General features: G+C 34.4%; 3 protein-coding genes across 14 annotated transcripts; 1 reads left to right on the top strand and 2 right to left on the bottom strand.

Moving 5' to 3' along the window:
- Nucleotides 1-17,339: 17,339 nt before the first annotated feature.
- Nucleotides 17,340-67,452, bottom strand: LOC143232284 (uncharacterized). 11 transcript variants are annotated; one of them, XM_076467488.1, is made up of 5 exons: nucleotides 57,043-57,083; nucleotides 51,995-52,044; nucleotides 48,313-48,473; nucleotides 35,741-36,028; nucleotides 33,096-35,468 (listed from the first exon to the last, which is right to left on the bottom strand). In XM_076467488.1, exon 5 carries the CDS (start codon nucleotides 35,418-35,420, stop codon nucleotides 34,851-34,853), a length of 570 nt encoding a protein of 189 aa, XP_076323603.1. In that variant the 5' UTR covers nucleotides 35,421-35,468; nucleotides 35,741-36,028; nucleotides 48,313-48,473; nucleotides 51,995-52,044; nucleotides 57,043-57,083; the 3' UTR covers nucleotides 33,096-34,850. The 11 variants fall into 11 exon arrangements, with proteins under 11 accessions (XP_076323604.1, XP_076323609.1, XP_076323605.1 ...); XM_076467489.1 differs by lacking the exons at nucleotides 33,096-35,468; nucleotides 35,741-36,028 and adding an exon at nucleotides 17,340-17,476; XM_076467485.1 differs by lacking the exon at nucleotides 35,741-36,028 and having other exon boundaries at nucleotides 57,043-57,086.
- On the top strand, nucleotides 66,846-79,412 carry LOC143232283 (apolipoprotein D-like). 2 transcript variants are annotated; one of them, XM_076467481.1, is made up of 5 exons: nucleotides 66,852-67,032; nucleotides 67,450-67,583; nucleotides 70,284-70,369; nucleotides 76,279-76,383; nucleotides 79,122-79,412. In XM_076467481.1, the coding sequence occupies exons 1-5, from the start codon at nucleotides 66,916-66,918 to the stop codon at nucleotides 79,250-79,252; spliced, it is 573 nt and encodes a 190-aa protein (XP_076323596.1). In that variant the 5' UTR covers nucleotides 66,852-66,915; the 3' UTR covers nucleotides 79,253-79,412. The 2 variants fall into 2 exon arrangements, with proteins under 2 accessions (XP_076323597.1, XP_076323596.1); XM_076467482.1 differs by lacking the exons at nucleotides 76,279-76,383; nucleotides 79,122-79,412 and adding an exon at nucleotides 71,696-71,933 and having other exon boundaries at nucleotides 66,846-67,032.
- A 10,746-nt stretch (nucleotides 79,413-90,158) lies between these two features.
- LOC143232279 (uncharacterized) lies at nucleotides 90,159-131,210 on the bottom strand. Its single transcript, XM_076467476.1, has 5 exons — nucleotides 130,811-131,210; nucleotides 118,469-118,542; nucleotides 109,052-109,225; nucleotides 99,264-99,513; nucleotides 90,159-93,197 (listed from the first exon to the last, which is right to left on the bottom strand). Exons 1-5 carry the CDS (start codon nucleotides 131,031-131,033, stop codon nucleotides 91,819-91,821), a joined length of 2,100 nt encoding a protein of 699 aa, XP_076323591.1. The 5' UTR covers nucleotides 131,034-131,210; the 3' UTR covers nucleotides 90,159-91,818.
- Nucleotides 131,211-136,640: the final 5,430 nt, after the last annotated feature.

Here is a 136,640-nt window from a genome sequence, read left to right as displayed (position 1 = left end):
AACCCCCTGGGGTAACTACTAACACGTAAATCTTCAATTGTTCAGTGACAGCCTTGATGATTTGTAATAATAAAACTGAAGATTCGATCACTGTGATGGGAACGCTGCATAAAACCCATTGTGCAGCTTTGCGCTTAACAATAAACATCAAAGTTAGCAAGTGTATTAATTACATACTTTTATATCTATTTGCACTTGGTTGTAGTTTTCAACCAGACTTCACGAGCTTTCAGTATTAATCCGATATCACTCAAGTTTTATATGATCCAAATTCTCATTAGGACCACTACTATCTTAATATTAACCAAGTTTCATGTGATCTGAATAATCATTAGAACTCCTACTATCCTAATAGTAACCAAGTTTAAAGTTTCCTCAATTATCATTAGGACCACTATTATCCTAATAGTAACCAAGTTTCATGTGTCCTCAATAATCATAAGAACTCCTATTATCCTAATAGTAACCAAGTTTAATGTGGTCTGAATAACCATTATAACCCCTTCTGCTCTAATATTAATCAAGTTTTATATGATATAAATGACTATTGGAACCTGTACTATACCGTATCAGCTGGAAGACATAAAGTTATTAATTCGAGTGAACTCAATAGTGTACCAGTGGAGGACATAAACTTATTAATCCAAGTGAACTCGATACAATATCAGCTGAAAGACAGGCTTATTAATCCAAGTGAACTCGGTGCTGCATCAGCTGAAAGATATAAATTTATTTGACTAAAAAACTAGAAAAAAAATCTGAATCAGAAGTCAAAGATGGTGAGTCACAAGAAGCCCAAGCAAAAAGTTTCCATCATTGCATTAAGTACACTCCTGAAAACGTCACAGTTTCATCACTGGATGTGAAATAAAGACATTTATAATCACTGCTATTATTGTAGAATATAAATAATTGTTTGTATAATTCAATAAAACTGAGAAAATGCAAAAATATTACAATACAAAGATGTTTTTTTTAATTTCGCACAAAGCTACTCGAGAGCTATCTGTGCTAGCCGTCCCTCATTTAACAGTGTAAGACTAGAGGGAAGGCAGCTAGTTATCACCACCCACCGCCAACTCTTGGGCTACTCTTTTACCACCAAATAGTGTGATTGACCGTGACATTATAACGCCCCACGGCTAAGACTAGATAAAAGGCAGCTAGTCATCACCACCCACCGCCAACTCTTGGGTTACTCTTTTATCAACGAATAGTGGGATTGATCGTAACATTATAACGGCTGAAAGGGCGAGCATGTTTGGCGCGACAGAGATGCGAACCCGCGACCCTCAGATTACGAGTCGCACTCCTTAACACGCTTGGCCATGCCGGGCCCCACATTGAAGAAGAACAGTAATTAAATAAAAAACATCCTACTACTCGCTATTTAGAACAGAATGTTTGACCTCCTAGTAACTACTAATGTTTGCTTTCTGTTTTACACATAGGCCTGGCATGGCCGAGAGCGTAAGGCGTGCGACTCATAATCCGAGGGTCGCGCTAAACATGTTCGCCCTCCCAGCCGTGGGGGCGTTATAATGTAACGATCAATCCCACTATTCGTTGGTATAAGAGTAGCCCAAGAGTTGGCGGTGGGTGGTGATAACTAGCTGCCTTCCCTCTAGTCTTACACTGATAAATTAGGGACGGCTAGCACAGATAGCCCTCGAGTAGCTTTGTGTGAAATTCCAAATCTGTTTTAGACATTATAACAAACGATTCGCTCGCCAGTGGCACAGCGGCATGTCTGCGGACTCACAGCGCTAACATCCGAGTTTCAATACCCGTAGTAAGCATTGCACAGATAGCTTTGTGCTTAATTCTAAACAAACAAACGATTCTGGCAGGCCTATAAGAGTAAATACCCAGTCCAGCAACCTTTCATTTTCAGTTCTCGAACCGACAGTTCCTTTTTGTTACTTGTAAACTAGAACATTAACATGTATTTACCAGAAACCGATTCTCAAAATAAGTTACGAAATCTTGTCCGGCAAGAGACCGTTTGAATGCAAAGATTGCATTAAATAACAAAGTAGAAGGAAACTATTACATAGACTGCTGTATTATAACTTGCGTTCATATTTAAATTTTCTCAACTGATAAGTGTATTTTTTGTATTTTTCTTATAGCAAAGCCACATCAGGCTATCTGCTGAATCCACCGAGGGGAATCGAACTCCTGATTTTAACGTTGTAAATCCGTACTTACCGCTGTTCAGGGGAACTCTCAACTGATGAACAGTGTATAGACGAGCTTGAGAGCTTACATTCAGTACATGCATCATCCCGATTTGCCTGAGAGCGTCCTGAATTTGGGAATATTGTCCAGATGTCGCAATAAATCTTTTTTTTTTTTGTTTAAGATTCCCAAATGACCTAATTTTCTTTTCTACCAGTAATATGTAACTCCTTTTATTTTTGTTTCTTACGTGTGTTCAGTATTTTAAGCCTCTGAAGACCGTGAATTAACATCTACGGATGTTTTGTAACTGAATCGCACAACTCGAAATGGTAAACAGTAACTTGATTAGTGTTAACTAATGATAAGATCGTAGCTCTCACAAACCTGTAAAGGGACCGTTCCCTAATTTAAACTCGAGAAATATGAGCCAAAAAATCTTGTAGCCTCAACCGAATCTCCACATTTAAGAAAATAATCAACACAATAAAAATTTTATTGAAATAAAGTAAAAGTTGATTTACAGTCCTCTCATTGTAATTTCAGCGAGATTAGAATTAAATACGTAAACCACTTTATAAGAAGATTATTCGAATAAATATGATATTAAACCAACTAGAACATGTTTAGGTTATAGGATACGTTCAACACTAAGCGTTTAAGATATCCTAAAAGCAACAAGTTCTTACGAAAAAATATTGCAAGGCAAAGTAAAGAGAAAAAGAAAGCAAGTCTACAACCATTATTGAGGAACAACACAAAAAGAAACAAGGAATGTAGTTTTAGTTATTACCAGCTTCCAAAAGAAACATTAACACATGATTGGAAATGTTTCAGATCGTGCACGTCAGGAGAAGACGAGTTTGAAACACGCAGTCAGTTCATGACCAAACTAAACGTTTCTATGTACCTTATGCATCAAGAAAAAGTCCGAGAAATATAACAAATACATCAACAAAATACAGGACTTAACTTTCTAATTAATATAACAACCAAAGACAAGTGTGATACATCATCGGGAGATAGTTTCGAACCCTACGCTGCTAGTGAGTAAAACTAAACAACACATATACCATGATATAAATCAATACAGTGTTATGAGACAAGCTTGTCACCTATCCAGAATCAGGAGAAAAGTATGAACTACGAAGTCAATACAGTAGCTGGAGACAAGCAAGAACCTTTGAATAAATACAGTAGCTGGATACATGCAAGAACTATTATATCAGTACAGTAGTTGGAGACAACAAACGTGTTTTCTTATAGCAAAACCACATCGGGCTATCTGCTGAGTACGCCGAAGGGAATCAAACCCCTGATTTTAGCGTTACAAATCCGTAGACTTACCGCTGTACTAATTGGGGGGCGTCAACATAGTAGCAGGTTAAAAGCATGAACTATCAAATCAATACAACAGAAAGAAATAAAAATAAACGATGAAATCAGCATAATAGCAAGATAAAAACGTGAGACATTAAACAAATCCAACAGAAGGAAGGGAGATAAACATGAGCTGCAAAACCAGTAAAGTTGCTGGAAACAAATGTCCAATCTATACAATAACACAGGATAAACATGAACCATCAAGCAGTATAATTCAACATTAGCAGACAAGTCCACATGATGCAGTTCTTGTACTGCCGCAATAAAATGTTCCTAAACTCTACTCACTTGTAAAGAATTGGTATATGAGTTTGATGGAATTACGTGGAAACAACTGAAAGATCTTGACAACTTTGTCTTATAAAGAAAATATTTAAACTATATACGTGAAGAAACAGGAAAGTTTTCGTTAAAATAATCTCACACTCATAGCATTAATAGTATTGCTTTACAAATATTTTAGATCCCATATTCATATATATATATATATATATATATATATATTGTGTTGAGCGCGATCAAGTGGTAATTGTGCCAAATCGTGGATCGAATTCCTCATGGCTCGTGTTCCGTTATCGTCCTTGCCCCTTAAAAGATAAATATCGTGCTTCGTACTTTGGAACTGTGGATGCTTTATAAAAGTGACAGTCAAATCACACTATTTGGTTAGGGTTTTGCAAAAGCTGGCGGCAAGTGGGTGTTGTTGATTACCTGCCTTCCGTCTAGAAAGGGCGTTACGTTCTCCCTTCTGTTTGATAAAATCAGGAAGATTGTAATTAATATTCTGCCTTCGAATAAGTTCATGAATCTTGAATTTATTAAAGCTGATAAATGTAACAAAAGTCCTTAATTAGAATGAACTGATCAAGTTATCATCTATTAAAGATCAACGAAAATCAAGAAATTAAACTGACCTGCTTAGAATATTTTTCAGTTTTTTAATCTCTTGTTATTACGTTGTTCGTTCATTGTACTATTTATTTTGAATTATATGGTAAAGTTGATTTGAAATTCAGTCCATATGACAATAATAAGTTGGTTTATTTCTTTATTTTTCTACAAGCTGTTGACACTTGCTTGTACATTGTTGTAACTTGTAGACTTAAGTTTGCAAAAGAGGTTCTAAAAGAAATACCACATTAACGATACTACAAGTCATGAAAAAATATATTTACTTGTACTGTGTCATGGCTAATGGATCGAGTAACCAAATATATGCGATAACTACCAATGATTCAAATACTTCATTGAATTACTGATTCACTGATAATCTGCTAATTTACTCGTATTTATTTCTAATATCTTACTCCTAAGTAATTGTACTAGATTTTCATTACATTATCTAGAACATTCTTAAAATCATACGTCTTATAGAAAACGACAAAATATAACTTACAACATACTAAAGCTGAACAAAAATAATGAAATTTCACTACACTTATTTAAAACAAGTTATTTAACCTCAACCATTTAAAGTTGAATAAAACTCATGAGATTCAGTTGACGTTAATTAGAACGATTTCTTATTTTTTTTAACCTGATAAAACAGGCTTGGCATGACCAGGGCGCTTGACTCGTAATCTGAAGAAATCTCGAAAATCTAGGAATTCAATAACATGTTTTTTCTCGGCGCGCATTCTTTTTCTAAACCTTGTCGATCTCTACTTTTAAGGCCTGCCATAGTTAATAATAAGTTATTCATTTTTTTATCTATTAAAGCACAGCAAATGCAATGAAATTACACTATACTTAAAACAAGTTATTAAGCTTGAATCTATCAAAGTTAAACAAAAGTAATGAAATTCAGTTGACTTTTTCAGAATGAATTATTCAATCTCTATCCAATAGTCCTTGAGCTAGGTAGGCCTACGTTGCACCCCACCCCAAGGCTCTACCTTTATGGCATTTTTTTACGTTTAAGATATGCCAAAAAGGAAAAGATCTCAACATTGCAAATCTGGAGAGGCTTTTACTCATTTCGTTGAATATTTACGGGAACTCCAAGAGGCCTATTTAAGGTACATATGAGAGAGTTGTGGAATGTGATGATGTTGCTTCTGCTGAAATTCGTTGTTGTTGAAACCAGTGGCTTTTATACAAATTGGCAATATATTTGAACATCTTCTCTGTCCTTAAAAATAAACTGTATCAAAATATATAAAAAATGTAGCCAAAGAAAGGTTTTAGACATACCTAGTAAATGTGTATAAGATACGAGTTCGTAATTTTTCCCAAAATTAATTTTGTTTTAAAATTCAACCCCATTATGAATTTTGCTTGAAACGTTTTGTGTTAGACTAATTAATTTTCGCCATATTTTGATTTAATGAGACATCTATTGATTTAATGTTATTTAACTGATCCTTCTGGCTTCTAATTTTTGTAAAGCTTATTTCTCTATTGAAAAAAAAGAAAGTAAAATTGCCAAAGAAACAATAAAATGATATTATCACATTTTATAAGAACAAATGAAAGGTTATGGAGCATATGTATATTTATTAATGAATTTTTAATGTACTTGAATTGTAAGATTTTTATAGTAGGTATAGATTGGCCAGTATTCCTTATAGTAGATGTCTGTGGCTTGTTAGCGATAAATTTCAGCAATAAACGAACAGTACACAATACACTTATTTTGAAATAATATATTCAAAACAAGTCAAACGTGTGTGTAAAAATTCGTTACACTATTTGTTTTCACAGTTGTACCCATAACATTGAATTGTCTTTTTTTCATCAAAATTTACATAGTCTTATTCAGTTACTTTAAAACTCAATGCACAAGACGAATTATTCTTCTAAACTATGTTTATTGCAATATACATGTAATCTGCGATTATTACGCTTTACAAGTCGCCACTATACACTCTTTATGGTTAAACTTATAAAAACAGTCCAGATATGCATCTCTCATTAACTTTTCTTACTTTTATTTTCACAAACTTAACTTCAATTTTATTCTTAGACTCTGTATCAGCATGTATTTATAACAAGCGACAGAAAAATCTAAAAATATCTAGCCGTCTAGTGACAACAATATTCACGTAACGAGAAAAACTGAGAAGCTTCAATTAAAATGACGTCAAAATATTACAAAAGCCTAACTCAACAATCAAACTCCATGCAGAATGTACGAATTGTATAGAGTAACGTAACTAAATTTGTCACAACTATTGTTTTTAAAATAATTAACTTTTAACAGCTATATTATTAAAACTAGATAATCATTAAATATTAAGACACTAAATAATAAATCTTAAACTAAACAGACATGCATGTCAATATGTATATAATTACTATTTAGTATTAGCAGTAGTATCGAGTTTTCGATCATTTGTTGTTTTACAGCTTGAGGACTGGGAATGTAAATACACTAATCTATCATTCACCGTCATATCTGACCAGAACTGTTATTATTATTTGTTCTTTCGGTGAATTGAAGTTAATGAAGAAACACAGCAAAAAAAAAAAAAAAGGATTCTCTGAAGAGAAAACATAAAAGGTTTAACTCCAGAAAAAAAGAAAACACGGATAAGAGTACTTCGCTTTGCTGGATCAATTTGTAAATCATTCACATTTTTATTACAATAAAAAAAGGTCTACATAACAAACTAAGGAAGTTAAAATATACATATAAACAAAGACTAACTTAACCAGTAGACTATGGGCAAATAATGGAGAATAGCTGTGAAAAAGTGTCTGATCCCACAATGATTGTTACTAGTGGTTTAAAATAACCCTTCCCCGAAAGTAATTATCAAAAATTAGAATATGTGCACCTAGAACCAAGCGCCGATCTTTTACTAAGGCCTGGCATGGTCAGATGGTTTAAATCTCTGTCCGACCAAACATACTCGCCTTTTCAGTTGTGGGAGTGTTATAATGTTACGATCAATTGCGCTATTCGTTGGTAAAAGAGTAGCCCAAAAGTTGGCGGTGGGAGGTGATATCTAGTTGCCCTTTATCCAGTCTTTCACTGCTAAATTAAGGACGACTAGTGTAGAGAAACCTTGTGTAGTTTTGCACGAAATTCAAATCTAACCAAACTTATACTGAGTCAGAGAGAATTCCTTTTAAACCAGACTGTATCTTTTACTACAAAGAAGGGCGAAACAAAGGAAACATAAATGTATATGGATACTGGAAGAAACTTCAAAGCTTGAATATAAAAGATGAAAATCAGTCCTGAAAATGACTGGGAGGAAAGGGAATGAAAAACTTTTTATCAGAATAAGAGGTATAGTTTCTATCAGTGTCATAAGAAATATCTGGAAAAGTAATGAAGACAAGTACAAGCAGAAACAATTTGACAAGGTGCACAATCAGATTTTTACCGAAATTTGCCAAACGAGCGATAGAGACATCATAAATGACCAAAAAAATCGTAAAACTGAGTTATTCGTGTCAGATAGACATCTCTACTTTGTAGAACAAAAACACCCCAACTATGAAAACTTGGGAAGAAAATTGATATCTGCATATAAAAGTTTTCATATTGTAAACTTTAAAACAAAACAAATTTCAAACCTATCTTTTTACAACAAGTACTGAACTAGTGATCTAGTTTGCCTATTAATTTGACATAATTGACATAGTTGCAGAGGTTTTGTATGTGCTTCCAGAAAACAGTTATCAAACCCTTTGAAAACTCTGGCAGTCTCCCTTAGTCTAAAACTACAAAGTACCTGAAACAGCTGGATGCCATTTCAACTGAGCTTCAGAAATTTCTAGACTATCGTTTTAGAAAGGTCAGATAGCCACACAGCAAAGGTAAATAGACATAGTGTATTATCTTGGTAAAGACAGTTTGGAAAGTAGTCATAATGATCAGTGGAAGTTCCAAATCATAATTAGCTGTATGACCCTTCGACATTTATTCAGAATATCTGAGTTAATTACACTCATTAACAGACTCGGTTACTTTGAAAGCTGTGCATTCTCACTGGAACGTGAAACAGTTATTGCCAAAGCTCTGCAGCAAATTCCAAGTCTGCTTTCAACATGCCCACCACTCACATAGTGGTACGTCTGCGGACTTATATCGCTAGAAATCGGGTTTGATACCCGTGAGGAGCAGAAAACAGATAGCCCTTTGTGTAGCTTTGTGCTTAATAACGAAACAACAAACAACAGCTTTCAACACAGATTATTTGAAATCGAACTCCTTCATTAATATTTTGGTCAGTAGTTGGCAATTTTGATCAGCTGTTGAAATGCTTGACAAAAAAAAGAGGTCAATACACACAACACTTTGACTCACGATACAGAAGATAGAAAGAAATACAGAAAATACTGGTGGAACTATTTTCAAATCGTTATTCATTCACAAGTGGGAAAACATTCTTTACAGCTGAACCCAGAGGAAAAATTTCCCAATAAAGTCCAGGCTTTAAAGTTGTCTAAAAGAAGTTCTTGAAGATGCAAAAACATTCAGTATAGTAAAGAAAAGGAAACCTACAATGGGTTCTTGTATGGAAGAAGAAGAGCATAAGAAAGCAGGAATTGCAGGGTTTATCATAATTACTGCTGATGAATCTACTTAGATGTGTTGAGGAAACTTTCAGAGAAGTTTGTCAAGAATACGTCTTAACCACATTTGATTTTGTTATTTACACGAAGATATATTCTTTCCTATGAAACAGCCAAGGTAGCTACAAAAGCACATTATGCTGATATAAATATTCCACATGGCATTTGCTTGCTTCGTTATAACTGGCAAGAAGATGAACAGTTCCAGATTCTCTGATGTACTTTTTGAAGCAGATTTAATTCTATCTGGTTCTCTAAAAAGAGAGTTTTCTAAGAAATACTATGATAAGAGCAACGCACTGAGTGCAACAAAATTATTGTAAGGTGCCTTGAGAGATTGTAGTTTGAGCAATGCCCAATAAGCAACGGTGAGAAGAGTTTATCTTCCAGTTCGTCACAGGAACTCACACAGTAAATATTTAGCAAAACCAGCTTAGAAAATCTGATGCTGTCACTAACATGCAGTTAAGACCAACTATTTCTTGCAGTATGCACACTGCCTGCAATTGATGCTGAATCTCTTTTTTGGTTTTGGTGGACAGAAAATTGATTGATGCTTCACGTTCTTTTCTCTCTTCACTGCACACACCGAATGATTCCATTCTGGCACAACCAAACTACTACAGAAAGGTTCAATTATTCCAACAAGGTCATTGACTGCTGAAAATAGATGTGCTGTGAATACAAATGAGAAGAAGGCCTTCATGGAAGACCCCAAGTCTCGAGGTAAAGCTAGGGGAATTAGAGTAGGTTTCTAAGGAATTACGAGCAGCTATGACTCCTATCAAATGTCAGCGAGAATAACATTTAAATAATCAAAAGCATCTTCACACATCCACTTGAAAAATGGTAGACATGTTGTCACAGTGTAGTAAAGATGGAATAGAAGCGCACATCGTGACTTAAGCGCTGTAGAAATGCTGAAGAGTGAAGTTTGTGTGGCAAAGACAAAGGATGGTGTGAAGCAACTGAGCACCTTCCTCACATCTCATCTGGAATCTCAATCCCATTGGGCATTCAGCACGATATAATGAGAACTGGGGCAGCTGAAAAGGATCCAAAGGAAAATTTCAACACACAATGACTAAACGCAAAGAATCATTTTTTTTTAATTTGTCAGGAAATGAAGATGTAAACCATGCCAGACATAAACAAAAATATAAAAACGTTATAGAGTACAAGTATCAATAAACCATGGCTTTCCAGTTACTTGTTAAGTCCTAGAACGAGTGGTCTTGGAGAAAAATGGGATATGGATTTGGTAACGTTCCTTACAGCATTGGAACAACTATTTTTATGTATTTTTTTACCGTAGCAGACAAGTCTATAGGTTTTAGTAATCTCACTAGAAATTTGAAATATGCACTTGCGTGACCTGAAGAAACAACATTGTCTGTTGGTGATTGGAATGAAACAAGTAACTGTAAACTTCAAACAGATTAGACATAAAGTTTGTAAAATGATGGCAAAAATATCAGATGTGTTGTTCAGCACAGACATTACTAATGGTATTACAATAGTCCAAGTAATTATAACATTAGTAATACTAACACCTCGTTTCAATCATTCTGCAGAACTAAAACACGGATATTTACAAAACTGATTTTGTGTAGTTAATGGAAATGAAAAGCAGAGGGCGTGGAGAGAAGCTCGTCGTCAAGAACAACAAAACAGAGAAACTTTCAGACTAGAAACAGTTTATTACAAGTGACGAAAACAAGATGCTGTTTGTACGAGTTAAACAATACGTGTGGAACAGAAATTCCTAGGTAACAAAGCCCAAGGGATCAAATAAAAACAGTTTAAATAACTTCTTTCAGTGAAGTTTATTTTATCTTTAGTGTAGCTGGCAGACGAAACCTTTTGGACTCTTGTGTCGCCATTGTTACAGCAGACCAACACAACTAATTCTAACACCATTAATCTCAAATAATCTATCTTACATTTTAATATATTTATATAACTTATGAACTTTTATCTTAGATTTGGCATGTGTAAATTAAAGTCTTGGTATCAAAATTAATTAAAGTAATTAATCTTTGACGCACCACAGTTGTCGCGCGCTAGTTATTCGGTGTCTTGTTTGTTTCATTTTCTCCCATATTTAATCACTAATTAACAGGGACTTGTTGGAATTCCATGACTTCAAATGTCAACATAATTTAACCTCGTTTGAGTTCATTCAGATTTAAAATCATAAATCAGAACGTTGTCACAAGTAACAACTGAAAAATAACATCACAAAATCATTACTTGGAAAACATAGCCGAAAAATGTCTCTTTCGAAACAATCAGAAACCAAAGGCTGATCATTCGTGATGTCACATCAAGACCGGTCATTATTTTAACCTCTAAAACATCTCTCAACTACTATAACCCACGCACTCTAAACTAACATTCCTCAAGACCTGCAAACTACGAACTCAAACGTTAGAGCAATTCCTAAGTTAGAAGTTCAATGCTACTATGTGATAATATCATTCAAACCTTGAAGAAAATATGCAATAGGTCAATCTAGTTTGTGTAAACTCTAAGTAAAGCAAGTAATAACCATGAATAAAGATAATTTTCGTGTGCCAAAAGAAAAAAGAAAATAAAATAAAAACTTTGCTTAGTTAAATAAATATTGGGAACTAACGGAATATTTTGGTCTGATGGATTTTTATGCAAGAAAGAAGGATAAAAATTGAGTGAGAAAAAATTGAAACTTGGAAAACTAGTTTCAGATAGAGCAACAAAACACGCACTCGTAAAAGCGCAAAGAATTTGTTTGACGTTAAGTACAAAGCTCCCAACAGGCAAGCCCGGCATTGCCAGGTAGTTAAGGCACTCGACTCGTTATCTGAGGGTCGCGAGTTCCAATCCCTATCACATCAAACATGCTCGCCATTTCAGCCGTGAGGACGTTATAATGTTTCAGTCAATCCCACTATTCGTTGGTAAAAGAGTAACCCAAGAGTCGGCAGTGGGTGGTGATGACTAGCTGCCTTCCCTCTAGTCTTACACTGCTAAATTAGGGACGGCTAGCGCAGATAGCCCTCAAGTAGCTTTGAGCGAAATTCAAACCAAACCAAACTCAAGAGGCTAACCGTGCTCTGCCTGTCACGAGTATCGTGTATGGCGTGAATATCTAATGAGATGTACATAAAGTATGGTGTGGAAAATTACCATGACCCAATGTATGGTGTGAATATTTAAATATTTATTCGACTTATAAGAATCACCATGAACTAGTGTATGGTTTTCTACTTATCGATTTACTTTATACTTTTAAGTAATACAATTGTTAAGTCAAGATATTGGTTGTTAATTAATAAATGATTAATGACAAGTTATTCTTGATTTTTTGAACAAGTAAATGAGATTTGTTTTTCGTTTTTTTCATTTTGTGGGTATGAACGATCCATGGTCCATCAATACTCCAGAGAAATTTGTTTCCTTAAATAATGCAGCTTCAGGACATACACAGTAAAAAGTACTTTCAATCCTATTTGAAGACGTAATGTTTGTCACTTGATCCTTATTTTTGCACTATACTTCTCTTCGGAAATCGCTCACTGATTATTGGCCAGAATATCTTTGTAAAAATAAATACATGCACAAGGTCCAGCTATTTAATCTGTGGTTAATGTCAAAGGTCATAGTTAAGATTAATTTGAATTGACAGCTCAACTTCATGTAGATAAATGTAATAGTAATTAAACTTTGGTTAACAAGCATTTAATTACAAACCAACATGGGAAAATTACTTTTTTCTCACCATACAATTTGAAGTTGGTAAATAAATAGAGATCTAATCGTGTCTTGTACGACAAGTAACTCTGATTGTGATCTGTAAAAACGTATGGGAGTGTGAGATCCGGACCTAAAGTAGAAAATTGTTGGTTAATAGCTTCTGTACCTTTGAGCTTATGGTAGCTTATTGTGTGAGTGTGTGTGTATATATACATATTTATATATATATACATAAAGTGACCGCGTTAGATTTTAAATCTCTTTCGATAATAGACGTTTGATCTCTCTAATATCACATTGTCTACATACATGGCAATATAGGGAATTTTAAATCGTTTTTAGTTGTGCATTTAGTTAACAAAACATCCTATATTCTCAAAGATTAATCGATGTTGCACTGGAGCAAGTAAAGAGAAGCCATTGTTGGATAACCTTTGAACCACAAGTCCGAGTTCTCTCCACAAACTAAAAATTAAAGAATGTACTTAGAATTACGTTAGTTGTTTATGTCTATGTTTTTTTGCAGCTAAAAACAAAGTAACGTAATGGGCTATCTGTACCATGCTCGACACAAGTATCGAAACCCTGTTTCTAGCGTTATAAGAACGCAGACTTACTGCTGAGCTACTATGGAAAGTGAATTAGGTAGGTGAATGTAAAAGTTTATTTGTTTTAGAATAAAACCTCATTGGACTATCTGCTGTGTCTACCGTGGAGAACCGAATCCCAAATTTCAGCGTTGTAAGTCGGCAAACTTAACCCATCGGGAAACATCATGTGTGACAAAATGTAATTAGTAGATATGTTTTTTGTCTTAGCGCTAAACCAAATTCTTAGACCATTGAAAATCGTAGGAAACATGAAGAACATTAACTTTTATAGTTTAGTAATTTTAAAAACAGCAGTCAATACTGGTAGTAAACGTTGAGTTATAAACAGGCCTACTGTGAATTAAACTCGGCTTAGAGAAACTGCATGGTTTTAAACATGTCACTTTTATAAACACGGTTTGTGAAAATAGTCAAATGTATGTCGTACTTTAGAAATAAATATAATAAAAAGTGAAAATGATGCATTAATGCAACTGTTTATACAAAGTAGAAGAAAAAATCGAACATCTACGCGCTAATACACAGATTTTCAAGAGAGGCGACCCACTTCTGCACCAGATGTTTCGAAACAAGCTTAAACTGATATATATATATATATATAAACATTGAACGTTTTATCAATCGACTTACAACCATTGGCACGTATTAACTATCAACAGTACTGATACCCATATCGTAGTGTTATAGAGGGCGCTGAATTATTCCATTGCTCCCTGATATTGGTTTTTACCAACACTATCAAGCATTAGCTTTGTTTGTTTTGTTTGTTTTTTGGAATTTCGCACAAAGCTACTCGAGGGCTATCTGTGCTAGCCGTCCCTAATTTAGCAGTGTAAGACTAGAGGGAAGGCAGCTAGTCATCACCACCCACCGCCAACTCATGGGCTACTCTTTTACCAACGAATAGTGGGATTGACCGTCACATTATAACGCCCCCACGACTGAAAGGAGGAGCATGTTTGGTGTGACGGGGATTCGAAATCGCGACCCTCAGATTACGAGTCGAACGCTTTAACCCACCTGCCCATATTGGGCTATTAAACTTTTGGGAGTCGTTGGATGTAAGGGTTTGAAATTTTTTGGCGAGGGGGCAAATAAATGAAAAATGGTTTTTAATTATAATAAATGTTAAGTAATGTATGTGGGTTATCGCAATTTAAATTATAATTATAATTTTAATGGGAATAATTTTAGCAGAGTTATGGAAGAAATCTTATCTTGGTGTAATGGATTATAAATCATCCAAACAATGTGTTCTAATAGAGGTAAGGCAAATAGGATTTTAGGTTGTATCAACAGAAATACTAAATACAAGCCTAAAGAGGTTATAAAGGCATTGCATAGGTGATTGGTTATGTCTCCTTTATTGTATTGTGTTCAGTCTTGAGCTGAGGAAGGACATTGTATTGTCGAAAAGTGTTTTGCGAAAGCCTTCTTGGATGATACCTAGGATGGAAAGGTTGTCACAAGAAAATAGGTTAAAATCTCTGAAACTGTTTTAATATTGAAAAAAAAAAGAAGAGTTAGTTGTTTTTTTTTTGTAGTTCAGTATATTGTTACACAATTAACTATTTGTGCAGTGACTTACATAAGTTAGGAAACCCAATTTTTAGCTTTATGAGCCTACGGATTAAATTCTGTGCGACTGTGAGGCGAATTAAACGCGATTTAAGATTGTTAAGAGAATTGATAGTGTTGCTACATCATCTTTTTACGTACATGATCTTGACAATTGGAAGATTAGGGAATACACAAATATGTTTGAGAAGGGTAGCAATCATCTTCTGCTGAGACAATTTTATTTCTTCAGCAGCGTGGTCTTCGGGATGGGTCGCCTTCAGATGTGGTAGATGCAGTTAATTAAAACGAGTCTAAGGGAAGGCCTGATAAATATTTGAAAAATAAGGGCTGAATTTTGAGTACTTAATTTTTATTTTAGAGTTTAATATGTTGAATGCGATGGTCTAGGTAGACCAATAAAGTCTCTTGTTGGTCCTTAAGTTACATGTATATATTCTCTTAATCACGATGTGTTCCACACATTTTAGACTTCCGAAACTTGCTGACTGACTGTTGGGTCTGGAGATAACGTTTATATAATGTCCAATGCATTATAAGCGTGAATACTTGTTAAGTGAGTGGAAATGATGTTGATATAATATCTTAGACGTTACAAGCGTTAACAACTCTATAGGCGAGTATCTGTTCCGACAAAAATGTTGATATAACATCCCAACTATTATAAACATGAACTGTTCTCAGAGCGAGTATTGGTTGGTTTTATTACGATATAGATATTATGTTTCAAAAACGAAATCCTCAGCCCGAATTAAATACTTCCTACTTGCTGTAACTATTCGGGTTTATAAAAGTTTATTGCGCAAGTCTACCCTTCTAAGCAGATTTTAAAATGGAGATGAATTTAAACACAATTAAAAATATTCGTGCTGCCATCTAGTATAGCAATGTCAAAACAATTCGACGTAGACTGCTTACAACTCAATTATTAGAACGTCAGTTAACAACCTCTTTCTCCAAATTTCGTTTAAGGCCTATGAAGGTTCAAGTAAACATTTCTTTCTTTTTTATTTTTTAAGATTATAATGCAAATTTTAAATGTGATGAGACCTGCCAAAGATGACTAAAGTTGTTATTGCTTTGTAGTTGGATTTTTGTGTGTGTGAGAGTTATTATTTTTTTCCAAGGTGACATGAACACAACTTTTTTTATAATTAATGAATAATTTGATAGAAGTGTAAATAATAAAAATGTCTGTTAATTCCAAACTAGTGAATCAAAAGCCTACGGATTAAAGTTTTAACATTTACCGTTCTCTTGATGCGAAACATTTTCTAAAGCATGTAAAACGTAATCAGCATATAATTTTTTTCTTGTTCTATATTTCACAAAAAATAAATAAAATAAAACGGATTATAAATCGGATATCGATACCCGTGGTGGGCAGAAAATAGATAACTCATTGTGCAGCTTTTTGCTTGATTTCAAACCAATCAATAATCAGCATGATGATTCAGAAACTATTCAGTATTGTAAGTCCTCAAGTTCGCTGCGAAGCCACTAGTGTACTCAACAAGATGTAACCAACTTTAAAACATATGAAGGAGGGAGAAACGATAGCAGGCAGACGAACTTAGGAACAGAAGCTAGGGAAGGCGTATCATCTTATAAAAATGAAAAAAAAGGAATATGATAGTTGGCAGAACCAGTTATAGGTATTATAGCCGAAGGGGTTTGTGAGACAAGCAGAGGCGCTCAACAACGCTCGTTTCTCTTCAGCCCTGGTCGTGGAATTGAGGTAAGGTTCTACTAAGAACAAATAATGGTACCAGTTGGAGGGTATTATAGATACTGAATTAGATGAGGTGGGTCTAAATTAACATTTCCATTAAAGGCGGGTGGGAAAAAGCTGTGAAACAGAAAAAAAAAAAAAAAGAATGGAGAAGGAGAGCTTGATTAGTTGATCGGTGGTGGTAGCTTGAAGGATGGCTTTATGATTTTTGGAAGGTGATAGAGATTAAGGCTATGATGAAGTAACGAGTTCCTAAATTAAAGAGGTTACAGCTCAAAATATAGAGTGGGATTGATTAGAACGGGGCTTTGGATTTAATATCTGCTTAGACATTGGTTTTAACTTGGTTCTATCTTTGTTTTAACTTTAAATGAGAAGGCACCTTTTCAGGGTAGGGATCCCAGGATCCAATGATTGAAAGCGAAAATTTTGTTGTAAATGGAAATGGGAGAAAACCCACTTTCACGGCCAGGGTGCTGAAAAGATACCCTGACCGTGCACACTTGTAGCTAAAAGATAAAATACAAGATTAATAATACAATGAAACATGATAAGGAATTTATTCATCTTATGGGACTAAAAACCAACCTGTTCTATTATTATCTGGCAAAGAAGAAGACGTCGTGGTCATCATAGAAATTGTAGATGTCATAGTCGGAAGGTTTCTGGAGCGTGTTTGAACGGTAGAATGATCTTGTGAAGAATGATTGAACCTGTTGTTGGCCAGCTGTAGTAAAGGAAAACAGAATATTTTGACATTAACTCCGCAATATACCTACTGAACTCAAGCTTTCAAAGCTGTTTTTTAATTCCTCGTGAAACGAGAGACAATTTAAATGTATTACGTTGAATACAATAATGTGTAACACTAATCGAGTGATAAACAGAAAAAGTACACCAGATGGCGTGTTAAATAAATTAAAGAAGAATCGTTTGTGATTTGTTATAATATGTGAAAAAGTAAATTCATCAATGAATAATTTCATGATTGTTTGTTTGAAAGTGAACATACACAAAGCTACACAGTGAGTTATCTCTGCTCTGCCCACCATGGGTATCAAAGCCCGGTTGTATGCGTTGTATGTCCTTACGCATACAGCTGTGCCACTGAAAGGGTGCATAATATGAGGATCTTCAAGCATTCTTGTATCATTGTTTAATAGATCACCTGCGGTAGGATTTCTTTTTTTACCCGTTAACTCTTTGCCTTTAATCTAGTTTTTTCCCTAAGTAATTATATCTTTATATTATACCTTATAAATAAATATATCTTTCACTTAAAAAATACTTTTAACATTTCATTATTATTTTTCTTTATGGATATTTTATATTTTCTCGATTGCTTAACAACATCTGGGAACAAAATATTTTTCTTTACATTTGTGAAAAATAAAGTTTCTTGCGTTTTTCTTATAGCAAAGCCACATCGAGCTCTCTGCTGACCCCACCGAGGGGAATCGAACCCGCTGATTTTAGCGTTGTAAATTCGTAAACTTACCTCTGTACTAGTGGGGTACAAAGTTGTTTCTGAATAATTTGACGATGTCGGTTATAAAAATCAGATTGATAATAACTGATCACGTTCAGTGTTCGAGTTGTAATATACACATTCAAAATATTCTTATACATCGTAAAAATAACGTTTTCTTTATTAACTTTATTTGTTCATTAAAAATTGCATTTCAGAATATTTAAAAATATTACATAATGGTAATAAATTGGATTGTAAGATTTGTTTGTTTGTTTGGGAATTTCGCACAAAGCTACTCGAGGGCTATCTGTGCTAGCCGTCCCTAATTTAGCAGTGTAAGACTAGAGGGAAGGCAGCTAGTCATCACCACCCACCGCCAACTCTTGGGCTACTCTTTTACCAACGAATAGTGGGATTGACCGTCACATTATACACCCCCACGGCTGGGAGGGCGAGCATGTTTAGCGCGACGCGGGCGCGAACCCGCGAATTACGAGTCGCACGCCTTACGCGCTTGGCCATGCCAGGCCAGGATTGTAAGAAGAGCATATTTAGTGAGACATCCTAAACCTTATTTCCGTGTAGTTTTCAGCATATCGTGAATTACCGCAGTGTAGCTCTCATTTTTGTGAATTTCTAATAATTTTTGACAACCAGTTTAAACAAGTTCCAGCCAGTTATTTCTTTCTGATTTCAAAATCATCATCCACAAATATTTCCAGAAACTTTTATTTTTGCTTCCCTGATTCCTGAACATTTGTCATGTATCTAAAAGAATTACCACCTTTGTTCATTCTTTTTACAAAATTCTTCATTAGTTCAGTATGAAGTGGGGGCAGAAACACCTTTTTGAGGAATCACTAAAGGTTGGTACTCAATATTCTGTTTTTCTGGTATGTAATTACTTCCGTCACTGACTATTCCTTCTTTTTGAAATGATTTTCTATTATTTTGGATATCCCAGAAACGTCAAAAATCAACAATGTTTGGTATACCCCTGCTTCAGGTCCAGCACAAATGTTTTACTTATAGTGATCATATTTGATACCTTCAAGTATAATATGCGTGCTTTAATAAGTTTCTTTCATGTTCACAGCATGAAAAAGGAATCAATGCATCAATGTTCCCGTTATGCTCGGTCCTGCATGACCAAGTGATTAGGGTAGGTTGCGGGTCCGAATTCCCGTCACACCAAACATGCTCGCCATGAAGGTGTTACAATGTGACGGTTAACTCCACTATTCATTGATAATAGAGTACCTCAAGAGTTGGTGGTGGGCAGTGATGACTATCTTCCTTCCCTCTAGTCTTACACTGCTAAATTAGGGATAGCTAGCGCAGATAGCACTCGTGTAGTTTTCCGCGAAATAACAAACAATAGCACTTACAGATGTGTTAGTGTTACAAAAGTGACAGTCAGTTTAGTTATTCAGTTTGAAATAGCCAAAGCACTTGTGGTGGCGGGTGTTGCTGGTCACTACTTCAAAATTAGGGTTATGCTACTTTTATACTCAAACATTTAGCTCCTGGCGCACAAGGTGCTGTTCATATTAAAAATCATGGTTTTCTTTGGGTGTTTAATTTGTCGACAACATCAGCCATACAAAACAGTGAGTGTTTATTTTGTCAGTCACTATACCTTAAAACCGAAAAATCAGAAATTATTAGCAGGTATAATTCAGTAGCTGGTGGTTTTGTATCAATGAAATTCAGATAATATCGTTCAACTGGCAAACTGATGTTCTACGGTAGTTTTTTTTGTTTTTTTTTCCAATATCAATCACAAAAACAGTGGACTGCACGTAAAATATGTTCAGAAAAGTAGGTCACAATATCCCCATGCACATAAGTGTTCTTTATGTAAATTTACTAAACACTCAAATACAGATATCTGTCTGAAGAGGGGGTAAAATTCTTGTTTTATTCTAAAATTATGGATGAATGATTGTCCAGCTGTATCCTAGATCTGGAAATAACTATTTCTAGTAGCAATTCTAGTGTTATGCCCCATACTGCATCCAAAAGTAAACACATTTATTAATACATTTGAGAATCTACACTTAATGCAACAGAAACTCAGTGACTTATTGGTAGAATATAGGATCAAGCTGGTCAAAAAACATAACACATCCAACCAAACACCCACTTTGCAGACTTCCTTACAACACTAAAAATATAGTCAGTGATGAAGTACAGTGGATGTTAAAGGACAGGGTTAGTGTGTCTTTGGTTGTTTCTAATAGTGATTGTCAGAAAGACGAAATGCGTGTTTAGGACCTGTAGCGATTCTAGATGGTTGATGCAGTAATTCGCGTTGACATATTTCCAAAGCTACGGACAAGTGAATGTTTCAATTTCGATGTGTTGGAAGAAATTCATGGATTCAATACATTAAACCAGGTATCCAGGTACTGGATGACAAGAGTAGATTTAAGACTACTTTCAACATGAGGTATAGCTTGTACGGTTTTTGCATCCAATCTGTCATCTTGTACTTGCCTCTTTTGAGAGGCTAATGGAGTTTACGTTTAAAGGATTGCAATAAGATAAGTACCTGTTCTATATTGATGATGTTTCAGTATTTAGCCTAATATTCAATGCTGTTAGTAGGAAACTGAAAATGGTGTTCCATTAGATAAAAAATGTTGGTATGAAACTGAAACCAACTAAATCTGAATCTATACCACATGGAGATGAAATTTCTTGACCATATTATTGGTAGAGTAAGAATTTCCATGAATCCTGCTAAAACAGCAACAGTAAAACAGTGAAATGTTGGCCTCAGTCTGCGACCTAAATGTAAAGTCTGCAGCTCACATTGTGTTACTGATAGGTTGTGACCAGCTTCTCTAAAACTGGTTCACCACTACTGATTCTTAAGGTACTCCAAGTTGAGTGAAGGATTAAGTAGTTCAGTCCCTGATGTCTGCTTTGGAAGAAGCCTCAGTGTTGACTAGCTCATATAACGTTACTTTCTGCTAGACAACAATACGAGTGATAGTGTGAGCATTATAACTTAGTTGCAGGATGCAGTAGAACATGAGTAGCTGTAAGCTAATGACTCTTTAATACGGATAATGTATGACAATAAAATAACTGCTTGTTAGATGTGATCTTTGTATAACATTTTTAGTACTATTTATTTGGTATAACGTTCAATGTTCGAGTGGACTAGGTGTCACTGAGGAGGCGGTTGAACTTTGAAAACGAGGAGGTATGATAACATGCCAGATTTGTTGTGGGAGGTATGATAACATGCCAGGTTTGTTGTGGGTTCACAATAAATGTATTTAATAGTGAAACACCGTCTGTTAATTGAAACTTTTGATCCTGAACACCACGTATAAATTGAGGCCATTTCTGCAAAAGCATCAACAAGCCATACAGTAAGAGATTCCACTAGTGGATGGATACCAAAATGCAAAACTAAAGGACCCAGATCTAGCATGAACACTCTTCACATGTAGCAAGGTAAAGAACAACTAGCTCAGACTGAGGAATGTACCATGATAGTAACTTAACTGTTTGAACATTTAAGGTGTACTCCACCATTGTTATCAACCACTAAAAAATGGTTTGTAACCTTTGTTACAGCTAGTGGTCCCCAGAGCTTTTAGGCACAAGATCCTCCAGATTTTACATAATATAAAGATTAAAGAGCATCAAGGTGTTACAAGCACTTACTGCTGAGTCAATATGGTCGACTAGTAGACATATCACTATTTCTACAAGTGGTTAAGATTTGCATTCATTGACACGTACTAGTCTGTACATCGACAGCTAGGAAATGCAGCCATATAACAGAACAGATACTGTAATAAGACATTGAAATAATTATGTACTAAAGTGAAGACTTGATGTGAAATTGGTAAGTGCCAGTAACATGGAATCCTCTTGGCTCGGCAGGACTTTGACTTGTTCTCCAACAAGTCATTCCACTGATAAGACTTTGTCTTGTTCTCCAACAAGTCATTCCACTGATAAGTGACAGCAGTATACACAAGTAACTGTGCCAATAAACGATCAATGAACTTCTTGTGTTCTGGATTCACCAAGAGTCTGAAAAGGTACTAGTCAAGCCAGCTGACAACAGTTTCATCTCATTCCAACCCTAAAGATGTGGGGAAAACAACTGAGAGTTCTTATCTGGCTAATCAGGGGTGAGCTTGTATGTTTGTTTTTAATTTTACGCAAAGCTATACGAGGACTATCTGCGCTAGCCGTTCCTAATTTAGCAGTGTAAGACTAGAGGGAAGGCAGCTAGTCATCACCACCTACTGCTAACTCTTCGGTTACTTTTTTACCAACGAAAACAAAATAACCATTTTTTTTTTTCTAAACTAGAATTTACTAAATTTCCATCTTCTTTTTTATTAAAGCTACAAAGCAGGTCTAATGCAGCCAAGTCTGTACTACACAATTTTAAACGCTTCAAGTATTAATGTAAGGTACTTTGAAGGATGTAATGTCATAAATAAAAAATACCCATCTTCCTTTTAAATTAACACTAGCAGAAAAAAAAATACAGAATTCCAAGAATGTTGGACCTTTCATGGCCTGAAAGTTAGCATACTCGAACTATGAATCTGAAGTTTCATGGTTCACTTTCCACGTCCACTAAAATATGCATTGAAAGAGGAACTATCAAATCTCACTATTCATTCATATAAAATAGCCCAAAAGTCAAGAATGGGCGCTGCTAACTAGATGCCTTTCATCTATTACGTCAGTTCAAAATACGGGATGACTATATGCAAATAACTCCTGAATAGCATTACGTGAAGTTCAATATCAAAACGTTATCCTAACTAGACATATTTTGCTGACAAGTTACAAGCAACACAAACAGTATGATTAGTATAACACACGAAATTCAGTATTCAAAACTTTTAGAATATATGACAGTTTAATATATAATTGTAAAGGTTTCAAATTCTAACAACAAATAATTTTTACTATACAGAATACCAGTAGAACAATGCTTTAATAACATGATTTCAAATGCAATAAACCTATCAAAATAATGAAGGATAGCTTGAATAACTGATAACATTAATTATGATTCTTACTAGCTACTTGGAAATGAGCCACGAGATATTAACTGCAAAAAATAGTGTAGAGTGAAAAGGAAATGTTCTCAGAGTTTCTTGAAGAAAGGGACACTTCACACCCTCAGTTTTTCAAAATATGTCAAAAGACTTTGGAAAAGATGTGTAAATTATTCTGTTGGGGTTCCTTATCAGTGATGTGTGTGTGTGTATTATGTTAAGCTTATGTTTTTTGGGAAAACAGGCAATCACAAAAGAAGAAGCATGGATTATCACACCTTTAATGTTCGAGGTTCACAATGTATTTTAAACTAATCATCTAAATGCTTTAGATTTTATGATTAGGTTTACCATAAAACTTGCATGTATAACCAGTGGTAGACTTGATGTAACACTCGAGTCACCAGAATGAATGGAATGCAAAATATCTTTAAAGCTTTAGTGCATAACTGAAAAAATGTTTTAAATTATTTTAATAAAATATGCTGTTGTTTAAAGTAATATTTTTAAAATCCATGAGCATCACTAGAGATCTATTGATAAAGGTGGTATCATGGTTTCGATCGTTATCAGCAGGCAATTTAATAAAATTTTAAATATATGGTAACAAATAATGGGAACTGAAAACTTGGAATATTTTTTAATATAAGTGCAAGCAACATCAAAATCTGTCACACAAAATATACTCGCCCTTTCAGCCGTGAGGGCATTATAATGTGACACTCAATCCCACTATTCATTGGTAAAAGAGTAACCCAAGAGTCTGTGGTAGGTGTTGATGACTAGCTGCTTTCCATCTAGTCTTACACTGCTAAATTAGGGACGGATAGTGCAGATAGCCCTCGTGTAGCTTTGCATGAAATTCAAAACAAACAAAATCTAAACAGCTGTTGAAAATGTACTATTTTCAAATGTTGGGTTACAGCAATGACAAACCTTAACTAGTGTCAATTTTACCCCAATATCCTTTCTTCCAAGATTGCACAAACTTTATATAAAAAAAATCTTCATTCCTGTAATTATATAATTTTAATAGCTGGAAACCTTAGCTATGGGAATTTGAAATAAAATAAAGCTCATAAGAAATGTTTTGTAGTTTGGTTCATCCTTCATAATTGAAGAGGACTATCTTCATTGTCTTCCCTTGATTTTGTTTGGTCAGAGGTGACTTATTAGCTCAATCATAGCTTGATAATCTTTGATGCAATTAGGGCAAGACAGCAGGGAGGCTAGTGACTGCTTCCTATTGCTTTATGTACTGCATGATTCTTCTAAGGTGTCAGGATGCAATGTTCTTCATATGTGGCTCCTCCTTTTGTGGCAGCAATCCTCCAGACAGGAGATTTTAGGATCAATGTAGCAGTCCTTTAGCACAACCTTGAGTGTGTCTTTGCAGTGATTCGTCTGACCACCACGTTAGCGTAGATCAGCAAAGAAGATGCATTTGTGCAGCTTTCTGACAACATTGTCAGCCAATCAGAGTTATGTATTTCTCAGCAAGGTGTGGATGATGGATATCTTAGACCTGTGCAAGACATTTGTATCAGGGACCTTGTCTTGCCCTTTGCTGTTCATAAGTTTGTGCAGACAGCAGAGATGAAAGCAACCGAGTTTTCTTGCATGTCGTCAGCTGACAGTCCATTTTTCTGAAAATGATAGTGAGCATAACTGTCTTGTTATGCTTTCAGCTTGATTTTGAGTGTCACCCCTTAGTGATCCCAAACTGATAAACATAGCCTACCATTGATTTGATTGTTTGTTGTTGAAAACAAAGCTAAGCAATGGGTTACTTGTGTTGTGTTCACCCCAGGTGTTGAAACGTTGTTTTTAGAATAAGTCAGACATATTAGAGGGCAGTGTACATAGAAAATTAGTGGTTTCCTCGAATTGTTTTTGTCAGTTCTTTAAACTAGGTGTCACGTCAGACAAAAACAATATAACAGTGTCTGTTGTATTTCCATGGTGTGAGCAGATCTTCACCAAAATTGGTATGGAGGCTCATTAGTTCCATGAAGGAGGTATATACAAATTTTCAGTTTTGTATTTTGTACCTTCTATGGGGGTTTCTTACAACTACCTCACTTCCTGTGGATGGATCTTTGTCAAATTTGGTATTGAAGTTCAAACGCTCCATGGAGAGATACATGCAAATTTTGTAGTTTTTATGGGCATTTTTGCAGGTTTTACCAATATCTTTCCTCCTGTTGATAGATATTCACTAAATTTGCCATTTGGGTCCATGTGGAAATACAAAGTTGTAGTTTCACATTTTGTGTTTTGCAGATTTTAAAAGATGTTTTTTACAACTGCATATAAGGGAAGTATCTTTTCACACCCTAAGATAACCTTTCATTAATCATGAATTTACATAACTTTCATCCAAGGAACAGTATTCCAGCGAATTACTTAATATAATGCAACTCACCAATAGTGAATAATATAAAAATGTAGCATGTTGAAACACTAATAATTTTACTAATAAACAAAGCTAAACTCTAACACAAAAGTTATTTCAAAGTCCCTTTCAGTAAGTCAACAAAATAACATATTTTTATCATTTTACTGACAATTAAGTACTAAATATCAAATGGAATTCTAAATTACAGAACTTAAGTTATGTACAAATTACCACAGAAAACCAAATGTTAATTTCATTTGCTCTTGATGCAAAACCATTTGATCAGTAATTTACGTAAATCTAATACAAACACGAGCAAATACAAGAAAAGAAACAATGTTATGTCTTTAATGGCTATTTTCTCCACACATTAACATGCATAACCTTCTCATGTGAAGTTAGGCTACTGTAAGAACTTTTAGGAACACTATATATAAAAACATAAATATTAAATAATAAAAACCATGTAATACAAGTGGTTTCGAAAACAGCAGCAAAACATTTAGAGATAGTTAAGAATAGAAATTAGTAAATTTAAAGAATCAAAATGTCCTGAACCAGATAATATTTACTCATGGCTTTGGAAGGAGGTTAAAGGCTGGATTGGTGAGCCATGTGCTTCTACTTTTTCCAAGTTTTTGAATAGTGACCAGGTGCCAAGATTGAAAGTTGGCTAATATTAACCATATTCTCAGTGAAAGTTATAAATATTGTCCCAGTAATTACCCACCTGTTAATCTCACATCAGTAGTGGGAAACGTTTCTGAAAGCCTGATAAAAGATACTTTGCAAAGTAATTTAACAATGTTTTTTTTTTTTTTTTGAATGGTCATCATGGTTTTGCTAAGGAAAAATGTTGCCATACTAATATTTTAACATACACCGCACAGGTCTCTCACATCTACAGGGTGTCCCGAAAACACGTATACACAAACTTTGATCATAACTCACTCATATTTTTTTCAGGTGCAACTGATTTGAAGTAATGGCAGAAGCAAGACTAATTTTGAGAAAAGGAAATTTATCTTAAAGCGTTACTGGAAGTGTGAGAACGTAGCTGAAGTGCAAAGACGATTTAGAAGGGAATTTCAAGCAGATCCATCAATGCAACTTAGCATTACTTGCATCAGATAAATTTGAAACAAATGGAGCTGTTCAAGATGTCCATAAAGGGTGTTTTGGAAGACCACGGTCATCCACAAGAAGCAGAGCTTTGAAAAGTCTCTGTCAATATCAAATAAAATCTGTTCAGCAAACAGCCCATGTAACAGGAATTTTAAAATTGAGAGTCCATTGCATATTGAAGCGTGTTCATTGGAAAAGTTTTATTCCGACATTAGTCCACATCCTCAATGCAGATGATCCTGACCAGAGAGTTAAATTTTGTGAATGGTGCCTAGCAAAATCTGCAGAGGATGCACAGTTTCCAAACAAGATTGTCTGGAGCAATGAGGCCACATTTAAGTTAAATGGCTCAGTTAATTGCCACAATTGCACCTATTGGGCACCTCAGAACCTGCATGTTACGGTTGAACACCACGTAAACTTTCCATGGGTTACAGTGTGGTGTGGATTATCAGTGTTGGGACCACTCTAAATTTAGAATTGCAAGATGATGTACACTCTTTTACGAACAATGTACTGAACCTATACTGATTAAAAAGAATATCTATACTCAAATCAGTTGAATAGTGGAGTTTCAAATATTAACCAGTATTATAGGTAAGCTGATGCCTTTCATACCAACATTTGGTAAAAAAACAACCAGGGCTTGGGAAGTAGGACTACAACTTTGCCCTCTTCTCAAAAAGTGGAAGAAAATCACTTGCCACTTTGGAGGAATAGACTCTGTTCACAACCCATGATTGTAAATTGGGTCTCACAAGAATTCTCCAGCTCCAGTAGTAGAAAATGAGGGGTAATGCACATTTAACAGTCCAGGGGAACAATGTTCTGGAAACAGTCAATAAGTGAACCACGTTCCTAAAAGTTTTGAAAGCAAACCAACCCTTACTTTTTCTAATTAATAATTGGCAGGTTCCCCTTTATACTTTACTTATGATAGTACATGAGCGATGGTCCACCTTAGAACAGTAATAGCCTACCTCTAGATGATCTTATGGAACACCTCATTTCTGTTGCAACCTAGATAACGTATATTGTGTTAGTAATTGCTGGTGCATAACTAGTCTGATAAAAGCACACCAACCTTGGCAAACAGTCATCACAGAGTGTCTGAAAAACTAAGTAAGGGCCCCAGAGAGAGAAGAAACAATATTAATATTGAAGATAGCCACACCTCTTTATAATCTAGTAGATGTGATTAAGATAGTTACTGGGAGTACTTGAAAACCCTCAGGAGAAGATATTGTCAGACCATGCAAATAGTGTTCTGTAGTAGGTAATTCAAGAGGGCCACTAATGATATAGAAATGTTACAAGTCTGATTAAATGTGATCCAAAGAGTCAAGAATAAACAACATGGATCAATTTCCTTACATACCTTGACAAAATAACTAGGCAGAGGTCCTTGGAAACTAAAGGATCCCAAAGAATATTATTTTCTAGCACCTCTAAAGGCATTAGGTCAGTCAACATAACACTTTAAGACCCTTCCTGGATATGAAAGTTAAGATCTGATTTTATTAGAAGTGAAAAAAATGATCAGATGAAATGGTGGAAAGGAGTTATCCACTTCCCTTCCTGCCAAGGTCTTAAAGAAGAACTAGTTGGAAGATGTAGGTAGAATGATAAAGTGTCCTGTGCACAATTATTGAAAACAATTCTTACTAATGATATCTGTAGGCCAGCAGCAACAAAAATTAAATCTTTAGGAAAAGGTGATACATGAGGCTAAGGACACAAATGAACATCCTGCAGGGGCACATCCGTGGACTCGCATCGCTAGTAAGCGAATTTCAATACTCATGGTGGACAGATCACAGATAGCCCATTGTGTAGCTTTGTGCTTAATTTCAAATCAATCAATCAACCAGCTCATATGGACATTAAAAAAGGCATGTAATACCATCTTAATATAAAAATAAAGGAAACTGAAATGGTCAGTTAGGAAGAAGGACCCAAAATGACATCAGGAAACCAAAGAGTACTGGGGACTCAAATAATTTATTTCGAATATCTAAAAGTAGTGAATAAGGCTGCCTTTTACAAAGCAAGTGTAGAAGATGTGAAACCCATATCAAAAAGTCAGGTCACAAAACAGCTTATGGCTGACAATTCTAGTTATAGCAGGTTCAACATCATCTTAATACATGACTGTCGATGTGTGTGCCATTGTTGTTAATAAATGCTTCTTGTGAAACTGAGCCAAGACTGAAACAGATAAATGGCAGACTTTGAAATTGACCCCTGAAACAATGCAGAGAAGTGCATAACCTTCATGCCTGAAGCTCAAGCTTCACAATGACTGGATGTAAAAAGTCAGATCATGTTTGCCTTAACTAAAATGTCCAAAGAGAAAGTGGAAGAAGTGGACACCCAAAAATATACCAAAAAAGAGAAATCATGGATTAGCTGCAATTACTAGTGATATCAATATTAACTATCACTGAGTTGGAACAAATCATAGTAAGTACTTTGGGTAACATACAAATTAGTGGGTAGGCCTATAGGTGTAATCCCATCCTCCTGATAGAATGCATCTGTTGCAAGTGTCCAAGAGTGAGTTACTGGAGACCAATATGTTAGTAGCTGATTGTTCCAATAAGTGGCTAAGAACCAAGGGGAAATATTATCTGGCCCAGAAGCCTTATCCTTCTTTAATCTCCCTAATTTTATTTTTAAAAGCTTAGAAGTTATGCAGTTGTCTTGTTCAACTTTGTTTTCATCTATCAGTGGCTCAATATGAAGAATACTGCTTAAGTTTTCATAAGAATAAACTGCAAGAAAGCAGAATTTAATAACAGAGCCATTTTATAAGCATGAGATACAAGCCTTCCTTTATCATCCCTCAAGGATCCTATCTCCATCCTAACATTTTGTTTACCCCTAATGCACTTTAAAACAATTCTGTTAATATCTGTTTTCAGCCAGTTTTTCATACATCCTTTTATATGTCCTAATTTCCTGTTTAACTAACTTTCTTAATCATCTATAGTCTTCAACATCTTCTGTAATACCAGTCAATTCTGAGTCTTCAGACCAAAGCTGAAAGGATAGTAAATATCTTAATTAGCACATACAGGGTGAGACAAGTCTTTGAAAACTGTGATCTATTAAGGTTGACTAAAGACTATTATACAGCTTCAAATTTTCAAGAGCAGATGCATTCTTTGAAAGTCTGGATACATGGCCACCTGGTGGTGGTATAATAATTCATATAGCTCCAACAATCATGGCAGACAAGGCATAGCTTTCTCTTCATATAACTGAGTAGTAAACCTCCCTGCTTGAACCACAATATCAGTGAATGGAGGAAAACTAATTATTTACTCAGATTTTTCAGCTATCAAGAAAGGTGCAGGCTCAAAAGCAGCCCTGGGAAAGACAAAGAACATCACTGACAGACCAACTGAAAAAAGGAGCTACAAGCAGCTGATCCCAAAGTGACTTCCTAGAAGCCAACAGAATGAAGGCATAGGAAAAAAAAACCTAAATTCTCTCTAGAATCACCCTCAAATGGTGTCTTAAACTATCCAACCAGTGTGCTACTGCTATGGTAGAGCAAATGAGACTTTAGGATTCTAGAAGCCAACAGAATGAAGGCATAGGAAAAAAAAACCCTAAATTCTCTCTAGAATCACCCTCAAATGGTGTCTTAACCTATCCAACCAGTGTGCTACTGCTATGGTAGAGCAAATGAGACTTTAGATTGTATTTACAAAGTTATTTAAAATAAAACTAAGGAGATAATAATTTAATACTAAAGGTAATTGGACAGGCTTCATTTTGAGTATGATATTCAACCTTGAGCTTCTTTACCTTCAGAAAGATATTGAATTGTTGGAAGAATTCAAAGGAGGTCTAACAAGAATGATGGTTGGGATAACAAGTTTAAAGTATGAATGTAATGAGTGAGGTACCTCAAAGTTCAGTGTTACGACCCTTGCCATTTCTTCATTTACAACAATGATATAGACGAAGAAATGCTCAATAGATTATCTAAATTTGCTGATGAAATTAAAGTTTTGGGTGTTGCTGACTGTGAGAAGGATGCAACTTTTTTACAAAAGGATTTTATTCATTCAGTTGAACGAAGAGAATAATAGTTCATGAATTAAAATAAATGTAAATAATGTGAAAAATCACAAAAAAAATTGTGTTATTTTGATAGAGAAAGTCTTAATAGTATTATGGAAAAAAAAAATTTTGGTGTTATAGTTGATCAGTCTCTTAACTAGAAGGCTCTCACATAACCCACCGTATAGGTCGATAGGTCATAATAGTCTTCCAGTAGGACCTACCAGTGACTGATGCTCTATTTTCTTTTTAAAGAATCATTTATTGGCTGGGACACAATAGCTACATATACAGATGAGAGTGAAATATCAGGGTATTTCTTTTCCAAATCCACCAATTTTTTATGTTTTACTAACCTGATAGTTGTATATAGTATATCTATGTACTAGTATCCTTTTTCATACAAGAAAGTTATTATTGGGACCCCAGATGGAAGAGTTCTGGAAAGAATTGGAGAAATAAGGTTCATCATTTTTTTTCCTGTACATCATTTTTTTTCCTGTACATCATTTTTCTGGATGTCACTTACTTACCTATTTGGATGAATATCCCTTGAAATGGTGAAATTTTGATTCATTCCATAAATGTGCATAGATATTTAGGTGATTCCATAAGTATAATAAACTCCAGTTTTGCTCAGCCAATAGTGTGAAATAGTCATTGTTAATACTCAAACATTTTTAAGGTGCTTTTAAGCTGGTGATGTTTATGAGCACCAACCTGTTTCATAGTGATTTCTACTATTAACTACTACCATACTTAATGATTAAAAAAAAATCTCCTTATTAGAACACAAATCTCTGTAAAACTGGAACAAAACAAGCACATCTTAGATGTGCAGTGCCAAGGAAAAAGAAGGAAGATCATGAGTGCAAAAGACAGAAGGAAGTTAGTGCACAGGGAGGTTATGTTATTCTCCTATTGGTGGAGGGTTTTTGCCACATAATTTCATGTGGAAATTGCTTTAAAGTTTAGTGATATGCAAACCTCTAAGACAGACGCATAGGGAAGGAAGCTGTCTGTGTTAAGAGGTATGTAACATCTTCAAAGCAGTGATTCATTGGTTTATGTAGGCAGGTTTCTATTTAAGCTGTTAACAGTAAAGTTTGAAGTAGATAATCTCAGGAATAGTACTTTCTGGTCAATACTAAGAAGTATGACCATTACTACTCATTGTAAATTATCAGTTTATTTTGCCTTTTTTAACTTTAAAAATGTTCTGATGGTTAGCAAATTGATCAATAGAGTCAAGGTAGAGAAAACAACAAGTAAAAGAAGGTTTAATGTTTATTTAACAGGTTTCACAAATTTTACAAATGAAAGTTTAAAGTTTTTATATGAAGTACTTTAACCTTAGCATGAAATTCATTTTGCACTCAAGGCAGTCAGTATTCTGCCTTTATATATTCAAGTTTATTAAAAGCTTAGGGTCTGATCTTCTACTGAGGCCAGGTAAGGTCAGATTGTTAAGGCTCTCGACTCGTAATCTAAGGGTTGTGGGTTAAAATCTCTGTCACACCAAACGTGCTCGCCCTTTTAGCCATGGGGACATTATAATGTGACAGCCAATCCCACTATTCGTTGATAAAAGAATAGCCCAGTTATAGTGATGACTAGCTGCTGCAAACAAAACAAAATTCTAGTACCTCTTACTGATTAGTGTTGTATTGAAAGGAACATTGTAAGGGAAGGATTGATAAATATTTGAATGATAAGGACTGGGTACAAGTTTCTTAATTGACAGGTATCTTGTTGCCTTTTAATGTCTTTTGAAATGTAACAAGTTTGACTGAAATTCAAAATAATTAGTTATATTATAGTTGCACTTATTTATTACCTCTAAATTTTTTAAAGTCTGCACTCTGAGCTTATGAAATTAGTAACAACAGTGGTAGAAAGAAGTTAACTGTAATTATGAGTATCATTTATCTACAGATAAACATTTCATGGCATATATTCAGGTACAGTGTAACAATAAAATATTTTATTTTAAGAAAGTAATAACTAAGACTTTATGTATATATCTTTGCCATTTATAAACTTGTAGGTGATGCTAAAGAATATGTGAAGTCTACTATTAGGTAGCCTCCACTCCTATAACAGAAAATATTTGGGCATGACGATAAAGAGAAAAACATATGGTTGGAAAAATTAAAAGTTCATTTAGTACTGTACATGTTTTAGTGAAGTTTATAAATGCTAGCACTAAAGAAAACTGACCTAAAGGTGAAGAGTAATTAATAATTTATTAATACAACTAATACTACAGATAATATTAAACTATCAGAATTCATAAAAAACTAATTTCTGTGAAACTGCAAACTGTTAATTTGTTTCTTCCTTTTGTCAGTAGCAACATTTAAAATTTATTTTAAGTTATCATTTTTTATTGTATTGCTCCAAATGCACTAGCACTAATCTGTAAGAATGTAACACTATTGTGTTCATGTAACTACTTCACAGATTAGATAGATCTTCACCAAAATGGATATGGAGGTTCATTTGGTCCACATAGAAATATATACAGATTTTCAGTTTTCACCAGTTTTTATGATTATTTTTGAATTTTTACAATTACAAATAAGGGAACTATTAGGTTGTCCAGAAATAAATGTCAGGATTCTCACTGACATTTAGAAGCTGAATATTTAGTTGGTTTAATCCAACGTTTGTCTCTTACAAAGTGTCTCAATTGTCTGCTGTTTCAACTCTACTCAGAGTAAGTTTTGCAATCCAAAAGCAGCATTAACAAGAAAGACTTTCATCTGATTATCCTCTATGACTTCAAACTTAGATGAAAAGCTACCGAAACTACATGAAACATCAAAAAAGCATATGGCCATCGATCTGTTACTGAACATACAGTTCAGCATTGGTTCCAAAGGTTCTGACATAAAGATGAGTCTTGAAGACCACAAAGTGCATGAGCTTGCAGTAAAGCTAGGCAGAAGCAAATCAGGCATTGCCAACCACCTGTGTGTGATTGGAAAGATGAAAAAGTTGGATAAGTGGGTTCTTCACGAACTGTCTGAAGACCAACAAAATTGGCATTATGAGACCTGTCAAAGATAGTGCTCCAAAAATTGAACAAATTGGGAATCAAGATTACGCCTCATCCACCTTATTCCCCAGACCTTTCCCCTACATATTTTTATTTTTTCAAGCACTTTGACACCTTTTTGTACAAAAAGTGGTTTCAAAACCAGATAGCTGCAGTAGAAGCTATCATGGAGTTCTCTAACCACAGAAACTCTAATTTCTACACCAGAGGCATAAACAGCATCGTTACACGTTGGCAAAAATGTGTTGAAGCAAATGATGCTTACTTTGATTAAAGCATGTTTTACAACACTGGTTTATACTTTTCCAAACTTCACAGTTCAAAAACAACATTTATTTCTAGACAGCCTACTAGCTTTTCATATCCTAAGATAACCTCTCATTAATCATGAATTTATGTAACTTTTGTCCAAGGGCTAGTAAATTAATATAATTTTGCAACTGTCACAACAGGTTTCTGTAAGCCTAGAAATTGATAGGAACTTTGTACATTGAAAAACGTTTTATTTACAAGATCCTTAAAACTAATAAGTGTCTTAAACATAATTGCAAGCAAATGTACCACAAATATTACAATTAACTCTCCACTAGTTACTGCTGGAATTCCCTATACATGTTACATAGAAAACATAGTATTTTAGGTCACTTTTCTACATCAAGTAATATGACTGACAAAAGAATAAAATTACTTAATATGATGTAGTATGTGACCAGTGCAAAAATAGTCCAAATGTATCAACTACCTAACGTCACTGCTTATCATTATATTGGGCAAATATTTAGTTTTGTCATATTCTGTTATTTTGCCACTAGTTACAGTTACATTATCACAGATTTTACATTATTTATTTTATTTATCTTCTTGTACAGTTTTCAAACTAGCAATTCTCTAAACAATGACTTTAAATTTTAAAGACATCATGATTTATACTGCAATAACCGGCTCTTCTCTTGATTGTCTTCCTCTTTTAAACCAAGAAAATCTAGATCTTCTTATCCTTGATGTTTCAATCTCTCTCAAAGTTGATGTTTGAGGCTCATCTTCATTCATAGCAGGTGGTGCTGAAGGTTCTCCAGGTGGTGTCGATGGTATTTGTGGGTACACTGAATCTATTGCCACATTTTCTGGAAGAAGACTATATGGTGGAGGTGGGACAGTAGTTGGACAATGTGGAAAGTTCAAAACAGGTGTTAGATTACCATGACATCCATGACAGCTAGGTAAGAGAGAATTAGTCTCATGACTTACAGACCACTGACCACCTACTTGAGCACAGTTTTCTGGAGAAACACCACAAGAATGATAATTAGTTGGATTTTGTCTTGGATGGATTAGTCCTTCCTTTCCACATCTCTTCTTATGACACAAACAATAATAAATGCAACAGCCCAAGACTAATAAAATTGGAATGCCTCCCAATAAGTGGTATTTAAGATAACTCCAAATGTGTAAGCCATGGGAACGGTGTAGTTGTCCTTCACTGGTGGCATCCATGCTTTATATACGTTTTAAGTTTAAGAGAGCTGCTGTTTAATAAGATCACTAGACAAAAAAAAAATTTGGATTTAAAATATTTTACACACACATATAGCCAATATAAAAAATATTTCATCTTACAGCTATCATGTTAATTCATGTTATGAAAATCATTTTTCTTATCAATGTTTTAGAAATTAAAGCTGTAAAACATTTAGAATAAATAGGGTTTTCTAATCTCATAATAACATTTTTTCTTACATCCAATAATCTCAATATAATTACTATTCACATTTGTTAAATTTTTTCAAAAGTGAAATTTTATTTCCAATAGATACCTCTATTCACATGTTAGTGTTTCCCAATCAAAGAAATGGGAACATGGGGAAAAGAATACATGGCAGGTCAACTTCAGTCCAAACCCAGGTGGTAAAGGGTACTTTTTGTTCAGTCTGTGGTAGAAGAAGAGCTCTTGACCAATTGAGTGAGGATTTATACTGATTGGCTCTGAGCCTATTCAACATCAAACCAGCCAGGAATCAACAACCAGGTAGAGGTAGGATGTGTGAACTGTATCTGGTGGGTCATCTTCAGTCTAAAACTAAGTGGCATCAGGAATTTTCTATCTGTTTTACAATAGGAAAAGGGTTCACATCATATACATCAACAGAACACCACTGCCTAACTTTCAGTGGAACTGTTAACTCATGAGTAAACCTCCATGGTCCACCACCTCAGCAGCTAGGAGCTGATGAGTATTAGTGACTCCTGTATTCCACCAGAAGAAGGAGGTAAAGCTCAAAGAGAAGAAAGGTGTCGAGGAAGAACTGCATAATGTGGAGAATGAAGGAAGTGAAAAGAACAAAATAGCATAGAAAGAAATGAGAAATCTGAAAGTATGAGAAAGTGTCGTGCTATGGCCAACAATGGATGAAAGTGACAAGCCTTGATTGAGCAGTCATGTAAAAAATGTAGAAACCTGGAGGGCAGAAGGCCAAAAATGAGAGAAAACCCAATGTAAAGACCAACTACTGAAAATGTGCCATTTTTGATGATACAGAAGGAGGAAGGCTACACAAGAATAGAGTCTAGAACATCTTACAAAGGACTAAACAAAACTGATGCATGAATATAGAATGATGACATCACTGGATGTGAGAAGGAAGAATGAGGATGAAGCAGTAGGGAGCAAGACAGATGATGAGAAAGGAGGAGAAAACCAGAAAAGATTCAACAGAGCAAATCACAGTTGAGCAAGTCAGTGCAGAGCTATAAGGACTAAGAGAGAGTTAGACATAGAGAAGAAGGTTGAACCTGTCCTGACTAAATGCATTCACAGCTAGAGCTAAGGGATGAGGAACAGGGGACCAGAAAAGGGGAAGTGTGAGATTGAGGTGAGTGGCAAAAGTAACTAGAAGAGAAGAGTTCAGATAAGAGCAAAGCTACATAAACACCAGATAATTGAGGGACCACTCCATAGATAATACCTTGTCAGGTCTTAAAATATGATCCAAAACACAATGTAGGAAACCTGAAATAATACGACATGTGATGAAATATATATGCAAGGAATGGGCCTAGAAATTAAGAGACTGAAAGTGTGGAAACAGAGAGTGAAAATGGATGTCCTGAAGTAAGGTACTGTATCCAAATATGATGGTACATATAAATGTTCGAGATAACCAGGAAAGTCAACTATTCAGCTATTCAATCCACTCCCAAAATGTTTTTCACTCTCAACAGCCTGATTACTCAGTAAGAAAGGCCATTGTTTTAAATACCTAACAAAGAATGCTATATAAAATAGCTCAAGCAAGCTTTGATGATGACGCTAATCAATCACTAAAGTTGGGGAATGAGGAACCAAGTGGCACCGTATCATTAGGATCCAGAGAGGCTGAGCTCTTTCACCTACGGTAAAATGTTTGGTTTAAAAAAAATACAAAGATAAAAGGATGAAATCAATATTCAAATATCAAAGAAATATAATAAAAACAATGCCACACAAAATAAGCATACTGAAATAAGTAAACTTATTTTGCAGTTTTGGTGTTAAACATACACAGCTATAAAATACAATAAGTCAATTTTCAAGTCTCATATTAGCATTTTCTATGAATATCTTGAAGATGAAATAAAAAGTCATGTTATTTTAAAACAATTATGTGCAAGTAGCATTGCTCTTTTAAACATAAAAATTCATTTTTTTTACCCTACAATGTCAAAATTGTTGTTCTGCACTTAACAACACAATAATTAAGGAATTCAGTTGTATTATTTTTCATGTATTTCTTAATGCTCAAATCTGGCATCTAACTCTCATGGTAATTATAATTTCTCACTTGGAAATCAGATAAAGTAATAATTTTTTAGACAGATAAAACAATATTCCTTAGAATATGCAAGATATCTACTTTATTTATTACTTTTCATTATTTCAAGGTTTATTATTGTTTTAAATAGAAACCTTATTCTAAGATTAATAGTTTTTTTGTTTTTTTTTCAATTTTGCACATAGCTACTCGAGAGCTATCTGCGCTAGCCGTTCCTAATTTAGTAGTGTAAGACTTGAGGGAAGGTAGCTAGTCATCACCACCTACCTCCAACTCTTGTACCAACAAATACCATCACATTATAATGCCCCACAGCTCAAAGGGCGAGCATGGTTGGTGCAACTGGGATTCGAACCCGCAACCCTCAGATTACGAGACGAACACCTTAATGAGCTTGGCCATGCCAGGCCTCATTATTTATTATCACACAAATTATTTCATATTATTAGTTTATGGATTTAAGACTAACTAAAATTTACTACACTGACCAAAGTTATAATTTTTTTAAAATTGAATATATATTTTTGATAGGTACTTAATCTTCCTCACAATACTGCTATTCTTATTTAGTGCTGCCATTTATATAAAAATGTGTTTTGCAAATTACAAGCCTTGAATTCCCACATACAACATGACCAGTGTAGTTTGACCATGACAAACCTCCACTAATGTTTTGTTTGTTTTTCTTTTAGCAAAGCCACAACGAGCTACCTGCTGAGCCCACTGAGGGGAATTGAACCCCTGATTTTAGCGTTGTAAATCCGTAGACTTACCGCTGTACTAGCGTGGGGCACCTCCACTAATAGGAACATGACACACCCTCCTGATGCATGTTATTTCCTCTATTCAATTCTAACAAACTGTAACTTTGATATTAGGTAGAAAAGAAAGAACCAATTTTAGGTGCAGAGGAAGAATGAGAGGAGGTAAGTACCTATCTGAAATGTATTTTCATTATAGGAAAATAATAGCTTCTGGTACATTACCTCACTTCTTCTTACATGTATAGCTGGAATCCCACATTGAATAGGTTGAAGAACCACTATGAGAGACAGAAACAAGTATCCTTTGAAACCAACCAAAGAATACCCATAAATTGTGATACCCACTGACAGAGGAACATGCATGGGAGACTGCACCACTTCTGTACCAAGTATACTCTACACTCAGTGTAGAACTAGGTGTCACATGCATGGGCAGAAAGTGAAAAAAGCACAACCAAAAGGGAATAAAAACCAGACTGATTCAAATCTGAACAACAATACACTAGAATCTCAATCACGGTGAAGAAAGATGGCAAAAAACCATCTTCAAAGAGGAATAAGGGAAATCTAAAATGGATACACTGCAAGATACAGAGTGGCTAAGGCATAACAAACTGTATGCAGCTGGTCAGCTTCAGTCCAAAAACAAGAAGCATCAATTATAGCTTTCAACTGTGGTAGGAGGAAGGTCCACACTATCTTCACCTCAAGATGAATAGAAAAGAGTTATATATATCAAACCAATCTAATAAACCCTAATAAATCCACAAACACAATACATCCTGAAGCCTGACATCTGAATGACAGTACAATGAAATGTGCCAATGTGGCAGTTCACATCACACCAAATTCACTTTGACCAGAACCCCACAAAACAACAGCAGCATCGGACAGGGTAAACCTCTGAGGCAGAGTGCTAAAAAGAGAACCTTTGTCCCAAACATTATCATCCTCTACACATAACTGCATGTTGGAGCTCATGCATCAAAACATCACCCTTGAAGACCCAATGCATGAAGGTGAAGAATATGAGGCAAAACCACAAAATTGCAGTGAGGATGAGGAATCAAATACAAGTGTGAAGATTATGTTGATTGCTCCATCTCTAATCCATAAATACTCACAGGGACCAACATTCAGGTGATGGTGGAATAAAGAGTTCCAGCTGAAGGGTTGTAGTAAATGTGATAGATTTACTCCAAACACCACCATTCTCCAGACAGGATTGCACAAAGTTGAAGCACAATATCAACTTCTGAGTCCCCCACATGTAAGTGGATCACTTCTGTAAAATGCACAAAACCTCACTCTCTGAATAAAACAGCAAAGAAGCTGGGTACAGCATCAACCACAAGGAGATGGAGCATATCTATTTGTAAATAGGAGCAACATCATCATCCAGATATGTGTGCACAGAAGCTGAAACACAATGCTAATTTCTGGGTCCCACCAAATGAAAGTGGATCATTTTTTACAAATTATGTTAAACCTTACCCTATGGGCAGAACAACACAGAAGTTGAGTGCATCATCAATCAACATCTGGGACCTACTGCACAAAGGTGGAGTTCAACTGGAGGATCACACACTATCTACACTAGCAGAACACCACCACCCTATCCCCTAATAATGAAAGTGATCCCATTTAAGAGAATACCTCCATGGTCAACTGCACCAGCAATTTCAAACTGGGAAATAACAAGAACTCCATACTTCATTAGAAGAACAAAGACAGTGGGGGAAAGAGTGAAAAATTTTGAGGAATGCCAACACCAAAGATAGTACAATGAGTGACCACAAAATCCTATATTAAAACATATGGTCTTTGATTTACTCAAACAAAGGGATGAGCATATTAATGAAGCAAATATGTCAATAGTGAATAACCTCCACAGTGGAACAAAATCAGCCAAATGTGTCTCCATCAGATCAGAAACCACCTGATAGTCATTGGAACTGTCCACAATGAATAATCCAACATCCAGACACATAGCATAAGTTTGAAACTCTAGTGGTAAAAGCTGGCAAAAGACAGGAAGCTGCAAAATGAAAAGCACCTGTGAGATATGAGAGAGATCACAGTTTCAGAGTGACACAAATGAGTGGCCAAAGACTAAAAGGTTGAAGGCAGATTCACAGAATCCATACATGATGCCACAAACTTTGGAAAATCTCAAAAAACAATGGAGAAAATCAGCCATTAAGAAATCAACAACAAGAAGGTAGCCAAACCTGTGGAAATACAGCATTCCTTCCAATAAGATCCGAACAACAATTAATCCAAGTATGAAGAGATGGAGCTGATGAGAACAATAGTACCAGTAAGAAATGAGGATATATAAGAAATGTATCTGCCCCCCAAAAAAAAAAACACCTCAAGGGATCAATGGAGTGCCACATAAAGAAGATGCATTTTGGACAAATACTGTAAGAGAGTCATAAGGGTAAGACAAAAGTGTAAAAATAGATGTGGAAGAAATGGATAGGATTAACAAAGACATTAGCAAAAGCGACTCTAACTGCTGAGAGTCAAGAAAAGGTTGATCAGTTTGCTGACAAGCCAAAGAATAATCATTAGAAGCCCATGAAGGACATGACATGCTAACACAAGCCTTCAACTGATAAACAAACTGCACAGCATAAACTCTAATGACAGGGTAAGGTAGGATTGTTTTTGTTTTTTTAATTTCGTGCAAAGGTACACGAGGGCTATTTGTACTAGCCATCCTTAATTTAGCAGTGTAAGACTAGAGGAAAGCAGCTAGTCATCACCACCCACCACCAACTCTTGGGCTACTCTTTTACCAAGAACAGTGGAACTGACCATCACATTATAACATCCCCCATGGTTGAAAGGGCAAACATGTTTGATGCAACAGAGATTCGAACCCATGATGGTAAGGAAGGAACAGTATCATACGAAAACTGAACACATCTGAAAATGCATATCTAAAAAAGCAGAGTTAGTCCTAGCAAATTCTTAGGAAATGCACAAATCATAGCACAGTTACGAGGAGGAAAAACAACTGTTAAAATCCTCCTCAGCATGAACAGATTTGAACAATACAGGAGGAACTCAAGCAATATTAAGAGATAAAAAACACCTCATATAATGATCAATCTTTTGATGAATGATAAAAAAACATTTCAGTTTAAACCCTTAGCTCTGAAGACGGTAATGGTATTAAGTACAAGTAATAATATCAGAAGTTGTAAAACACAAACTTTGAAATTCATATTACTCTGTGAAGAAGTGTGAAAAAAAACAATGTACACAGGTAGGGCATCACAACAAACTACTATAGGAAAAATTGCAGCAAATAAATAAATCAAGTAAATCACTACTTCACAACAAATGAAAATGAAATGAACACAAGAAAATTGGAAAATGTCTGCACTTGATTACTGCATAACAAGAACTGGTAGTTTAGTAGAATCATATAGAGGTAGTTATGTGTTGGTAGGGTTGTTACATGACAATTTATATGTGACAAGCATGTTGACTGTAGGATGTGTGGGAGTGCAAGGCTTTTGGCATTTAAAAACATTTTGTACATAGAGAGCAACACTGAATAACAATAGCTGTGCATGTGAGAGCAGATAACATACCATATCGGAACTAAGTATAACTCGTTATCATGGTGTAGTAGTTCATACTTTCACACTGGTTCAAACAGAGTGAAGCTTTTACCACAGTTTTGGTTATAATGTTTGTTATATCTACTTTTATTCTTAATTATATCTAATGTAATTATATGTTTACTATTTTATTATAATGACTGTTCTGAATTGTCATCTAGTATATGGATTTAAAATGAACATACGTGTCCTGAGATGGTCAAACCTTGAGGTATTAATGGGGTTATGGCCATAAATATTGGTATAAAAAATGGTACCCAATTGTTGAAACAATCCATTCTTATCATCATATGTAATAAAGATCAAATACTATATTTAATAAGCTATGTTCATTAATAGGTATAAAATATTTTTAGTTTTGATTTATGTAGATAATTTGCATTGTTCAGAAGTTAATATTTATTAAAACTACCTTGAATGAATTTCTATGGGTCATCCCATCATGTATACATTTACAGGAGCACAATTTTGAAAGGCTATATAAAATGTGCATCTTTTTGAGTAAATTTGAAGTGTGGTAATCATTGTAATCACATTTACTGAACTGCACTGGATACAGCTGGATGTCTTGCTTATCTATTCTACTGTGCTGTTTGTAACAAATTATTGTTGAGTCATTTCTAACATAAATAACAGAAAGTATATTAAATATGAGTTAATATCCTTATTAATAAATAATTGCTTAAATAATTATATAACTCATCAAAATATATGCCATAACATTTATTCAATTTATCCAATCTTAGAATGTTTGTCTATAATACAATAAACTCAAGAACATAACATTATGTTTCCAATGTCACACAAATGGGTACACTTAACTAACTGTGTATTTGAATAACTTGTAAAAATGGAGCAACATCTTGCTGATACAGGTAAATGGAGTCACTAAATTTAAAATGTTATAACTGATTCCCTTCTTAACATGAGTTTTAAAAAGTTTCTATAGCTTGAAATTGAGCAAAGAGCATCAGATATAGCATGATATAATACCATTCCTAACAGATGTTACAAAAAGGGATGGCAACAGCAAATGAAACTTTTTGCAGGTCTTGGATTACAGTGCTATAGTGTATTGTAGGTCATTTTAGAGCTCTAAATTATCAATTTTTGGCTAGGATGATCAGTAAATAAATAAATTTTATCATTTTATCTTACATTCCAGTGGTCAAATGTACTGACAAATTAGCTTAAAAACTGGATATTTCATGAAAAATTGTACACAAACCAATTTTATAGTAAATTAATAAGTCTTTTGAAAGACAGATATGGAATGTTGTGTATGATCATACACGAATCTCTTGCTTTCTTATTTTTTTTTTTGAAATTCTAAAGAAAACTAACAACTGGACAACCCTCTAATTGGCAAAACCAATGGATAAAGATGTGCTGCCGAATGATGCAATGGATATTACAGATACTGCCTACTCAAGCATCAGAGTAGCCCTCAAGACTTCAGATGCTTAGTAGACTCTAGGATTACTACTTACTCTAAACAGTTCAGACCATCACCAAAGAAAGATATTACTATGAATCCAATGTTATTAGCTCAGCTTTGTGTCACAAGTTCATAGCAAAGAATAAGGCAGTAGAGCCATCAGTAGTATGATAGATACAGCTACAAAGGTGCCCAACTGGAAGATGCATTATGGTCAAATGACACAAACATTTGTTTGTGGTAAGGTTTCAATATAGTGTATATATATATTCCTCCAAAATTTGACAGTCTTTCAGTTAACACTATGTCTTTCACATACAAAAAATCAAATGTTTAGTGAAGTATTTTTAATAAAATAACAAAGACTTACACATGAATATACTAAGTATTTGTTTTAAATGGTCCATGTGCAAAGTAATTTTCATGTTAAGATTAGAATTACTTATCCTCATCTCAAAAATCTCAAATTTCTTTGTGTAATCCATAAGATATTCATACCCCTCCCCCAAAAACAATTCTAAATAAATCCAAATTCCTTTTTTATCTTTCTGTAACAACTTCAACTTATAACATGAAACTACATTAGTTTATCCTAAGTAGCTTTAAACTCATAAAAGTATACATCTATTTATAATTAAATTTTGTTGCTGTATTGTCATTTTAACCAGGCCTAATTACTGTCTGTACCACATTAAGTTGTAAGTCCCTCAGATCAAGTGCAGCTCGCACTATACATTACCTACATGCTGCTCACATGCATGCCTTATGAAACATTTTTTTATTATAATGTATTTTACCTAATCTAATGTTATCTTACCTAAAAAGATCCTTATTTTTACATTTTAGTTATTTATAATAATAAAAAACAAATATGAAAAACAAGAAATATAGTACTTACCCAATCTTTATTTTTCCTGCTGTTAATAACTGAGGATATGTTATCCCACTATTTTATACTGATGGTTGTAATGTACTAAATATTTTTTATTAAATCATGCATCAAAGAACATAAAAAATAGCATGCAAGAAGTAGAAAATTTAGCCTTAGTCAAAAAATTTTCCTAGCTTTCTAACTATTCAGTAAAAGCCCTTACAGATTCATCTAAGCTAGACATTAAGTTTCTCACATGTTCATTATTTGTATTCTGTGTGAAACATACTATTAACACTATGTTCAGAACACAATGTTATACATCATTTGATAGATGAAAACATTGACTCTTTATGGTTATAGGTAATGTATAATTAAACACAAGAGCAAACTATTAACAAATCCTGAGGAATGATGATTTTTATAATGATTAATCTATGTCTAACTTTCTACTTTTTCAAGGGGTGGAACAGAAGAAAAGATACCTAAAGAAAATATGTCACAAGCATCAAACTGGAGGGAAATTCACATTTATTTAAATATTGCCTTGTAGAATTAAAATCTTAAAACTTGTATACAAATATGATATGAATTATTAGCTATGATTTTATGCTACACTAATTTATATAGCAAACAAAACTATTTATTCAATGAAATTTTGATTGCAAGGCAATAAAACGTTGTCATGTATAGTAACAGATATCAAAGACAAAAAGGTTAACTAAAAATGACTCATTGTCACCTGCCAAAAGACTATCACCACCAGATACCCTGCAACCCACCTCAGGGTTACACAAGGATATAGTTCCTTTCTATAAAACAGTCTGTGATCACCAATAAACTATTAATCATTAAGATGTTATTCATGATTCTTATTATCCTGATGATGACTGAAGAAGGTTGAAACATTGTTCTGTACTTTTATTTTAATTAAAATTTTAACACCCATACCAGCTGTCTTTAGAATACAATCAGATGTTCACATTTTCTTACACTGAAAATTTATTTCTGATAAGTACTCACCTCCTCTCATACAAAGACATCTTGATCCTGGATTGCTCTCTAAGCATTTTTCACTAACAGCACACTATTTTTTTATACCCATCACTTTTGCACCATTTGAGAATGTACTGATCATGTGACTATCCTCTATCAATTATACTGCACCCTCTACTATTCTATGGTAATCCTTACTTTTAGGAATTAGCAGATGTAAACTAAAAACAGTGTCATGTCAGGGAAAAGAAAGGGTGGAAAGTGGAGATAAGTACCTATCATTAATATATTTTCAGTGCAAGAAATGGCTAACTTCTAAAACATTCTTCTCTCCCCACTCAAAGCTAGAATCCCACACTACCAAGGTGGAGTGGCCAGTGAAGGCACATCAATATTCATTCAAGCAGAAGAACAGATGTGCAAGAATATGAATAGAAAGCACACATGTGAGGTATAACACTACTTCTGGAAAAATATGTTCTTCATCCAGTAATTAACAAAAACAAAAAGAGGGTGGAGCTAAATTGGCAGACATCAATGCATTCAGAAAAGAGACCTGCAGCACTGAATCAATGAAAAGGTGCTGTAGACTTGAAACAGCACAGCATTAACAAATATGAAAATTCTGGTGTGGAAGCAGCAATGGATTTATATAAGAATGTGCCAAGGATATATCAATGTATATCAAATGAATTCCATGAGGGAACATTTAGTGGAAATGCCTTATATAAGATCTTGAGATCAACAAGTGCAATCCTTCCAGGCTAAAACATTCAGCAGAAGAATCTTGGGGAGACAGAATGAAGAAAACAATCACAAACATAAATGTGATATTGAGGATTTTCATAACTAGCCTGTTGTTGACAGACATGTCATGGTGCTAGAGAGAATGTGGACGGGAAAACCAAGAATTGTATATGAACAGGCCACGTGCAGTCCACCCAGGCTAAAAACATCCAGGGAAAGTGCCTCAGGAAACATCAGTTACGCCAAATGCAATCCATCCAGGCAAAATCATCCAGAGGAAGCAACTTGCATAAGCTTATTTAGATCAAAAAATATTATTTGCCAAGGCAAAAAAAAACCCTCAAGGGAAACACCTTGGACACATAATATTCAATAATTTGGCCAAGTGTGGTTTGCTTGGGCAAAAACATTAATAAGAAGTGCTTTAGATCATAATTATTATGTTATTGTATGATTGTTGTTCAATAATAAGCATACCAATGAAAGCCCTATCTCACCAAGAAGGTACACAATATAATAATTCTGATTTCGTGTATTGTACAAAACCTACTCACAAGAAAACTTCCTCAGTCCAGTGACATAGGACTCAGAACCAGAAGTGGCAAGGACTCCCATGCTCCACCACAAGACAAGGGAGAGCATTACATGTTGGATAGTTTAATGGAATGAAACATAAGAAACAGAGCAAGGAGTTTCTGTGATTTCCTATTTTGAAACACAGAAAGAATCTGATTGGTAGAATCGTAAATCCCCAGATGATTTACTCGTGAAGTCCATGAGCGATGGTTCTTTATATATGCAAATGATAAAAATATATATACACATACCACCATATTGGCAGCCTATGATCTTACACCCCATCTCAACAGCAACCATTGCAGAAGTATACAGATTTAGTGCTAATATAATATTAAGCATAACTGACCAGGCAACACCTGCCACAATGTGAGATCCTGAAAAATGATGTATATCGGCTAAATAACATAAAACAGTACACTGAGTAACCACAGTCAAATGTGAACAGGTGTGTGTAAAATCGTAGCAGGAACAATATGATACCATTTTGAGGAAAACACAGGTCATACAGATAATATGCAACAAATGTATTGGGGGTTACCCACAAACCAGCCTGACTGTGAAATAAGGAAACATTATGTAAATTGTGACCTTTCACAGACAAGTCAAAAACAGCAGACTTGTGAGTTGATTAACCTATCCAGTGAGCATAATTATAAGAGACACACCTGTGATGTACAGCACTACTTCTGGCATAGGTATACACTTTGCCCAGTAATGAATAAATTCAGATACACAGGGTGAAACTTAATAGGTACCATATCATTTAAGAGATCTACCCTTACACAACAGACAGTACACAAAAGTTCCACATATGTAACAAGCAGGAGCATGTGAAACAATGATAGATGGATTTTACGAAGGTGCTGTGAGCTGATATAAGAATATGTGGTAAACACTTTGGATAACACAGAGTTTGTCAAATGTGGTCCATCTGAGTAAAAAAGATCCAATGGAAGCACCTTGCAAAAGAGTAATCATGGTATACTGTGTTAGTAAGATTGGGAGATCAATGAGTGTAGTCTGATCAGATAAATCACATACCAAGAAAGAACATTTTGATAAGTGGTAGTATGACAAATGTGATCCATCCAGACAGAAGGCATCCGTTACTATTTGTAATGTTCGTGAAATGGTTTTCAGATGTTTGTCTACAAAAGAATGACTACCCAAGAAAATTTTTTCTAAAATATATACCAGATTAAAATGGATTATCCAGATCAGAAATTGTACTCATGTTCTTAATTGTACTTCATATGAACTAAGCCTTTAGAGCTTTACAGTTAACAAACTTTAACACTACTTAGTATGAAATTGTACATTATTTATATCAAGAATTTCAATTCACATCAAACTTTAATGTAGAAAGTTTAAATCTTCAAGTTTATGGCTTTCCATTAGAAAGAGATACTGTCATAATATTCTGTAATAAATTTAATTAAAAAGGCCAACTTCCAAGGGTAAATGTAACATGTCTCTACCATACAATCCAACATGGCCAATTTCAGCACAAGAAAATCATGAACACAGGAAAAAATGATACTTACCTATACCACTGCTTGTGATCTGCAAAATGCAAGAAGGTATCTTTGCACCAAATTCCATATAATTTGGCTGACATACACATGAGCAATTCACTGAAACCTTAGTTTGTGTTGGGCTTGCTGAGAAATTGAGTAAAAAAACTGCCTATATTCCTGTTTGGTACCTGTAAAAAAGTATCTTTGCATCAAATCTCATGTAAACAGGTCAAAATGTAGTACTGTCAAAAAGCCTTAAAATAATGTTTTTTGTGGGATCTTGACCCTTATAATCACTCAATGTGTGCCAGTCCAATATTTTTGTTTTTCACTGCATAGGACCTGTAGAAAAACATCTTTATACCAAATCCCACATACAATGGTAAAAACGTGGCTAAGTATTTGATCTCAAACCTCAAAATTATGCTTTGGAGGTTATTTTACCACTAACCCAGGGGTTCCCAACCTTTTGGCACTCGCGACCCCTTACCTAAAAGTTTGAAACCCATGTGACCCCTACTTAGGGCTTACTATCAGCAGCTTAATTTTTCTTTTATTTTCTGTGAAGGAGAGGGAAAGAAACATCTAAAAAAATATTTTAAAATTCTGTAATTATTTATTAGCAAATTAAATCACATTGGTCCAACCTGAGTTCACAAAAAGAACATATATTTCTTAAAATAACATTAACATAGGTTTGAACAGCTATCCAACCCAGCTAGTGAGATGCCTGATGTTGCATTTCAGCAGCAAGCTTTGAAATTCGTGGCCGAGCATTTGTTAGAGCCAGTCTCATATCATCTCCAACATCCAATCTGTTCCTATTCTTTGTTTTTATATTGACAAGAGTAGGAAATCCTGCCTCACGCAAGTAGGTAGAAGCAAATGGAACAAGGACACGTAAAGCTATCATGCTGACTTTGGAGTATGACTGATACATAGCGCACCAGAACTGAGTCACGGATTTCACCTTGAAGAGATCACGAGCTGAAGAGTCTTTCCTTAGATCCAGAAATTCATCTTGGATATCATCTGGGATGCTGGATACATCAAGTTCAGTACAAAATGGGTTCCTTACCAGGGCCTCCTGTTCCTGTGATAGCTCAGGGAAGTAACGCTTCGACTTCCTTTTCTAGAGACTGAAGATGTTGGTAATCTCATCCTTGAGGAACTGATCCAGTTGGATCTGAGACTCATCCGTCACTCCACAAAGTTTTTCAAACATAGCGATGTTTCCAAGATTGGTTTTCCGATGCCAGTTCTGCAGTTTGGAAACAAAGGCCCGATGACTATCTTGAAAAAGGAGAACGTGTTTCCCTTCCTTGAAGCTTCAAATTGAGCTTGTTCAGCTGGTCAAAAATGTCGGCTAGGATGCATAACCCTTTTATTCCATGCTTCATCTTGAAGTGAGCTACAAGATCTTTCCTTTCTTGAATCTCCAGGAATAGCTTTATTTCATCTTTCATTTCAAAGACACGATTAATAACGTTTCCTTTAGACAACCAACGTACTGCTGCGTAGAAGAGAAGAACTTCGTGGTCAGCATTCATGTCTTTGCATAGTTCATTGAATAGGCGAGTGTTGAGTGCTTGAGTCTTCACATAATTTACAATTTTTATTACAGATTCAAGCACTTCCTGCAGAGAGGCAGGGAGAGTCTTACTGGCGAGAGCATATCGGTGAATCATGCAGTGGATGCCCTTTGCTTGAGGTGCTAGCTTCTTCACTCTCGACTGGAATCCTGATTTCGATCCCAGCAGAGCTGGTGCCCCATCCTTACAAACCCCACACACGTTTTCCCATTGAAGATCTTCGTCTTGAAAAAAAGTTGAAACTTTTTCCATGACATCATCAGCTTTTGTTGTGGTTTCAAGTGCACTGCAGAATAAGAATTCGTCTTTGATGTCACCTGAATTAATGTATCTCACGAAGACAAGCAACTGAGAACATGAACTTACATATGTTGACTTGTCGAGCTGAAAGGAGAACAAAGGGGAACCCTTGATTTCAGTCAAAACCTGTTCCTTCACATCCATAGACATTTTAGAAATGAGCCTCTCTATAGTATTATTTGACAGGGATACTTGCTGCATCTTCTTTGCACTGGCTTCTCCAAGAATAAGATTTACTGCTTTCATCATGCAGGGTTTAAGAAGTGTTTCTCCAATCGTATGAGGCTTTTTTTGTTTAGCAATTTCGAATGCAATCCCGTATGAAGCTTCCACTACGGCTGCACTCTGCTGCTGAAACGACCCACTTCTATCGATTATTTGGCTTTTAAGACACCGTTCATGCCGTTTGAAGAAATCCAAACCCTTCTTTGCGTGTTCTGGATGTTTCAAAACAAACTGTGGTTTCTCGATGCCATCGTTGGTGAGCACAGTGTTGAAGCCAATGTTGAGGTAGCATTCTGAGTATCTGCGCCGTTTAGCCATGGACACAACTCACCTCTACTGCTTACTTATCTCCTTGTTAAAATAAAATAAAAATGTTGAATAATGAACGCTTTGGCAACTGTAGATCTTACACTGACTACTTGTGGGGGGTGCAGGTAGAGTAATGATGGGGTAAGTATTGGGAGGGAAAGGAGCGTGGATAGTCGCGCAATTCGTCATCCACCAATCAGCAACAGACATGCGACTCACGTGTCGACAGCGAGCACACACACACTTAATCAAAGCTAAACAGACACACAAGCATACGTACATGCTCGTGCACTCACATACTCGCTACTCACTAGTACACACATACATACAGTTGCAGACACATACACATTCACACAGGCACATTCACTCACAGGCACGCATACATACACCCATAATATCACCTAATGACATTGAACTAACGTAGCACACGTTTTGCTTTGCACCGAAACAAAAAAAATGTAACAGCATGGAAATGTAATTGATGAAATAAAATTAATGTTATCCCAAGCTACTTCTAACAAGGCTACGCGACCCACCGGTTGGGAACCCCTGCACTAACCCCATAAAATCCCTTAAAAGGCTTAAATAAAAAAAGGTGTATGAGCATATTCAATCAAGGGAATATTTCAAAGAAACTTAAGAAGTGAAGGAATGGTGTTCAATTGAAAAGTCTTCTAAAGAAGTAAGAAACAAATGAAAAACAGTATGTTTCTCTGCAGAAATATAATTACTGTTTAAGTATGGTTCTTGGTTATTTTTACTTAATGGAATCAACTAACATAGTTTCCACATTATTTATTTTCTTCTGTTTTCTCTCCAAATGCAAGTTATTAACAATACTGCCTTTTTGGGAAGACCTGTGAGCTAAAAAGTTCAGTAGTTTAATGTAAAATAAGAAATAATCATAAAAGTTCAGTCTTATAATGTGTAATATAAAAAACAACCATTTTTAACAAATCCCACTGTTTTAATGCCATTTGAAATAAATCTGAAGGCAAAAAAATACTTTAACAAGCTTTCTACACAGTTCAATTCTATCATGGTAATAATTTATGAGTGAAAGAAAACAAAATGTAATACATGACTGCTCTACAGGACAATCCAAAACTTTAATGCAAAAAACTCTTTATGTACAAACTTTACACATTCCAAGAGAAGCACTTCTAAAAATACTATACACAAAAGAGTAAACGTTTTCAATAATGAAAGCTATATAAAAATTGTGTTAATCCATACACATATAATCTACTTAATGCAAACTATGTTTAAAGTGTTTTACTTACTTATTTAAAATTTCCACACACAAACTCTGCATACTGCAGAGAAGTACATCCTAATACCAAATAAATAAGGCATTTTCAGTAACAAAAAGAAAACAAAGTCATACATATAACCTATTAATGAAGATGGCTAGTAGTGGTATTAAAACTAATTAAAATAAAGAACCATGTCTTGACCTTTGTAGGTCATCTTCAGGTTAGCAGAGGTTAACTTAGTGTATAAAATGCTGAACTTGGCTTAAGGTGCCTAAATTTTAAACATTCAAATAAAAACTCTGGAAACTGAAAGACAGACATTTCTCAATATTATATAAGTTAATTACATGTTCAGTAATAAAAAACATACATGTAACACTTAATGTACTCAGAACTTGCGTAGTTCAACATATATAAAAACGTCATAATTGCCTGTAGGGACTTGTACAATATAAAGCTCCAGTATCTTGTAATGGCACCAATGAAAATGCTTTATCTAGAAAATAATGAGAAAGGCTTACTAAAATACAACACTGATAAAACAACTAACAAAGGACAACTCTTGAACTTATCTCCATGATGTAGCTGGTTCCCTTCATTACGTACAATGAAATGTTTTTATAAATCATAAACAAATAAACTACAGAATGTAAAACAGTACATAAATGACTGTAATCATAAAACATATAAGGAAGTTAATTCATAAATTGTGAATTCTAGATTTTGGGGGAATAAGTGCAAAGTTGTTCCTTATGATTTATATAAAATATTTACTTTTGCACTGGCCATCCTTTGAATCTGCATTAGCAGCACAAAAATAAGAATTTTGATAATAAACCAAAATTTATAGATTATATAAATTATAATGAACATTTTCATCTGTTTAAATATAAACATGCATAGTGACACATTCAACTAGTTCTAAAACATAAATAAAAAAGAATGACAAATAAGTACTGACTGGTGACTTAGAAACCAAGAACTTCTGAAGTCTTCTGTTAATACTTACTCCAAGAATGGCAAATACAAAATGTATTTTTATCTTCAACTGTAAAAAGATAACTTTGCATTTATCACTACTAATGTAGAATTTGTAATATGAATTCTTTACTTCTGATCACATTTACTTTTTGTATTTTGCATTATGTAGCTCATTTCTAAGGATTTATAAATACATTTCTCGTAACTTTTTTTAAACTTTTGTTTAAAGCCACACAAGGGCCATCTGCGCTAGCCGTCTAATTTAGCAGTGTAAGACTAGAGGGAAGGTGGCTAGTCATTACCACCTACCGCCAACTCTTGGGCTACTCTTTTACCAATGAATAGTGGGATTGACCGTAACATTATAACATCCACATGGCTGAAAGGGTGAGCATTTTGGTATGATGGGGATTCAAACCCATGACCCTCAGATTATGAGTTGAGTTCCTTAACCACCTGGTTGGTCATGGCTGGCTGCATTTCTTTTAGTACAGACTACAAAACAGAAAGCTGTCAGCTATATTTCTCTATATAAGTTCAAATTTGTCTTTTTTTTAAATTAACTTAACAGTGGCTACATTTGTTGAACTGCAGTATATTTAAAGTAAACATATTTTCACTGATACCAATACAAGCTGTTAAAGGTAGTAAAGTCTAAATCAGGGGTGGACAACTTATTTTTCATAGTGATCACAACTGTGGCTAATGAAAACAATGAACACACTATTAAAAAAAAAAATAAAAGATGTTAGTTTAATCAAAATAATTGCATTTCAACTAACCTTCAATGTGAAAATTGATGAGGGTTTTCATCAACAAGTTTCATGAAATTTGGCTTAATATCTCAATGAGCATTTCAGTTCTACCTCTAAATTTATGTCAGTAAGCCAAGATCCATATCTAGACTTGAGAAAATCTGGAGAAGAATATGTTGACTCACACACCCATGTGGATCCAAAACATGGAAAATAATTTTATAATTGCTACTTTTAAATTTGGAAGACTCATTTATCAGAATAGTGAGGCACATCTCTCTGAAAGAACATTTTTGTTTACCTTTTGTGAATTCTACGCTTTGCAGGGTAAGCATCTCGTCTTCAAATCCACATTTATCAAAAGACAAAAAAGATGTAATTTCCTTACTAAAAGTTCCTGAGTCAAATTGAAATGAATCATGAAAAAATTCAAATATCAATTTCAAATTTCTATATTCAGAGAAATGTGATTCAAATTTTTGATCCAGTTTACACAGAGATCATCTTTAGCATCAGAGAAATCATAGTCATTAATTTCTAGAAAACTATTTAACTTTGCAAAATGTGTCAAATTATTTTTTTTTGTAATTGTTCCACAAGGAGGTTTAGCTTTAATCGAAATTCATGAATAGACTGTGATTTCTCACTCATTATTTTACCTCTTCCCTGAAACTTCATATTCAAATTATTCAAGTGAGCCATCATGTCACACAGAAAGTGCAAATTACACTGCCATGACAAAGTTTGAATTTCAAGGAAATTTTTCAATCTTACCTTTTTCAACAAGATACTCTTTATTCGAGGAAATAAGGAAGTAAATAATTCCAAGGCTTTTCCTCTACTCAATTATCTTACTTTTACAAAATCAGTAGGATCATCAAAAGTACATTCAATGCTTTTCTTCAAAAACTCAACAAACTGTCGATGGACAAGAGAGCTTCCACTTCTAATATAATTCACAATTCTTACAACAATGTCCATCAAATTTTTCAATTCATCACTTTTAGGCATCTGAGCACATAACATTTTCCTGATGCAAAATGCAATGGAAAGATGGCAGCATGGACTTCACATTATTTTCAATTAAATGCTGCTTCAAAAGAGAAACAAATCCTAATTTCACCCAAGTCATGATGGCAGCACCATCTCTTGTGACAGAAACCAGTTTTTTTTAAAACCCAGGTTGCATTTTGTTGACATTTCAAGAAATTTTTCAAAGATGTTTTTCCACATGTTCGATTTCGTAATCAACAAAGGCCAAGCATTTCTTCCCTCACTTAGGAAATTAGTTACATATCGAACCCAAAATATCAACTGTGCAGTGTCACTAACATCTGCTAACTCATCTAGTGCTAAAGAAAAATACAAGTAGTCTTTTAATTGTTCAAGCAACTAATTTTCTGTCTTTTGCTAACCTCTAGCATTCTGCTGACAATTGTTCTGAATTAGAGATTATTTACCTTTTGAAGAATATCTTATTTTTGAATCATAATTCTCCAAGAGTTTCAATGACCACAATCAAATTTTTTTTTTTCCAGTTCAGCATCAGAAAATGATTTCTTTTTTTTGAGTTAGAATCCAAACTACTTTATAGCTAGCTAAGGTAACTAGATCTATCGATGATAAAAATCTTTTTAGGCCTCCATTTTGTTCACGAAGTTGTGCTTTCAGACGGCAAATTTCATTCACACATTTGCTATCAACTGGAAATTTTACATCAAATTCGTTATGAAAATTGTTAAAGTGTTGCTTAAGGCTGTATACTTTATTATTCCTAAAACTATTTGTTAACAAAGGTCACACTGACTTATTATTTGCTTTAATCACTAAATTTCAACTTCCAACTTTCATTAAATTCTCGTTTCACGTTTTTCCAATCACGCGCCATTCTCTTTTCAGCAGTAATGCCTGAATCAATTAAATTGTCTTTATTTTCTGAGTGTTCACCATCATCTGGATTCTTTCGTTTCCGAACTATCCACTTATCCATATTATGGAATTAAAAACAAAATATATTTAAACACTTGAAAGTTGCACAATAAAAATATGTTCGCAAGCACATGAAAAGAATAAATAACTCGACAACAAACATTTAAGCCTGACTGACGTTACAAAATAGGCGTAATCTGTGGCAGTGATGATTTTTTTTTTGTTATAATTTCTCGCAAAGCTACACGAGTGCTATCTGCGCTCGCCGTCCCTAATTCAGTAGTGTAAGACTAGAGGGAAGGCAGCTAGTCATCACCACACACCGCCAACTCTTGGGGTATTCTTTTACCAACTAATAGTGGGATTGACCGTTACATTATAATGCCCCCACGGCTGAAAAGGCGAACGTTTGGTGTAACGGGGATTCGAACCCGCGTCCCTCAGATTACAAGTCGAACGCCTTAACCCACCAGGCCATGCCTTACCTGTGATGAAGCTCGCGACATTAGCGATGACGTGAAGCAGTGCAGCTGCTAATTATCAAATTTCCGATAAAAAAAATAAATGATCTAAAAAGTTGATTCCTAAACCGAGCTGGCTACAGTTGTGCTATCCACTGGCTACGTGTGGCCAGTGGCCATGAAGTTGTCCACCTCTGATCGAAAGTCAACATGCATATCATGAAGTACAACTATAACAGTACAAGTCCTTTCGTGTAATCAAACTCAAACTAGTCAAAAGTCTATAAATAATTAAGTACACAAATTCTCAAAATGTTTACTATTTTTATGCCAATTTATGAACATTAACTTGATGAAGTCACATTAAGCATTCTCAAATGATTAAACAGAGATCACATGATTTATTTATAATTGTACAGATATAAACTATATACTATATAATTTTTATAAAGTAATTAAGCAGGTAATATAGTATAACGTTTTTTATGTTGTTTTTATCACTGAGAGCGTCTGGTCATTGGTTTAATTTATAAATACCATAAGTAATGTTTTGTTTGTTTTTTGAATTTCGCACAAAGCTAATTTAGCAGTGTAAGACAGCTAGTCATCACCACCCACCGCCAACTCTTGGGCTACTCTTTTACCAACTAATAGTGGGATTGACCGTAACATTATAACGCCCCCACGGATGAAAGGGCGAGCATGTTTGGCACGACGGAGATGCGAACCCGCGACCCTCAGATTACGAGTCGCACGCCTTAACGCGCTTGCCCGTGCCAGGCCCATAAGTAATGTACAAACATATAAAATACAACTAATCAAATATACACCTAAACTATATTAACTTAAAATAACGTACTATTAATATTAAGCTTATTGTCAAAGTGTTCGTTATCTTAAAAACTGTAACCAAATTCAATGAAAAGATTCGTACAAGAAATAACCGTACCTCATCTGCAATACCAAAACCGATTCCATTCACTATATTTGCCCTCTATCTTTTGTTTTATATAATATATATTAAAATTTACAAAAAATATTTAAAACATAGGAACAAATTTATTTTTCTGTTTTGTGGTAAGCATAAAGCTGCTATAGGTATAAACTGTGCTCTGCCTACTGTAATGATTGAACACCATATTTTAGCGGTGTAAACCATCAACTTAAGTTTGTTGCTCAGTACTGGTATGATAAAATGAAAAATACAGATGTATATTTAGTTCTTCCATGTCACACACATGTACATACTGTTTATTCCAAATTCAACATAGCATTTCATATCTCAGCAGCGAATCCAGAATTTTGTAAATTATGAGTTAAGAGGAATGGATACAGAAAAATTACTCAAAGAATTACCCACCCCGTCTTTAAAGGAGATAAAACTTTTTGTCGTTTGAAACTTTTCTAAGACAAATTCCTGAAAATTCTCCTTAGTTTTTGCCTGCCACTCCCATTTGAAAACAAGCAACAAGAAATTCCAATGATCAATACATTCTGCTATCATTGAGAGCATTTAACTTCATTTGCGGAATTGACTCTTGGAATCAAGATCCCGAAGTGACCCCTGGAATCATATTTTTTTCAAGCGCTCTTCACTGATAAGAGAGAGTTTGTTTATCAGTTTAGAATTTCGCGTAATGCTACAAGAGAGCTATCTGCGCTAGCTGTCCCTAATTTTCAGTGTAAGACTAGAGAAAAGACAGTTACTAATCACAATCCACTGCCAACTTTTGAGCTACTCTTTCAGTTGGGTCCCACGCTGGTACAGTGGTAAGTCTACGGATTTACAACGCTAAAATCAGGGGTTCGATTCCCCTCAGTGGACTCAGTAGACGGCCCGATGTGGCTTTACTATACAAAAACACACACTTTAGTGGGATTGACCGTCATACTGAATAACCCAACGGCTGAAAGGGCGAGCATGTTTGGTGTGTGAGAGAGATTAGGGTAGATGTTTGACAGTCATAGTGATCAAAAGGGCTCCTTCAAACATCTAGGGTTTTAGATGGACCATAATATTTAGTAAGAAAAATATCACTTAAATCTATTTTTAAGTGTTTATATATTAGAGAAAGTTCAGGCCCCCTTTTCGCCTAGGAATACAGACATAAATCAATCATGAAAATAATAATAATATTTTGATTACTTACATCTTTAATTTTATATTTATTTCTAGTTAATACTCTGCTTTTATTTATTTATTTATTTATTGCATTATAAAAGGAAGATCCGGACCTCTGGATCTGTGCTTAGTTGCAAGGGAAAATGAAGTTCTCACTTTACAGATTTTATTGAATGGCATTAGCCAATCTAACAGAGATAAACGATTCCACTTTCATGGTCAGTTAGTATGCATTAAGTCAATTGTAGAGACAGATAGAAAAATGTGCATTCTATATAGCAAAACTATTCGTAACAAATTTATTAAAATCTCAAATGAATCTATTAAACAACTGATTAAGATTTATGAAAGTACTAATCGCACAACTTTGAATTGCACTAGTATTTGTAATGAGCTTGATGATCCATTTGAAGCACACTGTTAACAAGATCCTATACGTTTTCTTCAAGCAGCTGTTCATTATTATACTTGCTTGTCTTCTTTGATAAACCATTGTGTTACTACAGAAACTTTGTACACTAAGTGTAACACAATTATTGCAATAGAAAAGCTACAAACAGCAATGAATATTTCAATTTCTTATGCTCAAAGTTCATAAGAGTGGATGATTTGCTTAACCTTTCTCAAGAGTTAGGAGTGGAAGATAGTATCTTATGTAACAGTTGTAATGCACCTCTTAAGGTGTTTAATTGGCTTGGCAGTGTTCAACAATTAACTGTATTTAAACTTGATGATTGGTAAAGTACAACGTGTAGTTTTGAAGTAAGGTGAAAGACTAGTATTAACTCAGTAATGAGTAGTTCAATTAAGATTGTCCGTTTAAGCAGAAATCAAGTGTGTACTATAGGCAAAACAAGAAGGCTCTTGTTGATTATATGAGTGTAATTTCGGTGAATGGAAAACGGATTCGCTTGAATAACTGCATCTTGGCACAAAGGAATAAAATATTTGTAGTTGTATATAGATATATGTATATACATTGTGAACAGTATACTAAATATGATTGATAAATTGTCAAATAATTATGATATAATATAATAATAGTGCCACTAAATTCCGTAAGGAACATAGGGCCGCAATCACTTGCGGTTTCTGTAACAGGCTGGTTTTTAAGTGAGTAGGTTGTTAGTCCACTGTACAATCCCCAAATAGGAGGACCTTTTCTCAGCCCACCGAGGGGAATTGAACCCCTGATTTTAGCGTTGTAAATCCGAAGACATACCGCTGAACTAGCGGAGGGCGTCAAATAATTATACAAATCAATAATTATGAAAGCATATAACACAATCAATACAAATAACCTTATGATCTTAAATTAACATAGCATGTACATCAACACAACTGTGTTTGGTATAGACCCAACACAATTAGCAATCACACGAATGAGGTTTTATCGAAAAATGGAATAAGTTTCAAATGAGCGACAAGAATTCCATTGTTAGGTTTTTCGACCAACTGACAGGTATGACAAGGTTTACAAAACTGAGAAACATCTTGCCTAGTTTTTGGCCAAAGGAAATGTCTTATAATTTTGTCACATGTGTTATCTACACCTAAATGACCTTCCACTGGGAGTTCATGGGCAAATCTCAATATTTCTGCATGATACGCTTTTGGAATAGCGATTTGATAAACTACAGCCCAGTCCTCTGTAGTTGGTACATCTGGTTGTCTCCACTTTTTCAAAAGCACACCATTTTTCAAAAATAACCATTTGAAGATTTCTCCACTTCCTCTTTTGGGAGTGCATATTTAAATAGTGAAGAGATCTTTAGATGCTTTTCTTTTTCGGTGATCGGTTTGCTCCAGCAAACGAACCTTTGCCAATTGAGCCAGATCCATCACATCCATCATTGTCACTCACCAAGGCATCGCCAGTAAGACAAATATTTGCAATGTCTGGAACAAATCTATAATATCATCCTCTGAATACATGTCTATTGTTTGTCTTTGTCTTGATCTCTTAGCCTGAGCTTGAGTCATAGCACAGAAGAGAAACATATCCGGATCCTTCTCAGCAATAACATCATCCTTAGATGAAAAAGTGATTGGCTCGCTAACCATTTTGGGTTTAGCAACAACTTTCCCCCTGCGAAATCATTTCCCAAGAATAATTATACACCCTTAACTGGCAGAATAGTTCTTACTCCAACCACAACTCGTCCCGAAACAAGGTCTGATGTTAACTCGATATTATAAAGAGGAACAGTAACAAAGTTACTCTCAATACCCTGAACAGTAGCAGAACCACCAGTGGCAGAACTCAAACCTAAAGATAATAAACCCTCTAATAACAATGACTGAATCACTCTAGTATCACGTAAAATACGAATGAGAATGGGATTAGTAGTGACATTTGTCAAAGACACAGAATCAAGAGACATAGAATGTCTAAATTTCTTTCTAACTACATCAGCCATTTTATCAGTAGCCAAATCTACAGAATCGGGTGTTCTGGTGAAACGCACTGGGTATTACCTCTTTTTTTTTTTTCTTTTCGAATGCCAACAATCGGACACAACACGACCAGCTTTTTTTTTTTTTTTACAAAATTGATAGGCAGGCCTTAATGATTTTGATGAAGTTTTATCCCTATTATATGAAGATCTTGAACTAAAGAAACTGGATTTTTTAAGATAATTCTCAACTTCAGCGGATGGACAGAAATATGCTTTTGCTGAGATGGTAGGAAATGCTTTTTATGAGGTGTTTTTATTTGTTAAAGTGCAATCACCAGAAAAAGCAGCTGCTTCCAGTAGTGTTTCAACTTTCTTTTCATCCATGCAAGTTTTGAGGTCGTCACTTACATAGTTATTAAATTCCTCAATTAGACATAATTTTCTTGGTTTGTTGGAACTGCTACCAATGATTTAAATGATTTAAATACACAAGTTTTTCGAACTTAAAAATCATATCGAGTCTTCTTTATGATCCGGAATTTCGTTTATACCCTGTCGAGGGTTCACAAGGAGGGAATTAATTTCGAGTTGATATTCGTATAATTCACTTAACCAGGAGTTACATAGCTCTTCGCTGATCACACGTAAGTTTTTCATACCTGGAATTATATAATGTCTTCGTAAAAATACTGTTGTCCAATGTTAATAGGCTGAAATTAAATGGTATGTAATGTACAAAATCTATAAACGTTCCTGTTTAAATACCCCAAGTTCTCGATTAAAAACGTTAATAATAATTACAGTGTAACAAACCAATGATATATAAACGCGAGGCGAGTTTCTGGAAATTTCAGCTTGCACAACAATGCTGACGATACGCTAGTGGTTTTGTACGTACATATATGGTCGATTCTTACACTCTTTTACAATTTATTGAATAGGTGAGAATTTCAAAATGCATATTTAATTGTATAACTTTCTTTCATTTTTAAACATGTATTTAACTGAAAGAAACATCGGCATTAAAATAGATATATAACAGTAAATCCATCATACAAGTTAATAGATAAAAAGCATAAGGGGTTCTAGATCTTATCTCTATGAGTAAATATATGATAAAACAACGATCGACAAGTAAAACAAGAGTAAGTCTAAAGAAACTGAAACACAGGTGAAACTGAAGTAGCCCCTGATGATGACAAATTAGCAGATATGACAGAATCTGTATTACAGTAAGATGATGATATTATACTAGGTGAAGAGGTAAAAACTGTGGACGATAAGCGAGTTAGTGCAATAGTAATGAGAGCAGTAAACATATTAGAGATGACGTGACAAGTACCCCAGTGACAATTCAAACTGAGATGGTTACCCATGATTAACACTTAAGGTCATATGGCCCAGCGGAAGTAACTTAATATAGTGCTTGTAACACTTCGCTTAGTAGTATTTCTAATAAGCCTACTGTTTTATTAAGCATAAAATAAACTGGTCTTGACAAAGTGTTACGATTAGACAGAATTTTGTAGTTAAAAATATCAGAGAGAGATAATAAAAAATGTCATATTCTGGAGCTACAGAAGTCATATAATTAAAAGACCTCGAGTTACAAATTTGAGTTAGTACCTAGAAGAGTATACAGACTAAATGATAAAATTAGAAGAGAATAATGATTAACAGAAGAGGGGTGGTTGATCATAAAACATAAAATGCTATTGAAAAACAACAGTTGTCAGTCAAAATGGGTTTAGTGAAGTTGCAAACAGTTGTTTGTCTGAAAGACAACAAGAGAAGAGAGGTCAGAATAAGTTTTGACTTCTCAATGAAGAGGTTCCAAGACAATAGATTCAATATTCAATCATACATAGTTCAATGTCCATTGAAAATGTTCAGCACAGTTAACCTTTCACTGTCGTTAAATGAAACAATTTGAAGTTTACCTGAAATATTGTCATATTACGTGGGGACATTTAATTAATGAAAAGAATTATAATTTCGACTGAAAAAGGGCCAGAATAGCCAGGTGGTTAAGGCACTCGACTCATATTCTCAGGGTCGCGGGTTTGACTCCCCGTCGCGCCAAAAATGCTCGCCCTTTCAGCTATGGAAGAGTTATAATGTGACAGCCAATTCCACTATTCGTTGGTAAAAGAGTAGTCCAAGAGTTGACGGTGAGTGATGATGACTAGCTGCCTTTCCTCTAGTCTTACACTGCTAAATTAGAGATAGCTAGCGCAGATAGCCCTCGTGTAACTTTGCGCGAAATTCAAAGCAAACCAAGTCAATCGATTGAAAATAAGCAAAGAATTGTTATCGGAAATAAGCGCCTCGTTGAACGAAAGATAAAGCATTGACAATCTGCGCTTGAAAGACGTATTATCTTCGTAAAAATTCATGCAACTTTGACTATTGTTCTTCGTCCAAGTCATATGAGCTCTTCACGCTTAAACACGGAAAATTTCTAAAATTTATTGAATATTTACCCCTGTTCGATCCTGCATATTACTATACAAAAAATCCACAAGTTCTATATAGAGAAGGGTATCTAGGATAAGCTAATTCAATGAGTGTGCTACAAAATCCAGACTCGTTGAGTGCTTCGAGAAAAGTAAGTAATGTTTAACCGTGCTCGACTATATTCCTTAAATAAGCCAAAAAGAACAGTTAACAATGTGCATTTGATTTTTCACAGCTACTGGGGCATCTATGGCTGGTGAGATCAGTATAAACGAACATTTTTTGAAGCTGAAAGATAATTAGTTCAAGTATTCCAAACCTGTTATGAGAAAAGTTGGAGAACTTTCAAGGCCAAAGGTATGATAATAGAGCTAAGAATGGTGTTTAAGAATTAATATACTTAAACTCAAGGGATTTTTTTATACAATATAATGCAAATTATCTGTATCTCATGCGAAATGATACAACTAATTGTATGAAATGAATGTCACTACTAAGCAGCTACAAAATAATAATCGTGAGATGTCCATGTTATTTGTCAACCCCAAAAAATCAAAATATTTTTTCATCAATACAGAAATACAGGATAAACACAAAATAATTTGCAGATGAAATGGAAATCTAATAGAAAAGTTTCGCAGAAACAACATATTAAATCATAAAAAAGAAAATCACATTTTCATACCTTATGTTTTATTCTCCAGAAAATCTCAAGATAAATAAATTTAGCAAAACTATCGGAACACCCTTATAGTCTTTCACACAGAGATTTTTGGCAACTTCAAAAACAAATATCATTTTTCAGTTTCTTGTACTGTTCCTGACTGGTCGAAAATAAGCTCTACAGTCTTACTGGATCACTGTGTGTATCTTCAAATCAATTTCTACAGTTTTGGCGAGGAAACTGATGTGAGTGAAACAGAACTGTTTGACGAATTAACAGCTTCCTCTAAAACATGTATTGGAAGACATACACAAAAACAGACTCGCAACATCTTTTTCTATAACTACCCATCGCCTTTATTAATGGAAACCGAACTGACATTATCTAAGGCCTATCGATTATTAACGATGACTTAAATAAAATAAGCTGAGTTGGGAACAATTTTGATCAAGCATAACCTAGCACAAAAATTAAACATGGAATAAGCATTGTAAAAGTTAGCCTTAATAAAAGCAAAAATAGAAAACACGCTTGGTGACCAATTATAGAGAATCTGGTCCCATATGCAGCTGAAATAAAGAGAATTTATGTTACTTACTCTAAACTCTCTGTAGCCAAGATTCACTTTTTATTGTGAATTTCGAACAAACCTACTCGGGGACTATCTGTACTGGCTGACCTTAATTTATCAGTGACAGACTAGATGAAAGGCAGCTAGTCAACATCACACACCTCTACCCTTTTACCAACGAATGACCGTCACATTAAAATGCTTCCACTGCTGAAAGGGCAGGCATGTTCGTTAACGAGATTTGAATCTGCGACCAGCACACTACAAGTCGAGCATCCTAACCAACAATTCATGTCAGGCCTCTGCGTCAACTGAACTGAAAGAGTACAAACGACCTAACATGGTCTTGCAGTTAGGGGACTCAAATCGCGGATTCAAATTCCGTTAAAGAACATGCTCGCACTTTTAGCCCTAGGGGCGTATTAATGTTATGGTTTATGCTACTTTTCATTAGCAAATGGGTGCTCCAGGAGTTTGGAGTAGGAGCTGTTGAGAAATTGCTTGCTCTTTATTTAGTCCATCACTTCTAAACTAGAGATAGCTAGCACACATAGTCCTCGAGTAACTTGCATACAATTTAACAAACAAACAAACAGAATACAGAATTTCTAAAGTTTTACACATTAAGTAAATTATATGTATGTCTTTGTACTTATTATATAAATATATAAGTATATATAAGTATAGGTACAGAACAAAATAAATTTGACAGAATACATTGTGTTACTGATAGCAAAAATGCTATGCTTTCTGCGCATTGTAATGTAGTATACATATGGTGATAACTTGACATATAGACAGCTAATAGTGTTAGAGGGTATTAAAGTTAAACTCTTTCATCTTTAATGGCGTCATTTATGCAGTGGTGTAGAGATGGTGTTTGGTGCTTCCCCTCAAAAAAATCATCTCAACTCCATTTGCTCTTTGCACTCTTACTTTCGTACTTCTAGCCTTACATGCCTACCATGTTGCCTACCACGATACTGTTTCTCACTATACTTTCACGATCACCTGGTCCTCGTGTAAAGAATAGAACTTTAAGGAGTCATGAAATGAATTACGGAAATAAATTAAGGGTACTTGCTGGTAATCAATTAAAGTCCATGGGAATCTCTAACAAACACCTTTCCGACTTGATCACATGCACTTATTATATGACTGACACCTTGCATGGCTGCCAGACATCTAGAAGTTATGGCCTATACTTTATGAACTTTGATCATCAGTTAATTAAGATCTCTGATTGTGCAACAATGTGTTGTATATCATACTCCGCATTAATATAAAAATGCGCCACAACTCTCGTGATTGGTATTATTATGGGATGAATTAGAATTATTTAGGCCACCAAAAATACGACGAAAGCTTGAAAATATGTCCTCAAATTGTCAGGTGTTCATAAAACTGCTAAATCTTCTATCAACTGTGAGATATTAATGTATTTAAGCAGACACTAAAAACTATGGGATTTCCTTACGTAATACGAAATATTTTTGATGATATTCTAATATTTGATGTCAAGTATAAAAAAAAAAACATTTTAGTGAGCTTAATCCTATGGAAACGGCTAAATTGTGGATAAAGTGGCTCTTACTTTGGCATCTCCCAAATCTGGCGCCCGGGAGGAAATGCCCCCTCTTGCATACCATCCCCCTGCTGAATCCAACGATAGCCAATAGTTTTATGTTATCATACAATGAAGTAAATTAAACTAGTAATGTATTAGACCTAGGTAAATACAGATTATATAATAAAGTAGGTTTAAACTGTTAATAAAATAGACCAATTTACACACAGTTCATATAACGGAGTAAATTTAAACTGGTATTTTAATAGGCTCAAATCTATTTAATTACTTTTACTTTAATTTTCTGACATATCAGAGTTATTGTTGTTTTTTATCTTTTGGCTGTTAACCATTTTAGTGTAATTTATGGTGTCTTTTATATGCTTAAATAGTGTTGTACATGGAACACATCTGTTGTAATTATTGATTTATTTTATACTGAACAAAATGGTGTCTAAATATCCTACTTCATCATTTTTTAGGCATATAGATGTCCGGTGTCCAGTTGATCTGGTTTCACATATTGTACATGTAATGTAATTTACGATTTTCTCTTATGTTTAGCATCTCCTATATATTGTCACACTTATTTTCATACTGTGCCCATTTCTAAACATTGTAAATGTAATAAGAAGGTATTCCTTTACACAACCTATTAAAGTTATTCCACGTATAAATTTACATGAAAATACAAATATTTTCACTAAAATTATTCATAGAAACAAATTTTTAAATTGTTATTTAAGTGATTAACCTTTAAGTAAACACAAAGTGAATTACGTAACTACACACACTTATATAAGCACGTTATCAAAGTTGTTATATAACCATTTTCAAACAATAAGTATTACGTGATATTTTATCGCTTGGAGAAAAAGTACACTTAACAAACTGGGACACAATAGAGATAAACAAGTATTATCAAAGATACTTATGTAATAATTAGAGTTGCCTCAGAACTCATTATAAAGGTTTGTCTCCGAGTATCTACTGTTAAATGTTAAATTATATTCGGCACACATCACGTTAAATTTTTGTCAACATGAAGCCATTATGTCTCCTACTAATGACTCCTGTGGTCTTCACTAATGTTCTAAAAAAGAATGTGGATCTTGGGTGCCCTGATCCCCCTGTCAAGAAAGGTTTTCAAGCAGATAAAGTAAGAAAAAAATTACTAATTTTTTTTTATATCTGTACCACCCATTTCCCAAAAAAGAAACTTAAACAATACAGACAATTAAATTCATAATTTAATTGTTAGTACTACCTGTCTTCCCTTGTATTTTGTCTTCCTGTCAGTCCACTTTTGAACTCCTGAAGAAAAAAAAAAGTCAAACAGTAAAAAATAAAACTTACTTTGATATATTATTACCAGTTTTTGTTTTAAACGACTATGTTTACTTTATTTGCTTAACTACGCAGCATAAAGTTATATGCATTGTGCTTTGGAAGGGAATATTTTTTTAAACTGTGTAAAAAACAAATATTTGTCTACCTTGGAGTACATGTATTGTTCTTTGAAAATAAATATATTTTACATTTGTGTGAAAGCAAATAATTATTTATCATTTAAAAGTACGTAGGTACATGGTATGAAATAGCCAAGATGCCAGTTCCATTCCAGATCAACCAAAAGTGTGTTACTGCCAAATACGTCATGAAAGACAATGGTAGGATTGGCGTTTTCAACCGAGCCATCGATATCGAAAGGTTCTCTAATCTCATCTTTTCTTATTGTTATTATTTAGCGTTTCTTTCAAATGTCGTTAAGATACTAATGAAATATTATATTTGCAAAGATGTTGGTTAAATAAACCGTAGTAAAACTATTTTGACGAAATGGACTGAGAGTTTTGTATGATATAGTAATCATAATAATATATATCGAATCGAACGTATTATTATTATCACATAAACGTTACTTTAACCGACTTTGTTTGTTTGTTTGTTTTGGAATTTCGCACAAAGCTACTCGAGGGCTATCTGTGCTAGCCGTCCCTAATTTAGCAGTGTAAGACTAGAGGGAAGGCAGCTAGTCATCACCACTCACCGCCAACTCTTGGGCTACTCTTTTACCAACGAAAAGTGGGATTGACCGTCACATTATACGCCCCCACGGCTGGGAGGGCGAGCATGTTTAGCGCGACGCGAGCGCAAACCCGCGACCCTCGGATTACGAGTCGCACGCCTTACGCGCTTGGCCATGCCAGGCCCCCGACTTTGTTAACACGTGACTTTACTTTCAATACGAATAAATGTGCTTCACTGTTTAATATTTGTCAGGTTTTTATATGTGTGTATGGGTAGGATTCTTTACAGTAGGTGTCTGTAACTTGTTAATGATACATTTCAACAGTAAACGGACCGCACGCAAACAATATTCGGAATAAATCAATCATTTTTACAAATGATTTTTACACAGTTAATGATCACGGTTATATCAAGAACTTTTAATAATCGTCTTTGTTCGTCCAAATTTAATACGAGTTGGCTCATTCTCGTTAGAATTCGATTTGCAAGACGAATTGTTCTTCTCTGCTTCATTATTACAATACAATCTGCGATTACTATACTTTAAAAAGTCGCCACAATGCACCTTTATGGCAAAATCTACTGTCAGTTTTCTAAGTATGTAAAAGGGTCAAATTGTTTGTATTAGGTGTCTGTGATTTGATGATGATAACTGTCAACAACAAAAGGACAGCACACAATCTACTTTTTTAAAAATAATATATTCAGAACAAATCAAACGTATGTTCAAACATTCATTTCACAATTGGTTATCAAAGTTGTAACTAAAGCTTTAAATAATTCTCTTTTTATGTCAAACGTCCACACAACTGAGAAGACGAATTATTTTTCTCTACTTTGTTTCTTACTGCACAATCTTAGATAGATTCACTAAAGTTATAATGATTAAGCTGGCAAAAGATTATCTGTGTGCAAATAATAGATGTGATATTACACCATTATAACACCAGTAATAACTCTGTTCTTACTGCTGTGTAATGTCACCTATAAAGGACTATGTTTTGCAGAATTAAAAGTTATATATTATAAAGGTGACGTCTCATAAACGAATGATTACAAATAAGCTTTAACAAAGACTTTGTACATTACGCAAGCTTTAGATCACAGTAATACCGATAATAATTTAAGTTACAGTCGTCTTTCCTTGACTAGAATCTCGTAAGAATAGTGTTTAATAGCACTTTCATAACACTTTATTTCACGTTGTAACAAGGCCTCTAGCCCAATGCCAGGCAGACTGGATGTTGAATTGGCAGCTATATAAACAAGGGTTTATAAAAATAATAATTTAACAGCCTCAATAGTTACATCTATAGCTTAAAAACTACCATATCACGTGGAAGTAAAGTTATACTTGGAATACCATAAAAAATAAATACAAAATAAAATTCTGTTTATGTGTATATACATTGGAAACCTTCTACTTGTGAAATAACAGTTGATAAATATAAGAAAAATGACATATTATTTAAATTGCTGTAACTAAACAATGTTTACATACATCAAAATAAGTTTGAAAAGTTAAATTAAATATTTATGATCATGGAGTTAGTAAAAGCAGAGTTATGAACAGTTCTAAATGGTAGCCTTAATCTATATATACTTTTGTATTTATAGATTCTTTTCCATAGAAAGTATAACTATATAAAGGTAATAACATTCTAATTAGTGTACTCGACCCACGACTGCAGGAAATGGAATCTAAACACGATTCCATACATTCCTGTCCTTTCAAACATAGGGATTTTATAATGTTACGTTTAATCCTGCTATTTGTTCATAAAAGAGTATCGCAATAATTAGTGGCTGATGTTACCGATTAGTTTAGTCGTCTTACCTCTGGTCAGCATTTCAAAATTATTAGAGACAACTACAGATAGCTTAGTAGCTTTGCCATAAATGAACAAGCAAACAATTTTTCTATCTAATTAAAACTACAGAGGTGTTTTTGTAGCTTGAGGCCAGGTCGTTATGGCTTTCGACCCGTAATCTGAGGGTCGCGGGTTCGAATCCTTGTCACACCAAAAATGCTCGCCCTTTCAGCTGTTATAATGTGACGGTAAATCCAATTATTTGTTGGTAAAAGAGTAGCCCAAAAATTAACAGCTCGTGATGTTGACTAACTGCCTTTCCTCTAGTTTTATACCCCTAAATTAGGGACGACTACCACAAATGTCCCTCGTGTAACTTTGGGCAAAATTAAAAAACAAACAAACAAAAACAAATTTTGAAGCTTGAGATTGAACTATCTAAAAAATTAATTCTTATTTTCATATTTATAATTATTCATAATTATATTCCTCATGATTTTTAATTATTTCATAGAAAAATAATTAATTACATGAATTAACGTCGTTTTCTATTTCATGTATTGAGCAGTGGCGAAATTATCATTGCAATAGAAGGAGAGGCCTATCCACCGGACCCGGAAGTTCCAGCTAAGCTTAAAGTCGAGTTTCCGACAAGTATGTACATACGCTTGTTTGTTTGTTTGTTTGTTTTGGAATTTCGCACAAAGCTACTCGAGGGCTATCTGTGCTAGCCGTCCCTAATTTAGCAGTGTAAGACTAGAGGGAAGGCAGCTAGTCATCACCACTCACCGCCAACTCTTGGCTACTCTTTTACCAACGAATAGTGGGATTGACCGTCACATTATACGCCCCCACGGCTGGGAGGGCGAGCATGTTTAGCACGACGCGGGCGCGAACATGTACATACGCCTATTTTATCTTTTTATCAGTTATCATTCCAGAGAAAGTCATTGTAAAGGCATTATTTAGTTCTGTTGTTTTTAAAATGTTTTAAACCAGAAACTTATTTCATACATATAGTCAAAGGAATCCAAACAATAACATTAAACAGAATCGTCTTTAGCGTCCTGTTTGTTAATTTGTTTCTTAAAAATTCTTTACACAGTTTGAAATTAGTAAGACCAAACCTAACAGGCGGACTCGGGGTGACCAAGAGGGTCTCCTTACTTGTATGATACAGTCCCCTTATAAAGGGAGTCTAAAATATGCCTGGAAAATTATACAGGCATGATGGGAATCTAACAGTAGTTTTTAGAGTCGTTTAATTTGAATTCGACATCGAATTTTGTGTAAATCGGAACCCTGGAGCGCTGTGTTTAAAACTGCATCCCTAATCCCACTCACAAACTAGCAGGAGCAAATGTCGCACAAATGATCGGATACCACAGGTTTTTTTGTTGTTTTTTTTACTGGGACGGATCCCTTTTGAGATAGTTCTGCATTGCATGGAGATAACAAAGGAGTTTGATTGGTATATTTAGGCCCTCTGTGAATTATGAGTTATCTTTAACCCATAGCGGGGCTTAGGTATCTTATACTAGTTGCTTAAAAACTAAGAACTTCTTTAGGTAAGAGGGCTCTAAAGACACCGAACATTTTAGGATGTTGTTCATATTTTTCTTGTACTGGTTCTGTTTTGCATTTTTTTTAGAAAGAAAACTAAGCGAAATTTGTTTAAAAACACACTACCTGTTATAGGTGCCAATGATCCTTTGAGTTTAAATTGAAATTTAGTTATAATATTATTGACCATCATGCATTCTATTCCTGATTAATGAGAAATCTACTAATTTTACCAGTTTGATTTATTTGGCTTCTGGCGAGATATTAGAAGGAAAGGTTTGGGGAATTTTGTTTTAAAAGGTGCGTTTTTAAATGAAGACATTTGATATGGAAGTAGAAGTTCCTTATTGATTAATAAGTTTGGGTTATTTCTTTTAATTTGCTGCTTTTGTTTATTCAATGTTTCTATCACTGTAGGGCCCGGCATGGACAGATGGTTAAGGAACGCGACTCGTAATTCGATGGTCACGGGTTCGAATCCCCGTCAACCAAACATGCTCGCCCTTTCAGCCATGGTGTTTTATAACGTGACGGTCAATCCCACTATTCGTTGTTAAAAGAGTAGCCCAAGAGTTGGTGGTGGGTGGTGATGACTAGCTGCCTTCCCTCTGGTCTTACACTCCTAAATTAGGGACGGCTAGCTCATTGTTTAACTAAGCAATTTATAATAAAATCATGTCCTGAAGAAGGACTCTTTGCACTGATTTATTCATAACTAATTAAACCTTAAAGGGACGAGACGATAACTGAAACGTAATGAATCAAGTACTTTCAATGACATGAAATATTATTTATTGTAACATAATCCAACATACATGGGCCCGGCATGGCCAAGCGTGTTGAGGCGTGCGACTCGTAATTTGAGGGTCACGGGTTCGCATCCCCGTCGCGCCAAACATGCTCGCCCTTTCAGCCGTGGGGGCGTTATAATGTACGGTCAATCCCACTATTCGTTGGTAAAAGAGTAGCCAAGAGTTGGCGGTGAGTGGTGATGACTAGCTGACTTCCCTCTGGTCTTACACTCCTAAATTAGGGACGGCTAACACAGATAACCCTCGAGTAGCTTTGTGCGAAATTCAATAAACAAAAAAACCAACATACATTTTTACCACGCACACGAAACAAGTCTGTAGGTTTAAGTTGACCTAGAGGGGGCAATATCATACAATAAATAAAACAAGAAAACCACAAGATTTCCACATGTCAAAACCAATATTTTAACAACTGATCCTACATAAGTCATCCGTGTTCAGATTCAATTATGTCAACATTTATTATCTGTAATAAAAATAATAAATGAGTGACTTCCTGCTTATCCATCCATTATCCTATAGCCAATGGTTTTTTACTGGTCAAGCTTGATTTTGCACAATTTGTTTACTTTAGTCAGCTATGAAATGTTAGGTTAGGGTGTACTTTGGGGCGGGGACGTTAATATTTATACCTTCAATTTGAACAAGCTAAACTCTAATATATACAGTACTTTGCAAAAATGATAGGACAAGAGAATATTTTGTCACTCTTTCCATTTTATGGAGCTAATTATTCGACGTAATAACAGAATGTAAATTGCAACATTATGGTAATGCTTCACTGATGGGTGTTGACAATCAAGGTAAGAATACATATAATTCATTATAATTTCCATATAGCTGTACCATAAGGGTTCTGGTCGAATGAGTATATTAATCAAATTTAGGGTCTGAAATAACAGTCGTGATGCCTCATGTAATGTCTTAACTATGTGAAAAGAAGCTAACAAGGAACAGGTATGTAGTGCCATTATATGTTAGAATATATCAGTTTAATAGTTATCCACAAATAAACCTTGATAAAAACAGTGTTTAACACTATATATTAAATTCTGTTGTCATGCCTTGGCCCAAAAAATGTAGAGAATTGTCAGTAGAGCAGAGAGTTCTCATAAAAGTTTTACTTTATGTTGGTTGGACTCTCCCATACACCACTGCAGACTTGAAACGCTCTCCAAACATTGTACAGTACACCTTACATCATGAGACCAAGAAAGGTAAATTTGAAAATAGGAAAGAAAGAGCAAAACACCTAAACTCAATAATGCTGATGTTAAGTATCTTCGTTTATGCAGCCCTAAGAACAGAAATAAGACTGCCACTTATCTCAAGTATCAAATAAACAACCATCTACCAAATGACAGAAAAGGGTCCAGATCAACAGTATCAAGAAGATTAAAAGAGAATGAAATATTTGGACGTGTAGCAGTTAAGAAAACAACAACTTTATTTTGATTTCTAAATATTGTCTGGAGACTGACATTTGCTAAAAAGATACAAAATCTGAACTGTTGACTAGCGGAAAAGAGTATCATAGACGGATGAGTCCAAGTTTGAAATATTTGTTTCAAAGTTTAGGTTGTACATCGGGCAGAAGAAAGGTAAAAGATACTTCAATGTATAGTATCTATCACGAAGCATGGGGGAGAGAGTGTAATAGTTTAGGGGTGTTTTTCTGCTGAGGCGACAGGATTTATTTGCAAAATAGATGGAATAATGGACTAGCACAAGTACCATTATTGGTAAAGTATTCTACTATTAAAAAGATAATGACATCAAACACTCAACTAACTTATACAGAAATTACTTAGCTAAGAAAGAAATTGCTCGAGCCAATCAAATGACGCAATGGCCTTCAAAGAGCCTCGGTATCAACCCAATTGAGCAGATCTGGGACTTGATAGATCAGAAACTTGACAAATCAGAAACTACTTACAAAGAAACTTTATGGGGAAATACAAGGACAGTTGAAGTAAAATCCTAAAAGACAATTCGATAGCCCTCATGTAGCTTTGCACGAAATTTAAGACAAACCAAACCTGAAAAATTGTTTGCAGTTACTGAAGCAAAATATTAACTGCTGAACCTAAGCACTTCCAATGAGTTGTTTATGTTGCAACAAATATTCAGATTAATGAAAAATTGATGTGTCATCTGTGAATTACCTTTCATTGTTTTTACAGTAGCTTGGAATCTAATTTTTGACTATGTCCTGACACTTTTACACAGCACTATATATATATAGTAAGCCCGCACTCTGAACACACGAGCTGATTGGCTTCCTCAGGGAAGGGGTACCAAAATTAGCAATATGATCTCGTCTTCTTTTACACATTCCCCTCTCCACCCTCCCCTGAGATAGCTAATTAGCGTACAGGGCTTAGTATTTTAGTTATGTCACAAAGTTTACTATTTACAACTTATTAAGTAGAACAGATTGCGTTCAACACGACAAACCTTCTTGGATAAAGCTATTAATCTCACTCGCATTTTTCACAAACGAGGTTCCTCCTATCGCATTTTACACACACACAAAAAAAGAGCATTCAGTTTTTATGGGAAATCAGCGACGTTTTTACTATTGATTATGGGTTTATAAGTTTTACTTTACTTTTAAGAACATTTATTTTGACTTTATAATTATTTTCGACACTGGTTAGGGTGATAGTGAACTACTGACTATTAATCACCACTGATATACGCTCTCATTATGTATGGTTAATGCTAGCTAAATATCAGTTCTTTATACAGTATGATATTACTTATTTAGCTATATTAGTTCTTTTATTTACTTTATTTGCCATATCTACGATTATTGTAACTTTTCTAAGTCTTATTATCAACACACACGATAGTGTGTCTTGTGGCCGATAAAACAGTCTGCATAAAACATTGTTTTTATCATCAGGAGAGATATTAGTAATATTCCGCTTTCTGTAGTTAATCTATCTACCATATATTTTCATCATTTCAAAGCAATCCATTGAGAACTACCTTAAATTTTACGTATCCAATTCTATTGATTTTCTTCCTATCTCTTTCTTTGGCCCTGCATGGCCACGTGGGTTAAGTCGTTCGACTCGTAATCTGAGGGCCGCAGGTTCGAATCCCCGTCGCACCAAACATGCTCGCCTTTTGAGCCGTGAGAGCGTTATAATGTGATGGACAATTCCGTTATTCGTTGGTAGAATAGTAGCCTAAGAGTTGGCGATGGGTGGTGATGACTAGCTGCCTTCCTTATAGTCTTACACTGCTAAATTAGGGACGGCTAGCGCGGATAGACCTCAAGTAGCTTTGCACGAAATTCAGAAACATTAGTTAGCTAGGCCTCGTATTTTATTTTACCCACCATCACATCTAAAGTTAAACAAAAAAATGTTCACACTTAAGATGTTTTTGATTAGATTCTTATTATACTTTTAATGCCCTTCGCTTGAATTTTCCTTATTCTATCATTTTCACGCACTTCATTTAAGCTACACTTTCCTGTAGACATTATGTGTTAGATCGATAAATCCTGGACTATTTGAAATTCTTTTACGCAGGTCAGACAGACAAGTTCACGTTGACGTAATTTTATTTGATAAACCTACGTGAAAAGTAAACAACTAAATACAGTAATGGTATTTATAATAGTGTCCAAAGTGAGAAACATTTACGAGCGTTCAGTGTAAATAACAGTTTTACTAATTAAGACGAGTAAACTCATTAAAACGATGGATAAAACCAATAGTAAAGAAAAAGGTGTTTATAACAATCTCTGAAACGAACCGAAGATAAATTATTGCGAAGTAAAAGTTGTGATAAAGGGAAACATAGCTGAATATGTAGAAATGTTTTAATGCCTGTTCACAAAATAATAAGTACACGGTTTTGAACGAATCCTACATCTGTATTTTATACATAAATAAGTCGATAAAGCCCATAGAATTATATTTATTGTAATGCTGATTTTTAGCAAATTACAACACATTAAGAGTTTCTTGTGTAAAATACTTTGCAGATAAAAAACAATAAAAAACAGAGTTAAAATTGAAATTAGTTATCACGTGTTGACAACATTGGGCTTTTGTGTACCTTACTTATGGCATTGAAAAGTTTGACTAATAAAAAAATAGGTGAGGTGATTCTGTCATAAGATGGAATGGTTTGTGAGACATTGAATAATGATTGTATTTTTATCTCTAGGTAACTCTACCTATAACACCGGGGATTACTGGGTCTTGGATACTGATTACAACACATATTCAGTTGTATATGCATGCACCAGCATTGGTGGGGTTTTTCGTAGAGGTAAGTCAACTAACGTGAGACATATTATTTATAAAAAGTAACGTCCATTCTGTCACAGTTGTTGGATTTAGCAATTTTATTGTAAAACTGTATAATATGCTTTGTTTGTTTGTTTTATAAGGGAGAATCGCACCTGCAATTCTAGTGCTATGAACCTTCAAATTCATTGCTGATAGTCTGACAAGGTCTGGTGGTTAGGGGTGCTCGACTTGCAATTTGCGGTTCGCGGGTTCGAATACCCAGTGAACTAGGAGCGGTATAACGTTACGATCAATCTCGCTATCTGTTAGTAAAAGAGCAGCCAAAAGGTCAGCGATGAATGGTGCTGACTAGCTTCCTTCTCTCTAATTAAACACTGCTAAATTAGGGACGGCTAACGCAGGTAGCCTTCGTATAACATTGCTGGAAATGCAAACCAAGCTTACTGCTGAGTCATGAAAGGGGGGGGGGAATGGCTGTCTGCTTTCTCTCCACCATGGATAATAGCGCCTCGAATTTTAGCGTTAGATGTCCGCAAACTTGTCGCTAATCCATCGAGAAACGGCTTCTGACAAATGGTTTATAAGTGTAACAATTACTGACCCAGGAAAAGTGAACAGAAGGGATTTATATATATCGCAGTGTCTTAAAACATTTATGCTTATATTTGCGTCCATGAATTTAACTTAACAGCAGACAACTAGGTGAAAAATTTAGACTTACATACTATATTTTCGAGACCAAAAAAATTAATCAGTTTAAATGTGGTTACATTTTATATATTCCTTTCTCATGTGAAAGAATAAGTCTATATTTTGAACTTAGGTTACTGAATTAATGAATTGTAACAACAATCTTTTAATATGAAGTGTAACGCGAAACAGTTATATAAAAATATCAACTTTATTTAGATAAGTTGCTTCTGAAAGTCGGTAATCGTAAATAAAATATGATAAGTGATGATTACACTTTAGCCTATCTCTAAGCCTAAACAACCTAACAAATCATCTATCATATACCCCGCTTTTAACGACTGTAGGTTTTCAATTAAACTGAGACTATAGTAGAAAATATTTGAGTCAGAAACCTTATTTTTTATTATTAACAACACCGTAAGAAACTGTAGGATGGAATATTAGAGTTTAACTGTTGCCAGAGTTTACTTAGTTATTAAGAGAAGTAGTAAACGGACGAATAAAACAATGATTATATAATACACAACAGTTAAGTTCAATTGTGAAAATTTAGAACAGTTTTAAATCCAATGAACTTTGTGAGTTATTAGCACTTTTTTACCTCTGTTTATCATAAAATAATTTTTACTGGCCTCTACACCAATTTCAATAATTTTATCTCCCACTTTCCCAAACATAATCTGGTTATATCATTGTTAAACAGTGTTTTTAAAATTTAAAATTTGTCCTAATTATTTTATTTTACATAAAGAAGTTAACTTTCCACATAAACACATATTAAATAATGGCCATCCCCAAATTTTCCCTTCCTTTTATAGGTTCATAATCCCTACAAATTAAAAACAACAACTGTCTTTTCTAATTAGAGAAAAAAAAATCTACCTTCCAGTTCAGCTCAGAATAATATATAGACCTGGCGTCCACATTAAACGCTTACTTCAATACAAAGATCAAGCAAGTGCCTAAACTTCTGGTGATCTGAGGGTCGCAGATTCGAATCCGCGTCACACCAAATATGTTCGTCATTTCAGTCGTGGAGGCGTCATAATGTGACGATCATTCCAACTATTCGTTGGTAAAAGAGTAGCCCAAGAGTTGGCGGTGGGTTGTGATGACTAGCTGCCTTCCCTCTAGTCTTACACTGCAAAATTAGGGACGACTAGCTTTGCGCGAAATTCAAAACAAACCAAAAAAAACACCTAAACTTCTACATTCATTGATTACGTAGGTTACTAAAACAAATAACGAATTAAAAAGTAGCGTCCGTGAACATTTAGAAGTACCTAACAAAATCGACCGTCCATCACCTAAGCTCGGCCATTCATTCATTCGTTCACATTCTGATGCTACGGGTTACAATATTTTTTTAACGATTTCTCAACACTTCAGGATCCTCAAACCTTGAACTATGCATTAAAGACAGTTTACTCATAAATATATACATTGTTTTATCCGCCCATTTACTCTTTTTTTAATAACTAAGTAAACTAGTTATAATTTTAGCTCATAACCATTTTTGGAACACAATTTTCAGATTTCACCGAAGATGGAATAAGCTATTCCGAAACGTTTGGATGTTTTATGTTTCATCAACCGTCTTCATCTTCATTATTAGACTTCGGTTTTCCGATCATGAATCCATTGTCAAAATTATTTGAAATTACGATCAGTGCTCACTCACTCGAATAAGTTCATCTTGTTTTATTGTATACAAATTGATTTTGTTATGAGAATAACCAAAGTACCAACTACGCCATAATATCAGGTTAATCTACACAGAATACAAAACCACTGGCGTATAAAGCTTAATGTGCACTACTAGTTATTTTTAAAATAAAGTCTTAACTTCAAGATCTTTTTTTTTACCTAAAACCTTACTTTGTTTGGTTTCGTAGCAACCAGTTTGAGTTCACGTGCTTTTATATTCTGTGATAACTTAAGGATATTGATATTAAATGTCGTTTGTAATGTTTCATGGTATTTAAATAATTTCGTATATTTGATACAATAAATCAACTTTTCGAATAATATTGCTTATTATTATAATTTTTTCCTAATTCTCAGAGTCTTGCTGGATTTTAGCCCGAAAGAGGACGCTTCCTAATGAAACCATCGATAAGCTATTTAACTTCCTTGATACCAATGGCATTAATTCGAAAAAACTTACTATGACCAATCAAATAAACTGTGACTGAGCTTTTCGAGTACTTTTCTTTCTCTCTAGATTTTTTTTGTATTAACCGTAAAAACTATGTAACAAGAAATAAATAACAATAACTACCTGTGATTGTTACCGTCTTGTTGCTTTTATGAGTGTAAAACTAAAACGGAATAAATAGTTTCTTGAAGCTATAACGTATTGAAAATAATCTTTATTTTATCGTGTTTATTCCAAACATCACAATAATTAAAACTGTGCAAATAATGGACTTTCATTAGTCTTGTTTCTTTTTCCCTGTTGCAAGAAATAAATTAATGAACACCGATATTGGTGTCATACTTAATATATTAATACTAATACTACACAAACTTCGTATTTTTACGTATTTTATAAAGTCTACAAAGTTTAGTTGTTCTTGAACAAAAGTTTATTTTGTCCAATGGATTATTAAAATACGTTAATTTGTTGTTTAGCATGGTATGTACAGCAAATCTAACCCTTGGTGTCCGTTACTTGATGAGCTAATAACATATTTTCAAAACAACTTTTCACATCTGAGTTACCTTCTACAGCTATTGAAAAACAAACAAACAACTACTTAGATGATCTATCTGACCAATAAAGTTTTAAAATATTAAAATATTCCTACAAGAAAAAGTAATAACTATGTACACTCTTCAAGATGATGTTACGCCAGCGAGTCTCACGTGAAGTTTATTCAAATATTATAACCAGGTTGTCTTTTCAAACTTAGCTTTGAAAATTAAATTTTGAATTAATTTAAATGTTTGTTTTGTTAAGCATAAAGTTACATATTACGCTGTCTGTGCTCTGCTTATCGCGAGTATCAAAATTCGATGTTTTTTTAAACGTTAGGAGCCTCAAGACTTACCGATGAACTACCACCGAGGCAAGTTAAAACATAATGGTTACCCTCAAGATTTATATAAAACTTGCATGATTTAAACAAAGAAATATTTATAAATAAGTTGAAGCTGCGTATGAAAACAGGATAACGCTATCAATGTTCCCCCTCATTTTTCATGTACACAAGTACCAAGGCAATGTGTGCTGCCAATTTGTTTTTGCCTTTTTTCTAAGGGGGGGATATTTTTAGACCTAACGACTGCCAGGGTTATTAAGGCCGTCAACGTGTTGAGATTCCTCATCGTTACTGAGGATGTTCGCAGCTGAAATAATGAAGTGCTCGACTCTTGATTGATTGTTGTGCGACCGTGCAGCTTAAAGGGAACTGGTCACTATGTTTCGGAATCCATTAATATCTTGATAAGTTCTATTTAGCGAAATACAAATACAGTTAGTGTTGTATTTGTATGATTTATAGGCAAGTATTTGGTGAAGATAATACGTTTTGACATCCTTCCCACTTACAGATTTTCTAGAGAGCGCCTTTCAATGGCCACACTGATCATTCAACAAGTTGTTTAGGGTGTGTGTATGTGTTAGTGTGGACGTTTCTGCTGTCGGTCCATATCCTGTTAATACTATAGCTTTCACCTAATATTTGTTTTTTAATTGCAGTTTTTGTTGATAGGATATTCTTAATTTTCTTTAGTTTATGATAGTTAACTAATCCTAACATTAATAAACTAACTCAAAGATCTGTTTTTTAACTGGATTATTTCCGTGTCTTGTCGTTAATAATTTTTGATTATTTAAGAATAGGCAAGAAGATGACTTCATGATGTTGTTTAAAACAAATCCTGAAGTAGTTGTACTCCCATTTGTTGTAGGTCTTCCTGTTGTAGTCCACCGCTAGTACAGTGGTAAGTCTACGGATTTACAACGTTAAAATCAGGATTTCGATTCCCCGCGGTGGATTCAGAAGATGGCTTGATATGGCTTTGCCATAAGAAAACACATTCCTGTTGTAGATACTGATGTGAATAGTTTTTCTTCTGCAGTTTACGATCTTTGGCTCACTAAATGGAAGCCGTCTCTCATATTTATTATCATCATATCTCACTCAGAACACCCCCTGCTTCTTCAGTTTATTCAAGTGAAGTGCAACCTCATTTTTGTCTAAACTCTCGTCACATGAACTCCACATAGTTATTGATATTGATGACTTCCCTTATCATGAGCTCGGCATGGCCAGTTAAGGCACTCGACTTGTTATCTGAGGGTTGCGGGTTTGAATCTCTATCACATCAAAAATTCTCGCTCTTTCAGCCGTGGGGGAGTTACAATATGACGGTCAATAACACTATTCGTTAGTAAAAGAGTAGCCCAAGAGTTGGCGGTGGGTGGTAATGACTAGTTGCCTTCCCTCTAGTCTTACACTGCTAAATTAGGGACGGCTAGCGCAGATAATTATCGTGTAGCTCTGCGGGAAATTCAAAACAAACTAAACCCTTATCATGAAGGCTGTGGTACTATTCTTACAAAATGTTCCAGTTATTCATCTTCAAGCGCGATTTGTTATACTTTTAATAATATAAGTCTTTCTTTTACTTTAGCAAAGTTACTTGAAACTTACAGTTTTCTCTTTCCTCTCATTATCATGTTAGTAGCACGGTAATCAAGTTTTTAAATCTCTCTTTTTCATTTATGTTTTCAACGGACAATCTGAGGGTTATAAACAGGAAACCTTTCACATACATCCAGAAACACAAAGCTAAATCATATCAGTATATAAATAACGAACTTTAAGCTACACCGTGCAAAAACTCTTTAAATATAATAACATCAATGAAACAATACTTGATAAAACATAGGTACAATATAAATCATTTATACATAAAATAACCATAACTCAATATATTACAATTAGAAAAACACCTGCTTACAAAAACAGTAACATAAAAGTTCAAGTAAATAAATCCTTTATATAAAACAAATATTAAAATTTACCATTTTAACATTAATAATATCGTGACATACCGAATATAATGTGCTCCGAAATATACTGCGCACTCTAATCTCCATGAACAAAGACTCAAATGTGCTTTATCACCATAAATAATACACACCTAGTATTTTACAATACTGCCGTCAAAGAAACTCTTTGATGAGAAGAATGATAGAGTATTGTACGATCTCAAATTGCACGTTCGCCGTAGTGTTTGTTATCTTAGCACTTTTGTCCGGCAAATATACCTTGTCAAAATGTTGGAATATTCGTAAAATCGCTAAAATCGAGTTCCCCTTAGGGCTTTTTGTCTTAGAAAAGAAACCCATTTATCTGTGGTGTTCATTATTCACGGCTCTCTACAACATCTTTGGTAAAATGGAGTACAGGTAGTTTTTTTCTAAAACATATCCACAACTTCTAGGATATAATCAAGTAGATACGCGGCACCACCGCGGAAATTCGTTTGAAAGCCCTCATATCACAAAACATATGGGCCTCAGTAGCACCTATAAACAATTCCAATAATGAGACAATTCTCACTTATTCTTTAAAATCAGAGAGAATTAATAAGACATATCATCGAAATGCAACATTTCTAGTAAGTATGTGTTATCGTTTACAACGTGAGTCGAATAAAATGATCTGGACTGACAGTAAAAAGAAACAACGGATTTGTTTACCATGTATTATACGCACCCTAACTTCTAGATACACTTTCAGTAAAAGAAATACGTATTATGTTCGGAAAATTACGGTAGTAGTAAGCCATAACCTCTCCGCTAATAACAATGTTACAAAGATTGCCTAAAATAGAATACTTAAATAAGCCTTCAATACAAAATAGTAACACTCAGTTACAGAGCATATGGGAAATTGGTTTCTATATGTGTACCTGTACTGAGCCAATGCGAGAGGCTACAGAACGATGTGATTGTGGTTCAAAATGTAATGACACTGAATATTCTCTAAACTTTCAGCTTTGAGCATATTGTAAAAACGACAGTCAATTTCATTATTAAATTCAAAGAAGCGGTAAAAGCTGTGACTGATTCCTTCTTCCTAACGATATGTTAATTTTACCAACACAGGTAGGTTTATGTTAAATGTTGCCTAACAGCTCCTCCCTGATTCAGCAAAGATTCTCTGCTACCTTAGGTTTTCCATTTTCCAATGTTGATATTCCTTGCACAGTGTCCTATCCAGGCAGTAGCACATCTAGCAACCTAACCTTAACAGTGATGCCATCATCTTGTCACTTCTTCAAGTTGAACTCTATCACAAAGCTCCTGGGTCACTATTCCGCCAACGAAGCCATTAATAGAGCTAAGTGTGCAATAATAGACATACCTGCAGTTGAGATTTTTAGAGATATAATAGTATCTCGGGAAGAACTGGATTTCAACACAGAAAACTTAATTGACAATTTAGCACACATAGTGTATACTTTCGTTTCTTTACACAATTGCCTCATTGAAGATAAGCCTATATTTCATTTTTATTCTGGTATTCTCTTGGCATCTATCAGTCAGACTCCAAACTGTCAGTATTTAAATGGTCGAGAAGACTCATTCGTTTTTTATCAGCTGCTGCTGATATAATCCTGAGCTGCTACATGACTCTCTGAAAAGTGAATAGTTCACTCAGTGAACTATAGTCAAGTTAAAGCTGGCGGTGGGGGAGTTTCAGCCATAAAGAGCCACATGGAAAACGACATGTTTGATAGGGGAGTTAACATTAACCTACCTGCCCTGAATCAAATTGTGATTGTAGAGTTTCACATTTAAAATTAAAAACTAAAAGTTCTGTTTCTGCTGCAGCAAACATCTATAGTTACACTACAATAAAATATAAATGTGTGACAAGAAAACCAAGAAACAAGAAGTTAACAGAGGGGGTTCAACGAAAACAATGTGCTACTTCAATAAGAATTAAAATGAAAATAAGTCTGATTGCTCACAAGATCATTGAAGTTATAGGAATGTGCAGAGGGATTATGATAAGTCTGAAGAAATACAAAAAAAAAAATCAAAAAAGTTCTGGAAGGCTGTAATAATAATTGATGAAGTGAAAAAGCCATTAATGAGGTATAAAAATTAGCGATAAATTTTTTTGTTTCGAATTTCGCGCAAAGCTACTCGAGGGCTATCTGCGCTAGCCGTCCCTAATTTACCAGTGTAAGACTAGAGGGAAGACAGTTAGGCGTCACTACCTACCGCCAACTCCCGATCTACTCTTTTACCAACGAATAGTGCGATTGACAGTAACATTACAACGCTACCATGGCCGAAAGGGCGAGCATATTTGGTGTGATTGGGATTTGAACTCGTGATCCTCGGATTACGAGTCGAGTGCCTTAACCACCTGGCCATGCCGGGCCTAGTGGTAGAATGAAATATACAGGAAATTAATTATCATTAAATACAAATATTAAACCCTCACATCTCTTTCCAAATTGATTCAAGAGTTCCAGTTAAACACCATCTTTTACAAAATATGGACTAGAAGAACTTATTTGATTTGAACTCATTACCTCTGTTGTTGTGCCATCTGTTACTAAAGTATCTTCTAGGAATACCCCAGCCATTACACAAGAAAAAGTAAGTGCGTTCAGTTAGAGGTAATTATTGTTTGGCTTTATTTTCATTATGATTGTTCCAGAGACTTCCCCACAAATAATGGGGCAATATAAAGGGCTATATTTAAATACTTTACATATGAAACTGTAGGTCTTTATTGTGAAACTAATAACAGAATATTTAATAAGATAGACCAAATAGGCAATTTCTCAGTAAACTTGTTTATGAGTATCTCATAAAAATCTTCAAAATTACTTGGTAAGAATGCCTTACCACGCGATCTGCTTAACTCATCTAAATACGCAGTAAAGTTTCTTTGGGTCTTCACTTTAAAAGCTGTGAGCTTGATTGACCCTATTGATTGCTCAGTTCTCCAATGTGTTGAATTAGTAGCACAACTGGTTGACAATTAAATCCCAGCCATCGAGTCCTGTTTCACCCTTGAACATCAAGCACCATGGAAATTCAACATCAGGCAATGCACTACTTCTTTCTTTAGTTCATCCATTCAAAACAAAAATGTCCTTAAAACATTTTATGAAACGACCCTGGTATTTTTCTTGAACACTGTTGGGTTTATCCACTTTACTACTGAGTAGTGGTAATAGGCATCTCCACCAAAGTCCAGCTAACATACCCTAGGAAATACTCTCTCTTCGTTTTTGTAGTCCAGAATAAAACATATTCTGATAAATGTAGTGTTCTTTGGCTAAGTCTTCAATGAGGTGACTCACTGTCATTAAAAAAAGGCATATAAGACCTCATCATTACATCACATAGTGTCTTTTGCTGACAGACACGGTTATGAAGCATCATCAATGCGCCTCTCCAGCCTAGAAAACTCCTAACCCCTAGTGCTGTTAGATAGTAACAAGAAGCCACATGCTTCAACTTACAGTGTTGCGTTTGGTTTGAATTTCGCGCGAAGCTGCACGAGGGTTATCTGCTTTAGCCGTCCCCAATTTAACAGCAAATGACGAGAGGAAAGGCAGCTAGTCACTACTACCCACCGCCATTAGTTGGTAATATTCAACTTACTATTTGTACGTGAGACAAACATTCTAATTTTCAGCCATTACGTTTCATTTAATGTTATAAAGAGCTCAAGTAAAGCAATGATTAAGTTACTTTTAAAACTAAAGTATACCTGTACTTGGTTTATATAAAACCTCAAAAGGATCAGATGATTAAAACAACTTTGTTTAACGGCGAGAAGTTTGTTTAGAATTAAGCACAAAGCTACACATTAGGCTATCGTGCTCTGCCCACCATATGTATTGAAACCTGGTTTTTAGCAGTGCGAGTTTGCAGACATACCGCTTTCCCACTAGTAGGCGAATTGTAAGTAGTAACACACTACACTTGGGACTGTATTCAATACTTATTATTTGACACAATAAACAAGTTTATGCTGTTATTCAGTGGTTCTCAAGAGAGTTGCAGTAGTAAGTGTACCGTTATGAAAAATTTTCAGCTTAACTTCAAAATACAAAAGGCTCCTGACTTCACAATGTTATCTCTAAACCATTTTTAAAACTTTTCTTATTAATATTTCTATTTTAAAGAATGTTTATATGTATATATATTTACCATGATCCAAATAATGGCATGAAAATATTACCAGTTGACCCAGAAAACGGACTGCAACACCTTATCTCTGACTATCACTTGCAAATACTTCTTACGAAGTTTAACTCTTTGCATAAAGATTACGAATAAATAATTATTGTAACTTCCTTTATTACTTTTTTACTTGTTACATTTGGCAACGCAACAAACCGTTTTTACAGATAACTTTATCCAAGTTAAGGAAAATTATAACTTCTGATACTAAACATTACCTCTTCTTACAAAATAACTAGAATCCTACACTGACCTGGTGGAGGCCTATGCAAACCTTATCTAGATAAGCACCCTTAGAAAAGCGACAATGGCGTGTGACATCTCAACGCAGAACACAGCCGTGAGAGACATCATGTCTGAGCTAGATATACTCTTTGCCAGCTATGAAAATATGTGTTGCTAAATCGGAAAGGGAAACATCCACAGGCAATGGATGTATCAAATAGTGTATAGTGGCTAAGGCATATCAGACTGTAATGGGTGGGTCAACTAAATTCAAAACCTTGTAATATTGGATATTTGTCTTCCAGTTCATAGCAGAAGGAGAGTCACAACCATTTTCACCTCAAGCTCAGGAAGCAGGAGAAATACAAATTCTGTTCTAATTACTCAAGCATAACACCTCTGTGTAAAATCAGTGCACAACCAAAACCAGGCCACCTGCGAATTGATATTTTAGGGATGAATGTAATGTGGTGGTTCATTCATATTCAAAACCAGGCAGCATTGAGAATTTAATGTCCAGGTCAAGGTAGTAAGAAGACCCTCAACCAGTCACACGTGTGAGGACTTATGTTAACTAGTCTAGTTCTAATCCAACACCAGACCACACAGGTATCAACATCTAGATGGTGGTAGGATGAAGGGTTCCAGCTGAAGGAAGGTGAATTATCTCTAATGCATAACCAGGTGTTAGATATTGTTTATCCAGTCTATGGTAGGAGGAGGGTTCAAACCATTTACACTGACAGAATAGGATTGAACAAACTCAAGAGGATGCTTTCATGGTTCATCACTCCAGCAGCTAGAAGCTGATAAGTGGCAAAAATTCCTGAAGCAACGTAGAAGGACAAAACATTGGGAAGTCCATAGAAAAACTTTAAAATTGCAGTGAATGACCACAAAACTGTTTTTAAAAGCAGGCTGTCTTGATTTATTCAATGAGGATAGAAGGAATGGGCAGCTATCCCAACATTGCTTAATTCACGACAGTCAATATTTTGGACATAGTCAAGATGCAAAACATTGTGAGGATGAACCTATTAGCAGTCTTGTGGAACACCCCATCTCAACAGTAGTTACTATAGATCATAATGGCTATACAATGAGAATTTATGGATTAGTATACCTGAACAGGCACCACTCATCACAGAGCAGAATTCAAGATGTACATTTCTGACCCTGAAAGAGAGAAAAAAACTTACCCACTCACAGTTAAACCTAGATGTGGAGAATGATAATAGGCATTATTCAGTATCCAGATGAATAGATGGTCACACAATGAAGGTAATGGGAAATAAATGTATTATGTATGTTCCACATGTCAGTCTGAATGATTTTCTCCAATGAAAAACCAAAACGGGTAGCCAAGAAAAGAAGGGGACCAGACTTGATGAGAGGATACTTAGAAAAGAAGTTGAAAATCAAAAACAATGATAAATAAGCCAATCCAATAAGCTGGCAAATCCATCCCATAAGGGTGGTATGGGAATATCATGGAGAAAGGGTTCTAATGGCTAAAGAATTTGATAGGCACTAAGCAAAGGAAAAGATTATACCTGGAGAACTAATAGCTCCATTACCAGTAAATGAAGTGGAGAAGGCAAGGTTCAACTAAGACAAGATTTGAAAAACAACCCAAGTAGATAAGCCAACCTACTTGAGTTACCTCTCAAAGAAGGAACCAGGTGTAGTTGAGAGATATCTGATTGGATGGACCTAATAGCATTCCATCATCCATTAAACCCACTCACCACATGAATGAATAAGTCCAGTGAAGGCACTGATCATCCAACAAGATATGTAGGGTGCAGATACCAGCTCAAGTGAAAAACAGCAGAATCAATAAACGTAATCCTTGAAGACAAAAAAAAGGTAATATCTAAATGTTAGGTAAATAGGGATGCAAAAGTATGCATACACAACATCCACTTTCTTCATCCAAACACCAGGAGTAAATGCCCAGTGCAAATGAAGGAAGAAAACAAATGAGTCAGAATACCAGTCCCTAAATCTTATAGGGAATGATAAACAACCTGTACTACGATCCTGTCAGTCATCCTTCTCCAGGTTCTATAGCATCCTTAAGAAGACAATTCTGAACTATTTCAGAGGCATACTGGCAAGAACGAGATTCTCAAGGAGGGTAAAGTGTGAGTGTTGACAACAGAAAATCTAAATGATGTTAAACCACCAAAATGTAATTATCCACAGCATGAACCCCAAAATTTATAGAAAAAGGAAGTACCAAGTAGTCAGAGGAAGGTGCAACATGTAATACAGATGAAATCATGTGACACAGACAAGAGGTAATATACCTGTAACATCATGTCCAGAAAAGCTTAAGACAGTCTGGAGGATTAAAAGAGGGATTATGAGATTACACATTAAAGGAAAAAGGTTAAAAAATACTATCCAAATCGCCATCTTCTTGTTCAAGTTCACTTGGAAAAAGAATAACTGGTTTGGGATCAGGAGACACTACATACCACATAATGAACTCCAATTCTTTACATACAAAAATTGAGACCTCCTCAATTGAAAATGTAGAGCCTAAAGCCTGATAAACTGAGGTGCAGCAGTAGCCATTATTTGAAATTTGGAATTCATAACTGAGAGTTGATAACAAAAGTAAAAACCTACAGTAACTTACATTTTGTAAAGGAAAAAAAAATTGAAAGATTGAAATCAAACAAACAAAATTTCATACGCCTTCATGTTACTGTGAAAAATCAACAAGTGAAGATTGAGTTTTACAATATATAAGAAGCCAGCTACACCAAGAGGATGTGTTGCACTCCTACTGGTGGAGGGATTGCTGCATGCTCATTTGCATGATACTGTCCAGCTGTACCACATTAAAACATAAGAGGTAGATGGAAGTACCAAGGCTAGTAGCAAGCAAAAAATTTTATATCTAGAAAAAGCAGAACTGAATGAGAAAAACTATGGGATAAGGTATCATACTGGACATTATTAGCAAGAATACAAATAATAATTTCCTGATTGGTTCACTTTGAATACCTGACTACCTCCCAAAAGCAACAAGTTTTCACTTCAATGCTTCTCATATGAATGAGGTGGCAGATCATCCACTTGTAAATATGGGATTAAATAAACTACTAAGATAAATAGTAACATAAAATTCACTTACAACATCATATAAAATAATTATATCTATAGGTTTCCAATAAAATAAAATAGATTTTTAATTACATTTCATATTGAACATTTTATAATTGCACAAAACATACAAGTTGAGTTAAATACAAACTATTAAAATGATATATTTGATAATTCATATAATCTCTTCAACACAATTAATCAATTTACTGCACAGCATAATATTTTAAATAAGCATTAGACGTACTTTCCATGAGGTCAAATGATTTCTACTGGAGATACAGCTAACATACGAAGCATCAAATAACTGTGCTAATATAGTATCGTATTCATTAATGATTTCTTGATACAAAAGAAAAATGTTTTACACGAGTGGAAAAACTGTAATATTCCTGGAAAGTATGAAGAGTCCTCCTTTCAACTAGTTCAATACACAGAGTTGGTTAATAATACAGAGATAAGCTGTTCTCACTAAACATTGTGGACTACTAAGAATTTATTCTTAATAATCACAAAAACTTTGGTTACTTTAGTATATTACTTTATTACCTTAAGGATAATAGTTTCATCTGAGTTACATATAATACACAAGTAATAATGTATTTATAAAAATAAAAGAAACAGAATTATTAACTTCAAGACATTTCTCAACATTGTAACGTAAACAATATAAATTCAAGTTTACACACCTTAAGGATTTCTAACCTCAAAAATTGTTTGATACTGATATCTGTATAAAAGTTGCAAAATTCCATATCTTTCAATTTCCATCAGAAATGCCAGCATATTAATCTTCAGGATATAGTAAGTTGTTTAACATAGAAAGGTTGATTTGTTGTTGTAAGAAAATCTTGTAACAAACATCATAAAGTAACTCTTATCAACAAGAATGTGAAAAAAACTGCATCTTGCCTTATGATAAAACTTAAGATGTGTGGTTAAAACATTTAGAAACATCTTTGTTTTGTAACAATAAATAACTGTGATTTAAATGAAGTATTACTATTATTAATTAAACACCACAAGACATATGAGTAAACCAATCAACTTTTACATACTTTTGTTTCTAGTATGAAATCATTAAAACATTTGGAGAATAGTTAAAGCGACAGAAATATGAAATAATAAAAGACTTTTCTTATGAAAAGTTTCAACTAAGAATAAATCACATTATTACTGAGTAAATATTTCAGCAAGATCCAAAACATTAACTATCAACTTTATGAGAGTTTAACAAAGAAGTAGGATTACTTCTAAAATAAACTTTCAGTGCAGCAATTATACTATGCATTTGTGTCTTAAAATACTTATACATATTCTATAAAATCAAGTCTAGTTTCAAAGGTACAATAAACACACGGTAAAATAATTAACACTTTGAATAACGTAACATTCTGAACATCTGAAAGGCACTAAATAAACAAGTCATTTTATATTGTACATAAGTTTTCTTGTCAACTTATCATCTGCCTTTAATTTCTTAGTATAAAGTATATAAACTGTAGTTTTATATTCTTTGTTCATTTTACATCATTTGTTTGTTTAATTACATATATAAGCTTAGATAGAAGTTTAACACTATTATCAATGTTAAACAATATGTTGCAATGTGGCAAATAGTATTATCACTATTTTCAATGCTGCCAGTGGGAAAACTATGTTGCTGTGAAGTAAAAACAAGTAAACGTTTACCAAAATCTTGGTACCCTTGCCTCCTTTCCAATGAATGTTATATAATACTGATATGTTATTGCTGAAAAACATTAATCATCTAATAATTTGTGAAATCCAAAAAATGGGTTAAACAGCATTCAATTTGTCCTACATTTGAGTCCTAAGCTTCTTTCAATATACTAACAGTCTTAACTTGTAATAGAATAAGATATTTCTACAAACTATTATACAAAATGTCTCCAAACCAGCTGACTGTAAACTCATACACATTTACTCTAACATGACAAACACACGTGAAGCTTAGACTCAAACTATTACAATTTTTACTTAATTATACAGTTCATTAGAAGCCATGAATTGTCCTTGAATGATCTCCATTTCTCAAAAGTTTTTAGAACTGTGTAAAACGTTTAGAAAAATTTGATCACTGATCAAATCATTCATGTCACAAAACATATGTAATAAATAATAAATTTGGGAACTTGACAAATTACAATTATTAAATCCACATCACACCTTTTTATTAGAGGAAACATGTCTATTAGATCGGTCTCTCAAGAAGTACTGTCTTTCAAAAATATTTTGATCCTTCTGATTTTCTTGATCAAAAATTTCTTGAAGCTTCATAGCAAGTATGCGATCATTTTCTTCTTGGTTAAGTTCATTAGTTTCACTAATGTTACTATCTGTGCTTATTTGACTGTCCTGTGATGCTTGCTGCCATAAATGTTGGTGGCTGGTAGTCTTTATTGCATTGAAACTGTGCCTTTGGCTTCTCAGTGTTTTTAATTTTCTCTTTGTTTCTGATATTTTCTTATGCTCTGAGCTTTGCTTGCTCTTAAGTGAATCATTAGACACATCTGTTCTTGTAAAGTAGTTTTTACCATTTATTTTATTAATACTTTTTTTCTTTGAATGAGTCTTCTCTGTTTCTGAATTCTCTTGTTCCGAGTCAGTAGTTTCGGAGATTATACTTAAGATATCATATTGAGTATTTGTGTATTTTCTCTTTCGTAACTTTATTTCATCATCAGTTTCACTTGCAAAAAGGTCTTCATAATATGTTTTACACAGGCTACCTACTTTCTGTCCACAGTGGCTTGCATTATCCTTAGAACTTTTGTTACTACTGGATTTTGATGTGAATTTTTTCTTCATTTTGTACACTCTACCTGGACTTGACTGGATGCTTGTATTTGTATTATTAAGATGTATATGTGTAGTTTTAATGATGGGTTGCTTTGAATTCTGTTCATTTTGAAATAGAGGTGAATAGTAATTACAATTTTGTTCATGAGATGTTAAAACACAAGGTATAAAGCCATATTTGTAGCCTGTTGTTTCTGTGGAGATTGGTGTTTGTGAATTTATCTGAAATGGAACATGTTTTTGTACCTTTTTTTTAGAGGAAACATCTTCTGATTTGTTTTTATTTCCAACACAAGACACATTTACTTTTTCATGATTTTGAGTAGAAAGTTTGGCTTTGCAAAGTCCAGAAGGACCAGGTACAGCTAATTTATCAGAAGTGCAAACAGACTGAAAACTGGTAAATGGTGTTCTAGTGTGTGAAGATATCAAAGTTAAGTCATTTGAAGACTTGGCTTTTTCCTTTACACTTTCAAATAACCTTGGACTATGTTTTTGTGGATATTCCTCATCAATACTTTCAAGCTTCATAAAACCTGAACCGAAATACTTGTCACTATTAGACCTTCCAAAGTCTAACTTTCGTGCTTTAGTTCGAACAAGTTTGGGTTCCTCAAATTTCCCACTGGGAAGTCTTTTAGGAGGAGTACGAGGGGCAATCTTGATGGGCCTGAAGTGGGTCATCTCTGGTTTGATGCTGTCATAGCTCTCCCAGCTGTTGCTATCAGACTTGGGACTGCCTAAATTGGTGCAAAGGGGGAAAATGTTTTTATAAAAGCAAGCACATACAAACTGAGATATATTTTAATATATTCACAATTTATTTTTTAAAAGTAGCAACAATGAATAATTCATTCATTTCACATGTTCATAAATATTTGTGTTTACTCACAAAAGCAAAACAATGGGCTTTCTATGTGTCCACCCTGAGGATAAACACCCAAGTTTTAGCATTTCTAAATAAAACCCATATTTTGTAGGAACATAATCAACATTTTAATAATACTTTCTTATTGATACTATGGAAATTAGACACTAGTACAATTGACGACTTCAGAAACAAAATATTAAACGAAGTGTGTGTGGCCATGGCTTTCAATTAACATAAACAAGTCAAAACGTTTGAAATGTGAATAATTTATTTACGGTTCTATAACAGAATAAATATATATATAAACACAGATGAATATCTGAAAATATGGGTTGCAAATGTGGTGGTAAATTTGAATCATTTGAAATTTCTAAACATTCTAGTCATTTCACTATTTTGATTAGGATAAAATGGATGAATACTGGAAAATTTTTTATTGGGTAAAATTTTTGGAAGTAATAAACAGTTCACCTAAGAGGAATACAGAGATTTCTATAATGCAATCGTTTGGATAAATTGCTCCAACTTAACTTTTATTGTTGCATCTAGGGTAGCCAATGTAAACAAAACTACTACATTTTGGAATACTTTGATCTAAATGTCAGCTATGCAAGTTAATGAACTTATGTAAAGCCATTTCATACACTACATTTAAACTGCAACAGTACTTTAAAAAATACTATAGCATCAATCTTCTAGGTCAGCAGTTCCCAATTATTTTCTACACTAGGCCACTTCAGATGATGATAAAACCACAGAGAATATATCATTCCCCAAATATAGGTTTGAAATATCTGATCAGTGTGAAGGCCACAAATCAAGATATTGAGGGCCTGTGGTTCATTTATTGGGAAATACTGTTGTAGGCCATTAAAGAAATTGAAATAGTACATTGTAAGTGACCCAAACTTTAAGTACATTAGGTTTGGTTGGGTTTGTTTTGAATTTCACACAAAGCTACATGAGGGCTATCTGTGCTAGTTATCCCTAATTTAGCAGTGTAAACTAGAGGAAAGGCAGCTAGTCATCACCATCCACCATCAACTCTTGGACTACTCTTTTACCAATGAATAGTGAATTGACTGTCACATTATAATGCTCCCATGGCTGAAAAGGCGAGCGTGTTTGGTGTGACAGGTATTTAAACCCGCGACCCTCAGATTATGAGTCAAGTGCCTTATCCACCTGGCCATGCCAGGCCAAGTATATTAGACCTAGGTCACATGTACTGTATTGAAAATATGAAAGCACATCATTTCCAAAACTAAGTTATAATAAAGGAAACCTTTAAAATATGTCAAGCATATAAAAGAAAATATTATGTAGTGACACACACAACCAACATAATCATGCACAACCTTATCCACTTTCAAAGGTTTTTACACTTTTGTTTCAAAAGGTAAAATTTTAACTAAAAACAATTATTCTATGAAATGTACCTTGATGCTTGTGGCTGATTCTGGTAACTAAATGTGATACTGTTCTATTTTAATTCTGTTGTTTTAGGACCAATAGTTTACATCACTGTTAAGATTTATTGTTAAATAGGTGTGTATTATCCTGCTGTATTATAAGTATATAAATGTGTGCTTCAGATATTTCTTTAATGGTATTTGAGTATCTGCTGCTACATTTTATAGACAGATTTGTTGAAGAGAACAGTATGTTCCTAACATTTTTACCAAATTTAATTTTTTTGGTGGACAATTTAGTTCTGCACAATACAATCCTAAAACAGTTCAAATCATTCACTCAATCCAATAATTTAAAGAAAGTAATGAAATTCAAGCTCACCATATTATAAGATTTATCTTCAAAGAAAATAAATTTAAAAGTCAACTTAAAAGCTTAGCTTTATCTTTTTTAAACTGTGATTAGTGTGATTTGTAAAATTTTACATGTACATAAAGAGTACTGACTTGATATACATTTAATTGATATTAAAGTTTGAGAAAAGATATCGTACAATAGTTTTTATAATTATAGTTACTCTTCATTGAAATAAACATGTTTCAATTGAGTAAATTTAATTGAAAATAGTTTTTTCCTAAAATAGAATCATATTTTCGGTTTCATTCCTGAATAGATATTCCTCACCAGTATATATGTTGCATTGTAGCCTAAAGAGTGCATAATTATTCTTCTGATTTGAAGCAATTGCAGATTTTTACTGTCATCACAATGGTATAAATTGCAACATTAAGGACCCTTTATATGATATTATTTTATTGTCTACTGACTGACAGACAACACACTACTATATAGTAGTTAAAACAGGTGACTCCCTCCAGACAGCCTTCTGCCCCCTCTTGGGGAAATTACTGTATGGAAATTTGTTATTTTAATATGTTTATCTTAGTTCACCTGGAAGACATGTCTTAGACTTGCAAGAAAGCCTCAAGTGAGATTAATGCTGCAGTTAAGTTACCAGCTCTGTTTTTGTGTGAGAAGAAAACTGACTGTAATATTTTTATAAATGTAGCTTTCTAACAAGATGGTATTCTTTCTGCATTTTTTACTATGGTTCTGTACAGCTTGTTGAAATTAAGTAATAAAAACAAAACACATTTCACATTTTTTTCTTCTGGTTTTTATGTCTTGAGAAAATTAGCTACTTTACTTATTAACTACAAGCTTCCTATTACCAAGACATCATGTTTTTAAATTCAGTTCTAAAATTGACATTTCATACAGCCAGTGACATTTACAAATATCATCTCCTTTGGTTCACTGTCAATCAAAAAGCTGAGATAGTAGTCATTAGAAACCAGTTTTAAAGAAGTAACCAAATAACGTCAAATTGTTATTATTGATTTTATCCCTAACAATCACACATAAGGCGCCAATCTGGTTCAGAAAGCAAGTTTAAAATGGATGACAAAATATCCTGGTAGCTACGTTGTGATTTAAAAAAAAGTGTTGTCTATTATTTCCAAAAAACAGAAATCAATGTAGTTTCTACCCAAAAGGTGAAAATAAAACACAGAAAAAAGTTATGATATTCAAACTAGCATGAACAAGGTTTACAGGACTTACTGTACCTTTTACAAGTTGGGGGTAAAAGGGCTACAGGGTTAGTCACTTAATTTGAAGACTTATCTCACTAAGCCAAAAAAAACAAACTTTATCATGCACAAGTTTAGTGATGGCAATAAACAGCAGCCTTTAACAGCCACTAAACAAGTTGAAAATGAACAAACTATTTCATAAGAAATTTTGTAAAAAAAGACATTAGTCTTCAAAGTAATTCAGTATGCTTGTGACATGACAAACACACTGCTACATGTCACAGGTGTGTGTTGATAAAAAACAAACACAAGAAATAGATTAGACCCTGTTTAGTAATATGTGAAACAGCTGTAACATTTTCCTTGAAAATATGAAGAGTACATATGTTCTATTCTTATTTAACAGAAAGATTAGTTAGAGGAGGCTACAAAGGACTGGAAACTTTTCTCAACTGCATGTGCCTATAGAGGAAGTAATTTACAGCCTTTTATGTAAAAAAGCCTTCATCAGGACAAATAATGTTAGTTGTGAGGTGTAATACAAAATTAAAAAAATGGTGATTAGTGGAAGCAAAGTAGAAAGAAATCTCAGAAACATTTAGCCTGAAAATCTGAAGCAAAAGCAGCTTGAAATAGTCAAATCATCTGTAAATGGGAGCTCTGGTGTACAAAAGTCATGATGTCAGAATTAATTTGGTGCTTAGGTTGAATGAATGATTTTCTTGTTGACTGTTGTGTTCTTTGAAGAGGAAAGGAGATCATACTCGACTGAAACCTATGCCTTAAACATAGTCCATAATTATTTGGAGAGTTATAATGAAAAATAACTTCCTTCAATTTTTTCTATTTTCCAGTGCAGTAAGGAGTCAAGGATTTTGTATCGATTCCAGTTGATAACATGACCACTATTGTAGTTAAGTTCAGCTTAGGATGATTTTGTCAGATATAGTTCTATGCTAGTATCTTGGTGTTCCTTTGATTCTGTGATACTGTTTGCCCAATTTATTGAATGTGTACTTCTCCACAGGAACAAGGTACCTTTCACTTAATGTTTATTTCTTTGTCTCTACAAATCAGATTTCACTCACTTTCATGGGTAGGATTTTGAACATTCTATTGAATTTGAAGTACTCTTACATTAAAATGTTTATCTTTACTTCTACACTTATAGCTTAATCTAGGAGAAAATGGTGGGATGATATTAAAGTTCGAGTTTTTTGAAATGAGCAAAAAACCATTTCCAAATCTCACTTTTAACAGAGAGAAGGTGGCAAGACAAAAAAACACAGATAGTGCATTGGTTTTCTACAGACATAGTGAAATGATGGCCCTGTTGGTCGACGAAGATGTCTAAAAAGGAAAGGCACCATTTTCTTCAATTCTCAAAATGAACCTGATGTTGTTGTCACAGAAGTTGGGGTTCGGTTTTAAAAAATCATTAAGAATTCATAGTTCATCGGAACAAATTACAAATGTGTTGTCACTGTATCTTTTTTTTCTACAGTTGTGGTTTCAGAAGGATAAATTTAAAACCTTGGTTTCAAAGATGTTCACATATAAGTTGTAAAGGATAGGCAAGAGATAGTGAAACCCATGGGGAAGGCCATGAGTTTATTCACAGAATACTTCTTGGTATTGGAAATAAGTATTCTCATGGCAAGGTGAAGAGAGTTCCAACATAGCAACAACATGTAAAGTGACTTGTAATTTCAAGAGGTAATTTATGTTAGTGTTTTTCTGGGCAGCAAGTAATCACGGTTGATTGGATGATCAAGAATCATAACTGTAACATTAAAGCCCACAAAGCAAATTTTAAGGTAGTAAGATGAAACCCTTGTCCTCCTTGATGAAAATGTCAAAGCATTTTATGTACATTTCCACACATTTCTTGAGACAGCAAAAAACAGTAATAAGGTATTGTTATCAGTTGTGGGAAACAGAATCTATAGCACTAACAACAGAGGAATATCTGGTTTGTGTATCTTGGGTAACCCAAACAGTTGCTGTAGTCTGTTACTCTTAGAGGTGACACTAAATAGTGGTTTTTTCTCTCCCCCATAGAAAATTACAATATATACATATGACCTTTTACCACTGCTCTAAAACCACTATGTAAAAGATTCTGTAGTTACATTACCAACTAAATTACTATACAGTACAATACTATCAACAGTATTCTTGTCATTCCTATTCATCTTCCACCATGCATTTTTGTTTATGAGGCACTGCTAGACACATATTTAACTTGTGAGAAAAACTGACACATAATTAAATAAACAGTAAAATACTGACACAGCATGTCAAGTCAATTGTAATCACTATTACTACTAATGAAATAGCATTAGATAAAACTGTTCTCTTTCTTAATCAATGAGCTTCACACTTTTTTTTCCATAAGGGCATGAATAAAGTTGAAACAAAACTAAAACAGGCCACCATTTCTGAAACTTAATATAATTACCTTTTAATTTACTAAATTTTATAGATAATAGCCCAATGTTTTAAGTTGTACTATTTGATTTTAAAGCCAAAAAAATAAAATTAAATCAAAATATCCTCAATAAGGATATTTCTTGAAAAAATATGAAAAACTTTGATAATTTGAGATTCAAAATATACAATAAAAGTAATTTACAAAACTGTGAAACTTGAAAATTCAAATTTAAAAACGAAAGAAGGAACATTTACAACAACTAAAGAATCAAATATTTATTTCTCTGTGAGTAACTATAATTGTTTTTAACAAACGATATCCAATAACAAAGTACAGTCACTTTGTTTTATATATATATTGCCCTCAATTCAAAAGAACTCAAATTCAGAAAACTGTAATGAATTATTTAAAACATTTATAAAGTTCCACTTAGAATCTTGACTGGTTTCAAGGTAGCAACTTCAGATGGGTAACAATTTTTCCAGTTACTTACTTCTACGAGATGTGCCCAGTGATGATGTAGATTTTGGCCTATCTGACATACAGTCAGAGCTGGTACCCAAAACTGTGCTAACACTATGAACACCCTGCCTGGATCTTTGAAACAAAGACAATGATACTGAGTCGTTCACTGGAGGCACAGTTTTTCTTCCTGAATCTCCTGAACAGATTATCTGAGGCAGCTGCTCAGATATCTCCTGAAGAAACTTTTCTACAAAAACTGTGTTATCCAGATCATCTTGCTAATAGCAAAAAAAAAAAAAAAAAAAAATTAACTAAATAACATTTGAACTTCTAAAAGCAAGTAACAAATACTACATACATTTTCTTAGCAAATACTAGCAGACACACTTAATGATAGTGCAGAATTTGTAATTTTTTATGAACAAGATGGTAAGAACAGCATTTATAATAAATTAAATGTACAGCAAGCACTTTTTTAAATAGAAATATATTTTGAAAGTGTTGCTGAAATTTCCATCAGATAAATTTAAGAAAAACTTTCAAAAATAGTTCATATTTATGTTTATAAAAATTACTGTACCTAAGTTCTATCACAGAACCTTTCACAATTTAATACATTTTTTGTCAGTCATAACACAATCATATTTACACAATGAAATTTGGTTTCCATGCTATCATTGGACACTCAAAAATGAAAAAGGTTTGTCACATTAGATACAAAATCCTATATCATAATAAACTGTAGATAGCTCAACACTAATGTTTAAAACCAAGAGAATTAATACACGAAAAGCATTTTTCCTTGCATAGTTGGCTGCTATTTTAACAAAAGGTTGGTTGGTTTGGTGTTTTATGGCACAAAGCAACAAAGCTATCTGCACCAAACATCTGGTAAAAGTTAAAATTAAAGTAAAATTATTAAAATGCATAAAAGGAAATCAAAGTAAAACAAAACAGTTTAATTTTTGAATTAAATACATAAATAGGGCTTATTCCAATTTTTATATCTAGTCTACAGCAGTAAAAGAGAAACCACAGTAATACAAGTTTCAAAAGACTTGTAGCAAAATATTAATTATTATAACTTGCCACAATGACTAATGGGTAGTTCAAACAGCAGCAATAGTCACCTGAAGTTGGCCTTTCCAGTCCTGGTTTCGAATTATTTGACCTTACAGCCATTTTCTAATTTCAAATCAAACTAGATGTACTTTGATTCTTAAAAAGGAACCACATTAAAAAAGGTCCAATGCATAAATTAAAAAAAAACTTAAATAGCATTAAAAAGATTAATGGCCTTTAAAAAACTAAAAACATTTCTAAGGTGGACAGTGTCACCATCACCAATAACACTGTCTGATGTTATGAATAAACCTTAGGACAAAACATGTTTAAAATGGTGCCGTTGTTGAGAGTCGTAACAACAGCAAGACAGTAAAATGTAGCTTATTGTGATCTGAGTGTTACACAGACAACACATTGGTGCAACAATGCCAGATAAAAGAAAATGATGAATTAAAAAGCTGTGACCAATGCATAGTGTAGTTAGAACAACTTCTCTTTCTGATCCTTACAGAAATAACACGACCAAAGGCCAATAGAGGGTGCCATTTTGAAAAGCTTGTTTTTACATTGCTCATTCCAAGTCGATTGCCAACTGGCACAGAGCTGAGCCTTGAATACAGGACCATAGTTCATGTACAGAACAGGCACAGCAGTGATAGTGCCAGAGCACACAGATTTAGCAAATATCAATGTTGACTGGTATCCAGAAAAACTGAATAGAAGCAGATGTTAAAGAGAAATGGGCCAGTCAGTTTTGAATATTGGCAAGAACAGAGTGATAATTAACTTCAAGCAATTCCAGGGCCAGTAGAGAACAAAATGAGTCAATATAAATAGTGCAATTTGAGTACTGCTTAGCTTATATGTGATCCAGGTTGTCCTGAAATGGTGTACAGTTCAGTAGTGAACACAGAAGCTGTAGAGGGGATTCTGCACGCAACCACCGAACTACAACAAATCACTGCAGAGCCCACATAGTCACCTGATTTCAAACCATCTGTATAAATAGGAATGGAAGGATGGTTTGAATGACATTCAGCAAATAACAGACAGTATTTCCAATCAGGAGTGTCTGCTTTTCTCAGATGACTTAAAGATAGGTCACATTTGGAGACTGTAATAAGCCATGGTGGGATGGTTTGACCAGTGGATACAGCAATATTATCCAAGGACAGACCAAATTCATCCAACTGCACCTGGATATGAAGGCCAAAAGGAGCAATAGCAAATCATCTGTTCTGAAAAAGCATGGTCCACCAAGAAAGGAAAACACAACCCCAGGTGGTACGCTTTGGTAAGGAACGAAGTTTCAAAGCCTACAGTAAAGACAGTTGCAAATGGCAGAGGTGCAGAGGAGATTCATAAAACTCTGTGTATAAGCTCTGAACTGGAGAAATGCAGAAAGCCCCGGTGAAGAGCCAAAGTCCCTAACAATGAGTGGGGTCCAGCATTTTCAAAGTAAAAGTCCTAGCAGAGCCACAGTCTAGTTTTGATCGAATAAGAGCATGATATCTTTAGCATAGAACATCAATCTGCTCCCCAAGTGGTGGAAGAGAGAACACAAAGGATGTTCAATGCTCTTGTATATTTGGCCCATAGCTGCTTGATGTGTGGTATAAAGGGACCACAGGTAGTACAACTTCACTGATATAGAGTTCAGGATCAAAGTGAATACGTCATTGGCGGCAAAAGTGCATGCAAAAAGATTTATATTGAGAGAAGTTAAAACCATTTGCTGTGGTCCACTTCAGTAAACGATTGAGGACAATCTGTAGCTGCCTCTCAATATACCTCATGTTCGACAACTAATATAAAATGCGAAACTCGGTAACATACAGCCTGTTTGCAATGGTAAGAGGGAGTTGTTCAGTGATGGCATTAATCTTTATACTGAAAAGGGTAACACTCAAAACACAGCCCTCATGGACTCCAAGTTCCTGTAGAAAAGAACGGGAAAATGCCAAACCCACACGAACTTGGAATTGCCTGACCATTAAAACATTTTTAATAAAAATGGGCAAATGGCAACGTAACCCATATAAATGGAGGTCTTGCAAAATGCCATACCTCCATGTTGTATCATAAGCCTCCTCAATGTCAAAGAATACTGATATAAGATGTTGTCATTTGAGAAAGGCTTCTCTGTTTCAAGTCGAATCAGGTGGTCCATGGTAGGGCGCTGTTGTTGGAACCTGCACTGGGTGGTCAAGAGGAGGTTTTTGGTTTTGAGGAACCAAACAAGACGAGCATTTACCATCCTCTATAAGGTCTTACAAAGACAGCTTGTCAAAGCAACTGAATGGTAGTTTGAAGAGATCTTGGGATCATTCCCAGGCTTAGGGAAAGGAAGGACAATAGCCTGGTGCCAGGCATCAGGAAAAAACATTCTCCTGCCAGATCTGGTTTAAAACAATCAGAAAAATAGCACTTCATTTTGTAGTGTACATCATTTGGTCCAAGCCAGTTTGAGTTCCACCAGTGTAAAGGGATGATTATTGTCATAGAGACAATCAGCTTGAAAGGAAAGAGGTGATCGCTCTGCCTGAGTCTTGATGGCTAAGAAGGTGGAGGATAAAGCAAAGGAGCTAGATACCTGGCAAAAGCTTTCACCTAGAGTACTGGCGATGCTCCGTGTATTTGCTACTTCCTTGCCATCAGAGAGCAAAACTGAGAGGGGGACAGAATTATATTTCCCACTGACTTTTCGAATATTGTCCCATATGGCTTTGGAACTGGTGGTAGAAAATATGCTAGTTGTGAACTTAATCCAAGATTTCTTTTGGCTTTGACATCTTACCCACCAAGCATGCACATGGGCCTGTTGGAAAGTAATGTGGTGCGAGAGTGTGGGATACTTACAAAACTTATCACAGGTCCATTTTTGAGCCTTCTGTGTCATATTGCAGGCTGAATTCTACCACGGACGAGGATATCGTGGAAAATGTGTCAAGATTTTAGGAATACATTGAGCAGCTGACTGTATAATACAGTCAGTTACTGCTGCCACATAGTCATCTAATGATGGCAGGATCAAGTTCTGTAAAAGCAGTGAAAGAAGGCCAGTTTGCTTGATCCAGCTTCCACTCGGGCACACTGGTCAGGTGGCATTGACCACAACCAATCTCTCTCCAAATTATAGGAAAATGATCACTGCCTCATGGGTTATTGTCAACCCTCCATGAAAAATGGAAGAATAGTGAAGGGGAGCAAATTCAAAGATCAATAGCAGTAAAGGACTCAGTAGGTGCATGAAAATAAGTATAAGAATCAGTATTGAAAAGAGAAAGGTTGTGATCAGAGAATATAAGCTCTATGGAACGACCCCTCCCATCAATATCAGCACTTCCCTAGAGAGGATGATGTCCATTAAAGTCCTCCAGGATTATAAAGGAAGATGGCAACTGTTCAATGAGAGCTTCAAGGGCTGATTGATCATAGGTGCCCCCAGGCAACAGGTAGAGAAAACAATGATGGTTCAACCCAAGGAAGCACAAATGGCTAAGGCCTCCAAGGGTGTGTCAAATGGCAAAGACAGGGTGAGCACAAGTTGATCAACCAACATTGCCATCTCTCCATGCACTCATCCATTACACAGCCTGTCATTTCTGTAGAAAAAAAACTGTATTGGCAGATTTCAGAAATTTTTCCCTGTGAAAGACATACAGGATCGTAGGAAGCAATCAGTGTTTTGATGTCATCCAGATTAGAATGTAAACCTTGACAGTTCCATTTTATCAAGATGGCCATTTTTATTTATGTGTAGGTGAATTGGGTAGAGAGCCCTTCCATTTATGACCATATCTTTTTTCTTTGTTATCTTTATTCGAGGGAGGTCTGTTGACCTCTATGGATCTTGCCCTGGGTCAACTGGGCAGGTCTTTGCTGTTGGAAGATGATTCCAGCAACTGAGGATGTAAACAAATGATCATTTTGCATCTTCAGGCAGGAGAAGAAGATGTACCTAAGGAAATGCCCATACCTGGAACCAAAGGAAGTGGATCTTTGGGTTTGCTAGAAGGTATGTCAGGGACAGAGATGGGTGTTGACATTGATTCATCAACTTTTTTAACCACAGAGGTCAAAAGACTTTTCATTTGGTTTGAGAACAATTTTTTTGGAGGCACAGAGAGATCTGTCTGCACTCCCACTGTAGTAGTGAAATGAAATGCAGCAGCATACATCTAAGATGAAGTGTTGGACAGCAACTTTCGAGCCTCAGGGTAAGTAATGTTTTGAATAATCTTCAAATGATGCACCTCTTTCTCTTCCACCCATTTAGGGCAAGAATAAAAGTAGAATGGGTGAGAGCCATTGCAATTGATGCCATGAGGGTCCATTTCACACTCACAGGCATCATAGTTCCTTGATGTGTGCTCCTTGAGGTGGCACTGACACTGGAAGCATCTGAGAGGGTTTGGAATATAAAGCTGTAGCTTGCAATTAAGGTAACCTGCCTTCATGGTGGCAGGTGGATGCAATGAAGTAAATGTCAGAATGAGGATGTTGGTCGGCATCATAATTTCATCTTTGCAAGTGAAGATACGCCTCACTGCAAAAACTCATTGAGCGGAGAAACCAGCAAAAATCTCTGACTCAGGGATGTTCTTCAAATCCCTCTCAACAATAACTCCTCATAACGAATTCAAAGTAGCACAAGGCATAACCTCAATAGCTATATCCCCAATTGCCTTTGAATGCAAGAGGAGTTCACTGTGTTGAGATGTGGATGTTTCCAGCAATATGTCACCAGAGCAAAGCTTTTTAACTGATTTTGGAGATCCAGCAAGTCCCTCTAGTCCCTCCTGAATGAAAAAGGGAGACATCTGTCCTAAATATTTTTCTGAAAGAGAATGTAGGATAAGAAAATGAGGTACAACAGGTGTTACAGATGTTGAAGATTGCTGCTCAGTATTTAAGTTTTTATTTAGAGCATCCATAATAAAAATAGGAAATTTCAGTGCTCACTGATCCCATCCACCATGGAGCCCTATAAGAGAATGCACTATAATGCCAAACAAGGACACTGCAGCAACACCAGAGTTTTGTGAGCACTATACCCAAACACCAGTATCAGATACAATGTCAATAACACCTGTTGAGAATATCCAACACTGGTAGTTGGTGGACCCTAGCCCAAGTGGACCAGCTGACTGACCCAAGAGGGGCCCACCCCAAGGCAGCCCCATCTACAGAAATTCAAGGCCAAAGTGGTGTGTTAGGGTTGGAACCCTCAACCACCAGGATCCTCTCCTCTCCTTCACAGGTCACCACGCACGGCAAACACGTGGGTGGATGTTTAGATTCCAGAGGAGGTAAACTGAAAGAACAAAACCTTCCCCCTGGGAGGTCATCTCACCACATACAAGATTTCACACCTGGAAGTTAAAAAAAGGAAAGTTCTAATTAATCCTCTTGCTATGGGAAAGTCAAAGTTTGCATGTCATTACATTTTGGAGTTCCATTTCAAAGTTAAAATACTTCATTAACAATGTATACAAATAACTGTAGCATCAAAACACAGCTAAGAAATTAAATTTTAACATTATAAAGTTTTAAGTTCTCAGTTTCATAAAGAAACAATGTATACAACTAACCATGGCATCAAAACATAGCTAAGAAATTAAATTTTAACATTATAAAGTTTTAAGTTCTCAGTTTCATAATGAAATGAAAACTGTGATATCTCTTCTTCAGATCTTCTCAAATTTATTTACCACCCTTTCTGAAATTTGAAATTTAAAGTAGATTACTCATTATAATTTACATATTACAAAGCAAATTTTAATTTTCTTAGCCTTCAATCTTACTTGTTTGTAATCATAAACTACAAAATCAGATTCACTTGCCTTGTCTGCTTGTCACATCTTTTTCTTTCACAAATTGGCAATAATTCCCACTGATATTTTACAATATATTATTTATAACAATAAAAAGGCAAAGTTTTAATCTGTCAAACAGCATTTAACACCCTGTTGTTTTTAGTATAAAGTACTCTTAACTTCACCTTCAGTTTGAAAGTATATTTCATGGTGTTCAGATTGTCTTAGATAGAAAACCACTTAAATTAAAATAGTTATAAGACATTGTTATTATTCTGTGTCCCACGTGAATTATGTAAATAAAAACTAGTTAGTGTACTAGCACCATAGTTATTACAAAAAAGTAAACGTAAAAAGTATGATATTTCTAGTTTTTCATGTACATTCTTTACTTATTTTTATAAGAGTAACTCAATGTAAAAATCAGAAATTCATTTGAATAGATTAGGTACGATAATGAACAATAACAAAAATTATTTTTGAAGTATGCTTGCAAACAATTCCTGTGTTACATTTTTAAATATTATAACATGAGCTAAGCATTTGCTAAGTGATTTACAACTTATGTAGCAGGATCATTAGTCAGACACAGTTCAAAAGGCAATAAAACAATAAAAATAGACAGAATGAGATATAGACTGTTACAAGCATTAAACAATTTACAATAAACAAAAGTAGTTTCCTGTTACAATATGCAGTCTTTCTAGAAAGAAAAGTAGATTCAGATTTATTTTATATTTTTGATGGTAGTTATATGGTCATTCAGATTGACCTGACTGGAGTTAGAATATCAAAAACAACAGATAAAATAATTTTACTGAAGAAAAAAACATTTTATATTTATTTACCAGGTTTTAGAAGTTATGCAAATGAAATTTGACAAAAAAGAACAAACCTTTAGTAAAAATACTCAATCTAAATGTAAAACATTTTTCCATGTGACCTGTAACATTTACTGAGAGCCTGCCAAATGTTTTAAAGATACAAAATACATAGTGAAAGTTAAGGTATCAGAACTCTAGTGGTTAGCTTCATGCTCACAAAATCAGTCACATCAACTTCCCCATATGGAAAGAGTTAAGAATGAGAATACAATTTACCCTTGTGTAAACAAGTTATGTAGCAAAGTGAAACTAGATATAATGGATTTTAATTCTTGAAGCAGGTACAAAAAAAGCAATCTCTATACTTGGAAGGTGAGTGTAGATATGCATGACTGAAATTTATGAACAAAATCGGCATTGCCAAGGTATGAACAGTGGTCTGAATGTTTCTCTTTCTGCTTTTTTAAGATTCAAATGATATTTAAGAATTTTATTACTTGTTGCTATGAATTTGCCAAATTTTTATCAGTTTGTTGTTTGCATAAAAAATGTTGACAATAAATTTTTGAGTTAACAATTTTGCTGGCATAATTTCAAGAAGATTGAATTAGTACTGACTGCAGGTGGCAAGGCATACCACTCATGCCTTGCTACTTCACAGGAAGTGAACTCTGATTAGATGTTTTGTTGAACTAGAATAAAAAAAAAAGCCCTTGTTTTGGAGTTGAAATCCATCAATTAATGATTAACAATTGAATACTTGTATGAAATGACAATATTGTCAAAGCAGCTAACATTAAAATCACATCATGCTTTGTAAAGATAACATAAATAAACCCAAAATTACTAACTTTTGAAATACAGTGAAGTCTCTAAAGAAAACACTACTACAGCTGAAAAATGTTTCATGTATAGAAATCAGGAATATTTTGTAATGGATTACAAAGACCCACATTCCAGTTGATAATGTACAAATAATACCAAAGACAGTCAAGTGGTCATTACTGTAGTCTATAAAGACACTAAACTAATGAGTAGAGGGAATAAAAAATTAAGTCAATTGACAAAAAATATTTTTATTTTTCAATTCAGGAGTGTGTGGAAGTCCAGCAGAAATATAACCCTGTAGATGAGTAAGATGGACTAGTGGATTATGATGGACAAAACTCAGCTGGAATTAATACATCACATTTCTGACAATAACACTTCTGAAGAAAGTTTGCTCACATATCAGTGTAATCATAAAAGAAAACAAAGTAACTACAGCAATTACTGATTGATCACTTTTCACTTACAAAGTAAAGATTAAGATGTTGTTAAACATATCTACCAAACAAAATTTCAAATCAAAACTTTCATACAAAACTTTTCTGTGCAACATGATAGGCAATGTTGTGAAAATTAAATATTCGAGTATTTTGATAAAATTATTCATATTATTCTCAAAAGTTATATAATGAAAAGATCTCTTTACACTGTTTTCTAATTTCAGTACCTAAAATCAACTTCCTGTCCACTAGCCAAAGGTTATTTTTCATCCATGGAATTATTATTTTTAGGAGGTAAGGATAGAACATTTTTTCTAAAATTTGCAAAATTTCAGAAATAAAGAAAATATAAACAACATGCCTTTATCTTCTTTACATAGAATAAAACTATAGAATAAATATTCTTTTCCAAGTGTGAAATGCAGAAAATATGGCATTCAATTCAACAGGAGCAGTTGGATAAATAAATCACTTCCAAGGATAGAAATAAATTTGATCAATTACACTATTTAAGTTTGATATGTGACTAAACAAAGAGGTTTTATATTGTCAGTATTGCTAAGCCCAGGTTACAGGTTGGTGGTGTAATGTGATTAAGTACTATTAAACCCATATGGAATAAACAATGTAATAAAGTACAGTTTTTGCTTTCTATTCATTGCACCCATCATTTCTGAATAAGGTATAAAATTACCCCTATACTAAAAAAAAAAGCACAATTGTTCACATAAATGAATAAAATTACAATAACTTGGTCAAGGTAATAAATTATATATTAAATTTTTTCAACTGTAATATCTGAACATAGTAACCTATAAAATTTAGTGTAAATTTTCTTACCTGTTTTATCTTATTGCATAATTCCTTGACCAATATTTCATCCCTTGCAGCAATTTCTTCTTTTTCCTTTTGGATCTGAATAGCAACTTGTTTCTCCTCATGCTCAATCTCCTGGATCAATTTCTCACTGGCTTTAGCTTCCTCCTCTCTCTCTCTAGCTTTCTCTTCTAACAGCTGTAAATCACCAAAGTTCATATAAATAAATATGAATGTAAATTCAATTTATTCCTATAATGTGATAAATAGCATTTTAAATAATTAAAAAATAACTTTACTTAATATTCACTTCATCACAGTCTTAATGTTATTTTTTTCTTATATCTTCATAAAAAAATAACACACATGTACAGAAGTGTCAGGACAAGAGAATATTTTATCATTCTTTCTATCTTACGTTGATAAATCTTCTATACCATTACAGAAGCTAAATTTAAACACTATGCTAATGCTTCACTGATTCCTGTTAACAACTGTATAAGGCAGGGTGAGAATACTAATCATTATTTACAACTCCCATTTACTTGTAACAAGGGCATATTCACAAAGATTGTTTAAATCAGCATTCTGATCAAGTTTAGAGTATAAAATAACTGTCATGGCATCCCATGCAATGTCTTAACTATATAAAACTAAACTAGCAAGGAGCTACCATATGGTACCAGTATATGCTAGAAGAATTTAATTTAATAGCACTATACACATAAACTTTGATCAAAACAGTGTTTAACACTATATATTAAGTGTTGTTGTCATGCCATGGCCAAAAAAGCACTGGGAACTGTTAGTAGGGTAGAAAGTTTGCATAAAAGCTTTACATGATGCTGGATGGACTCTCCAACAAATTGCTGCAGACTTGAAATGCTTCCCAAACACTGTCAAGTACACCTAAGATTATGAGACTGAAGTAGGTAAATGTGAAAATAGGAAAAGAATAGGCAGAACACCTAAACTCAATTACACTGATGTTAAATATCTTCGTTTATGCAGCCTTCAGGACAGAAGGAAGACTGCTACTGACCTCAAACATGAGATACAGCACCAAGAAGACTTGGAACAGAATATTTAATCATGTAACAGTTAAAAGACCTTCACTTTGATCTTCAAATGTTGTAAAGACTGAAATTTACTAAAAAGTACAAAAACAGGAATGTTGATGATTGGAAAAGTATGTTATGGGCAGATGAGTCCTAGTTCAAATATTTGGTTCAAAGCATGTGTTGTACATCCAGCTGAAGAAAAGTAAATGATACTTACCTCAATGAACAACACCTATCATGAACCAGCATGATGGTTTGGAGGAGATTTTCTATTGAGGTGACACTAAGACATTTAAAAAATAGATGGAATAATCTACCAATGCAAGAACCATCAGTGTATACCCAATGGTTTATGTACTATTAGTAAAGGAGTCTACTACCATCTACCTTATACAGAAATTACGTAGCTAAGAAAGAAGTTGCTGAAAGCACTAAGAGTCCCATCTAAACTCAATTGAGCAATTTGTGATTTGATATTTAGTCAAAAACTAAACAAATCATAAGTCACTTCCAAAGAAACTTTATGGGAGTGCATGAGAGACATTTGTAGTAAAATCCCAAATGACACATTGATTAAATATGCTACAACAATCCCTGAAAGACTATCTGCAGTTATTAAAGCAAAAAAGGGACATACAAAAATATTAACCTTTTATTGAACTCAAGCACTTCTACCAAGTTTCTGTGGTATTAAATAAAGATTAATAAATTTTGATGTTTCACCTGTGGTTGATCTTCCATTATTCTTTGAAATTACCTTAAAATCTATTACTTTTTAAACTTGGTCTTAACACTTTTACACAGTACTCTAAATGTTAACAAAAAGCTAACATTTTGTTCTTTTTTCTCAACTTGGCCATACAAGAGTTATAATTTTCCTGTCCTAAAAATGTATTTCCAATAGGTATATACCTCCTCTCACACAAATTAGCTATTATCACTCAGTGCTGCCTCAATATGTAAACTTTTCTTTTATACATGCCAAAAGCATGGTGCTCCTCCTTGTTAGAGTTACTATATTCCAACGTGTTTCTCATGTAAATCATCAGTGTGTCATTTCTTAACCAACACTATGCATGCGACTCCCTCTACAGTTCTCTATAGAACTTCCACTTCTAAAGGTGGCAAAAGGTATAAGCACTGAAGAAGTGGGAAGAAAGGGTGGGAAGTCTGAGGGAGGCAAGTAACTTTCAAAAACACATTTTCAGTACAGGAAAATTATAGCTTCTGATACACTGAAAAAGAAGAGGGACTAGTACGAAAGAATAACAGAAGTACCCCCAAAAGCATCTGAAGAATACCCCTGATAACAAGAAAAGTAGATCCAAAGATCAGAAGAGAGGAACCTCATCACTGCTGAGCCAGGAATACTCTTTACTCATGTGTAATAACACATGGGCAGAAACTGTGAGGTGTAGAGAAGTTAGAGCATGGCAGACTGTACTTGTAACGTAACTACATCCAAAACCTCCTCATGAGGTACTGACATCCATGTAAGGGAAGGATAAAGAACATCACCAATCCAGCAATCCAGGAATGGTCATCTAGTGTTGAAAGAATGTTGATCCCACAGAATCAACTCCCCCAATCACAGGCCAGTTGCCATACAAAGATAATAACATCCTTGTAAGAAGAGAACAAGGGATAGTCAAGGATAGAACTGAAACAATCCTATGAACCAACAACTGTGGCTCAACTCTAGTGTGTATTTAATGTGCATCAGTAGGCCACATCACCCAGTAAGATGATAGTTCAATTCCACTGTTTGTGTAAAAGGAATCAAGAGGCCATATCATACTGTATGATGACAGCTCAACTCCTATGTTTGTATAAATAGTATTAAGAGGAAATGTCAACCAAGAAGGTCAAGGCTCAACACCAGTGAGTGGTATAGGAATAAGGAAGTGACAGCTCAACTCCAGTATTTGAGTAAATGTTATAAGGAGACCACGTCATCTACTAATGTGACAGTATGACTCCAGGTTTGTATAAATGGTGTCAGGAGACTATGTCATCCAGTTAGAAGATGGCTAAACTTCACTTATGTAAATGTGATCAAGAGGCCATGTTGCATCTACACCATTAGATCACCACTGCCCTGCTTTCAATTGAATGGTTCTAACTTGTTTCCTGTGGAACTCATTCAGGAGGTTATGGTCAACATCCCAGCAGTGTTGAACTGAAAAAAGTGGCTAGGACTCTCCCACTCCATTTCAGGAAGGAAGTGACAATGCAGTGGAAAGTCCCGAGGAGTGTCATCACTGGAGACAGTGCAATGAGTGACCCCAAAATCTTATTTTGACAATCAATTTATATGGAGTTATTCACTCAAGGTATAGCAGGGATGGGCAGCAATCCCCTTCTGCTTTATACATGTACTCTATGGATGGTATGTTCTGGAATGGGGATGTTTATCAAGAAAATAATCATGAGGTAATTATCCATCAAGCAATTTTGTGGAATACCACATCTCAACAATGAGTGTGCAAAGCCATTTAATAGAAAGCATAAATCAAATAGCATACAGTGGAAATTTAACAATAAAGAATAGCTGGTTGGGAACCATTTGCCACTGAGCAAAACACACATGACAGATAAACAGTGAGATAAAGATCTCTGAAAAAAAAAAAAAGGAGAAATATTAAACTTTACCAGATAAAATCACAGCAATATCTGAAGAATGGCCAAATGTGGCAGATGAAATCCCAACAAAGATGAAACTACGAGATGATGTAGACAGTGAGAGATGACTCCATGTGGAATGATTCACATGTGAGAATGTAAAATCCCCTTCAGTAGATGATGAAGATGATATGCAAGGGAAACAATAAGGTGAAGGACTGGATAGAAGGGCAACTGAAACAAGATGAGGAAAAGAATGTAGGGAATAATAAACCATTTGACTGAAGAGGTAAACCCAATTGGCAAAGAGAGATGATAAAAATCAAACATAGATGATGATTGCTAGAGGACTAAAGGCCAGTTTCATGTGTCCCAAAAGGTAACAAAATGAGCTCTAGAAGTACAAACAGCCCTAACCAGACATATGAGCCAATGTAGATCAAGAAGAGTATATATGGGAAAGAGAAGAAAAATACAGGAAAAAGGGAGTAACATTCCTCCAGAGTTGCCAAGGCCTGCAGGAAGAAGAATGAGCTGGATAAAGGAAAAACAGGTAGTGGGAGAATGGTACATGAAAATGTCAATAACAAACAATTACAACCATCACCATATACAAGCTAAAGAATTATTTAATACAGGAAAGATGTAACAGTGGACATGAGAAGATGGTTGAAATGAAAGTAAATTAAGGGAATGTTTCACCATCTAAATAATCCACTACATTATAAGAAAAATGAAAGGTATGGAATAAAGACCACATGGTATTCAGAAAGTGAGGAGAAAGGGTAAGCCAGTCAGCAGGAAACATTCCAGCAGTAAAACAAATGTGGAAGACCTGCTACCTGCTTTGTCTATGCTACCATGTAAAACGGACAGATGGAGCAAGGTAATAAGGAAGTGAAACAGCATGTAAAGCCAGATCTTCACACCAAAGAACAGACATAAGAAAAGTGTGAAGATGCAGAAAGTGAATGTTAGGATATAGAGCATGGGATAAAGCAGTGGTTCCCAACATTTTTTTATGCCCTGCACCCCTAAAAAATTTTAATATGTTCTCGCACACCTCACAGTAATTATTTAAGAACAAAGGTGAAGGTGGCCAAAACAAATTTTTATAATTTGTTTTTAATGATATATAAACAAAAAAGAAAAATTTGGAAAAGAAAAAATATTATAACAAACTAAATGTTGCATAAACCCTACATGGCCTACAAACAAATAAATTTTCATCCATGTATGAAATGAAATTTCTTTGAATTTGAAATGTTCAAATGTTCACAAGCCAATTTAAATTTAATGACTCTTTTGTTCCTGTTTATTTCATATGGGTTTTTCAAAGCGTAGCACTTTGTTGCTGATAGCAATCTGCAAGTCTGCCTGTGCACCCAAGCAATTTCTAGATTTTGTCTTTATTGATAAAAGGGCACTAAATCCAAACTCGCATAAGTATGTCGTCACGAATGGGATGAGCACATTTAGTGCTTTTTCACAAAGTCTTGAAAACGTGCATTGCCCGAACACCAATATTGTTCCAATGTTGTGCTTTCAAACCGCATTTCAAGAACTCGATTTATGCACAGTTCAATAAGATCTTCCTTCAGTTCTTCATCATCCAACATATTATCCAAACTGAAGGAGTATGGATTCATAATCCATTCTTCAGAAGTTTCCAGTTCTCCTCCAAAATATCCATCAAATGACTTTGATAGTATTTCCAAATGGTCCACAATTTCTTCACACACACATAGAAATAGGGATTCATCCTCACCTACCATTTCTTCAAGTGATGGAACATTTAAAACATTCCCTCTTTTAACTCGTCGACACCAAAGATGTAACTTTTCTTTGAAAGCATTTAACTTTTCTCAGCATTTCAATATGTTTATGTTTTTCCCTTGAAGTGATACACTCAGGTCATTCATACGAGTGAAAATATCACTCAAATAGGCCAGTATTTGGTTGAATTCTTGTGATTCTATTTCTCTGGGCAGATCATAGTCATGTTCCTTTAGAAAAGTTTTGACTTCTTCTCGCAGTTCAAAGAAGCACATTAAAGCTCTCCCACATGACAGCCAGCAGACTTCTGTGTAGAAAGGAAAACTGAACGCTGACTTCCAAAATCTTCACAAAGCGACTTGAAGATGCAGTGGTTCAGAGTGCGACACCTAATCCAGTTGAAAGTCTTCACAGAAGTGCCAAGGACGTTTTTCAACTTTGGAGGCAATGTTTTTTATGCCAAAGCATGTCGATGAAGAAAACAGTGAGTACCTTGCAAGTGCAAAATCTCTTGTTTCATCAGTACAAAAAATCCTGATTTATTTCCTAGCATAGCAGGGGCACCATCAGTACACAGAGAACCAATAATTTGGATATCTAAATCACATTTCGCAAAGAAGTTCTTCACACACTAGAAGACATCTTTCCCTTTTGTGGTTGTTTTCAGATCTTCACAATACAAGAAATCTTCCATTATGGCACAGTCATGGACATACCTCAATAGTGCGATAAGTTGACTGCAATTTGCAACATCATTTGTTTCGTCTAATTGGAGAGAGATTTTCAAGGGACTAAGACTGATATCTGCAATAACTTGGTCCAAAATGTCCGAACTCAAATCACCAATTCGGTTTTGAATAACATTATTTGATAATGGCACTAATTTAAGCTTGTTTGAGGCTTCTTTTCCCAGAACAATTGTTGCCATTTCTAATGCACACAGTTTTATCACCTCTTCTGCAATTGTATGGGGCTTCATTGATTTGGCTACTTTATACGCCACGTGGTATGAAGCCATCAGCAGTGGTTTGTCAGCAGATATAAAACCTAATTTTGGAAGGGTTGCTCGAGAATCAAAGCAGGCCCTTCTACCTTTCAACGATTCAACATCATGGCCTGCAACAGCTGCTCCACCATGCTGGTTATTGAAGTGTTCCTGCAGCTTAGATGGCTTCAAATTTGCATTTAAAAGGACAGTGTCACAAAGCATGCACTGGGGATTTTGCAGATCCTCAGTTGTTCCGATGCAAGTGAAACCAAACTTCACATAATCATCATTCCATTTCCTTTTCTTTGACATATGAAGTTTTTTTTGCACAAACACAGAATCAACAATGCACTAACTACAATAGCATCATGCATGGGTTTATATACTCTGTGAAACTTTCTAGAACATTCTCAAATATACCTCATATGATGTCATCGATTAATTCTGGATACTTCTAGAAGTTTCTCGAGTCACGATCATGTGAATACACAACATAAATAAATAATAGACACTTTAAGACGATGTTCACGAACACAGCCTAATTAGTTGTGTCGAGTATTTTGGTCAAGTTTACGTTTCGTGTCATGTTTGTTTACAGTTGTACATCAAGATTTCGGTCTGCACCAGTGATGGTAGAAATGATAGTTTATCGTAACAAGATAAAAAGCTACATCTGTAACAAGAAAAATAAGAAATAAAAATCAAATGCAATTTTTGAATATATAGGACAGTACGAGATAGCGTTCCAGGGGGTGCTATCTCGCACCCCTAATTAGGAACCACTGGGATAAAGGCTGACAAAGAAGGGATGGAGAAGCAGATAAGGGATAGGAGAGAAAAGCAATTGACTGAACCTTGGAAACCAAGACTACCCAGGTGAACAGGAAGCAATCAGGGGGGCTTGACAAGGAGTAAAGTAACCAAGAAATCACCCAATGAAGTAACTGGATGGATGGATGGATGGATGGATGGATACACAAAAAGATAACTGTGTTAACAATCCAGGCTGAAGATATCAATTGCCAGAGCTAGTGGATGATGTAGAGACAACCAAAAGAAAAGAAATTTGACGTGTAGGACTATAGCAAAGGCATACATGTGTGGAGAACCCCAATGATGATGAGGAACCTTGAAAATGAGGGGATCTAATGCCCACTCAGTGTGATATATCCAGTTGGGGCAAGAAAAAAAGTCTATGACCAAATTGAAAGCATACTTTACAGGACTTAAAGTAAAGCAAATGTGATGTGCTTGGCCCCAGTAGTAGTAGTCCAATAACCAAAACATATATCTCTAAACCAGTTTCCCCCTCAGCACTTGATCAATGCTACCACTGTAAAATTGTTCAAAGAAACCATCTCCAGACAATGTCAGATAAGAATGAAACAATGTAGCACCCAATATGCAGACAGAAGTTTAAGAACAGTGATATAAAAAGTGTTAATGTCCACAGACCACTGGACCAAAGTGTCATTGTGATTGCCCCATACTCCCTATGCCTGAAGGGAAGTGTCCTTGTAAAGATGTAGATCCGGAGATGGGGAGAAAGCAAAATACCCGATGACTTATGAGCATTGTCAAGCCACTAATGCAGATTCTCTTGTAGGAAAGGAAATAAAATAGGGGTAGAGAGACAATTCTGATTAGATTTCTACTGCTTGTGAAACACCCTCTGAAAAGATCATAAATGGGCATGGCTAAAGGGGACCAGTGACATCACAAAAGACCAAAACCAAAACAGAAATGAACCTTTCATGTAGGAAATGACTGAGCTGAGAAAGGGTGGAGAACTAAAATTCCATTAAATAAAGTCATGAAGGAGAAAGCAGTGCCTAACAGATATTAAGAGTTGAAAAAGACCCCCAACTGAACAAGATAGTGAGTGAACATTGGAGGTAGGACTCCTGCACTTTGACCAATCAGTCCATCCAAACCACAACAAAAAGTAGCTGTAAAGTGGTCAGTTCTAGTTTGGAAGGAGACAGAAGAAATCATCCAGCCAAATGAAATCACAGTCCATGAGCATTTAGAGGACATCCAAAAGCCCAAATGATTTGGACAAGCATGTAAGGTGTCAGAGTAATTCTGAAGAAAACAAACAAACCTGAAATCGATTGACCAGACCAAGAGAAGCAAAATGAAAAGAAGGATGAAAAAGAGGTGATACAGGCATGTGAGGAAAGCATAGGAAACATCTATAGGTCATACCCACAAACCAGGATAAAAATGCTCACCTCAGAGAAAAAAAGGATTCCAAGGTGAATTTGGATATTGATATGAAAACCTGAGGTAAGAACAATTGATTCATGCCCATCAATCCTCAATTGTCTTGGAGACAATGAAAAACCAGGAAGGATGATGAGCGAGTTCAATTGCTTGAAACCAGAGAAACTGCCACACCACTTATGATAGATGTTGGTCGGCCACATGAACTCTAGAAGGAGAGATGGAAATGGGAAAATGAGAAACCAGAGATGGTGAAATTAGTGGGAGTGGAGATAGGTGTGAGGACATGTGAGAAAGAGACAAACAGCTACAATATTTGTACAGATGGAATAATGGTAAGCAGACAATACCCAAGGGCCAAATGTATGTAGTTCTAATTCAACATACAATACTTAATAATTACAAAAATTGGCATTACAATTTTTTTTCTTGAAGTTTACAAACTAATACATATAACAATGTTTAACATGGTAAAATGCTATAAGGTTCACTATTAAAATTAAGATAACAATAAATTATACATAAAAAAAACAATAAAAAGTTTACAAAAGATATATCTTCAAGCTTTTATTTAAGTTTACAGGGAATTTTTAAGTTCCCCAAATGGATTCTTAAACCTTTCAACTTTTGCTTTAACAAAACTTTGAAATGTTCTGAAAAGTTAAAAAACAATTATGCATGAAGGTAAAATTTTTCACAAAATTATATTTAGAATAAAAGTGATTTTCATCAATAAGAAAAAGTCTCAGGATGTGAGCCCAACCTTACTTTTTTCATCTGTAGTTCATATTCTCTCCTTATCTCACCAGGTCTACTGATGTGTATAACCTCAGGAGGAAACTCTTAGAAAGACAAAAAAAAAATACTTGTTAGTAAAAATTACACCAAATTTTATTTTTCAATGACAATGATAAATAATTTGAAAATAATAATTACATTATTTTTGCTTTATATTCAACATCATACAGTGGAACCCCTCTAAAGCAGCCACCTTCAGGACTGAAACAAACTGGCCTGATTAGAGAGGTTCCACTGTACATAATTAGGGATTATGTAAACAAAAAAAGGGACTGTGATTGAATGACCGCCTTAAAGGGTTGACCGAATCTGAGGGGTGGCCACTTAGAGGGGTTCCACTATACTAGAAATAAGCCTCATTAACTGCTTATTCCAGATAAAATGTTCATTCAGTATATAGAAAGTTACATTCTGCAAACTTATACTAATAAAATACAGAAAATATTTCACAGATGAGTTAACTGAAGAGGTCTACACATAACAGGGAACAATGAAATTAACACATAAGTTTAATGTCAAAATTGTTAAAAAAAAAACACCATCATTGTATAAGGTAATCCATCGAGTCAATGCTCACCTGCAACAAGCAAAAATATTCTGTAGCCTTGTTTGATAGAGAAATCAGTATTAACTTGATAACATTGACCACACAGAGATGAATAAAGAACATGAGTATAATTTAACTATCAAAAAATATTAATGGCACTTTATGTAAAAAACTTGATACTATTTACTGCAATCAGAACAAAACAAATCCCCAATCAGAAGTTAACATTAATTTAAGGAATGAAAAACGTAAGTATAAACTTAAATAGAAAACATTTCAAAAGTAATCACACTGGTTCATGGAACAAACAATAAAACAGTTGCTACATTGAATGATTTGATGTATATATTACATCGATAAAATAACTAGGTAAATAAAACATGGGAGGTGAGGGAATTTTTAATAACAATGAATAAGGTCAGTCAGCCATAGGAACAACTCATGACACATATTGGCCACACCACTCTTTTTATGAAATGATAAATGTTAGAATACCACAATCATGGATTAAGTATTTTGAAGATAACACATTACACTCATGTTTTTTTGCTAAGCCAGAGGCTACTATGCAGATGCACATTATACAGTAGATACAGGTTTGCATTAATAATCAAACACATTACACATATACATGTATAGGTATTATATATTGAACCTTTCATTTAACACAGTCATACCAACTGCAAATATGATAAATTTAAATACTGAGCTAATCTAAATCAAGCAAGTTTAATCACCAAAACAATCTTCTAATTACTTCTATATAAACTCAATATGCAATTTAATTATTATCACTTTGATATTTGACACATACCAAAGGTAACAAAAGTTCCTGAAATCTTCGCTTCAATTCAAGTGTTTCATTCATAATATAAATTATATTCTATTCAAGCTACATGTCTAAAATTCAATCACTAAGAACTGTCATGTTTGATACTTTATTTTTAGACAGTGTATCTCAATTCTGGCAACTTTCATTTTTCCTGATTCACTCCAATTGGATAATTCAAATTTTTGAAAGTCTGTCACATTTACAAGTAAAGTTTGAAATGTTAAACATCTCATATAAAATTTAATATTGAAATTCAAAGTAAATATTTAAATAACAACACATTTATGAATGATTACCAGTCAGTGTATGTAAAGAACACTTTTTATCATACAATCAATGTACATTTCCTGCACCTTACACAATCAGAGTATTTAACACTTAATAAAGGAGAAACTGAAGTTTTATTCTCATCAAATAACCTATTTAATTTGTTTTCAACACAATTTGTGTTAAAAAACAGACAATGTAAACAGTTTTAATAATGTACATCTCATTTATCAAGCAGTAAAACATGATATTACATTAATCTTTTCAACATGGAATTAGAGTTTGCATCACTGTTAACTGGGAAATGACAATTAAGCAAAACCATATGATACCTTTCAGTATTGCTCACAAAACCTAGCATGATTTTGTTAAAAGTTTAAAGTACTTTGTGCACAAAAAATGACATTATAATTACATCTTTCTTCATCTTATAGTTTTCATACTAATTTGTTCCTTTCTTGTTTTTTACTACTTATTCTACATCTAAAGTTAACAGTACCCTAAAAACATATTACAGCATCTCTGGTAGACATGCACAACTCTTTGGTAAAATGTTCTTGTACCATCTAGTACTGTAAGTCTTGAAAACTGATGCAAAATATGGTATATATTAAAAATATATTTTTACACTTTTCAGTTATGTATTTTAAAATATAAAACCATGAACCTGGATAAATTGGTTCCAAACTTTATCCTCTTCTCCAAGAGTGGGGGAAAGTTATTCAACACTCTGAAGGAAAGATCCCTCTTCACCACCCAAGCAACTGGAAACTAGATGTGAAAAAACTCCCTAGCTCAACTAATAGAATCTGGAGGGTTATACACATTGGGAGTCCTGAGGATCAGCATTCTGGAAACAGTGCATTACATGAACCAAGTTTGCTAAATTTTGAAAATCAAACCAACTTTGATCTATTAGTTTTACTTATAATAGTCTATGAGTGGTGGTCCAGCAGAGTACAGTAATATCACCAACTCAGCCTCTATGTGGTCTTATAGAACACTTCATTTCTAGAGCCTATTGTGACTGGTAGTAATTACAGCAAAATGGTGATTTGCTAGTGCAGAATTGGTTTGATAAAAGCACACCTATCTGAGCAACACTCGCCACAGAGTGAAATGCTGTGAAAACTAGATAAGGAACCATGAAAAAATAGAAATAAAAATACTCACCCCTCTAAATCATCTAGCACAAAATAGTTAAGACAGTACAGGGGAGGTAGGCAAAAACCCTGAGAATGAAGAAACTGCCATATTAAGCAAATAAAGTGAAATGAAGGGTTTAGAGTAGGTCCACATACCAGTCTACACAATGATCTCCAGTGGGCAATTCAAACATGCTGCTAAAAACTCAGAAAAGAGAAATTTGATTAAATGTGCCTCGTACAGGATATCTCGCCTTCAATGAGGGCCCACAATAAGTAGCATTGACTAGGAAACCAAACCTTCAAGGTCCTCAACTGAACATGACTAAGTTTGAAATTTGATGGGACACACAGAGAGAGTGAGCAGATGAAGTGGAGAAAAGAATTGAATCCCTTTTCCATCTGTTTGGGTAAGAAAAACTGCTCTGAAGATGATGAAAGGGTAAAAAAGTGGTCTGTGGACAAACTGCAAATCACTCCAACTGATCGTTCAGTAGCTATGAAAAATAAACGTCTAGTTAAAGGGGATACACTGCATATAAAAGACAGGTCACAAACAGGTGCAGAGAAAGAAAATATAACCTAAATCTACCCAACAGGTAATTGGAATGATGGAACAATTACTCAAAATGATGTAAGGAATCTGGAGAATACGAGGAATTCAAAAAATATGCAGTTGCAGTAATCAAACAGCAGTTGATAAGGTCACTGTAAACAATGGCAACTGTGACAGATTCAAAAACCTCTGTCAAAAATTCAAATCTAAAAAGTTATTGTTGACATCACTGACTGAAGTGTTGAACTTCCTCTCAATACAAAATTGCTGTTATGTATGTCATCATTACATCTGATAAAAGTGCCTTATGGATGAGGCAGAAACGGAGACAAACACATGTCAACCTCAGATATTAAACCCCAATGTATGTGAAAGACAGCATACTTGTGCTCTTGTCTCAAAGACATGAGGGATCAAGCGATGCACACATTCCTAAGAGAAAGAACCATCCATTCAGTGGATATATTATAGGTAACAGTCAGGCTTCCTGTTCGAGAAGAGATTCAGCTGAGCCTGACTTTAGAAACATTAATTATGAAACAAAACAACCCACACTGATGATAATGAATTGGAGAAAGAATAGATGTTACAGCTCTGAGAATGACGCATACCTTGATTGTTTCTGAAAATAAGATCAGGTGCAAGATACTAACACTTAATGAGTAGTGCTAGTAACCAGTCGCCTAAGGAATAGTGCATGCAAAGTATAATGGAATGGAAGTGACAAAAAAACTTGTATGAATTGATAGAACCAATGTGATACTGATTCTCGCCTGAAAGTAAAAACCCTGAACTGTAGTACCTAACACTCATGCAAAAAAAAATGCCAATAGTAATGGGATGCCACCACTATGGCAATGTGCAGATAGGAGATGACCACAATAAAATTAGACATCCACAATCCTAATAAAAAATACCAACTCAGAATGAGTAACTTCTGGCCCTTTGATAACCTAAACATTGATACAGATGAGAAAGATCAATGACTGGACACCAATCTCCAGCCTTCTTAAGCAAAAGAACTGACAGGAATTAATCCCTAGAAGAGCTTCAACCAGCATGACTCTCCGAACTCCGAGAGCAACCAAACTCTGATAGCTATAGAACTAAGTTTCAAATCCAAAGGATCTGTGATAGAGGGACACCCTAAAGGTTGGGTGGATGATGAAGATGTGAACTTAATGATAAATCATGCCTCAAGGACCTGTAGTGCCCATGGTTTCATGGTTATGGTTACTACACATCTGGAAGTTCTCAAAGTCAATCCCCAAAGATCCCAAAGGCATATAATAATCACCAATGCCATTGGTTGCATTCTGATCAAGTTACAGAACCATTGGATATGGACAGAATCTATTCTAGGTACCAATGTACCAAGGGGTTATCAGGGATCAGGACCTTCAAATGGAGGCAGAACTATAACCTCTTTAGAAGCCAACAACAACTGAACTAACATGGTTCCAGCTCATCATCAATGAAGCTGGTGATCCTGAGTCTTCCAACAAAGATTAAAGTTAGGAAAACTAAACACTAGATTTTAGAGTTTTAATCCTGTAGAATTACTGCTGTTCCACTATGGAACCTTGACCTATTTAGATTAGCTACAAACTCTGTCTTACAACCCATAATTTCAAGAAGATTTATTATTTGAGAGTCAGAATGTACTTCACCTTATGGTAATAGGCTAAATCGTGTAGTTCCAAAAACTGTAGCAGATAAGACATAACTGTCCTTTCATATAACTGAAAAGTAAACCACCTTGCAAGAACCATAGTGTCTGGAAATTAGAGAAAACTAAATATTCACTTGTATACCTTTCAATCTTCAAGTTAGATAAATATTCAAAATATCAAACTTTGAAGAACCAACTGAAGAAAATAAACCATTTGAAGACTGTGTTTATTACCAGTGAATTAGAACATTTAGTCAAGTAAGTTTATTCTGTTAAAGCAAAACAACATTGGTCTCACAGATGTGTCCACTATAGGGAATGAAACCCCAGATTCCAACATTGTAAGTCCATAAACTTACCATTGTCCCATATGGGGACTGAGAAGCCAATGGACTGAAGGAAGGCACAAAAAAAAAAACAAATATAAATTATCTCCAGAATCTTGAGGATCACCCACAATTACAGCCTCAGTCCCCTGGAGAGGCACCACTGAACCTCATATCTTCATCTCATTACGAATAAATGTTATGTGAGGAAAGTAAGCATGTTTTAGAAAGTTAAAATTATTTATGCTAAACATCCTCAGGTTCATAACTGTTTTCATTCAATTGTATTGTTTTACTGCTCTTTCAATCAAATGTAACTGTAAAACTTTATAACAAAACAAGAAATCATCCAGTAAACACACAAGTTAATACATTCCTTACCTAAAAATGTATTTTTGATAGGTCCTTCCCTCTCTTCATACAACAGAAATGTGTGTGTTTGCATTTGAGATATTGCACATACCATTAACCTTGAGCTATCTCCAGTATGTTTTAATGTGAATTGTAGTCATCATTCTTTTAATTACATACAGTTTGCATCTATTATAGCTTAGTAATAGCAGAAACTTACTAATTTTTGATACAATTATTACATTAGTGATTTTTTTATTCATTTCAGAACATAAAATAACAATAAGGTCAAGAACAATGTTCTTTAACTATTGCAAATTAACTGCTTTCGAACTAAACTGTAAATATATTAAAACAATTCCCTTGCCATATCTGAAGTAAACTCAGTGATAGCAACTTTGTGTATTTAGGCCATATTAAAATTTGTTTTTTAACTAAAACTGCAGGCCAAGTTTGCTGACATAAATCAATAAAATATGTCTCACTAAACTGTGAATATAACTAAAATATGCACACTTTGACCCTCACCCATACAAAAGAAGGCTATGCACTCAGCTCTAGTAGCCTGCAGCTTGCAAAAGGAAGTTATAACCTTCTTAGACTTATATTCAATACTTCTTTAAATACAAACCAAAATAATATTTGCCCTACTGGTAGCAACAATACACTGACTAGATATCTTAAGAAACAAGTTAACCAAAACATAAAGATCCCTTTCTTAGAAAAAACTTAAATTATACCATGTCTCACATGATGTTAAATGCAGAATTAGTTTAAATTAGATGTTTATGTCCAAATGCAAAGGCTACAGTTCCTTTTGAGTTAGCAATTCAAATTAGTGATACTTACAAGCTCAAATATAAAATAATAACCTCCTATCTTTTTTATTTGCTGAGATATCATGACATTTTTTGAATAAAACTGTTCCTGGCCATTTCCTCATTTTTTGAAAATACTTCCTTACATACACTTGCTTAGCCCAATAATGCATCTATAACCAATCAAAAGCTCAGAATGTCCCCTAGTGGCTTTCTCAGACTTTCTGAAGTATTTGGGTGACAAATTCATCCTCTTCTTGCTAACTTCCAAGGAGTAAGACAAAATGTTAGTGAACTTGTAATTTCTTTTCTTTTTTTTTAGAACCAAATACAGCTAAATTACTAAGCTTGATAAATTATAGCAAAATTCTGTAGTATGACATATTAAATTATAATTTTTGGTTACTTCAAAATGTATATATATATAAAAAACCTAAAATAAAATTAATCACACCCTCCACGTGCAAAGTTTGATGATGCTTAGCAATCTATAACAAGCAACAAACAAATAAGAAATTTGTAACTAAAAGATATAACTGTTTGTTATACTTCTTTATTTACTGTTCTATATTTTAAGAACAATAAGGTTAACAGCTTGTTTGTAATTGTAATAATATATATACATATATAACTGAACCATAACTGTATTTTACAAAATACTTATCTACTAAAACAAATAAACCAAGACATGACACTCTTATAAGGGACAGTTTTATATTCTTGGATACAGTAACATGAATGCATGCATGCTGTGTCACTACCACTTCTGCAATGCTAACTAGGTGTGGCTCAAAGGTCAATATAATAAAAATAATAAACATATATGCATACAATGTTATAAGATTTATGCTAACCACTGGTGTTTTTGTGTTAAAATCTGTAATCATTCTAGAATGAGGAAAACATAACTTATTTTGTGTTGGTTGGTTATGAAGTCAGTAAAATTGACAAAACCCACAAATAGATTCAGTAGTAAAAATAACATAGTTGCTCTTTAAAAAGTTTGATAATTATCTGCAGATTATAAGAATTTCACATGTGAAATTTGATATGCTTCTGATGCATAAAAGTATTTTAATTTTAAAATCAAAATTACTTCACACATTGGATAGTCAACATTCAAAATGAACAAAGACATAAATTAAAAAATCTAAAAATTTGATATTTTGCTTACAAAAGCCTTTAATGTTTACTAATGATCTGCAAAATCTCATGAGGATTTGCTTACAAATTTAAAAGTTATAACATGAAAAGTTTAACAAGTGTAAAATGGTTATGAGGTTAGGCTGTGGAAACAAGCCCTTGCTGAATTAGCAAAGATATTCTTTTCATGTCACAGTTTTTAAATTTCATTTCAAAAATTTTTAGAACCTCTTAAATGAATATCTAACACTGTTTTTCAATGATACAGTAACACCTGTCTAAACCAAAAACTGCATAGAGTAGAAACTTGTACAAGCTGGAAATAAAATTTTGCAAGATTATCTTATGATTTCTCTTATAAAAGGTCCTTTATATGGCAGAACCTGCATAACACGGACAGAAAACTGTCTTTCATCTACCTCATCTATCAACAAGTAATATTAGAACCTGAATAAGGCAGAAAAAATGTTTTTGATTAAATATTATTTTCTTATTTAATTAATAATTTCTTTACATATTAATAAATTCTTGTTAAATTATTAATTTGTTTAAATGTTAATAAATTCTCAGACATTTTGTTACATTAAGTATTGATTAAATATATTCTGTTCTTTTTCCTGCTGTCATTATTTATGCATTTAAATCAGATTCATGATTTGTAAAAATATGTCTTTCAAGTGCAAAATTCTACTCTTTAAATAATTCTCATGAAAAAAATTCCTATCTTCCCTAATTTTTAAGTCTAGGGAACATTTACCATGGGTAATAGATAAAAGTAAAAATCTGCACTGAAATTACCAAAAAAATTGACATGTTAGATGTAATGCATTTTTAAGTGATTCAGTCAAATGCGTAATAAAAAGCTTTCGAAACTGTGGATTTATTCTTGATAATAGAGGAGATTGTGAGGAAGTCATTTGTTATGATGATTTTGGTGAAATCCAAACTCTGATTGAGAAAATTGATGCAGCTGATTTTGTGAACATGGAAAGTTTGGTGAACATTAACAAGAATGTTTTAACAGAAACTGATTTAAAATTTATAATAGAATCGCAAGATGGTGACATTGTGAGAGATTCAGAAGATGAACAAAATGGAAAAGACAGTGAAGAAATAGAAATTCCTACTTCATCGCAAGTATTAAGTTATATTAATGCTATCAAATTGTACACAAAAATGAAGGAGAAAAATGAACTTCAAGAAAAGGCCATAGTATTAGCATTCTCTTTTAAATACATAAGAAAGCCCATTAAAAAAACGAAACAGTTGAAATTGGACACTTCAAATAAATTTGATTAAGATTTTGTGTACTTATGTATATGTTTGTTCTTATTCTAATAAATATAGCATAAACAGTATAATAACTTCATTCACAAATGTTTTGCTTCCCTTAAGTCAAGCAAGTATAACACTCTGCTCAAAAATTATATATGATTAAAGAAATGCATGTTCACTATGTCTAAGCCAGAAAACTTGCTTAAGCCAAAAATTTTACTCTGTTGCACGTGATTCTGCTTTACACAGGTTTTACTACACTATGCTTTTTCTGCTACTTTCTCAACCTTGATACTGTATACAGGCTTAATGCATTTGACCAACCTTGTAACCACAATAAAAAAAACTAATAAATTTAAAGTACTTTTTTTATCATTCTATAATGATGCCTATTGTATATGGGGCCAGAGGATTCTTCTGGAGCTGGTGTCAATTATTTGTTGGCAATAAATTTAAAAATAAATCCAAAACTTCAAACATGTGTACAACAAGTCTTTACACTATAGGATATTTCACTTTAATCTAAAACTCAAAATTCTATTTTCTTATCAAAAGCCCACTCAGGCTGATTTCAATTTCTTTAAAATACAATTGATAATGCAAACTTTTTTTAATTCTCATCACAGTAATATCAGTGAATAATTCACTTGACTATGTGGATTGACTACAGTTGTATCTCAAACTTTAAGACAAGTTCAATTACTTTAGAACACCCTTCGACTCTGTAAAACCGTGAAACTCACTTTAATATATTGGCCATCAGGACTAATCACTTTCCCAGATAACTTCATGTTCACTAAACTTTTATCTGACTGAACTTATACTCACTTTCAGTAACTTAATATTTCCTGATTAAACTTCTACATTCTTTATAAATTGACTATCATTGCCAAACTGCCAATCACTCAGTCCAGATCTGTCTATCACTTGACTTTACTCTATTTGCACTTGCTAGCTACCTAGACACACACCCCTTGTTCAATAAGACATCAAACTTTCTATAAATAATGCACTGCTATGATGGAATAATACTAATTTAAGATAATAAGAACAATATCAAAGATTAAAGTGAGTTGGCATCAACAATACTACAATAATTGAACCACACACAACATACAGCTCTTACTAAGTTATGCAACCAAACTTGTCATTACTATCACCTTTAAAATTACTTTAATTACTTTTAACTCTCTTGCTATGAAAAATAATCATTAAATAAATTCACAAAATAAACTAAATAACAATGCTTATACTAAACAGTGTTGTATATCCAACAGCTAAAATATTTTTTCTGATTTTTCTTTCACTATTCTAATCTAACTTAAGTTTCCAATTATATTTCAGTTAAATTTGTAATAAATAACAACTATACATAAAAAGCAAAAATTTAATACTAACATGTAGGTCTTGTACTTTTATTTTGCCTGCAAAGATTCAATAAAATTTTAGCACTTACTGGCTGGCTGACTAACAGACAACAAGAGACCCCCTCCAGGTAGTCATTAGCCCCCTTTCAAGGAAACAAGTAAAATGACATTTCAACTGTTATACAAAATGTTATTGATACTTTTCTCAACACATATTTCAAAGACTTGAATAACTTTGAATTCTCTAAAATTCTAGCAAATTCATCTTAAACAGCTATTATCAATGTCGCTACCTTCATAAAATAAGAAGAATGTATAACTGATTACTGGAATATATGGGATTAAGAAATTGTCACATGTAAAGAGGTAGAGACCTCCGAAATTCTTTTCTCTTGAAAATCATGAAAAGTGGGAGGGGGTCTGATCCTGACATTTAAGACTAATAATGAAATGTATAGTGTTGATATGTCAGCTTTTTAATGTAGAGAATGATAGATAAAGAGAACACAAGTATTAATTTGTGCAGGGAAGAAGTCATATTCAGCTAACACCGTATTATTTTTCTAACAAAGAGACTGACCTTTGAAATGAGTTGCCTTCAGATGTAGCGGAAGCACTTAATTTATACGAGTTTAAGGAAAAATTAAAATTTCCTTATTTACCTTGAATGTTCGTTTTCTACATTGGAAATTGGACAAAGTCCTGATGATCAAAAGGTTATAGAATATATTTAAACCTATGTACATGGGTTGGGATCAAAATACACATGCCATGACCTTTTACAAAGTGTTATTTAACATTGTATCTTCGACTTCATATCAGTTATCAACCATTTATTTACTTTACATTGCTTATTTAGTGGTAGTTTATGTTAAAGAAAAGTAGGTAATTTCAAATGTAATTTACAAGGATACTAAAAACCATACATATGCACTTTGGAAGTTTTAAATATTATGCAAATGCAGTATGATGTGAAAAAGTATTTTTATTCTACACATGAACATCACCTTGCACTCTAACTTGTTAGCATCCAAGTCAAACTGATGTTATTAATTCATACTATCTTCAATACAAATACATTTGTTATACATCCACTTTTTACATGCAATAGATTTATGCATTTTAATAAAAGAATACTACCTTTCATTAAGATTCACCAACATGAGCACCCACAGGAAGGAATAAGAGAGGACAACTAACCCACTTACACTGCATAAAAAATTGCATGTATTATGATGCAAACTTAATGACATAGATAAACTAAATGTTTTTAGTACTTTTTATTAAAACTGTTAAATGTTTGCATTTAAACACATATAATACACACTATCTTAGTACACTGATTTGGTCTATAAAGAACTGATCTCCTATTTACATGTTTTATTACCCCTTAAAAATATTTGTGAGTTCCCATGCACACAAAGTAAATTAAAAATTATAGCCAATGTTACTTCCCCAACATGTTTATTGTTTTGAATTTCATGCAAAGCTACACAAGGACTATCTGTCCCTAATTTTGCAGTGTAAGACTAGAGGGAAGGCAGCTAGTCATCACCACCCACCATTAACTCTTGGGTTACTCTTTTACCAACGAATAATGGGATTGACCACCACATTATAATATCCCCATGGCATATTTGATGTGATGGTGATTCAAACCTGCAGCCCTTGGATTACGAGTTAAGTGCCATAACCACCTGGCCATGCCGAGCCATCCCCAATATGATATAGATTCCAAGATGAATCAAATTGGACCATGCCCATGTGCATTCACTGATTCTTTAAATTAATTTATATCAACTGGAAGATAATTTTTATGTTTTTCAAATTAGTTTAGATGTTACATTAATCACGTTTTCATCTTTTTCAACTTTCTTAACAATAATAGTTGTGAAATGTAAAATACAAACTTAACAAGAATTTGGTTGAAAAAGATGAAAATGTGATCAATGTAACATCTAAACTCATTAACCTATGTTAATATTACTAAACTGCTCTTTATTTGGATCCTACCTTCGGACAAGTTATCATCTTCAATGCCCTCTTGACGCATACGAACTTTTTCTGGGAAGGATTTTTTTATCAGTTTCCATCGTTTCATATCTATTAGTTTATTTTCTCTAGTTGCTCTTCTCGCCCAAGTTGAAATCCTTATCCGACACATTGGACAAGTAAAATTTGCTTCCTGAACATTCTGTTTAAAACATGGCATACAAAGTTCATGTTTACATGGCATAGTAACCGGTTCAATAAGAATTGATAAACAAATCGGACATATCACATCTGAAAGTAAAAGTTTTTTTCTCCTTTTTCTTTTTCACTGACTTTTCATTTTTGTGCCTGTTTTCATTGACTAACCTGTCAGGTGATGCGTCTTTACTTGTTGACGCCATTTTCTTATTCCCGCTATACTGAAATTCGAACTCTGCGCCCTCTAAAGTAAATTAAAAATATTAGCCTGAGTCTGCGTTTATGTTATAAGTGTGGCTGTTCAGGAAATCGTTTTATATTATATCGTTTGTTTGTTTTTGGAATTTCGCACAAAGCTACACGAGGGCTATCTGTGCTAGCCGTCCCTAATTTAGCAGTGTAAGACTAGAGGGAAGGCAGCTAGTCATCACCACCCACCGCCAACTCTTGGGCTACTCTTTTACCAACGAATAGTGGGATTGACCGTCACATTATACACCCCCACGGCTGGAAGGGCGAGCATGTTTAGCGCGACGCGGGCGCGAACCTGCGACCCTCGGATTACGAGTCGCACGCCTTACGCGCTTGGCCATGCCAGGCCTTATATTATATCACTATTTTCTCGAGAATTTAAAAATATTCGGGTCCCACGCTGGTACAGCGGTAAGTCTTCGGATTTACAACGCTAAAATCAGGCGTTCGCTTCCCCTCGGTGAACTCAGCAGATAGCCCGATGTGGCTTTGCTGTATGAAAACACACACAAAAATACATTCGGATTTTTGTTTCTATTTTACTAAATCCAGTTAAAAAATTACAAACTGTTCGCAATTTTACTAGTACCATTGCTTCCTATAACTAATCCCACACTATCGTGAACATCATAAACAATGCTTAACCAGTAAAATTATAAAGCTGTTTGCATGTTTTAAGTTAAGCACAAAGCTACATAATAAGCTGTCTGTGCTCTATCTACCACAAGCATTGAAACCCATTTTCTAGGTTTATAAAACCACAAACATACTGTTGTGCCACAGGGGAGTAAATTACAAATACAACAACTATTTGCAAAGTAATATTATCATGTAACATTCAAGGAAACATGTTGTTCTAAAGCGTAAAATATTTTAACTTCTGTATGAAAAATTTTAAACAAAAATTTAAATTACATAGTTATATCTTAGTCCAATTTAAGATTTTAATGTTTGTTTGTTTTTTGTTAAACACAAAGCCACATAACCAGTTACCAGCGTTGTGTCTATCATGGGAATTGAAGTCCGAGTTTTAATATTATAAGTCCACAGAACTGCCGCTGAATGCTGAAAGGTGTGGGGTATTTTAATGTCCTTTATAAATGTTATTGCTCGTTACAGTAGACTAGTTAAATTAAATAAAATCAAAGTAAAATGTTGGTTATTATTGTCCCTACGTTAATTTTAAAGCTTCTCATGATAGTACGACAGAGTCATTAATAGCCTAGGTGCTATTTTTATCACTATTAATTCTACTATCATTCAGAAAAATGTGGCAAACCAAAAAGTTGGTCTTCTTCAGAGACTTAAAAACCAATATCGAATCTTCACATCATTCTGGGAGATTAGAAAAAAAATATACGAAAATGGTCAATTTGATCAGTTGATCTGAAAAGTTAATTTATACAACAACACTCGTCATACCAACGTTTGTCACAACAGGATTATTTTCTTATTTGTTAGTGGTTGTTTCTCCTTCAATATCTTCCTGAGTTAAGCAAAGGCACTTTAAGTACATAATAGGATCACTGCTTTCTTAATAGAAATATCATTAGTTGTTCAAATTAATCGTAATGAAAGCAAATGTCAATAGATCTTTCAACTATTCAACCTTCACAACCACGTCTCATGGCGCCTCCACTGGCATAGCGGCAAGTTTAGGTACTTTTAAAGCTAAAACTTGGTTTTCAATACCCGTGGTGGGCGCAACACATTCAGTCCATTGTGTAGTTGTGTATTTAACTACAAACAAATAAACACTCCAATAGTAACGAACTTCAATAACCTTTAAACATTTGTTACTCGCACACACAGTGTTTTTCATCATTCTGAAAGATAAAAGTAGACAATTTAACTTTACTACAAGAATTATTACTAATAATTTGTAACTCCAAATTCGTGTGTTGAGCTAACATTGATTTGCCAACATAAAGCAACTAGAAAAGAGTGTATAGCTTATAACATTTGTGCAATACTTTCTACTTACACTTTGTTGTTTACTAGATATTCCAACATGTGTTTAATTTTCGAATCAATTTTGCTTTTTTTTCTCGTTGTTTTCTAAAAAAATAAAAGAAACAAACGAAAGTAAACTACGACTTTTAAATTAAAGATATTAGTAATTATGAAACTCGAAAAATAAGGTTAAATATATGTTTGAAATGTTCGTTTAGTACAAATAAAATCACATCAATCATGGTATCCTCCCCAATTCTAAGAGTTGAAGACCGTATGCGGGTGGAACTGGTAAAGAAAGTGGTAGCACGTTTATCCCCCAATTTTAACCCGATAGCGAATTAGAGACTTGTTATAACTCTCATGAATGTCATTGGTTTAGTTTTGAATTTAGTAACCACGATTAACATAGTAATTAACGAGTCCCCAATAGTCGGTGCTCCCCAAATTCAAATATGTTCCGCTGCCTATGTAGAGAACTATAGTTCTCTATAATTTACTGCCTGGCCCAACTTTCGTAATTCACTTGACATTCACTTTCTGATATCATCGAGTAAAATTAATGTTTGTTTCTCTCTCCATTCTTCTGTAGTTCTACCAATCAGAAACTCTGCTAACTTTTCTTCAGACCTAGTTATATGCTCAAAGTAACGTATCTTCTGTTTCTTACATGTAATCGGCTAATGTCTTTTTGTTTTCTCATGTAATAATACTTCCTCCTTAGATTTTCTTTCTATATAGGAAATTTTTGTTACTTGTGTATAACACTAGATTTTAAATTTTTTCAGCTGTCATTTTATTTCGGCATACAATGTCCACGTTTCCATCTTGTAGAGAAAGACTGAATAACGTGACATTTTAAAATGTTCACCAGTCTCTTTAAGTTTATGCATTTCATTACATGGAAATATATATTCACGACGTATATATATATATACATGTGTGAAAAGAAATACTATCGGCATAAATGTCATAAATTATATTCTCTAAAAATATATCAGAAGATCATTTCAACATTAAACTCATTACGATTTCTTCACACTCTAACAAATACTCAAAATGTATTTTGCAGCTATACTTTTCCTGTAAAAGTATAAATATCATTTGTTTATCGTATTGTCTTGTAAGAATAATATTAAATGTAATCCAGATTTCTCCCCTGTGAATTTCTTAACACAGTTCCTTTTTGTATTAATATTTAATAACTACAGTAATATACGTTAGTCGATTTATTGATTGTTTGGTTTTTAATTTCGCGCAAAGCTACTCGAAGGCTATCTGCGCTAGCCATCCCTAATTTAGCAGTATAAGACTAGAGGGAAGGCGGCTAGTCATCACTACCCACCGCCGACTCTTGGGCTTCTCTTTTATCAACAAATAGTGGAATTGACTGTACATTATAACGCCCCCACGGCTGAAAGGGCAAGCATGTTTGGTGCGACGAGGATGCGAACCCGCGACCCTCAGATTACAAGTCTAGTGCCCTAATCACCTGGCCATGCCATGCCATTTATTTAAAATAAAAATGAAGATTTAAATTAAATCTATAATTAATCAAAAAACCTATTTATTAATAGAAAATATAAAAATCAATCGCTGCAACTTTATTCATAAATTAAGAAATATTTTATGGTTTATAATTACATTGCTTGCTTGTTTTAAAGTAAATCCGTATAGGCTATCTTTTGTGTCTACTGCGGGGAATAGAACCCCAGATTTAAGGGTTATAAATCCATAGACTTGCTGCTTTCCCTCTGGAGGACACTTATAGCAAAAGCCTGAGTTTAGAATATAAATACACTGCACACCTCAATGAAAGGGTAACTGGAATGTGTAAAGTTTTAGTTTAGACAAAACAAAACCTCTGTTCTGGAATAATGTAAACAGTCTTACCCGGTTTTATTTTCTGCAAATCAGTCATACGATGATCCGTTATTTAACCATAAATATTTAGTTACTCAATCTACATTCACGATTGAGCATCTGGTATAAATAGGTTTACATCTTCGCAGTCCATAAATCATTTCAGTAGCGAGTATGATCTCACGCCCTGGCAAGTGTACAATTATAATCAGCGTTTACATGGTTCTGAAAAACTTACAGCGGTTTCCAGAACATATTTAATGTCTGAAAACAGTTGCCAAGATGTGAAACTGTGACGATGGAAAAAACACACCATATTTACTTTAAATCACTGTATTATTATTACTGGTGTTTTAAATGTATTTAACGACATCCTTTTTAAGAAACTAAAAATTTAGTTGGCTTAAATTTGCTTGGTCCTGTTTCGTTTTCACTCCCTACCTACCACAATGGGTTCATATTCATTACAAGAGGTGGTACAGAGACTTGCACATATCAACACAAATTGAAATAAATCTCTTTCGGGTATCTGTAAGGGGGGAAGTCACTCAATCTAAAGATTGTGAGATGCCGTAATATGCCTCTAATTTGACTTGACACTGAAGTCCCTTTATTATTATTATTCTGGTTCCTTTCCAGTGACCAGGCACGGCCAGGTGGATAAGACACTTAACTCGTAATCTGAGGGTCGCGGATTTGAATACCTGTCACACCAAACATGCTCACCCTTTCAGCCGGAGGAGCGTCGTAATGTGACGGTCAATTCCACTATTCGTTGGTAAAAGAGTAGCGCAAGAGTTGGCGGTGGGTGGTTATAACTAGCTGCCTTCCCTCTAGTCTTACACTGCAAAATTAGGGACGGCTAGCAGAGATAGCCCTCGTGTAGCTTTGCGCGAAATTCGAAACAAACCTTTTCCAGTACAAACGATTTTAGATAAACGCCAGTAGATGAGAGACATTTTATGACAAATATTGTTCATTTCTTTATTTACTCATGTTACTTGTTTTTGTTTTAATGCCCACGTTAATTTTATTTTCTGCATAATAGTTCTGAAATTTTACAGATAACTAGTGATAGCATGTTTAGCCTGAAATCAGGTTAATTAACTAGCATATGGCAGTTCAAAGAGTCACAGGATGTGTTCTTATTATAGTATTTAGTGTTAAATGATACCATTACACAGAAAAAAAGAGCTCTATGTGTTCATTATTGTGTATTCAATTGTTTTCCACATCTTGTTTCCACCGCTGTCATGCGCATCACATTTTTTATATTGAACTGGACTCAGCCAGGATACATGTTATTCTTAAATGAGCATACGTCTCTTACCTAGCTGCAGGATGAATTATGGCTTATCTATAAAAATAATATTGATGTTTATGTCATTTGTCCAGTGTATTTTTCTTGGTTTGTTCGTGGGAACCTACTTCGCACCGAATTGAGAATACATTAGTCCTATGGCTTTAGGCCAGTATTGAAAAGTTTGTTTCTTCCCATCTTACATGCATTGCGCCCAGTTGTAGCTATAAAAATTTGATTGTAGATATTGAAATTATCAAATAGCAGCCATCTGCATGTGTTTGA

The sequence above is a fragment of the Tachypleus tridentatus genome, chromosome 11 (assembly GCF_004210375.1).
Source record: "Tachypleus tridentatus isolate NWPU-2018 chromosome 11, ASM421037v1, whole genome shotgun sequence".
NCBI lineage: Eukaryota > Metazoa > Arthropoda > Merostomata > Xiphosura > Limulidae > Tachypleus > Tachypleus tridentatus.
This window is presented reverse-complemented; position numbering and strand designations above follow the sequence as displayed.

Coding starts and splice junctions, on each gene's coding strand:
- LOC143232284 (XM_076467484.1), bottom strand. CDS start 35,420: ATGGATGCCACCAGTGAAGGACAACTACACCGTTCCCATGGCTTACAC.
- LOC143232283 (XM_076467481.1), top strand. CDS start 66,916: ATGAAGCCATTATGTCTCCTACTAATGACTCCTGTGGTCTTCACTAAT. Junction 67,033..67,449: donor AAGGTTTTCAAGCAGATAAA/GTAAGAAAAAAA, acceptor ATCATTTAAAAG/TACGTAGGTACATGGTATGA. Junction 67,584..70,283: donor CGAGCCATCGATATCGAAAG/GTTCTCTAATCT, acceptor TGTATTGAGCAG/TGGCGAAATTATCATTGCAA.
- LOC143232279 (XM_076467476.1), bottom strand. CDS start 131,033: ATGCCATGTAAACATGAACTTTGTATGCCATGTTTTAAACAGAATGTT. Junction 118,543..130,810: donor AGATGATAACTTGTCCGAAG/GTAGGATCCAAA, acceptor TGTCTTTCTAAG/AGTTTCCTCCTGAGGTTATA. Junction 99,514..109,051: donor TATGCAATAAGATAAAACAG/GTAAGAAAATTT, acceptor TTTTGCTATTAG/CAAGATGATCTGGATAACAC.